This window comes from Tachypleus tridentatus, chromosome 13, assembly GCF_004210375.1.
Source record: "Tachypleus tridentatus isolate NWPU-2018 chromosome 13, ASM421037v1, whole genome shotgun sequence".
In the NCBI taxonomy this organism is placed as follows: Eukaryota; Metazoa; Arthropoda; class Merostomata; order Xiphosura; family Limulidae; genus Tachypleus; species Tachypleus tridentatus.
This window is the reverse complement of record NC_134837.1, coordinates 24,769,920-24,898,245: the sequence shown is the minus strand read 5'-3', so window position 1 is coordinate 24,898,245 and position 128,326 is coordinate 24,769,920. Positions and strand designations below refer to the sequence as shown.

At 34.2% G+C, this 128,326-nt stretch overlaps 1 protein-coding gene across 1 annotated transcript; it reads left to right on the top strand.

The window, feature by feature from the left end:
* Positions 1-6,770: 6,770 nt before the first annotated feature.
* On the top strand, positions 6,771-85,708 carry Ssl1 (general transcription factor IIH subunit 2 Ssl1). The gene is made up of 14 exons (XM_076475329.1): positions 6,771-6,922; positions 9,194-9,305; positions 15,447-15,533; positions 26,459-26,564; positions 29,696-29,801; positions 35,246-35,336; positions 37,429-37,516; positions 40,441-40,517; positions 56,825-56,855; positions 61,185-61,236; positions 66,996-67,102; positions 81,638-81,746; positions 82,187-82,226; positions 85,529-85,708. Exons 1-14 carry the CDS (start codon positions 6,864-6,866, stop codon positions 85,646-85,648), a joined length of 1,185 nt encoding a protein of 394 aa, XP_076331444.1. The 5' UTR covers positions 6,771-6,863; the 3' UTR covers positions 85,649-85,708.
* Positions 85,709-128,326: the final 42,618 nt, after the last annotated feature.

Here is a 128,326-nt window from a genome sequence, read left to right as displayed (position 1 = left end):
ATCATCTTCCTCCTGGTCAGTAGTTAAACATTATGACGAGCGACAGATAGTTTGTTTGCTTAGAATTAACCACAAAGCTACACAATTGGCTATCTGTGCTCTGTCCACCACGGGTATCGAAACCCGGTTTCTAGTAGTTTGAGTCCGCAGACATACCGCTGTGTCACTCGGGGGCGACAAGTGATCTTAGTAGCTTTGCAATAAGCAAAACATATTATAAAGTTATCTAAAAGCATACAGTTATTTTTGCTGCTATTTTATATAGCGATCCAAACTATTTTGTAATGCATAATTGGTACCACTTAACCAAAACGGCCCGGCATGGCCAAGCGTGTTAAGGCGTTGGACTCGTAATCCGAGGGTCACGGGTTCGAATCACGGTCGCACCAAAGATGCTCGCCCTCTCAGCCGTGGGGGCGTTATAATGTGACGGTCAATCCCACTATAAGTTGGTAAAAGAGTAGCCCAAGAGTTAGCGGTAGGTGGTGATGACTAGCTGCCTTCCCTCTAGTCTTACAATGCTAAATTAGGGTCGGTTAGCGCAGATAGCTCTCGTGTAGCTTTGCGCAAAATTCAAAAACAAAACAAACTTAACCAAAATATTACTATATATTTACTTATGATAATTAACATAAATTTAAGAAAATATCGAAGAGTTTTTAGTATTTCACTGGTAAGTTTATATCTTTTACCGACCTGCGTAAAACATATTAAACAAAAAGACAGTATGAGATCATGATCTTTCGTTAACTAACAGGGGGAACCACAGTTAAAGTGTAAACATAGATTATAGTTTAGTTAGATTGGATCTGTTGCATGCATGAGGAGCATTTTCAGATAAATCTACATATTTCCTAAAAGTTATAATTTAGGACAGCAGAAAAACAAAAGATTCGTAAAGATATTCATTATAAAACAATTCTATATTATTCGACTGACTGAACTCGCATCAAATAAAGAAAGACTGGAAGCAAGTGTACAATAATAATTATCAATCTTTACTACCTTCACAAACACAAATACTTGCAACAATGGTTTTTTTTTTTTTTTTTACAGGAGATCTAGATTTAAAGCAATTTACATGTAAGATCAGTACAGGATTGAATAAGCCTCACCTGAATGACACTATGTCAATCTTTCCCTGAGCGCCATGAGTTAATCACGTGGCTAATCAATCCCTGTAGGATATTCAAGACTATTTAGTCTAGGTAATGTTAATTAATTTATCTTGTACATTAATATCTAATGATTCTTTAGTTTGTATGACAAAAAAGCTAGCAGTTTATTATTTTAAAAACGACAGTTACGAGAAGATTGGTTACCTAAATAGTGAGAGTCGTACATTGTTGTGTAGAGTATTGTTGACGTCACATCACACGAATTTTCATTACTTTGTTGAGGCCTCAGTGAATAAAGTATTTATTTATAAAGTGGCGCGCGAATTCAATTTAATATGAAAAAGAAGTCAAGTGACAATTTTGTTTGATTTTTAATTAACTTTATATTACATCATCTATTTTTAATAATGTTTTTTTTAATTTTCTTTGTATGTTTTAAGTAATTATCTTTAACTAATTTTTTCACTCTCCAGATAAGTTGTTATCAAAATGACTGTACTTATTATTGCTTTTTGCACTCTCGTTCATTAACCAATCACAGACTATGACGTAATGGAGTTTTCAAAAAGGCCGCTTAAACGGGAACAATGTTAACAACACAGTAGATGTGAGTTTCGAAGGGGGTGAGATTTTTCCTGAGAAAACTATATAATTGACTAAACATGTCTACGATTATAGAAATTATGAAGCAAATTGCATGCATGAAGTAAACTTGCGCAGTTAATTGCTGACCTTATTGTTGAATAACGCCCGGCGGGCATCATAACGTACCTGATTCCGCAGAAATTTGGTCTCCATATTGACGTATGAATACAAGCCATACTGCTTAAATGTAAACAAATAAATTTCCCCTACTTTTGTGACTGAAAAGCATTGTAAGCAGTGTGGTGTATAAAAATTTTCAAATTTCACATTGAAAGCTCCCATCTGCAGACTTTTATAAGTCCAGTGGCGAACTTAGGCCCTATGGCCCGTAAGCTTCAAAATATGCCACTGGCCGCTACTTCCGTTCATTGCGCGTTAATTCCATTTCATCTTGTAGAAGCCGATACTAAATGGACATGAAAATAAAAAATGACAAAAAAACTAATATGCTGTTTCGGACCTTGCTGTTATGAACCGTAAATCCTTTTTGGAAATCTTGCCCGGACTGGAAACCTGCCACGTCTGGTATATCGTAAAACGATGCAAGGGGTAATTTTGACTTGGGGTCAGTCGGGATTTTCAGCATATCATAGTTCTAACTTTTTAAACCGTCAATCACTATTTTGAGTTATACATTGCTGGCCAAAATCTTAAGGCCAATGAACATAAAGAAAAAATATGCATTTTGCGTTGTTAGACACAATTTGAGTAGATCTTCGAAAGAGGAAAATAAGAAAAGGGAAAATAAAAATAAAAATTTCTTTAGCATTTAATAGGAAAAATGTGAACACTATAAAATCAGCCTAAACACTAGCTGGTCAAAAGTTTAAGACCATACCAAAACGAAGTCCTAAACATGGGACGTAGAAAAGTGGAAGAAGGTTTTGTGCTCTAATGAGAAAAAAATTTAACCCGGATAGTCCAGATGGTTTCCAACGTTAGTGGCACGATAAGGATATCCCACCGTAGACATTTTCTACACGATACAGTGAAGGAAGTTCCATCATGATCTAGGGCGCTTTCTCTTTCCGTGGAACAATGGAGCTACAGGTTATACAGGGGCGTCAAACAGCAGCTGGCTACATTGGTATGTTTGAGAGAGCATCCTTATTGACTGAAGGCCCTCGCTTGTGTGGAAATGACTGGATCTTTCAGCAGGACAACGCTGCAGTTCACAATGCACGCAGGACAAAGGACTTTTTCATGGCAAATAACGTGATTCTTTTGGACCATCCAGCGTGTTCGCCTGAATTGTACCCCATTGAAAATGTTTGGGGGTGGATAGCAAGGGAAGTCTATAGAAATGGACGTCAATTCCAAACAATGCATGATCTTCGTGAAACCATCCTCACTACTTGGAATAACATTCCATCCAGTCTTATGCAAACGCTTATATCGACCATGCCAAAGCAAATGTTTGAAGTTATTCACAATAACAGCCGTACAACTCACAACTGAGACCTCTTGTTGAGCATTTCCTACCCTGTTTAGGACTTTTTTTTTTTGTATGGTCTTAAACTTTTGACCAGCTAGTATTTAGGCTTATTTCATAGTGTTTACATTTTTCCTATTAAATGCTAAAAAGGTTTTTATTTTTATTTTCCCTTTTCTTATTTTCATCTTTCAAAGCTCTACCCAAGTAAGTGGTTGAGTCTAACAACGCAAGATACATATTTTTTCTTTATGTTCATTGGCCTTAAGATTTTGACCAGCCGTGTATATTCATCTTATTACATCTCATACATTTGGCGAGATTACAGTAAATAATACATAATCAGAGCGACATATATATTACTGAAATATAAGTCATAATATGCACTGTTGTTCGGAAGGTATGGCAACTGGCATTAGTTACATCATATGTATACAATGTCAAAGACGTATTTAATTTTGCTAATTTAATTTCAGAATAGGCATATAGGAGGAAATAATTTATATAAATTACAGGTGAATGTATGGACCTTGAAAACAACAGAAACTCCTACGTAACAACACAACTGGGCCTGGCATGGCCGAGCGTGTAAGGCGTGCGACTCCTAATCCGAGGGTCGCGGGTTCGCGCCCGCGTCGCGCTAAACACGCTCGCCCTCCCAGCCGTGGGGGTGTATAATGTGACAGTCAATCCCACTATTCGTTGGTAAAAGAGTAGCCCACGAGTTGGCGGTGGGTGGTGATGACTAGCTGCCTTCCCTCTATTCTTACACTGCTAAATTAGGGACGGCTAGCACAGATAGCCCTCGAGTAGCTTTGTGCGAAATTCCAAAACAAACAAACAACACAACTAAGTTAATAAAATATATACATTATAATTATATATAGCGCATGAATATATAATTATATATTATTGACAAATTATTTTTGTAATTTTGAATGTTAATAAGGTAATATCATATCTAATTAAGCATGCATTTTGTTTCAAATATTACTACTACATTGTACATCCTATATGTGTGAATGTTGTATATGTTGAATAGAAAATCATTTTTACAGTGTCACATTGTTGTGCAGCATTAGATATATAACAACATTAAAGAGGCATACATGGTTTAGCAATTTTTACATAAATTGATAGAATGTGCCTCATACGTAAAAGGAATACTTTTTATGTAACCTTTTCAACAGTTTTAACTGATTAGCAAATATTTCGTTACAGTAATTATTCTGATACACACTCACAACGTGTTCATATTTGCTCTTGTTGGTGTTCTTTGAATTATAACATTTTACAATCAGTGAAAAAAAAATTGCAACATCCACAGTTTTGATTTCAACAACTATATAACAAATGAACTGTAGAAAATTGTTAATCATTATTCTGTCGAAAATGTAGATTCAATTTATTCTGAATAAGATTCAGAGTTTTATCACTGAAGTTTAGTGACACCAAATCAACTTGCACTTTGGTGAGAAGATCCTTTTCTTTTAGGATTTGTAACAGTTTTGCGATAGATTCAATTTTCCTTTTCATTTATTGCTTGCATACTCTCAAAGCATTTTGTACTTTTTTTAGCTTGAAGTTTGTTCTTCAAGCTGATCTTCCACTGGAGCAGTTGAACAATATGAATGGTCGATAACTGATGTATTTTTCTTCTTAGCAGGTACTAGGCATGTTTCCTTGATTTCAGGAGCTCGTTTTCTTGGGGGTGGTCAACTTTGTGATTGTACAACTTGCTAATGTCGAGGATAACCTGGAAAGATGGTAGGCACTGCCAGAGGTTTCACTTCATACTTCAAGATGTCTTTTTCTTTTATGTTTCTTGGATGCATTCCTGGAAATAAATGAAAACTATTTTTTTAAGTTTTGTGATTGCAGCAGGTTTTCACAAAAAAGGCCACTGGTAGATTGTTGTTATTTCATTTTTAAAACAGACCCGATATTAAAGATACGTGTCCTATAAACAGTAACAAATATAGGCAGTCATTATTGTGTATTTTACATATGTTATAAAAGTCATTGATTGTATTTTTCAAAGTGAAAATATAAGTTTTCTTTTCGAAATTATTAATAAGTATTGACAGTATTGTCCAAGTGGTTTTTATATCTCTCATATAATCTTTTACCAGAAAGTGTTCACTGCACATCCTGTGATGCCTGGATAGCTGAAATCCTTCACGGCTTACATTTTTAACCATTGTTGACGAACTGCTTTAACAGAATAGAACCTAAAAATGAAATTGTACTGTAACTGATTTTGAGGATATACTTTCCGACATCTCTCCACTACATCTGTCTAAAATCTTCTTTACCAATTTTGAAATCGAGCAAGAAAAAAACAGCACTGGGACCAAAAATATGTTTCGTCTGTGCTCTAATTTTCACCAGCAGCCATTGCCATTTATGATTTAGGTACTTGATCGCTTATTCATACCGACATATTGGTGTATTTAATACCTCAGTCTAAATCAGTACCATATCAATCTCAATTCTGAAGTCCAATATCTTAATTAGGCCTTGTAGAAACTGGTAGATTACAATACAGTTTGGGCCTTGAGAGACGACAGTTTGCAACTGCTCGAGCTTCAAAGCCTACATTTTGAAAGAAAAGTTCATAAATGTGAATACATACCTATGGAAGGAGATTTCTGAGACCTTTTAACGCTTATTTATGCAATTAAAACAAACACAGCTCTTGGGAATTGTTTGAGAAGTTGGCAGTTATCCGTCAGTGATATTCGGACATCTATTCCCATGTTGACAATGCCGGCGACTTCCTCAGGTTGTCACGCGGTCATGTGACCAGCGCTCTCTCTCTATGATGTTTTGGTTATACCCATTCTCTGAAGGTAGATTAATAAAGGAAAAGAAAATTGAAGTAGAAATATAAAAAAGTTATAAAACGTTAAGTTAGCTGATGTGTGAGTGATTAACTTTAACGATTGATATTTTAAAGTGAATTTAACAGAGATAAGAAGAATAATTTGTTTTCTCAAAGAGTGTTATAAAGTAATTAAATCCGTCTATGTGGACTGTGAAGAAAGAAGATAATTATTTAAGATTTGAGAAACAAAGCCCGGCAGGGTCAGGTAGTTAAGGCACTCGACTCGTAATCCGAGAGTTGCGGGTTCAAATCCCCGTCGCACCAAACATGCTCGCCCTTTCAGCCGGGGCATTATAATGTGACGCTCAATCCCACTATAAGTTGGTAAAAGAGTAATCCAAGAGTTAGTGGTGAGTGGTGATGACTGGCTGCCTTCTCTCTAGTCTTACACTGATAAATTAGGGACGGTTAGCGCAGATAGCTCTCGTGTAGCTTTGTGCGAAATTAAAAACAAACAAAAAACACAAACGAAACGTTTGAAAAATAGCTCGATTGACTACTATTCTTGTAAGGTATGTATGATATAAGTTGCATAACGTGTTTAACGGCGCGAACGTTTGACCTAAAGTTTGACATGCACTATTTATATTTATTCTGTAATAGTTAAGAAGTGTGAAAAAAGTAAAACAACAATTCATTTTTTATATAAAATAACAAAGAAAGTTTGATAATAATTATTTAATATAATAGAGGGCTCTGTTTGATGTTTTTCTGTTTCAATGATTATTTACAGAGGTAACTGTTTCAGACCGATGTAAGCTTCATATACAAATCACGAAGGATGGCAGATGATGATGATCCTAGCAGTTATAGATGGGAAACAGAGTATGAAAAAACTTGGTAAGTACTGGTATAATGTTATGAAATATCCCGTAAGTGCTGAAGTATTATTCCTAGTCGTACATTGTAAATGCTATATTATTCAGTTTTTGTGTTCGTTTGTTTATAATTAAGCACAGAGCAACATGTTGGGCTATCTTTGCTTTTCTATATCCTTCATGCAGTGTGTTTTGAAGAAGTTGAGGGTAATTTGCCATATAGAGGCTTTGCTTGGTACTGGGGTATGGGTTCATACTGTGATTTTGTTTGAAACTGCTCTGAATTCTTAGTTTCTTAAAAAATCAGGATAGAAAACAATGATCAATATTATATTGAAACACTGAAAATTCCTGTACCTCTGAGTCCAAACCCTGAATCCTTTAGGTACTTAACGATACACCTCTGACATGCCTTGTTAAAAACATTAGTACAAATGGCCTATTTAATATAATTTTTAAAATTTGGTTATGTTCTTCGTTGCACTTGTTACATATTTCACAATAGCTGTTAAAAATAGAATATGATGTGTAGCATGTAGTATTGTGTGAATTACCCTTGTCTGATATTATCAGAGAGGACAAGACAACTCTTCTACAAATTTAGGGACATTGTTGGAAACTTCAGTAGTGATAGTAAACAAAGTACTTCTGGATCAAACAGAAATGAGGCATTATCAAAAGGACTTAGTGAATAAAGTAAATTCTCCTTCTTTATACAAGTTTCTCATTCATTCATGACGGAAGAGTTGTTCAATAATTTTGATACCAGTTGTGAAGAGTGATAGTGAAGATTTAGATTAGTGAAAGGAAGGACTAGAAAGTTAGTTTGAAATATGCAGAAAGAGAAGCTATTAAAAATACTCCTGATCTACAGCATTTTAGGGGGAAGTACTGGACTTGACTGAAACTACATAGATATTAATCACATGGTGGTATGTAAAGCAGATATAGATCAAAAATAAATTAAAGACCAGAACTAGGTGAAAGTTTTAAATGAATTCAAAGAGAAGAGTTTCTCTAAAACATGAAAGTCACAGACCAATTAGCTTTACCTCTTTAATCCAGTGCTTTCCCCAAATACAAATGAAACTTTTAGATTATTGATTCTCAGTTAACTTTAGAAGAAATTCCCCCAAAATTATTCATTCATTTATTTAAAATTATCAGAAAAATACATATTTGGGGTTTTAGGAACAAGAATTTTCTTAGTTGATATGCCCCCAGTGGCACAGTGATATGACTGTGGACTCCACTACTTAAAACTGGGTTTTGACACCCATGATAGGCAGAGCACAGATATCCCATTGTGTTTAATACTAAACAAAAAGTTGATATGTGCTCATTACTGTTAATATGATCCCCATAATTTTAATAAGCTCATTGCTAACACTAATTCATGTTTTGTAACTTCAATGGTGAAATGAAAAATAAAAAATAAATGGGTTGCTTGTCAGAATGAATAATTGTTTTCTTTGCTGTACTAGATGACAATGTTATAAGAGAAAGAAAACTTCTTGTGACATGATATTAAAATGCCTCTTTAAAGTTAAATACAACTTCAGAGATTACCCTAGTAAGACTACAGTAACTACCATGACCATAAATTTGAAGAGACAAGACTATATTTATACTCAGTTATAGTTAATATTTCACCACTCTTAAGTTATGCCAGAGGTTCCTTAATTATATTTTATATCGTATTCAGTAGAACTAGTTACATTACAATATGCTCTGTAAACAGACTTGCTTACTCTTTATTCATGATTTATACAATTTACTTGGCTCATTATTGTCTTTTAACAATATTTCAAGTTATTGGAAAATGACAGAGCTCTTTGGAAAATTCTGCATGTGTCAAAACATTTTTGACATTTACAATTTGATGTCAAGTGCACCATTGAAATGGTTCTGTTCACATGCTGAAACTGGCAATACAGAAATTGCATATTATGGAAATATAAAGCTGTTTGAAAATCTTTGTTATGAAATTTTGCAAACAGATTACAAACACTTTTGCATTCAGTGTGTGAGTTTATAAAAGTCAGTTGATGTGTTTTATAGCCCATGCTTGAAAACTTCAATAAATGCTAAAATATTGTCAGTTAACAAGAAATTTAATTCTAGAGGAAATAAAAAACAAGAATTGTCACATGTTGCAAAGTATGTAAAAAAAGGTTGTATCTTATGTTAAAAAAGTAAAAGTGAAAATTGAAACAAAATGATCTGATATGCATGATAATTTTAAATAGCTGAATATAAATCTTTACTTTTATTTTTTGTCCCTTCATTAAAGGGAAAGTATTCAAGAAGATGAACAAGGACTTCTTCAAGGTAGTGTTGAAGAGATTCTTCATCGCAGCAAGAGACTTCGACTACAGAAAAAGAAAAATGTTCGCCTTGGGATGGTAACTTAGTTTACTTTTTAACTAATTTACTTAAAATTAAAAGAAAAATGTTTCAATTGTTTAGTTGCATTATTTTAAATGAAGTCTGTAGTATTGTTCATTATTTATAAGCAAATTTTAAACTTTTGTTTGATTCATAATTGTTAATAGTTATTCCTTGTTTGTTTTGCTGAAAAATTTGAAGTTCTAATGACTGCACAAAAAAGGAATCAAATAAAGGTCAATTAAAGAAATGAATCAGAACTTCTCTATGCATGAAGAATGCTTGAATATTTTATTTCTTCAACTGTAGCCTTATGAAACATTTTTGTGTTCTGATTTCTAAATTTTTCTTTATGGTTTGCCCCTTGGTGTGGATTCCTGTATGTGGTGAGGGACCTCCCAGGGAAGGTTCTGTTCTTTCAGTTTACCTCCTCTGGGATCTAAACATCCACCCACATGTTTGCTGTGCATGGTGACCCATGAAGGGGAAGGAAGGATCCTGGTGGTTGAGGGGTCCAACCCTAGCACATCACTTTGGTCTTGAATTCCTGGAGATGGATTTCCTTGAGATGGCCCCCCTTGGGTCAGTTGGCTGGCCCACTTGGGCTAGGGTCAACCAAGTACCAGTGTTGGATGTTCTCAACAGGTGTTGTGGACATTGTATTTGATGCTGATGTTTGGGTATAGTGTTCATGAAACCCTGGCATTGCTGCAGTGTCCATGTTTGGCAATATAGTGCATACCCTTGTAGGGCTCCATGGTGGGTGGGGTCAGTGGGCACTGAAATATTATTTTTTTTATTATGGATCCTCCAAATAAAAACTTAAATAAAATAGTGAAAAAATAGTCCATAGGTAAACGACCATGTCTTGAACACTCTGAGCAGCAATGTTCAACATCTGTAACATCTGTACTTCTTTTTCTTATACTACATTCTCTTTCAGACAAACCTTTAGGGCAGATGTCTCCCTTTTTCATTCAGAAGGGACTAGAGTCAGTAAAGAAGCTTCACTCTGGTGACATATTGGTGGAAACATCCACATTTCAACACAGTGAACTCCTCTTGCATTCAAAGGTACTTGGGGATATACCTCTTGAGGTTACACATCATGCTACTTTGAATTCATCATGAGGAGTTATTGTTGAGAGGGATATGAAGAACATCCCTGAGTTGGAGATTCTTGCTGGTTTTTCACCCAAGGAGTTTCTGCAGTGAGGGGTATCTCCACTTGCAAAGATGGAATTATGATGCTGACCATTGTTCTTATTCTAACATTTACATAACCACGTCCACCTGCCACTATCAAGGCAGGATATAGCTATACATTCCAAACCCTCTTAGATGTTTCCAGTGTCAGCGGTTCATAACCATATGGGTTTCCTTGGATTGTACCATCATTGTTTGTTCTCTCTACCTGTCACCTGGAGAGACCTGTGATCAATCAGACCTTGATGCTCTCATCGTACAGTTGCTGTCTCCCTTTTTAATTATGGGGGACTTTAATGGTCATCATTCCCTCTGGGGAGGTGCTGATATTGATGTGAGGGTTGCTCCATAGAGTTATGCTCTCTGATCACAACCATTCTCTTTCCAGTAGTGGTTCTTATGCTTATTTTCATGCACCTAGTCTGCCCTTTACTGCTATTGATCTCTCAATTTGCTCCTCTTCACTATTCTTTCACATTTCATGGAGGGTTGACAATAATTCACACTCTCGCACCATATTGCTTTCCAGCAGGCCCATACACATGCTCAGTGGGTAAGACGTCAAAGCCAGGACTCTTGGATTAAGTTCACAACCAGCATATCTTCTACCACCAATTTCAGTCATATGGGACAAGATTTGAAAGGTCAATGGGCAATATAATTCTGTCCCCCTCTCAATCTTACTTTCTGATGGTCAGGAAGTAGCTGAAACCTGGAGCATTGCCAGGACTCTTGGATTAAGTTCACAACCAGCATATCTTCTACCACCAATTTCAGTCATATGGGACAAGATTTGAAAGGTCAATGGGCAATATAATTCTGTCCCCCTCTCAATCTTACTTTCTGATGGTCAGGAAGTAGCTGAAACCTGGAGCATTGCTGATACTCTAGGTGAAAGCTTTTGCCAGGTATCTAACACTTCTGCTCTTCCTCCACCTTCTTAGCCATCAAGATTCGGGCAGAGCAATCACCTCTTTCCTTTTAAGATGATTGTCTCTATGATTATAATCGTCCTTTACACTGATGGAACTCAAACTGGTCCTTTATTGGTCTGGTCATCTAATTAGTGACGCGCATGAATGGATTAACGAGATTCCCACTGTCCATATCTACTATCTACCAAAACCACAGCCAAGGGAACGGGCTTGGAGAAATCAGCTGAAATCTCTGGCTATTCTTCTGTTTGTTTTTAACCAGATCTCACAGGAGAATGTTTTCCTGATGCCTAGCACCAGGCTATTGTCCTACCTTTCTCTAAGCTTAGGAAAGATCCCAAAATTTCTTTGAACTGCTATCCAATTCCTTTGATGAGCTGTTTTTGTAAGATATTTTAGAGAGGATGGTTAATGCTCGTGTTGTTTAGTTTGTTGAATAAAACAACCTCCTCTCGCCCACTCAGTATGGGTTCTGATGACAGGGCTACACCATGAAACACCTGATTTGACTTGAAACATCAATCAGAGAACCTTTCTCAAACGACATCTTATATCAATATTGTTTGACATTGTAAAGGCTTATGACACAACATGAAGGTATGGCATTTTGCAAGACCCCCATATGTATGGGTTACGTGGCCATTTGCCAATTTTTATTAATTTTAAAATGGACAGGACATTCCAAGTTCATGTGGGTTCGACACTTTCCTGTTCTTTTCTGCAGGAACTTGGAGTTCCTCAGAGCTATGTTCTGAGTGTCACACTTTTCAGTATAAAGATCAATGCTATCATTGAACAACTCCCTCATACTGTTGCAAATTGGCTCTATATTGATGACTTTCACATCTCATGTTAGTCGTCGAACATGAGGTATATTGAGCTGCAGCTACAACCTGCCCTCAGTCGTTTACTGAAATGGACTACAGCAAACTGCTTTAAATTTTCTCTCTCTAAAACCATTTTCATGCACTTTTGCTGCAAAGGGGGTATTCACCCTGATCCTGAACTCTGTATAGGTGAAATTGTGCTGTCTGTGGTTCCTGAGACAAAGTTCTTGGGGCTTATCTTTGACCGTAAGCTGACCTTTATACCACAAATCAAGCAGCTACAGGTCAAAGAACAAGAACACTGAACATCCTCCATGTCCTCTCTTCCACCACTTGGGGAGTGAATAGATGTTTTGTGCTAAAGATATATCTTGCTCTTATTTGATCGAAACTTGGTTATGGATCACTGGTCTGTGACTCTGCCAGAACCTTGGCTGGACCCAATTTATCATTAAGGATTTTGGCTTTGCACCGGGCCTTTTTGCACTTCCCTAGTTCAGAGTTTATACACAGAGTCTCATGAACCTTTGCACCTCCACCATTTACAACTGTCTTTACTGTTTGCTTCAAAACTTCATTCTTACCAAAGCATCCCACCTGGGGTTGTGTGTTTCTTCCTCAGTGGGCCATACTTTTTCAGAACAGATGATTTGCCATTGCTCCTTTAGGCCTTTGTATGCAGGCACAGTTGGATGAATTGGGTCTGTCTTTGGATAACATTGCTGTATCCACTGGTCAGCCCATCCAACCATGGCTTATTACAGTCACAAAATGTGACCTATCTTTAAGTCATCTGAGAAAAGCAGATGCTTCTGATTAGAAATACTGTCTGTTATTTGCTGAACATCTTTCAAACCATCCTTCCATTCTTATTATACAGAGGGTTTGAAATCAGGTGACTGTGTGGGCTCTGCCATGGTTTGTTGTGGTTTGGTGGTTGTGCGCAGAATCTTCTCTAAAGCTTTTGTGTTCACTGCTGAACTGTATGCCATTTCTCTTGCCCTGGATTACATAGAAGCTAAGCAGTATTCAAACTGTACTATTTATACTTATTCACTTAGTTCACTATTGGTCCTGGAATTGCTTCACATTAGTTCACACCCTGTTCTTGCTGATATTCAAAACCGACTGGCCCATTTCTCTTTAACATCTACTTCTATCCAGTTTTTCTGGATACTGGGCTATGTTGGTATTCATGGGAACAAGCCTTTTGATACTGCAGCTAAATCTATCTGCTCTGGCACTATCACTGCTGTGCCTGTTAGCAGTCGACTTGGAGTGAGCAACTTGAAAACAAGCTTTTCCAAATAAAACCCTCTATTGGACTTTGGCAGTCTTGCTTCCATAAGGATTGGAAAGAAAAAGTTGTTCTAACTTGAATTTGCATTGGGCAGTTTTTTAACTCATTGTTTTCTTTTATCTAGGACTGATGCACCAGTGTGTTGTCTGTGTAACACTCAGGTCACAATAAGCCACATTTTACTGTCATGCCATCATTATGACTCTCAACAATGATACTATTTTAAACATGTTCTGTCCCTAGGTTTATCCATAACATTAGACATTGTTATTAGTGATGGTGACACTGTCCACATTAGAAATGTTTTTAGTTTTTTAAAGGCCATTAATTTTTTTAGTACTATTTAAGTTTTTTAATTCATACATTAGACCTTTTTAATGTGATTCCCTTTTAAGAATCAAAGTACATTTAGTTCGATTTAAAATTATAAAATGGCTGTAACATCAAATAACTCAAAACCAGAACTGGAAAGGCCAATTTCAGGTGACTAACACTGATGTTTGAACTACCTGTTAGTCATTCTGGCAAGTCATAATTAAAATTTTGCTACAAGTCTTTTAAAACTTTTATTACTTTACTTTCTGAAAATGGCCATAATGTCAAACTCTAAACCAGGACTGGAAAGACCAACTTCAGGTGACTAACAGTGGTTTTTGAACTTACCTGTTAGTCTTCCTGGCAAGTTATGATAATTACTATTATGCTACAGAAAGTCCTTTACAACTTGTATTACCGTTGTGTTTCTCTTACCACTGTAGACTAGATGTAAAAATTGGATTTTATGCTATTTATGTTTTTTTAATTCAAAAATTAAACTTTGTTTTGTTTTATCTCAATATCCTTTTATGAATTTTACTAATTTTACTTTAATTTTAACTTTTTACTGGACGTTTGCAAAAATAGCTTAGTTGCTTTACACCATAAAACACCAAAACAACCATCCAACTAATTTTATGGTTTGTTTTTTTTTAAATTGACATTAGATTTTGGAAGGGTGTCAGAAACTAAGTTTTATGTCATTGTGGCATTTTTTGGTTCTTCATTTTGCCATTAGTTCTTATGCTGACAATTAGAATGAAAGCATGTATTTCATTGTATTGCTTTGCAAAGGTTTTCAAGCTTCAATTCATGCACTTTGATGTTTTTTTGCTGTAGCATAACAGTTTGCTTTATTTTGTTTCAGAACACTTACAAATATAAGTGTCTTTTATAGAGAAAAATGCAAATAGATGTATTATAACTATTATTCTGGATGAACAGATAAATATGCATTATAAATCCTTGTAATGTCATGAACAAAGTGAAAATTTTATGTTAATTAATTTAATGAGTTATTGTTCTTATTCTGAGAAGGTTCTGAAATTTGATTTGTTTGAATATGGTTGAAACATTACATTGAAAAATGCAGGCTTTGCTTTCTGTATATCCTTTTAGATATTTGTATTAATATTTAATATATACATGTATTAGAGAAAACATAATAATACAGGTGATTGTGTTGTACAACCTGATGTTGTAGACAAATTAGCTAAACTGTAATTAAAAGTTAAATGGTTATTACCAATTGTTTCACAAAAAAATAATTTAAATTATTATTAAACCAATTTATCTTATTATTTTTAATTATTCCAATTGTCTATGTCTCATGTGAAAATAATTAATTAGTTGAGTGTAATTGATTAATAAACCTGATGATTAATTACCAAATTCCAGTAATTGTCCATCTCTAATGACTACAGTACCAGATATAATAATATGGACTAAGTAATAACATTTTATTCTATATAATGCAGTTATGGGAGATTGTGTTAGAAGAATGTGATATTAATCAGGTTAGTGACCAGGTTTTTATAATAGGATGTTCCAATTAGTTGTATTTTCTCTTTCTAGATGAGACACTTGTTTGTTATAGTTGATCTTTCTGAAGCAATGTCTGTACAAGACTTGAAGCCAACAAGACATCTTTGCACAGTTAAGGTAGCTTTATCTGTTATGTGTATTTTTAACATAATTACACTTTCTAATTTAGAGTTGATACACTATGTTGTATGCCTATATATTAAAATAAATTTAGAAGATATGCTGGATTTTATAAAACAAAAAATTGAGAAAGGTTATTTCTTACATACACTAAATTTATATTCTTTAATGGCAAGTTCAGATCAGCTGGGGATTGTATTTTGGTTTTCTGACAGCTAGACTAAGTTTGTATAGCCTATTTAAAATCAGTATATAAATGAAATAGTAAACAATATGTGATAAACAGTTTGTATAAATTGTTAAGAAATACTTTCAGTTAAATTGATATAAACTCTAACATAACCAGTGAACAAACATAATTGATAAGTGTTAAAGTAGAATTATAATTATTGTTTGTTGTGTGGATAAAAACACAATTTTCAATTTTGCACCACTGGTAATTTTTCGAATTATTTTAGCTAGCTGATGTATGCCAAATTTTTCTTGAGATTAGTCAAAAGCTATAAGTATTAAGATAAACACACACACACACAAATGTATTTGTCTTTAATCTGTATCATATTGTATTACAATTTATAGTTGTTTATATCATTATTCAATAAACTATCACCACTTGTAATGTGATATGTATCTTTATATATTGTTCTGAAGTAGGAGTTTGTGCTTTCCCTTTATTGATCAAGTTTGTGTCTTTGAATGTACACCTTTTGTAAACATATAGCCAACAACCTTTTTAGTTCTGAACTCTTCTTCACATAGAAATTATTAAAACAATTTCAGGTCTGGATGATGCTGGTTTTATTTCTGGTTATAGATGGCAGCACTGAAAGAGGTAACACAGATGCCTATCATTAATTACATATTTAGCTTCCACTTAATAATTTCAAGCCAATTATTCATGGTGTTTGTCACAGCTCTTGTATTATATTGACACGCTCATGTACAGATAACTTGGTTCACATGTATTAAAAAAAACATTATAAAAATTGTTATTACATCTCAAAAAACTTTGAATTAAAAGTAAATCTAACTTCTATTTCTAGTTCTAACTTTAAGTGTAAGTCTAACATAAAGAGTACTTATAATTTATACTAAACCTAAGAGAGAAGAACTTAAAAGTTTGTCTTTACTTTTAATACTTTTAGAGTTGTTCTGAGTCAACTAATTGGTATAACTTACCATGTAATGGCATAACTTTCTTTTATAAATTTTAATACTTTAATGAGCTACATATAATTGGTTAGACATACATAGACAGTGCACTTATGTTTCAACTTACCATGCAGAGTTATTAAATAACTGTAAATGAAAGATTATAGCTAGCAGTCTGAAATGTCAAAAGAACACAAATACCACATACTTATGTTCAAGCAATATGGTAGACTAACATGCCAAATAAATAGTTGGAATAAGTGTATGTTGTACTGCTTTGAAAGTTTTCTATTGTTATTAATCTTAACAAAATTGATGAGCCTTTATTAACCTAAAAACAAATACTTACAATAGATGAAAAATAAATATAAATCAACATATGATAATTTCAATAGGTAAATAATATTTCAATAATTTTAAATAGCTGGTTCTTATATATCTTCATTTATCATCTGATGTAAGCCAAATTAAAACATTCACAAAACATTTTCATGGTGACTGAACAAAGAATGCCTCATGCAAGTATAAATGACAATGTAATTGTCCAAATTGAAATGCTGAATAAGCATTTGTACTCTCACCATAAAGTTTACACAGTAGTCCTAACCAAATGACATTTGGTTGAATAAATGTTTGCATGTTATCATGTAGTTTCTGACATAGTATATCATCTATGCATACATAATACCTATATTTTTTGCATATCTCTCTATGAGATCTTAATGCCACCAGTCTTGAACTAATTTCCACCTAAAATTATCATGTTTAACATGAACTGTACACTGTGCTTGGTGACAGCATCAAGCAACAAATACCTTACACCAGTAGGAGGGCAACACAACCTCAATGCACAGTAACTCTCCTTAAGCACTTGTACTCAAAATAACTTCATTCTTTTCCTCATGACTGATTTGTAGAAACATTTGGTTGTTCAGTCTACATTCAATTTACTGAAATTTACATTCTTACAAAGGAACTTATATTTTATTCCATCTTACCTTCTGTTTCAGAAGCATTGAACCATTACAATGAATTCCCAAATAATGGTGACTTTGTCCTGTGAATGGACAATTTTACAAACACAGGACCTGTTTCTGCTATATTTTCTGATGGCTTATTGGCTATTGGGGACATTACAACTGTCATGTAGCTTTCTGTGAGTTTCTTCATGTGTATTTGCCTTTTTCCTCTCAACCCTCCAGCTAGTGCCTCTTCACTTCCATTTGAGAATGAGTGTTTCTCCCACCTGCTTTTGCTTTAGGTGCTGCTTTACCAGTCGAGGAAAATTCTCATCCTTTCATTCTCTTCCTGGATATGGTTTTTCCTTTTCTTCTCTTTCATCTCTGTCTTTTGATTCTTCCAGTTCTTTACTCTGTGAAACCAGTTCATGGGATTTCTTTGTTTTTCTTCCATTAACTTGTATTAAGATTTATTCTGGTTCTTTCCTTTAACAATTCTGTACTTATAACCACATGTTTCATCCTCTTTACCTTCTTGGCTTATTGTTGTTAATCTTTTCCTTTTCTAAATTTCCAGGTTTTGGAAAAATATCTTTTTTTTTCCTACCTGGGTAATGTACCTTTTGTTTTCTATTTTGCTTTCTAGTGTTAAGCTTTTATTTCTTTGTTTTTTACTTGCCACCAATATGATTTATATCTTTTTCCCTTCATTTAATGTCTGAGACACTTTATTATGTCCTAGAGGAGTTTTACAGAAAGCTTCATTCCCTTCTCTTTAATGTGTTGGCTAGTACCACTTCTTCTGCTATCTTTTTCCTCACTTGTTTCTTCTGATTTTGGGTCTTGTTGAGTTGGGATACTCTCCTCACTCTTGCCCATTTCATTTCTTATCTATGTAATCTTTGTCAGGCTCCATCTCTTAACCTGGAGTTTTTCAGTGATTCACACATTTTAATGGATAGCTGGGCTGAGACAGCCCAACATTAGTCCCTGATATTTTCCATAATTTCTAACTCCATGATTCTTCATTTTCAACAGGATCAGGTGATACCTACACTTCCCATTCCAGCTTCTTGGCCTTCCTCTTGGTCTAGTCTTCCCATTACTGTTGTAAGATTTGTCACTCATCTCACCAATGACTATCCTGTCAGGTATGTCCCAGTGGATGTCTTTCTGTTGTTCTGATGTCTATGCTCTTGTTGCTTCTCCTACTGTATTCCATTACACTTATTTACTTCTCTACCTTGACTGGTTCTTTCTTCCTAATACTTCAGCCATTTGACAGGAGGATTGTTCTTTCTCTCCTATCTCTCTTCATTCTGTCTGTCATGCTCATTCAGGCCTGGATTGGCTCTTATGTTAAGTTCAGGCTGTTTTTTGCTACTTGGCACAGACTTCTCCATTTTATGGTCCCTGACACTATCTGTTTCTTTTCTGGCACACTTCTCACCTTATACCTTTATCAGCAGAGTTCTTTAACTCTTCCAGTTGGTGTATTTTTCTGTGGATTCTTGTAGGATATTTCATATTTCATTGCATCAGATTATTCACTTTTCTCACCTTTGCTGGCCCTTAGACAAATTTGTTTGGGTGGTCATGTTGACAACTCCACACATGTTCATTGCTCATTATTTTCATCATCTGTCTGTGTTGTCTTCTGCAGGAATTTTGACTCTTTCAAATTACCATTCTTTAGTTGACCTACTTTCTTTGAAATGGTATATTTTCTTTTTCTCTTACCTTCTGTGTATCAGGATCCCATCAGGTAGCTGGTATTGCTACTCCCCTGGCTTATTTCCCAAAATCTTCATTGGTTCAGGGATAACATAAAGCACTTTGACTGTTCCCCTGGCTTTGCCAGTGCCCATTATTGAAACTGAATGTTCCACAGAACCACTAGAGGTATTCATAGTATACAATTTTACTCACTTGTTCAATGACTGTCATGTAAGAAGCCTGCACTGGAGGAGTAATTGCCAACTTCTTTGACTTGACCTTGCTGGATTTTAAAAATATGGTTTTGCAGTCACCCATTGCATTATTTCCAGCAGGTGTGATGATGTTATGGCATTTCTCCAAATCTCCTCACTTCAAATTCTCTCTCTCCACATCTGAAAGTGGAGTAAAGGAGGAAACCCTTACCACTTCCCAGTTTCATGGTGCTGGTGTGAAGGACTATGGAGAGTTCCTCACTGACTGAGTGAGGTGTGATGATGTTATGGCATTTCTCCAAATCTCCTCACTTCAAATTCTCTCTCTCCGCATCTGAAAGTGGAGTAAAGGAGGAAACCCTTACCACTTCCCAGTTTCATGGTGCTGGTGTGAAGGACTATGGAGAGTTCCTCACTGACTGAGTTTAGCACAGTATGGTAGGGTGTTGTGCCATAATACATAACTAATGTGCTGGATTTTCTTCAGTAGAATCAAGGTGAGCACACAGTTTACAAACACATATTGCATGACTAAAGTATCCTTCTCCTGCAGTCTTACTGTGTTGAGTCATGTGATGACACCTTGTATAGTCTGATTACTCCCTCATCTCACAACATTTATTAGTTTACTGAAAGTTTCTGTGCAAATACTTGGATGGTTATATTCTTATTCTGTCTATCCTTCTAATACTTGGGTCTTGTTTGCTTCTCCTTCCTCTCCATTCAGAGAGTGTGTCTCAATGGAGTTCTAGTCATCAGGTGTCACATTCTATGGGCTCTTCCTTTGGAAGAGAACTCATCTAGTTTTAAGTTTGCAGCATTTCTTCTACCAGTTAACCATGGAATATTTCCTACTTTGTGTTTATTAGTGAGGTATATTCTCAGAAGTTAACATTTTCCAAACTTGAAAATGTATTTCCTTATAGATACCCACTTCCACATGTATTCCAAACTGACTTGCCTATTTCTGTGTACCTTTTTTCTTGCTTTGCTAAGAATTAAGTTATTTTCTGTGTAATTATTTAAGGAAAGTTATTGTATAAAGAGGTTGCATCACCCTGCTATTATGGAGGGCTTTTGTCACACGATGATGCCATTATACACTGTTGCAGTTCACATTAAATGTGAATTTTAGGTGTGAGTTAGCTCAAGTCTAGTAGCATGGAAATCTTATAGCTTTTGTGTGTGAGGGGTGAATATTTATATTGGAAATATATTTTCAAGTTACAGAAGTATTAAATTTCTTGGTTTTTATTTATTATTGTAACAGTAACTAGAACATATAAATTAGGAACTTAACTATTTAGGAAATAATACATAAATTTAAGAAAATAATGAGAAAATGCTTGTGAGAAGCTTGTATATTATATAATTCAGTATTGTGACTTAAACTACTTGTTTCTTATGTGACTTACATTCTATATTTTAGGTTTAGTTGTTAAATGGGATTCAAAGAGCAACGAAAGAACAAAATTAAATACAAACAGTTGTAAACTGTTATGAGTCTAAGTTTGTTTAGGATAAATAATTGTGATTTTCTTTTACAATTTGCTGTCATTCTAGAAAGAAAATAAGGTAATCTAAATTTATTTCATTTGTGTGGTGGTTACAAGGTTGGTCAAATGGACTGAATCTGTATAGTGCTAGGATATAGAAAATAATAGATAAAATAAAAAGTTTCATGAAAAATACTTAATATTCACTTATGAGCCTCTAGATGTTATGCAAATAAAACCTGAAAGCATTTGAAAATTGGAAAACAAGCATGTTTGTTTTAAAGAGATGAAAATTGATGATTTTTGCCAGTTTCAGAATGACTGTTTATCAGAATAGATCACAATGCTACAGACAACACTTTCTTTATTTTTCAGCCCAGTATAAAGTAAAAAATATCAACAAAAATATACATACTCATTGAACAGATTAAAAACTAGAAGGGTATTACTATGATGTTAAGATGAAAGGGTATAATTTTTATGAGGGTGTCATTGTTCTCATTGATTTTGTTACTACTTATTTAACTGTTTAACCTCAAATTTCAAAGCTAGCCTTCAGAATTTGACTTCCAAAGATATTTCACCTCCAGTTCTAAAATTATGTAAGGGATCATGAATGACATTTGTTTCAACATTTTCTTTTCTTTAAAATATGGCAAGGTATTTAACCTTTCAGAGGCTTATGCTATATTTAATTTAACTACTGAACTGTTTATATCTTTATGCTTGTAAAAAGTGTTGTAAATCTACCAATAGCACTACATTTCTTGATCTTCTAATCTCCAATATGAAAAAAAAAAAAAGTCTACATCAACCACATAAAGGTGTATATCTACCAACCATGACTGTTTTCTAAGTCACAGTTTTGGGGAATGTATAGCAAATATCACATGTAGAAAAACTGTGGTTTTGAAGTCTCAATTCCATCTGAATGAGTCAAATTCTGTAGTGAGACATTCATTGAGTTCTATTTTATTTGAAATATAGGATTTCAAAGTAAGAAACAAAATAATTAAAGCAAGTTATGACATTTTAAATTGGAAGGATCGTGAAAAAAATACAAGAAATCTTGTATGTCTCTGTAAATTGTGAATGTTACAGTCATTAATCATAAGCTATATTTGTTACAGCAAATTTGACTCCTAATTTTTAAATAATTGTATGCTGTATTCAACATTCAAGAAGTTTATCTTTCTATCCATCCATTTGTACATATACATAATATAAGTACATGTAGTCTAAATTTCAAGTAGAATATCCTAATAGTACATGTTTTTCATACTTTTAAAAGTATGTTTAATACAGTTAATGTGCTTAAAAATTACTGGATGAAAACAGGTCCTGTTAAAACAGTTTATTACACATAAGTATATTTTGTTTGTCAGATAATGAAATACAGTTTAGTCAATTTTCGACTGCTGAAAAACAAAGTTGATTCACAAATAAACTAGTAATCAATCTCGTTTACTTTAAAGGGAAATAAAAAGGATCATATTGATATGATAAATGCAGTATTAATAAATAGTTACCCTGGAAGTTGTCTTCACAAAGCATTTGATATTATTCTAAGGTTTCACACACACACACTTAAATTTTAGATTTTTCTTGAAAATGCTTGAAATTTTGGGAACAAAATTGTATTGCTTATAAAGTGATGAAAATTTTGTTAACACAACTTTTTGTCTCCATTAGGCATGTGTGTGTGAGATTTGTATCACCTAACATTTGAAACTGAGGGACAACAAGTTTTACTACCATATTTTGTTTGTTAGACAGGTAGATCAATTTCATTTTTCTGTTTCAGAACAGTTGTCTTATTGCTGGAAAAATGTACAAATTTCTAAGAGAGCAAGACAAGTTATATCAAATATACACCTGTCACGTCAATCCACAAACTCTAAACTACAATAAATATGCTTAGTAAAAGTGGGCAGCCAGCGATAGGAGGAATATAATAATAATTACAAAAACATTTAGTGTTAAACATAAATGTATATGTATTTTAAAATAATTTGCCAGTTTAGTTTGTGGCAGGATTAATGTGAAGCATAATTACTTTTTTGTACATAATTAATAATGCTTGCATATGGCTGGTGTATCAATTTTGACACCTGTAAACATCAAACAATTGGCTACATACAGAGAATATAAGAGGAATTGATATTACTAGCAGCTTTATATAATATCAATAGACCATGATACAATGTATTATGAATTTTATTTCTGCATTATATATTTTGTGTTGTAGAAAAATTTGAACATAAAGCTAATATTATGACCACAATACTGAGATGAAATTTATTTTAATACATCAATCAGATTTTCATACGAATACTTATAAGAAGCATTGTTTTAAGTGGCTTTGCAAACCTTTTTACTGTGATATATAAAGTACATAGATAAATCATTGCAGTATGCAGCTTAAATGCAGTGGTTTTTGAGTGGTCTTTTCAGTGTTACTTATTCAGTGTGTATTTATAATGTAGAGGTGTTTTAAGTGACCATTTTATTGTGGCATATACAATGTCTAGTTGTAATGTTGCAGTGTAGTTGTAATGGAGAGGTATCATGAGTAACTTTACTGTGATTTATACATTGTGTAACTGTGATGCTGTAGTGTATTTATAATTTGGAGATGTTGAACGTTTTTTTTCACTGTGACAAATGCAGTATTTAGTGGGAAAATGTTACTGTGCACAGTTATAATATAGAGAGATTGTGAGTGACATTTGCTTTTACTGTGATTCAAGTGATATGTTAATAAAACATCAAGTAATCAGACAATATATTTTGTTCTTTAATCTTTTATTTAAATTTTATTTTCTCTGCTCTCATTTTATTATCATTAAATATTGGTTGTTCTAGATGTGTGTCTTGGTAAATATCAGCATATATGAAAAATTGTAATTCACCACTTCTCAGTATATTGTGCCACCCACAGAATTTACCAGAAGTAATCCATATTTGTGTGTTTTGCATCTTGTGTATTATACAATTTTTCAAGACGTATTTATGCATCGTAATTTTCATAATTTTTAAGAAACTTAAGAACAAGCCCTTTTGCGAGATTTCATGGTATATAAAATTGGGCCTGAATTTGAAGAGTACATAACCATCATTTATTGAATATTGGCTTGGTTCTAGTGGTACCAAACATCTAAGAGGAATGTCTTTTATGTCCTCTGAACAGGTGTACTAGATCTCATATAACTTGAATGTTTTTATTAACATTATTTTTTGATTTGCCATGCACACAAATTAGAAAAAATTTTGCCACATATCAAGTGCTTTTACTTTTTTTTATCTTTGATTTCATGATATAAAGTGATTATTAATCACTGATTGTATACATTTTTAAATAAAAGCAAAATATTTAACGGTTTGTTCTACTTATATGTGTGTGTGTGTGTGGTGGGTCACAAGTAGATTTTTCTAGAATTTTGTCTCTCGTGACAAGTTTTTTTTTTTTACAAAACTTTGCACCTCTACCTTATAGATCTTGATTGAAATATTGGAAACAATAATATCTTCTTGGGACCTGTACAAGTGTTTTTCAGTAAGGGACTGGAAAAAATGCAGTAACATGTAGAATTATTAATATCTTGTACTTTATGTTCATTGCTACATAAACTTGTCTGTGTTCTTTTAGTTGATACTATTTAACTACCAGTTTTAACCAGTTTGAATGGATTGTACAACTTCAAAAAATAGTTTGGTGGCTGAAGAAAAGTAAAGGAGAAGGCTTGATGCTTGAACTTCATTAAAATAAACTGATGAATATAACTCAAATTCTTTGGTCAGGCATTCTGTTAGAGCTCTGATTTCCACAATTTTATTTCATGCAGTAAAGTATTTAATCCTATGTAATACACACTGTTTTCTAATTATAATTAATCTTTGCTGAAATTTATTGTACGTAGATCTTGATGTTTTAGGAATGCATCATAAATTTCTAAAGATCTGATCTTGTCAAATTTATTAATTAAAATAGTCTATGATACCATAAAAACTACTATAATACCTTCATGATAAAATAATACCTTTTGTTGAATATCTCTTTAAACTTATAGTTTAAGGGAAGTTTGTCTATAAAACTGTGTGTCTGTGTTAAAGTTTACCTTGGTAGAAACAACTCCAAAGTGCTTTGGGATGAGCTGTTTGTGGGGTTGGATTGCAGAGTAAGCTGTGTTTTAAGTCATATTTTCTTCCTGTCTATGGCATGATGCTATCCAAATAACAAGCAAGTACTAAGTTGTTTTGAAAAATACCTTTTCAGCTCTTATGACTAAGAATATTCCTGCACAGTTTTTTCTGTATCATTTAGGAACCTCTGTGTCCATGAATGACTTATAAGTGGTGCTAACAATATTATTAGTAGGTGACATTGAACTAGAAATACATGTTTAGGTATAATTTGGAATTGTAGGGATCTGTACTCTGCAGCTCTTGATTCCTATTGTATATCACTAGACAACTCTTAACACTGTGGTAGAAGATTTCTTTCACCTTGTGTCTTTTGGTGGAGTTCCTAATTTTCTGTTATATGATATCATTATTTTATCCAAATTGCAATATTATAGAAGCTAAAGAATGTTTTATGAGCTTTGAGTACCTTAACTGTTGTTGGAAGGTTATGCCATTTGTTTTTGTTATTTTTTTGCTTTATAAAGTCAAATTATATTTTAGGATGTGGTGGTTTTTCTATAACTTTTAAAACAATCATTTTCCAGTGTTAAATGTATACATTTAAATATACATTAAATATTATACATGTATTCTTCTAACAATATTTTAAATTATGTAGTTTATTCATTTTTGGATATTTAGTTAATTTTCTTGTGTATTTCTATATCACACTTGGTGTTTTTGTTCTATACTTGTTGTCAGAGAAATACTTTTATCCAGACACATTTTAACAGACCAAGACTTTCTTTTGTTGAACGTGTACTACGTTTGATTTGTGGTTCTCATATGGAACATTTCTAGAGGCTGGATTTATTTAATTATATCTTCCGTTTTCTGTAATTTGCATTATGATAAATATTACCTTTTTTTCTTAAATTTTAATATGTATTACATTAGTTTCTCATAAGTTGCATTTCAAATTTAGTATCAACTTTTTGCTTTATGTATTGAACATTAACTTGTGTGCTAACTGAAAGAAAAAAAAAATTAACATTTTTGTTGACTGGAACATATTTCAACTGTTTTGGGGAATACAACAATTGTTTTTCTTTAGTCAAAATGTTTTGTACAAAAATATATTTCAATTTTCAAGAAGTATATATCTAGCAAGTCTTAAATATTATGACAGAGCTACTGCATGGAAATGTAAGTCTTCAGATAGTACATTTGGATTACAATAAATTATTTTTATTATACAGATTCTTGAAGATTTTATAGAAGAGTTTTTTGACCAGAATCCAATTAGTCAACTTGGAATCATTATCACTAGAAGTAAACGTGCTGAAATCTTGATGGAGCTAAGTGGTATATTTTATTTGTTGGTATTCACTGTGTTGGAAAATGTTAAAGTAATTTTTATATAATTCTGACTGAATAGTAAACAGTTATTCAGACTACTGATTCCATTACTCTCTTATGCTTTATTTTTTGTTACATTTGTCTGTTGTAATAAAACCTGCTTCTATTGTAGTGTCATTACCATGGTTATATATGCCAGCTTACATCTTCATTAAATGCACAAGTCATTGGGGCCTTTGTGAGGGGTGACTTGGGGGCTAGATCTCAGTGCTGATCCTCCTGTGCCACTCCTTGGTTGGCTGTCAGTTCATAACAAATATGAAATGATTATAAATTACACTTTTCTTTTAAGAAGGGCTGCAGCTTGTAACATAAACTATAATTGTGTATTCTAAATAGTTTAAAACTCGTAACAGTGTCCATCTGTTATAATTAATTTTATTGTTTTATTGCCCTTTGGACAATGTCTAAATAATAATCTGGCCATAGAAGTTATAAATTGTTCATCACATGTGCAGCTTGTATTACCATATTGAATTACATGAAGTATGAGTGTGTTTTTTCTTATAGCAAAGTCACATTGAGCTATCTGCTGAGCCCACCAGGGGGAATCAATCCCCTGATTATGGCGTTGTAAATACGTAGACTTACTGCTGTACTGGTGGGGGGCCAGAATGTATGAACTGCCCTCAAACATACCACATGAATAATTTTTTTATTTTTATTATTTATAATAAAAGTAAAATGTTTGTTTGTTTTTCTGTGAATTACTCCAATCTTAACCAAACTTGGTAGGATGATACATTAGACTAAAGGATGTGTCATAGGGCAGTTTTAACTTGCCCAAAAAATCTGGGCCATGCTTACAGGAAAATTATGTTTGTTTAGTTTAGAACTCCAAAATCTTGGACCAGCTTTTATTCAGTTATTATGAAATAATTGAATAACTGAATATTTGAATTATGTCTTTATAAAGGTCAAACATTCTCATTTTTGCTTGGAAAAATTGCAACCAAAACACATGGTCAGACCCTTAAACCAGCAAGGCTACACTTGAAAACTTGTTCTGCCTCCCCTTGTAGCACCTTCTTTCTGGGCAAAGAGTGTATCCTTATGGGTGAAGTACAGTCTTTCACAAATGTGCTCCTGTATTATTTCAAGATACAGTGTCCCACACTATGGGTTCTTTTTAACTGCTTGCTGAAGGGGGCTCATCTAGATAATATCTTGCACTGATCCCTCAATTGATTCAGCATGGGATTCTAACTAGATATGAGAAGAGGTTGTGTGTTTTATTGGAAAGTATCATTTTCCAGCATTAAAAATGTGTTTCCAGTAGATACTCACCTCTCTCACATTTCACTCTTCCTCCTTACTTTTGATGTACCTTAGTTTCTTGCCTAATCTTAAAATGATGACTGAATAGTCAGTGAAGAAGAAGTTATCTGTGCTAGGTGCAATATCACATGAGATTACATGGAAGATTCTAGGCAAGTGGTGAGCAAAACATTTGCATATAAAGGACAGCACTGAATCAGAAGAGCTGCTTGTTAAGAGATGTATCTATCAGAAATTCATTGTTGGTGTTGGAAAATGTTTACATCCAGAAAGTGATCAGTTTTAGATGGAATTCACATAACCTAAAAAGTGCCAAAATAGTGTCAAACTTTATCTGATACATAACATTTCACTGCAATTCTATGTTTTTGTTGTTGTCACGTAACTGCTTATTTGGATATTCAAAACTGTTTTAATATAATATAACCCACCCTCCGTATATTGTCTGTTGAGGCAGATTCACACGTGGAATTTGTACTACTTCCTTCTTATAAAACCTGATAATGTAAAAAACAAAACCAAAAATCAACAACACCTTTGAGTTTGAAAAGGAATTTTGTTTATAATCCTACTCTCAGTTTTTTGCAACGTACGGGCATATAACATGTAACAAATTAAAAAAAAAGTTTAAGTGAAGATTATCTGACAGCCATTTAAGGTTTGGAAGCACTGTAGGCCTAATTAGCTGCATATAGACAAAAGTACCATATTTCCTGGTGTCAAAGATGCACTCTCATTTTGATTAGCTAAATTTTGAAAAAAAGATAAACATAAGAATGAGGTTGCAGCACTTCCACCATTCTGGCCAAGATGTTTCGTGGATTGTTTAGTGCTTACAATATATAAATCCTCTTGCCAATTTCACATTTTTTGAGAGTTATATGCTTATCATATCTACCTTTTGAAAGTGTATATCTTATATTACCACTAAATATCTGTATTAGTACAAGTAATAACATTATTCTAAGCCTACTCTAGGAGTGCATGTTTTTGTGTAGAAGCCATAATGTGGGATGTTAAAAAGATTTGACTCATCTGAACTGTTACAGAGAACAGATCTGTGTTTGAAATCATTGCATAACAACTTAACAGAATAGTTTTAATGGAACTAAAACAAACTTGCAATATTTTACAAATGACTGCCATTACTGGGTAGTGTTTTTGCAATTTTACTTTTCATATATTCTTATAATGTTGCCTTAGTATCAAGATCATTTAGAAGTGAGTAAAAATGTCATTATTTGATGGAAAACAGGGAAATTAGACCATTGACTGGTTTATCTTAGCCTACTGCAGAAGTGCCAATGAATTTTGTGGTCATACATGGTTATTTTATTTATTTAATACTAAGTAACTTGTACATTTCATTTTTCGTCATATAGGTCTTGAAGCTTGAATTACTGTCTAGTATCGAAATGCTTCCTCTAGGCTTAGGTCAAGGCCTAGGAGCAATGTAATCTTTAGCCTGGAAAATGCAGGGTAAATTTTTGAGACTTATTTTGGGGAAAAAATAGCATCTTTGACACTGGGAAATACAGTATGTTTTTGTTTGTTTATAAATAGTACTTTATTTTTAGTCAAAAGTTATGTATAAGAATAAATTTAAAGCTGATGAGCAAAAACTTTACATTTATACTGAGTTTTATTTCTAGGTAATGCACACACATAATTTCAGTGTTTATTTAATATATTGAAAAAGAAATGCATATTTATTTACTTCTTTCTGTCTATGGAGATATTTGGCTCAACCTTTTATCTTTTTGAATGTGACAGTTGTATAAGAAATATCTTTTCTACAGGAAATGCTAAGCAATGTGTGGCAGGCCTAAAGGATATAGCTGATGCTGTCTGTGTAGGGGAACCCTCATTACAAAATTCCTTAGAATTGGCTGCTCAAACCTTAAAGTAAGACATTCGTATAAAATCTTAAATTTTGTAATTATGTAGTGATTTTATAAAACAATTTTAGTATAAAAATAAAGAAGATTTTATGGAAAAAATAAATCTGTAGTAGTAGTACATGTATTCGATTTGATTCTAATTATATTTGATTCAAATTTTGTGAATTTTGTGATAAATCTTCTACCTCTGTCTACTAAAGATAATGTTACCCTAGAATAGATCTGCGAGATATTTGTGATAAAATTAGTATCTTTATTGCAACAGTACTTCTTTAAATATAGGATTTCTAAAATAATACAAAAGAATTCTAATCACAGACACTGAATTATGTAAATTCACTTGTATTAGGCCTAACGTTAGTTAAGTCTTTTAAGTATAGCTTATACTTTGTAATGAGATAAAATTATGCTTTATGTTTTTTCCCGTAATTTAGTTAGGGCTAAACTTTATTGTATGTAATACTGTCAATAAATCAACTTATCATATTATATTTTATAAAGTTAGACCTTCTTTAAAGTCTTTATAAGCTTTTGATATGTTGTTGTACAAAATGTTTTCTGAAATATATTTCCATCCACCTTTTGTTTACATTTGTTGAATGCAATATGGTGCACTTAAGCTTTCAGGACATACAACAACTGCGTGTTATTATAATGGATGCCAGAGAGTTGAGCAATAAACAAATGTAGTTTTATTGTAATAAAACCAGTGCAAAATAAACAACATTGTCACTGCAAAGGTTTGATTGTAGTTTCTTACAAACTTATTTTAAGCTTAATTATTATTTCACTTTCCAAAGTTTTATCTATTTATTTTACATTTTCATTTCTCTGAAGTTCATAAAAACATTTGAGACTTTTTTTTTATTTGGATGTATTGTGCATGTTTCACAACTGTTAATATTTTTTATTGTAATCTTTATAGGGTTAACATGTTTTTTTTCAAGAAGTCCTTGAAATATTCAAACTAACTTTTTATTTCATATTTTGTCATCTAATATCCAGTTACAACACTTGTTTCTATAAATTTAATATTTAAAGTGTAAAATATCATTGTTTTTGCTCTTTTTGTCAATTATTGTCAAAGTTATATGCCCTAGTAATCAAACAAACTATTAAAATTGTAAACATAGTTGAAAATTTTAATTACACCAAAGTAAAATTCTGCTCTTCATTAAGTATTTTTATCTTTCTATTATTTTGTAGCAGTTTCTCTTAAATGTCTAACAAATATTGGACTATACTTTAGGTATGCTCCTATATTTTATGAATATTATTCAATAATAGAGAGTTACATTTTACTATTTAGTTAAGTGTTTTGAGTTAAACTCTATTACCATATTTTAAAAGATATTTTTATTGTAACTTGAGGTATCTGTTGTTTATGTTATATTTTATATATTTTTATGTTGTTTAGCTTTAGTAATAACTTTTTAAGAAGTAGCTCTTAATCTACTACCTTTCATATAAAGATTAAGATTATAACTGTTTTAGGTGAAGATGAAAATATTAATTACAGACACACTGAATGATAAAGTGAGTTAACCGTAAAAGTATTTCGGAGAATCCATATGAATGCTATCTGATTTATAAACACAACTTTCTAAACTATCTAAGCAACAAATTTCTTGGGACTCAAGATTACATATAAGTCACATATCGTGAAATGTAAACTTTCAATAATGCAGTTAATTCTGCTAATTGCTTTTGATGTCTTCTGTGAATTATATAGATAGAAAATGAGTGTTTGCACTCAGTTTATAGTAGTCCGTTCTTTACAATGCATTTTGCAACAGCACACAATATGAAATTACTCAACATGATGCAATATGTGAATCATCACTGGTATTGAATTATATATAAACAAGATGATAATACAGGATTGGATTAAAAAATGTAAGATAAGTATTGAAAGTTAATTTGTGACTTTGTGAGTGACATGTTAATTAACAGATGCGTAATTTGACTCATAGCTTTTGGGATGCTACATACCTTTTCACACACAAAGCTATCTTCACTGAGCATCTGCCATAGACATTTGTATTCCACTAACCTTCAGGCAATTCCCATATAAACTAATGATATTTCTAATGAATTGATGTTATTAGTAGTAAAATCTTTCACCTATAGGAGAGTGATACAACCTCTCTTACATACTAATTTCCTTTGCACTTATGCACTCGTGGTCTTTATTCTTTTTCCTCAGCGCAGAATGTATCAGACATATTTTGTTTTTTACAAGTTACCAAGATTTATAGTAGATTAAGATAACGTTTCCTTTACTTTGTTCAAAATATGAACTCCAAGGTTCATGTAAATTCTCCAACTTCTTGTGTGTGAGGAATTTCTTCATAAAAGTCAAGTTTCAAACATTGCTACTCGAGGCACATTGAATGATGATAATATGATGACAATTATGCATAAGTTAGTGGGTTCTATTGTTCATCAAGGAGTTTCAGCACTTGTCCATTCCTCTGGGATTCTTTCCCCTCATTCTGAAGGGGAGAATGAAGAGGAAGATGAGGTTGACCATTTGTTTCCTCCTCCAGGTTATGTCTTAGGAACCTCTCATTCTATTGAGGAGAATATTCTGACTTTCCTACATTATCTGGATCTTATAGCTAGCTCAGGTATATTGCTGTTCTGTTTCTTGCCCATGTGTCATGTGACTCTCACTCTTCCATTCTTTACCGTCCTAATCCTGAAATATTTTGTATTTGCTCCTTTTTCCTGATGTTAGTGTTCATGCTGTTTCTTTTTTAGCTCAATTTTGATCCTGCAACAATATGCCTCGTTCTCCTTGCCTTTCTCATTCTTTTATTCTGACTTTCAGTTATTCAAACTTCCCATTTTTAAGATCACAGACTTCAAAATGTCTCTTACCCATATATTGGGTGACAGACCCTTTGTGGTCAGTTTTGCTTTCCAGTGCCCAGTCCTCCTTTCTGTGCTTCATTACCCTTTTTCTCTACATCTCAAGGCAAAGACACTTCACTGGGACTTGGATGACTTTGTAGTGATTCTCATTTCCTTCTCTTTTCTGCTATGGCCTATTTTAGTGATTGTGCTCTTTTTCTGCTCATTTTTGGTAGGAATAACCTCCTTTCCCTTGTTCAACTGCCTTCTTTTTTACAAGATCTTTTCCTTGCCCTATTTCTTGGGAGACTACCAAGTAGATTCAGTTTTTTGGGGGGGACATCTGTTGCAGTTTGCACACCTCTAGAGACATCTCTCTTCAGACAGATGAGTTACTTTTATCCTCACTAATGACCAACTCTAACTCTTCAAATCTCCTCTCCTTTTCACCCCTCCTTCAGTTCACTTTCCTCCTCCTTCAGATCTCATTTATCTTCAAAACTGAAAGATGTGTCAGATCTGTTACAAACAGTTCATAGAGAGGGGTATTTTTGGTTTTACTCTTTATCTTTTCATGTTCTCCAAAAGACTGGAGACCAGTTATCAACTCTTCTTCCTCAGTCATTTTATAGTCATTCATCATTTTCTGATGAGAAATTTATTTTCCTCCTGTTGAGCTTTTTCTCATGAACTATGAATGACCAAGAGTCATCTCAGATGCATTTCAATCCCACCTGCATCTTTTGTCCAGTCAGGGCTCTTTAGCAATGTGTAACATGTTGTATTGCTCCATTCCTTCTTAAGTTCATTTGTTTCTTCTGTAAAATTATCTCTCCTGTGACTTTTCTCTTTCCCTTCCATATTGAACTTGTCAGTTTATGCATCTGGCATTTTTTCCCCTTTCTTCTGATGATTGTTGCCTTACCTTAACCCTGGCTGCTTATTTCCAACTATCTTGGGGGACATCATCATTGTTGAAACTGTTTATTTGTGAGTGGGAAGTACACCATTAATTTTCTTTTTTTTGTGTTTGTATCTTGTTCTGTGTAAAGTGTTGCTTGATAGGTGTATTAAGCCTTAAATTCACATTGTACAACCTGCAATCATATGCCATGCTAGTTGAATCATGTTGAGTCTCTTCTTACTACAGGCCTGATGTGCAATTCCAGACACCACCACCAGGTGTTGGTTGATTGATTTTGTTGACGTAATAGCTATGTTTTTCAAAATAAGTATTGTGGTTACCCTTTGCACTGTCTCAGATTCTATGGTCCTCTAGACACTCCAATGCATTTTTCCCTCCTTCTTGTGAAGTATGGGAGTCCTTATCACTTAATAATTCCTAGCCACTCCAGAGGTGGAACATGGAGGCCTGTCCTCCTGAGTGTGCACAATATCACTCAGTTGTAAGTATGGTGGTGGAATTTTACTGGTGTAGATGGTACAACACCCTATCTATCGCAGACCTGATGTATAATTATAGATGCTCTCAGGTGTTGGATAGAACTCTACTGTATATTGCAGTTTGTATGTCTAACTGAAGTGTGTTACCCTCCTCCTACCATGGATAGGATGCTAAATTCCCAAGTCTGCCAGGTTTTGGACTGGAGATGCAACTACGAATAGTGGCCTCTCTTCCTACTGTTTGCTGGATGTCAGTTTCCATTAGATCTGATGCTGGTTGTAGCTGAAAAAGATGCATGAATTCCTGCATGTGTAAGACTGGGTATTTTCCTCCTACTGTAGACTGGATGAAACATTTTGAATGCTGCCAGGCTTTAGACTGGAATGAAACACCCAACTGGGCTCTCCGTCTTCCCATTACTTACAGGATGTTAATTCCTGGTGTATCTGGTGTTGATTTTTGGGGGGGGTTTATGTATGCAGAGGAGAGCTCTAGGTACTGATTTTTGAGATGAAATATAGAGGACCAAGATTAGAAAGGGTGCTAGTTACATCAGGGTTGTGTCACACTCCTGTTGGGTAAGAGTTGCTACATAATTATTTGTATGCTAGTGTCCAGAAATAAGTGGGAGTATTAAGGTTAGTGTTGAGAGAAAATGTGTGCCAACAGAGGGTAGCATAAGTTAAGAAAGCCTTTTTTTGTTAGCATAGTTATGTATCTATTTGAAATACACTTTCAATTTTGGAAAATTTTAACTTTCCAAAATTGCATGCTCATATGTATATATTTATCTGTAAATAATTTTGGCATAAGCGTGCCAACTGGTTAGGATAATCAACTTGCAAACTGAGGGTTTTGGGTTTGAATTCCCGTCTCACCAAACATGCTTGCCTTTTCAGCTATGGAAGCATTATAATGTGATGGTCAATTGCAGTATTTGTTGGTAAAAGAGTAAACCAAGAGTTGGCAGTGGGTGGTGAGAACTAGCTGCCTTCCCTCTAGTCTTTCAATGCTAAAAGGGATGGCTTTCACGGATAGCTTTCGAGTAGCTTTGAGCAAAATTTAAAACAAAACAAACAAAAAAACTTAGTTTTTAACTGTTCAAAATAATTTAAGGAAAAGTTTAAGATCAAGTAATATTTTAAAACTACTTTGTTATAATATTAATTATTTTTCAATTTTTCTAGGCACATGCCAGGACATACAAGTCGAGAAATAGTAATTATTTTAGGAAGTTTGACCACATGTGATCCAAGTGATATCTGCACAACAATTGAGGTGACTTCTTGTTGTGTGACTTGTTGTATTGTCAAATCATACTTTTTTATTTTTTGATAAAACTTTTTTAGTAAGATTTGAAAGTGTAAGACATAAATCTTGAGAAAAATGATTAAATTTAAAATAATAATTTATTACTTGACATTTCAACTTTTTTTTCCAAATATGTCATTAATATATTTTTATTTTGGAATTTAATTCATTTTTTGCTTTATTATGGCTTTTATCTTTCAGTTTTTACTCTGTCATATACAACATAATACTAGGAAAGCTTTACATTTTTTATGGATATATTAATTAATTAATGTTTTCCATTACAAGTTTTTTCAATATGCATAAAATTATTTAATGCAAGTGAACAATTTTGCAATAACAAATTAATATTTATTTATTTCATTTAACTGTGTACAGTATATTTTTGGAAGTTTTTGTATCAACTTGATTTATTTAGAGCATTAAAAGCAAACAGGAAATGTTTAGCAAAAATGATCATAAACATACTGACATGAATCAAAATTAGCATAAATTTAGGTAATACACTATAAAATCTTTTTCGCTGACAGTTTGCTCACTGACACAGAAAGAGACATGAGCGTTAGGATAATTTCTAACTATAACATAATTTAAAATGTGTTTTCTTCAATTCTTTTAGAAACTTAAAAGATCAACATCTCTGCTCAAGTAACATAAACACAAATGTCCTTTCAATTGTTTTGTTAGTGTAATTAATATCCTCTTTTGATTCTGTTAAGTTTTTTTTTCTCAATATTATCTGCTTCTTTAAGGAAAGTTATCTTTTGTAGAAATGGGACTGATTTGAGGAAAAAGCCCTCATGGCATTCAGATAGTTTCACTCTCGCTTCTCAGTTTTCCTTAAGCATGAAACATTATGAATATGGAGCTAAGGAAGGATCAGATATCAAGAAAAACTAGTATCCCTTCCCTTGTTTTTTGAATGAGATCTGCAACAAGGGTGTTTGTTTTTATTCTCTCTTCCACAGATTTGCTTCCAATGTCTTTGTTATGGTGAAGCTACTAGGTTATCTGCAACTGTCAGTAATTCAGACCTGCTGACTAGAGAGAAGGTAATTAGCTAGTAGCATGAAGTTCCAACCACCTTTGCTTGTATGTATCATGGTTTTGAGGAACACTGTGCTAATCAATTAATTGAAGCCATTGATTAATCAATAATCTGATACACTAGTTGCTTGGAATTATGTATTGTGTTGATTTTTGTAGGACTTGTCTTCTGGATCAGAGGAAGCATTTTTTTTTCCATATTTGTGGTTTGGCTATGTAGTTTTTTTTTCCTTTGAGGCTTTTTTCTTTCACTGGAAGCAGCAGTGTATCTATATCAGTAGTTTTGCTCTGATGGTTGTTTATCCTATGTGGTTTGTCATTTTAGCCAGGAGAAGTTGTGGATATTGCTTATTGTTTTGGCTATGCTGTTCTGACTCTTCTTATATCTGCCATTTTGGTATCTTTGATTTGGCCGAGTTGTGTCCCTTTGCCACCTTATTTCATGTAGTGGACTGGAAAAAATGACTGTTGTTTCCCAATATGAGTGACCCTCCTTTAGTTTTGTTCCAAATTCTGGTTTTTTGACTAGAAGGTATACCAAGAGGCTTCCTATTCTACCATGGCATTGTCTTCACCATTTGGAACCAAACCAAAGCACCTGTACAAGAAGACACTAATAATTATAACCTCTTATATAGTAGATATGTCTAGTTAGTCCATATATCTTTTTCAAATACTTAGAAATTTTCAAGGCACCAGTAGCTGTAGCACCTGTCTTGGTAGGTGTGAGATTTAAGATTTCAAGACTTCAATTGGGGAAAAAAAAGGAAAATATATGTTTAAATTGGGAGTGTTGTTTAAAAATATTTTAGGTTATGTCATTTTTTCCTGTGTTTGATTATAACAATATGAAAATGCTTGGTTATTAGTCAACATTTGATAATAAAGTTGTCTGCAAATATTCATGTCAATAGTGGTGGAATATAGTTACTGTAGTATAATATTGAACATCACATTTGAAACTTTTAATGAAATAATTCGTTTTGATACAGTAGTTTTTTTTTTAAACTAGATTTTGAAATCCCAAAAAATACGATGCTCTGTAATTGGTTTGGCAGCAGAATTGAGAATATGCAAGACACTGGTACAAACCACAGAAGGTAAGTTTCAAAATTTCAAATAATAATTTAGGATTTATTAATACTTCACCTTACTACCTCTGAATAAGTATGTAGAGGTAACAGAATTATTATGTAGATAATTTCTGTGGTTCAACTTTCAGTTGACTTATAATGACTCTATCCATATGAACTTGAAAGTAGCATATGTAATTTTACCTCTTCTCAATATACTGCTTGATATATGCATAAATTTGTTACTTTGAATATTTTTATATTTGCTGTGTTTTGCATATGCATTCCTATGAGAGCTTTTAGTGTTATATGCGAGTGTCTATTGTCTCGTGTGTAATTTAGAAATTCATATTTTGTTGGACATCAGCAGTACTACTTAAAGTGAGTGTTATGTTCTGTTGTGGAGTCTCAATTGTGGTTTAATTTCTCTTCTAAAAATGTCTACCTCACCTCACACATATTATGTTTGGGAAAGAGTATTTGCATTTTTATCATTTACTGAGTTACCACGAGTGAATAACCATAAAAGTCAAGAAACAGGAAAGGATTATGCACTTGTTTTATATCCACTTTAAGACAAACAGAAAAATAAGGAAAGTGGTAAATCTACATTCTATAACTTCTGTGTTGTTTGCCTGCCATATGTTGAAAACAGAACATGAGTGTTAGTATAGTGTTTAGTAGGTAAACATAAAAAGCATTAGTTTCAAATATATATCTTGTGTAACTTCAGTACATGACTTGGTAAAAATTCTAACTTGAATATTAAATTGGCTGCCATCTGTTAAACGTGGAACATTGGTGTCAGTATAGAGGACAATCATTAAAAGTAAGTTTTATATATATATATGCACCTGTCTTATGTAATTTCAGTAGAACTTGGCAAAAATTCCAATTTGAATTTTCATTTAACCAGTAGGTTTGGGCCTGTAAGTAATGTTAGTGTAATCTTTTTAATATCAAGAATTTTACTTAGCAGAAAAAATGATTCAAATATTTAAATCTTCTGGCTTAGAATTGATGTGGCTTATATGAATCAAATGACATACATGGAGTTGTGGCAAGAAAAAACAAAACAGTTAATTATGAGGGGTCACAAAAAACTATCATTGGTTATGAATTGAATGTTTATAAAATTCACCTTTTTATTCAAGGTTACCTGTTAACAGTTATAGATGAATCTGTTGCTGTATGGTGATCATATAATACTTTGAATTTCCTACTAGAAATGTGAGATAAGCATATGAGATCAGATTGCAGATGAAGGTCAAAGATGTTTATTCTTATCCAGCATAGTTTATATTGCTATTCAAAACATCAGTAATATTTGCAGCTGAAAATTGTTTAATTTTTATGAGAAAACATTTATAATGGCAACAAACTGTTCTGTTGGTTTCAATTTAGAGACAATGAAATTTGTTGACGCTGATGATGATTCTTGCTCCGAATTGGAGTAATCTGACTGATTTTGAGCATGATATAACTGAAACAAGTACATGCATAAAGGATTAAACAAATACAAATAACTGAACTACAGCAAAAGAAAAAATTCAGCTATTTAGAATTCGAAGTCTTACTCAAAATTTTGACCAATTTCTTGTTTTTTTACAATCAAGCGTTGTTAAATTTCATATAATAGCTTTTTCTGAAACTTGGTTTGTTGAGGATGGATTTGTTTCCTTTTCGATTCCAGGTTACTCCTTTTATTCTTCATCTTCTGGTCTAAATAAGGCTAGTGGGTGGCAGTTTTGTTAAATTTGAGATACTGACTATGATAAAAGAAGTACAGTACATTAAGTCTGATGCTTTAATTTTATTTTGTATGATTCAAAATAAGAAATTTAATCTCTTTGTTGTTTATCGATCTCCTAGATTGCCTGTATTGAAATTTATTGATGAGCTTTCATTAGAATTGAATTTATACAAATATGATATTAATATACTTGTTGGTGATTTTAATATAGATGTTTTGGCATTTGATGATGTTTGTTATAAGAATATATATTTTAAGTTTTTGTCTGAGAACAATCTTCGTATTATTATTTCTTCTCCTACACGGATAACCAATGTTACTAATTCTTGTATTGATCATTTTTTAATTAGTGGAAATACTGTTAAAATTGTTATTCTTATATTGTTGAGAGTTTTTGACCGATCATTTTCCAATTGTTTTATGTATAGACATTTTATCGGATCTAGAACATGTCTCAAATGTTCAAAAGATTAAGTTTAATGATTTGAGTTCTTGTTTGAATTTTTCAGATTGGTCTTGTGTTATGAATTGTTCTGATGTTAATGTTGCTTATGATAATTTTGCTGAAGTGTTAACTGATTGTATTCAAAGTTGTACTACTACTGTTTCTGTGTCACGAAAGTTTAGAAAAATTAAGCCATGGATTACCAGTGAATTGGTTTTGTTAATGATTAAAAGAGATAAGTTAAAAAGAAAGTACATCAATTTCCTGATGATATTTATCTAAAGATTAGATTTAAGTGTTTAAGGAATTATGTTGTTAGTTTGACCCGTAAGACTAAATGGACTTATTATCATAACCTGCTTAAGTTAAATTTGCTATGCTAAGTTGAACAGTGCAGATTAATCAATCTACAAATGCTTTTAATTACTTTAATTAACTTGGATATTTAAACATATAAAATATTTCATGTTTCATTCTCAACATTTAACAAAGTAATTTGAATAATGAGCATTGTTAATTGAAAATGTAACACTAGGTGGTTCTAAAAAATGTATTATCTTATAACAACTGAAACAATTATCTAATGATGGAGTTTCTGTTACTTCCATAAAATGTATGAACTTTGTGAAAGTGAATTGCATATTATAGTGTTATTGTTCTCTGCTTCTCATGTCTGACAAAGTTTATATCACAATTTCTGTTGATATATCTGTGGTTAAGAATAAACGTTTTTCATTTGTCTCTTTCTTGTAGGTACATATCACATAATCCTCGATGAGCATCATTATAAAGAAGTTTTATACACTCATATAAGTCCACCACCTGCTTCTGTAAGTATAAAGTATAAGAAATATATTAGATTAGTCATATTTAGGTATTTTGGTAAGTTTATAGGTACAGGTACTGAGGACAGAGTTACAGTTCTCTAGAAACAGTTATCATTGATTCAATATTTTTTATTGATATTATTTTGGGGGGTGTTTTAATAAAAGATAAAATAGCTATCACCTTTCAAAATAAGGTCTCAGCTATCAATGTATGTGTCTTTGTGCAATGCTGTAACTAGCAATTTCCACATATTTTACCTGATAGAACATATATTCCTGCTTATGTATCACTAGGTTTTTCAACATGAGTAACAATACTTAGTTTCCCTAGTGTTTTAGTATACTTTCATTGCTTTATATTTTATTCACTTGTAGGGTTGGTATAATATTAAAAAACTGATGAAATATGTGCACAGTCGTGGAATTTTTCTCTCATTTCTTGTATTGTGTTTAATAAACCAAATACACAGGACTTTTTATAAAGGCAAATAAATGTGTGAAAGATAAATAAACCTGAAACAAAGATACTTGCTGGTCTCTTCTTTACACGAGTAATACAAAGATGTTTCTCAAACAAAGGCATAGTGTTGGTTTAAACAAATTTAAAATAAAAAACACACACATAACTTTCTTTTCCAAAACATACTTGCTTTCTCTCCCACTGATAGTTATTATTTGATAACCAAGATTTCTTCCTTTGCCCTTTTAAGCATTGGTCTGATTTTTTCTCACTTTTTTCAGTCTTTTATACTCCTGTAAATTGCCTTTGGCAGAATTTGTCTTGTGATCCTATGTCATTGTGCCCTCTATCCTGGTACTTTGTGTAAGTACCTCATTCTGCCACTTCTGTAAAATTCTTGGGGTTTGGAAGAAAAGAATGTAGAGAGGGTAGTTTGATATCTTCATGTGTTTCAAGCTTTTTTCCCTTAAGAAAGTTCTGCAAACTTCAGAATAGATGATAATCAGATAGGGCAAAGTCTAGAGAATAAGGAGGATGTGGAAGTTTTTCCCAGTCTAGCTCTTCAATCTTTGCAGATGTGATCTTTGCTGTATGTGGTCATGCATTATCCTGGTGTAACACCTTTACGATTGATCAGAGCAGGCCTTTTTTTCTTCAGTTCAACATTCAAACACTTTAGCTATTGACAATAGAAGTCTGATGTAATCATTACACTGAGTGACAGCAACTCAAAGTGGATCACATCTGCAATATCCCACCAAACACTTATCAAGACTTTCTTAGGATGGAGGTCAATTTTGGGCTGTGCTTTAGCCAGCTTACCTGCACTGAGCCATCATCTACAGTGTTTAACATTTTTATAAGATATCTATTTTTCATCTCCAGCTACTAACCTGTCCAAATGAGGTGAGTTACTTTAATGAGAGTACAGAGAAGTGCAAATGTTCACTCATGCTCTAAGGTTGTCTTCTGTCAAATCATGGGGGACTCATTTTTCAAGTTTTGACACCTTTTTGAGATGTTGCAGATGACGATGAACTGTTGAATGGGTTGAATTAAGCTTCTGTGCTAGTTCGTCAACTGTTATAGCACAATCTTCATTGAGTGCAGCCAGCAGTAAATCATTATTAAACTCAACAAGACTACATGAATGTGGCACATCACTAGAGCTATGGTCTCCTGATCTGAATTTCTGAAACCATGTTTGACATTTTCTTTCATTGAGAGACTCTACATCATAAACACCTTGAATGTTTCCTGTAGTTTCTACTGAACTATTGCCTATTTTAAACTTGTAAAGCATCATATGCCTAATGTGCTCCTCAGACACATCCATCTTCATGAGGGTTTATTTGAATTAATGATCTGAAAAAGTAGAGTTGGGTTAGTTTCTTTTATTTGTCTGAACATTTTTATATATGTCATACTACATATTTTAGTCATTAAAGCCTTCTACAAATACAGAAATGATGATGCACTTTCTGTATTAAATTTTTGGACATTACTTATGGGATGACCTGATAGTTAATAATAATGGAACACACATTATTGATTAAATAACATTAAAAGCGTTTGAAATCCTTTCTCTTTTTCTGAACTTAAATAATGACCTAATACATTGTTGTTATCAAATGAAAGTCGATGGCTCAATCACTTTTTTGTGTAACACATACATAAGTTTAGAGATATGGAGGGACATGAGCAATAGTATGAAACATGTCTTGCAAGTTGCATGGAACTTGCCATAGAGTAGTTTTAATCACAAGCTAATATAGGCTATGCAAATATTTGGAATATGCTGAAAACAAAATGATCAGTATCTGTCAGTGAATATACTTGTATTTTAGGTTAGGTTTTCACAAAGCATCATTCAAAATCCTCTACAAATAGTGTGTTCAAAACTTCTGATGGTGCACATTTTTCCCAGCCATGTATCAGGCAGGCCATAGTCAGTGGCCTAGGCCTGAGACTATGTTTAATCTAGCCTAAAACTATGATGCATCAAATATCTCATCATTTTACAGATTTGCTTTTGTGGCTTTGTTAATGAGCAGATCATCAAAAATGACATATATTTTATTTCTTTTGGGTTAAAGGTAGTGTGCTATACCTAAATTTTTCCAAGTAATAAGTATTTGTCCAAACTTGATGTGTATTGAGAACAATGTTTTATTGCTGATAAAGTGGTAAACTTTACTCTCTTCTTAGCCCCCAGCTGGTATAGCGGTAAGTCTATGGATTTACAATGCTAAAATCAGGGGTTTGATTCCTCTCAGTGGGCTCAGCAGATAGCCTTGTGTGACTTTGCTATAAGAAAAACACACACTCTTCTCATCGTGTTTAAGTGATTTTACTTGTATGCAAGTAAACTTTTGTGTCCGTAAGTTATCAGTTGTGTGACTCTAGATTGCAGAAGTATGAATAATACAAACTTCAACCTTAGGGGCAAGGCAGCCAAAGTTGTAGGGGGCAATGGCCCTCATGACTTTGAATGGTGCATGTTTTTCTAGGACACCATGGCCATTAAGGAAAGCATAAAAACAGTGGCTATCATGACTATTGTGCATTTTCAGCTCTGTTGTAGTATTAACTTGATTATGAGTTTATTTTTTTGATTCCAGTTATGTTAATTATTATTTTCTTTGCAGCAGAGTTTTTTTCTCAAATTTAGATTTTACATATAGACTTAGTAACATAGTTTATTTTGTGGATATCACAACCCTAGATATCAGCTTCAAAATAATTAATAGTTCATAGGTATTTTTTGTTAAAAAATGAATAACTTCACAAACATAAGAAAAATTGATAACAAATCATGAGTGTAGTACAGCTGACTCTAAAATGAGAAAAGGACAAGGGAAACAGCACATATGAAGTTTGTTTGTATATGTAAAATAAAAACTAGGAATTGGTTGAAAGGAAAGAAGTAAAAATTTTGTAATTTTAGACATTAAAATTGTGTGATTAGTAATTTGAGAGTTTGATTTGTTTTGTATATCTTATAGCTAGTGGTTTTATAGAATGAAAGTGAATTGATTTTAAAATATTGGTTGTTATAAATATGAGGTAATAATAATTTTCAGATATTGTGCTAACAAGAAAGTGATCAGAGTCTCAGATTGTATCGTGCAGTCAAAAGAATTTTGGAAAAACCATGAAACCACAGTGACTTTTGTCTTTTCACCATTTGGAACTACTCAAGACATGTCTTGCAGTAGTTTTCATCAATAATCAACAGAGGAAAATACATAAAAGAAATTTTTTTAAACTTGAAAGTTTTGATATAGAAAACTTTTATATCACAAACTAACAGTTTATCAAAGGAATACTATTTTGATGATAGTCTGTCTTAATTTAAGAAATTACAGTACTAATTTATGTAATACTGATCATTGTATGGTAAGATTACTTGTTTTTGTCCATCTGAACACTGATTTTTTATACCCCACTTGAATACCTTAGGCAGAATCTAACTGTCAACATTATTCACCAATATCAGTTTGCCCTCTATCTGGGTACTATATATATATAAGAACCTCATTTAGATAATGTAATCACTTTTTTTTGACAAAGTTTTTGGCAAGAGTTTCTATTCAGGAGTATTGTGATTATTAAAACTTAGAGTTTTGAATTTAGACATAGTTTGCATTTATACAGTTATATTTTCATTTCTATGTATATTCATTAATTGCTTAAAATATTTTTTTTCTTGCCAGGCATGAATACCCGATTTGACGTTTCCATTGTGGAGACTAACAATCTCCAGACTGTTATCTGGTGTTTGTCAGTAACCAGGGAAAACTTTCCATGAGATAAAGACACATATGTGCAGATGGGGGGTGTCTTTCCTGTGGGACTCTGAGGTAGCTTTCTCAAATGACCTAGGACCAGCTGGGGAGAATTTAGACTCGTTTTTTTTTTTCAGTTACTTCCTTTACTATATTGGCCTTGAAAGTGGACAATTTTCATCAGCCACCCACAGCTCCTTTTCTTCTGTTGGTTAATTGGGTTTGTTAGGTTTGGGGGTTTTCCCTAGTTCCTTCCTTCTTGGTGGAAAGAATGGCAAGTGACAACTTAGTTCTTCCTCCTTCCTCTGATATTTCTATTCATGCTGGGAGATTTTCAGCTCAGTTATGAGATGCAACAGCTATGCCTTGCCTCCTGTATTTATCTGAATAGCATGCCTTGGTTTATCACCACTAAGAAGTGGTATGTTTAGATTCCCAATGACTGGACCTCCTTTTGGACATATGGGATTCTAATTTGTAACCTGTGATCATTTTAAACAGATCACAATCTTCTAGGATTTGTCTTACTCTCACAACTGTTTTAAGGTATTTATCTTTGATCAGAAGCATATAAATGTTTCTCACAGCAACTTGAGGAAGAGTTTAGTCTTTTGCTGACTTCCACCTTGGTCGGATACTCGTCTTTAGTTCTTTCCTTGGTTTCCTGACTTGTTTGTTGTTTGGATTTATTAGGTAGAAATATATTATTGGAAGGTGTTTGTTTACCACTTTTTGACCTGAAGGACTTATGGGTGGCTCCTTTTCTCTCTTTATTGTTGTTTGCTGAACTTCTGGAGATGTTGGAATCATGGATTGATGCTGTCCATTTACATTCCTCGTTATTGTAGTTGGTTTCATTCCTTTCTTTAAATTTCTGCTGCTATTTTAGGACTATTATCCTTTTGTTTTTCAGTCCATCAATCTGTTGATTCCCACAGTGGAGTCCATCCTTATCTTTGAGGATCTTCTTCTAGGACAGATCGACTACAACAACATTGGTTACTATCTTCTGTGTTTTTGTGGAGACACAGTTACATTATTTATTGAGCATACGTAGTTTTTCACTATAAATTAATGGTTACTCTGTGTTCTGACTTCAGGGTTAGTCATTCAATTTCTTTTGCCTCCTCCAGTTAGACATAGGGTGCTGATGCAAGACCGAAAAGTAGAGCCCTGAACTGTAGTACCTAACCCTTGTGCACAAATCATACAAATCTACAGAATGATTGTGCTATGTGCATCAGTAACATCAAACTTGGTAATCCATAGCCCTGATGCAAAGTGTCATCATAGGTTGAGTAAAGTTTCTATTGTAAAACAAGGAGGATCCAAAATTTGACTGAGCCAAGAAAGATCAATGATTGGATGACAATCTCCTGTCTTCTTTAGAGCTGTTTGAGTTTTTTCTCATCACCTGAATTCCTTGGGTCTGTGCACACATTATTATATGAATGACTAGTTTCTTCTGGTACCACCTCATAAGTTGGCAGAGCAACACACCCAGATTCTCTTTTCAGAAGCCATGAAGGTGGGATTTCTTATCAGAATGGACAAAATCTGTTTTATCACCAACTCAGAACATTACTTATGTGGGTGCTGTTTTTTTTTTTAGCATGTATTTGCTTTGGGCTTAGCTGACTCCCATCAGGCTTCCAGCTATGGAAAGAGCAATGGACTTTTTCTTATGTTTTCTCCTCCTGCTGCAGAGTTGTTTTCATCTCAGATATCTCATTCTTGGGTTTTGACAGCAGGTGCATTCAGTTAGGACTGGACAGGTTTACATCTGTATGCTTTTTCTTCATTTCCTCTATTGCTCACAGTTCTGACTATGGTTTGTTCCCCTACCTGTTGGGTTCTCTTGGTAGTACCATGTTGCCCAGTTCAATTGTGGTTTGCTATTCTTTGATATCTGCAGGGATGCCCATCTTTACCACTTGCTTTTTGGCCATCTCTGTTGTGACAACTTTGATCCTACATTCCACACACAAATATTCAAAAGTTCAAGCATGAAGTTTGAACTGTTACCATTTCTCAATAAAAATAACATACTTATTTTCCATGGTGTATAAACAATAAATTAAACCCTTTTCATCTAAAGTATCTTCCATATTTTGTTTTTTGACTTGGATTTTTAATAAGATATTGTTTTGTCTACTATAACCTTATATAAGGTATCCTTATCAACTACTTTTTTGATATTTCAAATATCAAACTGTTTTGTCTACTATATCCTTATATAAGGTACCTTATGAACCACGTTTCTGATATTTCAAATATCAAATTGTTTTGTCTACTATAGCATTATATAAGGTGTCCTTATCAACTATGTTTTGATATTTTAAATATAGCGAGGTTTTTGACTCCCCAGTAATATCTGGTATACGAACATCTTTTTGCATTATTTGGCCCATATGACTTTTTCAGTTGCCTAATTGAGATTTTAAAGCTGTTTTACATGCTTTCTGTTTTTTATGTCACCTTTCATGTAAATATATATATATATTGTTGTCATTTGAACGATTGTTGGTTCAAGTTGTTTGCAATACATATACAAAGGACTCTTTATCATCCCACCTTTGTCCTGCTTAATCCAGATAGGTCTTTTCTTCCAAAGACTCTGATAGCCAGAGAGGGGGATAATCCTTCTTACCAGCTATTTATCACCTTTATGGCCATTCATATCCTGATTGTTTCTTATGTCCTGTCAAAGCCCTCAGGTGTTATGTGGCTTGTACTGACTCATTTAGGGGTACTAGGAATAAATTGTTTATTCATTGGGATCCTTTGATTTTTCATGGTTTATCTCCCATTACCTTAACAAGGTGGTTCTGTAAATTGATTCACATTGCATAAACTAGATTATCTTTATGGGAGAGAAACATGCTGCAAATCATGTTTCACCAGATTTGTCATATTTCTGTGTCATTAGCTATATGGTTGAATTGCATTGTGTAAGCTGGTAGGTGGACTTCTTATGTTTTCCTCTCATTACTTGCATGATCTAACAGTTTCTTTTTCTGAAGGTTTTTGACTATTTCCTGTAGCTATTTTGACCACATCTATTGGAATTTAACAAGGAGTGAGTAACGTTCTCCATCATATGATCTCTTTTATTTCCAGGGTACGTTTACTTTCCATGGAATTCCACTCTATGGCAAGTGTTGTCCAGGCAGGTATGTTTTATAATTTTAATTCTGTATTAATAACCATTGTTACTATAATCACTACAGGATGCAACAGACTCTGTGGAAATGGGGTGTTCTTTAAGACCATCTAGCTGCTTACCAGATGGTATTTTCATACATTCTTGGACTGCTTCTTGTGGATGATCATGAGTGAAGCTTAAGGAAATTCTGCACAATACTGCCAATTATCAGATTGAATAAACTGGGATAGATTTTCTTTGAAAAATTTAGGGAACTTGATTCCCCTATTGCACTGTTTTCAGATCACTGGACACAGGAGTACCTGATGCATATATTACCCCACAGATTCTACTATTGGAGCTGGGGAGTCATTACCACCTCAATTTTTCAGTCACTGGGGTGGTAGACAGAGGCTTTTTTTCCAGAGTGTCAGTGTTTTCTTCCACTCTTGAACAGGAAAGTTGGGGACCCTTCCTCCTTGGTCCCTGGACGATTTTCTCTTATGTCAGTAGTAATGGCACCAGCCTCTGTGGGAGCCTACTCATAGTACTGGTTCACATTTAACACTATGCTACTTGATTGGGGTGTGCATAGCCTTTCTTTTTGATCAATGCCAGTTTAGTATATATTATCATGTAATGTGGTCCTCTGTCTTCTCATAATTCTAAAAACAAAGTGTATTCATCCTAGGTCTTTGGTTGAGTACAGTGTTTTATGTCTTCTCCATAATTTTGGGGCAGGTGAAATGCTCTTTTGATCATTCAGTTTGAGAGTGAAAATTAATGCTCATAATTTCAGACTGGAGGAGTTCTGCTTCTTTGGAGTCCTATCATTATGATTTTGGGGTGTTTCCTTTTGGACTTCTTCAGATGAAGGTAAAAGTTTGTCCATATCGATGTTGTTTACTTTCTTGTCATGACTTTAATAGTTTGTAATACATTTTTCTGTGGCTATAGATTGGGATCCAATCAAAATATATATCTATATATATATATATATAGATATAACCTTGAATCTCCAGTTGCGCTAGCCACCATTGTGGGATATAGAGACCAAGATCCCTTAATTCCAACCTTGACTGTGTGGTTGGGGCTGGTCTATAATGAAGATTACTCAGGTTTCCTTCCATCCTTAGCACAAGTACTACTTTCCATACCTGTTCTGGACGTAGTGCAGTTCCCCACTCTTATCTTGGTAAACCTTGTTCTATGCAAATGCTTTGTGTATAGATGATGCTTGCATTGGCTCCTCTACCTTCTCATTGTTGGATTCTAGCTATAGTTTCAGCATATCTTAAACTGAAAATGTATTTCCAGTAATACTTATTTCACCTGAAATTTTCTCATTGTCTATCACCAGTAAGAACTAGTGTCAGTTTCAAGAAAGTGATCATATTATCTGATTGAGGTGCTTATATACAACACCTATTTTGAGGACGTATTGACAATTGTGGAGAATTTTGTAAATTAGATTTTGCTTATCGCATTCAAATGGGCCCTCCACTAGTACAGCAGCATGTCTCCAGATTTACAACGCTAAAATTAGGGGTTTAATTCCCCTCGGTGGGCTCAGCAGATAGCCTGATGTGGCTTTGCTCTAAGCAAACACACACGCATTCAAATGGACTATAAAAAAGCTGGAGCAAGCATAATAAATGCTTACTTGGGCAGAGAAATAGAAATCCTGTAGATTGAGAAATAGCAAAAGTGTCAATGGAAGTAAGTATTATTGGAAATACATATTTAGTTTAGGAAAATGTTAACTTCTATTGCAGTAGTTCCATAGGGAATACCAGTGATTTGATTTATATAAAAATTAACAGTCATTCCTTTTTACTCCCCTCAGGGGATCTCTCAGAGTAGGTTCTGTTCTTTCAGTTTACCTCCTCTGGGATCTATACATTCACCCACATATTTGCTGTATGTGATGACCTGTGAAGGGGAGGAGAGGATCCTGGTGGTTGAGGGGTCCAACCATAACACACTACTTTGGCTTTGAATTCCTGTAGATGGGAAGCTTTGGGGTGGCCCCCTAAGGGTCAGTCAGCTGGTCCACTTGGGTTAGGGCCAACCAAATACCAGTGTTGGATGTTCTCAACAGGTGTTGTGGACAATATTTGATACTGGTGTTTGGGTATAGTGTTCACGAAACCCTAGCGTTGCTGCAGTGTCCTTGTTTTGCATTGTAGTGTGTATCCTCATAGGATTCCATGGTGGGTGGGTTCAGTGAGCACCAAAATATTCCTTTTCTTATTATGGATCCTCCAAATAAAATAGTGAAAAACAGTCCATAGGTAAATGACCATGTCTTGAAGGTTCTGAGCAATAATGTTCAACATCTGTAACATCTGTACTTCTTTTCTCATACTACATTCTCTTTCAGACAAATCTTTAAGGCAGATGTCTACTAGAGGACTTGCTAGCTCCATTCATCTTTGTAACAGACAAACCTTTAGGGAAGATGTCTCCCTTTTTCATTCAGAAGGGACTAGAGTCAGTAAAGAAGCTTTGCTCTGGTGACATAATGATAGAAACATCCACATCTTAACACAGTGAACTCCTATTGCTTTCAAGGGTGATTGGGGATATACCTATTGAGGTTACACTTCTTGCTGCTTTGAATTCATCACAAGGAGTTATTGTTGAAAGGGATTTGAAGAATGTCCCAGAGCCAGAGATTCTCGCTGGTTTCTCCATCCAAGGAGTTTCTACAGTGAGGTGTATCTTCTCTTGCAAAGATGGAATTACGATGCCAAACAATGTCCTCATTCTGACATTTACATCACCACATCCACCTGCCACCTGCCAAGGCAGATTATCTTATTTGCAGGTTACAGCCATACATTCAAAATACTCTTAAATGTTTCCAGTTTCAGTGGTTTGGTCACTCAAAGACATCATTTCGTGGTTATTTGACATGTGCTTGTTGAGGTGGCAAGGACCACGATGTCTATGAGTGTGAAACGGACCCTCACTGCAATGGCTCTTACCCATCCTACTTTCATTCTTGCCCTAACTGGTTGGAAGAAAAAGAGGTGCAGCATGTGAAAATGATTTAAAACATTACTTATCCTGAGGCTCAAAAATTGCTGGCCATCACTTCATCTTGGACATATGCTGCTGTACTTTGTTCCACTACTACAGTAGGAATGCAGATGTATCTCTCTGTGCCTCCAAAAGAATCATTCTCAAAACAAATGAAAATTCTTTTTCTTCCATGGTTAAAAACGTTGATGAATCAACTTCAACACCCATTTCTGTCCATCACATACATTCCAGCAAATTCTAAGATCCACTTCCTTTGGTTCCGGGTTCTGGCATTTCCTCGGGTACATCTTCTTCTCCCACTCTATGATGCAAAATGATCATTCATTCATGTTCTCAGTGGTTGGAATCCTCTTTCAACAGCAAAGGCCTGCCCAACTGACCCAGGGAAGGATCTGTGGAGGTTGATAGACCTCCCTCAAATAAAGACAGTAAAAAAAAAAGACATGGTCGTAAACAGAAGGGCTCTCCACCCAATTTGCCTACTCATAAATAAAAGTGACCACCTTGGTACAATGGAACTGTTGAGGTTTACATTCTGATCTGAATTACACCAAAATACCAATTGCTTCCTACTAACCTGTATGTCTTTCCTTACAGGAAACATTTCTGATACAGTCACCTTTCTGTGGTTTTCTTTGTACAGAAATAACAGGCTGTGTGAAGGACAAGTGCATATAGGGGTGGCACTGTTGGTTGATCAGCATATGCCCACCCTGTCTTTGCCACTCAACACAACATTGGAGGCTATAGTCATCTGTGTTTCCTTGTGTCATACCATCACTGTTTTTTCTCTCTACCTGTTGCCTGTAGAGACCTGTGATTAATCAGACCTTGATGCTCTCATTGAACAGTTGCCATCCCCCTTTTTAATTCTGGGGGAGTTTAATGGGCAGGGGAAGTGTTGAGAGTGATGGGAGGGGTGTATGCTCTCTGATCACAACCTTTCTCTTTTTAACAACAGTTCTTATACTTATTTCTATGCACCTAGTTTGTCCTCTGCTGCTATTGATCTCTCAATTTGCTCCCCTTCATTATTTTCCTACTTTTCATGGAGAGTTGACAGTAATCCATGAGGCAGTGATCATTTTCCTATAATTTTGAGAGAGACTGGCCATAGTCAATGCCACCCAACTTGTGTGCCCTAATGGAAGCTGGATCAAGCAAACTGGCCCTCTTTCACTGCTCTCACAGAACTTGATCCTGTCGTTGTCTGTAAGCCATCAGTAGATGACTGTAGTAACAGAGTGTATTATACAGGTAGCTGCTCAATGTATTCTTAAAACCTCGACATGTTTTCCATAATATCCTCATCCATGATGGAATCTTGCCTGCCACATGGCACAAAAGGCTCAAAAATGAGCCTGGGATACTTTTCATAGGTATCCTACACTCTCACACCACATCGCTTTTCAGCAGGCCAATGCACATGCTTGGTGGGTAAGACATCAAAGCCAGAATGAATCTTAGATTAAGTTCACAACCAGCATATTTTTTACCACCAGTTCCAAAGTCATATGGGACAAGATCTTGCTTTCTGACATCCAGGAAGTAGCTGATACCTGGAGCATTGCCGATACTATAGGTGAAAGTGTTTGTCAGGTATCTAGCACTTCTGCTTCTTCCTCCACCTTCTTAGCCATCAAGACTCATGCAGAGCGATCACCTCTTTCCTTTCAAGCTGATTGTCTCTATGACTATAATCGTCCCTTTACACTGGTGGAACTCAAACTGGCCCTTCATCGGTCTGGCAGTACATTGGTCAGACCTGATGATGTATACTATGAAATGCTGTGCCATTTATCTCCTGCTTCTCTTGCTATTCTTCTGATTATTTGTAACTGAATCTGCCAGGAGAATGTTTTTCCTAATGCCTGGAAACAGGCTATTCTCCTATCTTTCTCTAAGCCTGGGAAGGATTCCAAGATTCCTTCAAACTACCATCCAGTTGCTTTGATGAGCTGTCTCTGTAAGACCTCAGAGAGGAAGGTTATTGCTTGTCTTGTTTGGTTCCTCGAATCAAACAGCCTCCTCTTGCCCACCGAGTGTGGGTTCCAATGACAGTGCTCCACCATGGACTACCTGATTCGACATGAAATGTCATTTAGAGAAGCCTTTCTCAAATGACAACATCTTGTATCAATATTCTATGACATTGAGATGGCTTATGACACAACATGAAGGTATGGCATTTTGCGAGATCTCCATATATATGTGGTGATTTACCTATTTTTATTTAAAAATTTTTAATGGACAGGCAATTCCAAGTTCATGTGGGTACAACACTTTCCTGTTCTTTTCTACAGGAACTTGGAGTCCCTCAGGGCTGTGTTTTGAGTGTCAAACTTTTCAGTATAAAGATTAATGCCATCACTGAACAACTTCCTCTTACTGTTGCAAATGGCCTCTATTTAACAACTTTCACATGTCATTTCAGTCGTCGGACATGAGGTATATTGAAAGGCAGTTACAGACTGCCCTCAATCGTTTACTGAAGTGGACCACAGCAAACGGCTTTAAGGTGCTAAACCTCATTCATCATCAAGGACTTTGACTTTGCACTGGAGATTTCTGCACTTCCCCAGTTCAGAGCTTATACATAGAGGCTCATGAACCTTCTTTGCACCTCTGCTGTTTGCAACTGTCTTTACTATATGCTTCGAAACTTTGTTCCTTACTAAAGCATCCCACCTGGGATTGTGTTTTCCTTTTTTGGTGGACCATACTTTTTCAGAGCAGATGATCTGCCATTGATCCTTTTGGCCTCTGTATCCAGGTGCAGTTGGATGAATTGGGTCTGTCCTTGAATAACATTGCTGTATCCACTGGTTAGACCATCCCACCATGGCTTTTTACAGTTCCCAAATGTGACCTTTCTTTAAGTCATCCGAAAAAAGCAGACACTTCTCATTGGAAATACTGTCTGTTATTTGCTGAACTTCAGGTGACTGTGTGGATTCTGCTATGGTTTGTTGGGGTTTGGTGGCCATGCGTAGAATCCCCTCCACAGCTTCTATGTTCACTGATGATCTGTACACCATTTCTCTTGCTTCATGTTAATTCACACCCTGTTCTTGCCGATATTCAAAATCGACTGACCTATTTCTCTTTAACATCTATCCAGGTTTTCTGAATACTGGGCCATGTTGGTATTTGCAGGTATGAGCTCGCCGACACTGCAGCTAAATCTATCTGTTCTGGCACTATCACTGCTGTGCCTGTTCCATACATGGATTATGGCTCTGTATTCATGGCTTGGTTCCATACCAGTTGGCATTTGACCTGAAATGAGCAACATGAAAACAAGCTTTTCCAAATGAAATCCTCTCTTGGACTTTGGCCGTCTAGCTTCCATAGGGATTGTAAAGAGGAAGTTCTGACTAGACTGCGTATTGGTCACAGTTTTGTAACTCATCGTGTTCTTTCACCTGGGACTGATGCACTAATATGTTGTCTGTGTAACACTCAGGTCACAATAAGCCACATTTTACTATCTTGCCATCATTATGACTCTCAGCAACGGCACCATTTTAAACGTGCTGTCCAAGGCTTACGTGTAACGTTAGACAGTGTTATTGGTAATAGTGACACTGTTCAACTGGGAAATGTTTATAGTTTTTTAAAGGCCATTAATCTTTTTACTGCTATTTAAATTTTTTAATTTATACATTATACCTTTTTAATATGATTTCCTCTTAAGAATCAAAGTCCATCTAGTTCAATTTGAAATTAGAAAATAGCTGTGATGTCAAATAACTTGAAACCAGGAGTGAAAAGGCCAACTTCAGGTGACTAGCGCTGCTGTTTGAACTACCTGTTAGTCAACCTGGCAAGTGATAACTAAAATTTTTCTATGTGTCTTTTAGAACTTTTATTACTTTACTTTCTGAAAATGACCATAACGTCAAATAACTTGAAACCAGGACTGGAAGGGCCAACTTCAGGTGACTAACGGTGGTTTTTAAACTTACTTGTTTGTCTTTCTGGCAAGTTATGATAATTACAATTATGCTACAGAAAACACCAAACCAACCAATTAACCAACCATTTTGTACTTTTGAATTTCCTTGTATAAGAATATAGCTTGAACTGTCTGAGTGTTTCAAACTGCTGAAAGTATAGGCCCCACTTATTAAGATTGTTTAATAAAGTTTCAGAAATACTTTTTATTCAGGGCTTTAAAACAAGGAATTTTTACTTCTTGTCTCAGTATGTACAAGATATTTATATTTTGTATTAAAACTGGTATTAAAAAAATTGGTATTAAATAGAAATTTATAAACAATCCTCTAAAAATTCAATTATTTCTGTTTTATGTTTTGATGTAAAGTTCTGCATCACAAGTTGATTCGCTTGTTCTTCCCTAAAGCACTGCTGTGCAGTACAAGTTTGTCCATCTGTTAAAAGGCTTTGTGTAGCATATATAAGAGTTAGGAACAACTATGGTTCATTTTATTAAATAAACTTAATGTTGTTTTCCTGTATGTAGAAGGAAGGTTGAACATTTATAATCATGTTATATTTCTGTTTTACATGTAGTTTGATTTGATTATTTCAGACCTCTCTTTAGTTAGGCTGAATCCACCCAAGAATGGAAAAAATTGTAATGTTGGATTAAATTCCTGATCTACATGCAGTCTATAAAATTGTGACTTAAATGCAAAAGTGTCATTTTGCAAATGATTGGAGGGGAGGGGGGAACAAAGAAGACTGCTTTTGGCTGGCCCCCTCAAGTCAGCTGGAAGGCTTCTATTATGGAATAAGTTGTGTATATGTGTGTGTTAATCTAACCTGACTAGAAATGTCACAGAATAACTGCTGTTTGTTTCCTCCTAATCTGAATGATTCCCCTGCTTGTATAAGGCTTTAGCCAAAAGTGATTGGTAGTTGATGAACATTTTAAGTGGATATTGATTAATGCTAATTTAGGGGTATGTGATTTTATCATTATTGTTAGTCTTAAAATTCCAATTGAGGACTTGCAGGAATTACACAATTAGTAATCTAAAGCTGGCCTTAAATTATTACAAGTTCACATACACTTTGCTCAAGTTGTGAACCATTGTTTTTCTTCTGTATAATGCACTGGACTTATTTTTAAGTTCTCTCATTCTTAGCTAGGTAGCCTGTTAAAAATTCCAACTTAATATTTAAATCGTGGAATAACAATCAATGAATTTGAATTTTCCAGCTAAATCCACTGTTTGACCAGAAGTTGTGGAAGTGACTCACAGTGATGTCTACAACTTAACTGTAGTTAGTATTTGGATTTAAGCTGTAATCTGCACTGTAAGAGCATACAGGATTTTGTTTTTAATAATGTAACATTCAAATTATAATTATGCAGTTTAGCTAATTGTCTTAAAGGTATTGGGTATGTTTTTTTCAGAGAGAGAAAATTGCAGTGCTATAAACTGAAAAAAGTTATGATAGCATACAGTTATTAACTTCTTAGAACTTGAGTGGAATGATGACAGTTATTTTTGCTTTAAAAGGAATAAATAGTTAAATAACCTGATTCATAATGGGTTTCAGTGTGAAATTATGTCTCTTCAACATTTAACTGATATTTTTTGGTTTTGTTTCAAAAGTGTTTCTTTACTGGGAAACATGAAAATTACTTTAATCAACATTTGGAATTCTGGACCTGGCTCATGTTTTTAATACAGTCAGTAATGTATCAAGAGTTATAAATATTTGTCTCAGTGTGTATGTAGAGTGCCTGTAACACATCAGAAATCAGTTTGTTTGTAAATTGTAACTAACTTTAATGTGTGAATTTTATTGTTGCATGTTTATTCTTAAAGTGAAATAGTGTAATTAATTAGTATGTATCAGTGTTTAACTTGTTTCTTTTTGTGATTAATTATAGGGTATTACTGAGTCTTCACTTGTGAGGATGGGTGAGTTATATTTCCACCTTACTACATAACATTTACAATAAATTCATTTATGTTTTCCCTTTATCTGTATTTTGTGTTCTTTGTAAAATAATCATGATAATGGAAATTATAAGTTTGTCTTTGAGAAAATTATATATGTAAAAACGGCTGGTATGGATAGAGAAAGCACTATGTAGAGGAGCGAACAACATTTTGACCTTTTTCAGTCACCGTCAGGTTCACAAAGAAAGAAAGAGGTAGCTGACTGATAGGTGACCACGTGTTTGAAGGTGGTTGTGTAATTGAGTGTAGGAATGTAGAGGGCGTGCTTAGATGTAGGATATATTTATTAATATAGGTATAAAGGTATTCCTTTGTATTAGTTTATTTTAGGCTTGAGTTGTTGTATAAGTAAGGCTTCTTTAATTTTGCATTTATTTATGTTTGTTTATTTGGTATTTATTTGGGTGTTTTCTATGGTTATGTTGTGTTTATTTGATTTGCAGTGTTGGAAAACGTGTGAAGGTGACTTTTGTGTTCTTTGAATTTGGTTTCCATTTTTCTACTTGTTTCTCCAATATAGAAGTCCTGGCAGATATAACATTGTATTTTACAAATAATGTTTGTGTTGTGTTTGTCAGTGTAGTTTTTACATACCTGGCATCACCAACAAAATAACCATTTGGTTAAAAGAAGTAAGAAAATATGACATTCCAGTCAATACCAAATTTATTCCAAAACCAGGCACAAAACTAAGGTCTATACTATGTAAAAATGTACACATTTGCACACATTAAGTATTTGCACTATAACTTTTGATACAAGATCTGTATTTTCACAAAATTTAGTAGACTTTTAAGTAAAGATTACAAATATTTTGTACACAAAAAAAATCAGAATCTTTAATGAAATAATTTTACTAAAGATTTGTTTGTGAAGGTATTGAGTCTTTTTCATTATGATTCTGAGTTCAAAGTTATTTCATGTTAATACTAAAAAATATATTCATTGCCCAAAAAATCTCAAATATTATTTGCATAATCTCTAAAACCTCCAAAATACATTTCAAATGTTTGTTTTCAGTAAGACTTTATATTTTATGGTATTTTCTATACTCAAAATATATGGATCTGTCACTTGTCCAACCTTGTAACCGTTATAAAAAAAATTAGGAAATATGTATAAACTGTTTTATTCATGCTGTAAGGACTACATATTATAACACGAAAATACAAATGTTTAGCCTGAGTAGCTTAAGCCTCATAACACTATATATTTATTACACTATGTAACAAATTTTGTTCCTGGATAGTATGTGCTATTTTTTAATTACTTATGCTGTAAAGTACAGAAAATTATAAAAGGTTCTTGAAAATTCTTGTAAGTTTGAGAAAAATTTCTATCAGCTACTCAGCACTGAATCTACCTGGAATGTTCCTGAATATGGGTAAATTTGAAAATTTCATTACCCAGGTCACAAAAGCAAAGTTTGAAGAGAAAAATAGGTCTTTTCCATTTACTTTAGGCATAAACAGTAGGGAAATAACATTTGCTGCCCAGGAATAAGAAAAAGTAAAACTTTTATTACATAATGTTATATTTTATTATATTGACCTTCCAGTCGTGCCTAGCTAACATTACATAATTTGCATTGACGCAGTCCACTCATTCTCATGTTGTGTATCCAGTAATATAAAACTTACCTTTAGTCTTCCTTGTGTTAGATGTGTTTTAGTGTACTAGTATTTTGTAATGTACAGTCACATTTCAGTTATTATACATTTATATATGTGTACAGATTATTACTATTTGGAAATAAGTTATTAAACTTATTTTTCTTAAAATATAAAATAATATATACATCAAGAAGTGAAGCAAACAATTATCACTTCTTGATATGACCTTTGAACCTGGTTGCTGCTTGACCTAGATTCTTAAGCTTTTCAAAATTTCACACATGGAGAATGTCAAACAAAATTATTTTTTAGGTTTTACATGTACACTTGAATAACCAAAAAAATTATAAATAACCACTGATGCCATAAAATTTCACTATAATTTATTAAGCTTAGTAACTAACATGTATTTAGATTTTAAAAAATATGAAACTTTGAGCACACTAAAAACACAACCTACCTTCTAGAAATCTTGGTTCAAAAGAACGTAGGAGCCTTTTTACAGATTAAAATGACTGAGAAAATCACTAAGGGACGTTCTAAGCTGTTGATTGGTTATTTGCGTGTCATACATTGAAGTAAATGCATATAAGGTGAAGAGGTGAACTGGGCTATTATGTTTGATTCAATACATAAGCCATATCTCAGCAAAACAAAAGGATACAAGGTTCTTATTTTATATTCCAGCTTGATAATATTAGTAACTTGAGTTCCTACTTTTTACAAGACTAAATACTTAGTATTTTGACATCAGAGACATCTTTTAAACAGTGCTATGTTCAACATACCCACATGACTTATTAAAATCTATATTTAAGTGGGTTCTCTTAATGTTTAACTTTTAAATCAAGAAATTAAGTTATATATAATATTAAAGTTTGTATTATAATCCATGATTTGAATCCATAATTACTGATATAAATTCACAAAATAGTAGATCAAAAATTTTGAATGCAACTCAACAAACACAATGACATGACCTTTAACCTGTAGCCTGTTGTGAAAGGGTTAATATTGTTGTGTATAGTAGATAATTGGGCTTTATCTATATACTCAATATGGTATTATTTGTACATAATTGTAATAGTGCTGTTTTTTGTATGTGCATGTAACTGTTTTGCAAAATGTTGATGGATCTTTACCAGAATGGATATTGAGGCTTATTAAGTTCATGTGGGACAATTTTCAGTTTTGTGTTTTGCCTTTTTTACCACTACTTCACTGCTTCTAGATGGATCTTCATCAAATTGGGTATGAAGGTTCATTGGGTCAATGGGGAGATACAAATTGTCAGTATTGCATTTTGCAGTTTTTTGGTGTTTTTGCATTTTCTAATCATTACCTTGCCTCCTGTGGATGGATCTTCACTAAATTTGGTATAGAGGTTCATTGGGTCCATAGGGGGAGATGCATACAATTTTTAATTTTGTATTTTATGTTTTGCAGTTTTTATGGTCATTTTTGTGTTTTTACCTTTACTTTGCTTCCTGTTGATGGATCTTTACTAAATTTCAAATGAAGGTGTGTTTAGTTCATGCAGAGATACATCCAAACTGATGGTTTCATATTTTGTGTTTTGCAGTTTTATGGGCATTTTTAAATATTAGGAAAGTAACTTTTCTTGTCCTAAGATAACTTTTCATTAATAATGAATTTTTACATAACTTCTGTTCGAGGGATGGGTACTCCAGCTAGTTATTCAATACTTTAATCCAATTTTTTCTAATTAACTTCATCATTTAATCACAAAGCATGAAACTATGTTAAACAAGGGCAGCTGTACAAACCTAGTGAGGTTTTGAAAAGTTACATAAAAAATTGTAAGAAACTCATTTGCAAATAAACTTAAAAACTCTTTTCCCATTTATTCAGTCTCTTCTGAACATTTTTAATTAGTGTTTTATGAAATTCATATTAATTTGTAATAAATTTTTCTTGTAAGTCAGAATTGTTAGGATGAAAATATCATAGAGGAAAACTATTTGGTGTAACAATAAGACAACAATATATATAATGTACAGTATTATATTTGTGGGTATGATTTGGAAATTGTGTTGCATTATGCTTTCCTCTAAGAAAGAAAGACCATTCTGTTGCATGACAAATTTCATCTGTAGCCATTAAATGAAAATGTTTCCTTTACATATTGGAAATAACTAAGGAATGTGCAGTTTTAATTTTGAGTAAACTCCTATAGCTGTTGATTGAAAAGTTGTGGATTATTTTTGTATTACTGACTTTAGAACTGTACTGTTTATTAATGTTTTCAAGACCTACAAAATGAAAATAGGATTGAATCATTCAAAACTGTATACATAATTTTGGAAACTCTGAGTTATTTAGTTTTTGTTATATGACAAAGAAGTGTATTTTAAAACTGTTAATAAATTATATATCTAGACCAGTGAAAGTGAAAATTAAAGTGCTTTTTTGTCATAGAATATTGTGTCTGTTTTTGATAAGACAGCTTTTGATTTTACAAGTTCCTAAAAGCTAGAAACAGGAAAATTTTTGATGTTGTTTTTTAAATGAATAAAAAATTTGCATGCTTGTTTATTGCTGAAGAAAGACTTTACCATGCTAAACATTTATTTTTCAAGTATCATATGTTAGATTACTTCATACAAGTTACAACATGTGTTCTTGTACTGTTTTCTTTTCTTCTACAATTAAGGTTTTCCTCCGCATGTTAGTGATGCAGAAAGCAAGTCATCATTGTGTAATTGGTAAGTTGTTTTTAAGTTTGAAGAAAACTAGTGTTGTTGCTAATAATTGTTTTAAAGTATTATAGGGGGAATTAATTTGGTTTCAGCAGTAGTTATCTGTTCTACATGTTTATGCTTTGATGTTTTTTATACAATTATTTATTAAGGGACTGTTGTTTATTTTTCATATCTGTGATATCAAGAGAACCAAGGATTAATATAGGTTTTAACATAGATTGTTTATCAGTTGTATTATGAGAAACATTTCAGTAAGAGACTCCACAAAATTAAATCCTGTTTCTCAGGCAAAGAGAAGAAACACAAGATATGACCAGCTTTTTTTTATTATTAATATCTTCAAAGATTAATTTATGGACATATAAAAATTTAAACCAGCTTTATTATATTTTCATTTCATGTTCATTTTTTCTGATGTTGCTTTTTAAGCAATCTTTCCTCTCTTTTATGTGAGACTTTTCATAAGCTGTCAACACACCTTGCATAAATATCTTACTTTTGTTTTTGTTTTTTGTTTGCCTTTGTGAAAAATAAAACAACAGTGGTGCTCTTAGGAAAGTATTTCAATTGGTTTGTTATAACATATCTATTAGAAAATCTCATGGAAAACTACTTAATATACTGTTTACTAAGGGTTTCACCAAATATTGTGTAATACAAACAGGGAACATGAATCAGCATTTAGAGGCATTCAGAAAGCATTCCAACCAAATTGGAGATCTAAAAGCCAATGAGAATTTTTACAGCAATAATGAGTTTATAAGTACATAATACAAAATATAAGCAAAAAATAGTTTGACCAGACTGATTCACCTGGACACACAAGAGGGAATCCTCAGTAGCCATGGCACTTAATATTTTTTCAGCAGAATTAGTGTAAATTAGTCTATGGAACCTTTTTGTCTTTTTATTAGTTATACTTTTGTGCACCAGTACTCATCATAATCTCTGCTATACTACTGTCAAATTGAATTGAAATTTTTTTAGGCGAGATTAAAGTAAATAAATCTCAGAGACCTTGGATATGGTCAATTTGATCAGTTGAAAGGGGGTTTGACCTCCTAAGTCCAAAACTGTAAATAGATTTCAAATTGATCAAGGGATGATAGAATTATGAGCTAAAAGTTTGTACTTTAAAATTCAAGAGCCATTCTGTGAGCTCCTATACTGCAGCTAAAGAAATCTACCTGTAACTATCTTTAATACTCTATCTAAATGTGGCTGAGAGCCAGTCATTTAATATATATGCTCATTAGGGTCCATATTAAGAATACACTTTCTGTATTGAAAGGGTGTCACTAAAACTTGTTGATTTCTTCCTTCTCACAGTACAAATACTTAATAAAATTGCATGAAACTTAGAAAAAGTTACTAATAGTGCTTATTTCAGGCTTTATAAAATTTGTTTAAGTTGCTGTTGTTATTCTATCATTTTTACGTCATGAAATTTACAAAAGTTTGTTGTGAGATATTTTTGGAAAAAAAACTTGAAATACTTCCTTTCAACTTGGAATTTCAAATTTCTTTCATATTGATCAGAAATCTCCACTGATTAATTTTTTTTATTAACACATATCTTTTGATTGGTTATTTTGGTGATATCAGTAGTTACAACTTTGTTGTAAATCATGAAAAATTACCATTTAAACTGACAAACATTTATTGATGACCTAGCTTCTGACCTTTCAAATCGGCATCAGGCTAGGCTAGATAACATTATTTTTGATCAAGGTCAATTTATGTTTACTAAATATAGTTTTGTTTTTAGTAAATAATAATTTATGGTAAATTTTACAATAAAATTAAAAAGTTAGAACTTATTTCATTGGAACACTTTGTCTTCATCTACCAAGCTCATTAAACATAACTAAGTTTACCTGATGTCATAGAAGAACATTTTTGTAGCTTTGACATAAATATAACTTAACATTTAAACATTTTCAAGAAAGAAAGTAATATTTAAAGAAACTATAAACAGATACATAGATCTGTGGTTTGTTCCTAAGTCAACTGAACTTTCTGTTAGATTCTGTTGGTTTTGTTACTTTTCCACAAAACCGTAAATTACTTCTGGTAGCATGTATATACCCTACATAAACAGGCTCTCTCAGAGTTTCAGAGCAGTCCTTGCTGCTTCTATATTTTGAGACCCCTGGCTATAATAAAAAATAAAAAATGATGAGACATGGAAACAAAATAAGATAATCATTAGCCCAAAAGAAAATTTAGACACGTTTTGAACATTTAATTTAAAAATAAAGTGCAGCTATAAGCTGAATGTCTGTCACATTTTGATCTGATTAGGAGGCACATAAAAACAAGTTGCAAAACTTAACAAATTTGAAAAAATAAACAATAAAAACAATAATAATTGGCCATATACATGAATGTAAGTAGTTAATAATTTACTATATCCAGTGGTCTTTAAGCTTTAACTGTACAATATGAAATGGTGAACTTATTTAATTGTTGTTCAGATTATTTGATGTAAGATCATACAAGGGTGGGAACGAGAGGTGTACTGATAAAATTAGTGCAAGAGAAGGTGGACTTGAGAAACAAGGTAGGAATAATTATATACAAGGGTTGGAATGAGAGCTGTACTGATAAAATTAGTGCAAGAGAGGGTGGACTTGAGAAACAAGGTAGGAATAATTATATACAAGGGTTGGAATGAGAGCTGTTCTGATAAAATTAGTGAAAGAGAAGGTGGACTTGAGAAACAAGGTAGGAATAATTATATACAAGGGTTGGAATGAGAGCTTTACTGATAAAATTAGTGAAAGAGAAGGTGGACTTGAGAAACAAGGTAGGAATAATTATATACAAGGGTTGGAATGAGAGCTTTACTGATAAAATTAGTGAAAGAGAAGGTGGACTTGAGAAACAAGGTAGGAATAATTATATACAAGGGTGGGAATGAGAGCTGTACTGATAAAATTAGTGAAAGAGAAGGTGGACTTGAGAAACAAGGTAGGAATAATTATATACAAGGGTGGGAACAAGATCTGTACTGATAAAATTAGTGAAAGAGAAGGTGGACTTGAGAAACAAGGTAGGAATAATTATATACAAGGGTGGGAACGAGATCTGTACTGATAAAATTAGTGAAAGAGAAGGTGGACTTGAGAAACAAGGTAGGAATAATTATATACAAGGGTTGGAATGAGAGCTTTACTGATAAAATTAGTGAAAGAGAAGGTGGACTTGAGAAACAAGGTAGGAATAATTATATACAAGGGTGGGAACGAGATCTGTACTGATAAAATTAGTGAAAGAGAAGGTGGACTTGAGAAACAAGGTAGGAATAATTATATACAAGGGTGGGAACGAGATCTGTACTGATAAAATTAGTGAAAGAGAAGGTGGACTTCAGAAACAAGGTAGGAATAATTATATACAAGGGTGGGAACGAGATCTGTACTGATAAAATTAGTGAAAGAGAAGGTGGACTTCAGAAACAATGTAGGAATAATTATATTATCAAGGGATGATAGCTTGTTGGTAGATGTAAACTTGTATTTTGGAATGGACAAAAAATTTATTTTTTAACTGACAAGTAGATCGTTTGCAGATGAAACTGCTCAGAGCTGTACACAAACCTAAATTTAAACACTTTGTGCATTTTTTTTACACTAAATAATAGAATATCAATTCTAAGATATTTTAGGTTGAAATTGTTGAAATAGATTTGGAATTATTATGTTACTTGAATTTTGAAATACTGATATACAGATGTTTAATCAACACCTGAAAGGTGCTCACCAGTCATAATTATCTTAACTCTTTTATCAAATAGCTAATTATGAATTTTATTAACTAAGATTGTTGAAGTGTATTTGATATTTTTAAAGTAATTTTTAATTACTTTTAAACTTTTTTTTTACCGATTTCTTGTCTTAGTTATTTGCTTTCATTTTCAACTTTGTATAGGTAACTTCATGGGTTATATATACTTGTTTCAATGCCAGTGTCTCACATGAAAATATATGCATTATGTCTAGGAATTCAATACTTCAAGCAAAATGTAAATATTACCATCTTAGAGGTCTTTTATCTCATTTATATAAACCATTCACAAAAATATCACAAAAAAGATTGTAAAGTATTTTAGGTGAACACCATCTAAAAGAAGAATCAGGCTTTAGGAAAAATTTCTCAACAACAGCTCATTTACATGCAATTAGCCAAACGAAAGTACAATCAAATGAACACAACTTACTTTTATATGTGGGATTTATATTTTATGAAAAAGCATTTGACTGTACAGAACACAGTGTAATATTAAATACTTTTGTTACAATAGGTGTTAGTCTAATATACATTGTAATAGTGAGAGATATGTACAGACACAACAGTAAAAAATACATCTTGATAAAAAGGTATCACCAGTGATAAAGATATAGAGAGGGGGGGAACAGGGTGATCCATTATCTTTGAAATTGTTTATAGAAATTTAGCAAGAAGTATTCAGACAAACTGAGCTAGTGAACAGAGGTATAAACACAGATAAGATATTAACAGATATAAGATGATGTAGCTGTCTTTACAAATTCAATAAAAAAAGATTGAAGTCCTATTAAACAGTTTGAAAGCCAGTAGGAAAAAAACAGGATTCAAATACATAAGAAAAACCAAATATGTGACCACCTATCATGACATAGATACCATTAAAATTGAGAATGAAGAAATGTAGAAAGCATCAGAGTACAACTATTTAGGACAAACCCTCAAAATGGAAATCACAACAGTAGAAGAAATTTTGGTTAGAATAAAAGTAACAAGGTGATGTTTTGATATTATTTTGAAGGAAACAATCATGAATCAATGTATATATACTACCAACCTTAACATATGGTGACCATATGTGGGCACTAATTAAATGGATAAGGAAAAACATAGAAACAACAAAAAGCTATGGAAAGAAATATACTTCATATAACACTACAAGACAGATGGAGAAATGACAGAATATAAAAAGCAACAAATATAATAGATGCAGTAAGCTTTATTCTGAGAATTGAATGGAAATGGGCTGGCCATATAGCAAAATATTTTGATTTTGGGTGGGCCTTAAGAACAATGGAATAGCAACCTGGGAGAGGCAAAAGAGAAGATGAAGGGATGATATAGTGGTAGAAGCAGGAATAAAATGGACACTTTATGTTAAGAATAGGAAATACTGGACTTGTCTGATGGAGAGCTCCATCTGATAATGGATGAATGCAGCTTATGTAGATGGATAGAACTTGTATCAGCTGGGTATGGTTTATGATGATTGCATTTACAAATTATTTACTAGATACAAACAGCTTTTTAACTTTACCCATTAAAAAATGAACTCAGAAACGTGCTTATAAACCTGAGTATAAAAAAAACTGAAATTTTGTCTGCTGCATATGAATTCTATTGAGGATTCAATTGTCTCTCACAGTAATAAGAAAGAAAATGAAACTGAAAGGTGCCATTTAAAATTATTAGATATAACACTCTGAGATACACATCAATGTAAATAATGGAAAAACTTTTTTTCAAGAAAATGGTGAATCCTGTGGAACCTTTATACCCAATTATCTAATATGAAAAGTTTATCCAGTGGTTTTTGTAGATAGTATTTTATTTCTGTCAGCATAATTCGTAGGTGCAGCAGTTTGCTTACAAACTTTTTACTTTCATTTTTATTGTATTTTGTGTAGGGTTTTGCTGAATAAAAACTTATGATACAACTTGAATTTTAATTCTTTTTATTACTAAATCTAAAGCCACCTAGACAGTAAAGTTCCAGGAGAAAAGTTTGGAATTGGAGGATATTTCTGTCCACAGTGTCACAGCAAGTATTGTGAGCTACCAGTAGAGTGTAAGGCCTGTGGTAAGTTTCTATTTTTGTTGTTTAGTAGTAATAGCTAATACTGTAATTATTTTATGTTGTTTTCCGAAACCAGCACAGCTGGAATTGACAGCAATCCAGTTGATACCTTAGGCAAATAACTAATTATTCATAAGTTAATAGAACAACAGAAATGTCTTAAATATTTCCATGGTATGAACATAATTTTGTACTTTGGTTGTTTCCAGACACTCTGACAATGTGTTTAAGACTGTAGAGATTTGTTTTTATCAAAGTTAGTATTGTTGAAGACACCTGCAGCTCTTATTAGATAATTTGCTGCAGTATGGATATTTGTTCTTCAAAAATTAGATTTATCCTGAGAAATATCTTTTCATATTATTGATAATTTAAAAAATTGGAAATACAAATTTTCAAAGTGGGCATTCTTTTTGAATGAATGATACAAAGTTTCTAAATATGATTATAAATAATTACTCAAAAATAGCTGTAAAGGAAGTTTAGGTATGATTTCATGGAACAAGAATTAGACTAATACCTAATAGCAGAGTAAATATAAAGGTTTAAGAGTTTCTGTTGTATGACTTCTGTAACTATTCCTTTCCTTTTCATGAATTATAAATTTATTTGTATGTTAAATTATATTCATTTTAAGGCTATATACATTTTTTGCTGTGAGATGTCATATAACTGTCTAAGCTTAGACAGATTAGAGAATGGTTGAATGGGTAGCAAAGAAAACTTTATTACACATTTAACACAGATGTACAATAATTGGGAAGGTTTTATCTCTTGTTGACGAGAAACCCACTTGAAGTAAAAATGTATCTAAGAACAGCTGGTATGGGTATTAACACTTTTACTAATAAAGCAGAGAACAACGTTTTGACCTTCCTAGGTCATTTTCAGGTTAACAAAAAAGAATGTTTTATCATTATTGGGTGCAGATACTTTTACCTAGGCACATAAATGTCAGAGATCTGCAAAACATATGAGATGAAATTATTATCTTTATTGCAACAGTACTTCTTTAGCTTAAGGATTTGCAGAATAATATAAAATATTTTTAATTCCAGACCTCGAAATCTGTAAGTCTGCTTGTCACAGGCCTAACATTAGTTAAGCCTTTATGAATTACAGACTATATTTGATAAAGGGTTAAGTTAATGTTGTAAGTTGTGAATGTTTTTTTGCTTTAGTTTAGATAGGGCTAAACTTTACCATACTTAACACTATTAATAACTAAACGTAGAGTTATTCTATGGCTTAATGTTTAAGCTTATGCCTAGTTTGTTAATTCTCTTTAGATCTTAATACTCAGTTTATTTGAGCTCCCACTCATTGTAGTGTTCTACTTATCTGATAAACCTATCTATCATTGTGCACCTATTGTTAGGAAGGTGGTAATCACCTGTTAAATTATTATTTGTGTTTATTCTGTAGATGCCATTGACTTTGAAATTTGATTCTTCGCAATCTGGCTAAAGAAATCTTTTTCACTTGCAACCAACTGAAATAATATCAAACTGTCATCCTAGTTGGTTTATATTTGTAAGGAGGTACTTCCTCATTCACATTTGAATTAATCTCCAAGGATAACTTGGTATGTACTGTCCTCAACCAAGCTATTGAGAAGATGAATACTTTAATCATGTTGATAACCTCTTTCTTGCTCTTTTCCTATAGTTCATGGAATAACTTACTCTCTAAATGTAAAAACACTTCACTTCTTTGGGATGTCTGTAACACATTTGACAAGCTTTAACCATACCCATAGGAATGCTGCTCTATAATATTGTCTAGAGTCCACAGTGAAGTAAATGTACAGTTAACCCATATGTATAGTTTAACCATACCCATAGGAATGCTGCACTATAATATTGTCTAGAGTCCACAGTCAAGTAAATGTATAGATGCTGTTATTCATGGTACAATACCACTGCACTAGTGTGTGCAATACCATTCTACTATCCCTAAGTTAATGATTCTAAATTCCATGCTTCCTGAAACGTTGTTTACTTGGGCGACCTCTGTTTTAAATATCTAACAGCATTCATAAATCTATTTTTAATTTATATTTATATTTACTAATAGATGTCAGGTTTACCTCATCTGCACTACTTTTTTCAGAAACAAAGGCAAGATTTACTAAAAAGCAAAATATGTTTAAACTTTTTTAGAACTTTTGCTGTCAATGCCTTGAGGCCTTTGTGTGATTGATCTATAGCCATTTGGTATAATTTTTATTATTCAGCAAAACAAAAGAATTGAGGAAATTCTGACTTTATGTAAATTAGATATTGTTCTTTATGATTCACTTCAAGACCAAGTAGCTAATGTTTAGTACTTAATATGGTTGTCCCTATTTTTGAACAACTTGCATTTAATAAGCTTAAACAAATCTTTGCCACAACACAGAAATATCTCTTCTTTTATTCCTAATTAAACATGTTATGGTGAGGGTACAGTTGGAAAGATCGTACTTTGGTTTAGCAAGTTGAAACTTAGTATTATTAGTTCCACATGCTACTATTATTACTTTTTTCTGTTTGGTATACCTTGTTTTTATTATTAGTTCATATATTCAGAAATCACTTATGTTTATTAGGTTTAAGTGCTAGCTCCACACATAGAAAAATGTTATGTTTAATAAGTTGAGACATTGAGTGAAGATCTTATTATTTTTTTGCATAGACTCAAATTTAATACCACCTTACATTCAGTTTTTGTTATATGTTTAAACTTGTCTTCTCCATAATAAATGTGTTCTTATTTGTGTTACAATATCTTTCATCTTCTCACAAAATAGCTTTTCTCAGTTAGTACTGAACTCTGTCAGTGCATGCTTTCCACCTCTTGCTTCTCCATGTCCACATGCAAATTACTATGCAGCAGCTCTTCACCAATAGGAGTTTGACAAAAACTCTGTTGTAAAAAGTGCCCCCTTCATATTTACACTTGTTAATCACTTTTTCCTTGGCAGTGATGCTTGTTTTTGCTCATGAATTCATCAACATTTTACTTTATATTGCAGATTTAGTTTTTCTTCAATGTTTCTTTACTTTTTTGCATTTTTGAATTGTGAAATGTTGCTTTTTCTAACTTTTTTTTTGTTTGTTTCAAGTTTGGAATTGTCACTATGCATTCATAGTGGAATTGTCACAGCTGTTACTACTGCTGTGGGTTTCCTGACTAGTACTACCATGTTGATTACTTAATTATTGGTTGAGAACATATCAGCAACAATTTTATGAGAAATGTCTGCGTTCATGCAACCTATACCATCATGCAAGGAATATCCTGTCCTGCTGCTCCTGAGGTATCTGACAGAGAGAACAACAATTTAAAAATCTCTTCACCTTTCCCTTGATTATGCTTCTCAGTCATGAGTGATATTGGAGGATTTACCCAGACCTCTTTCACTCTTTCTTTGTGGAATTAATTAATCAGGTTTGTGCTGTCTTATCCTTATCATCTGTTTCCTATGATTTTCAACCTGCTCTCCTTGGTGAAGAATATTTAGTGTTCCCTCCCTCACTTGATGTTGGAATTTATGCCCAGCATTTTGGGCATTAGCTTTGGTCACATTTAGTATGGCTGGTCTGTCTGAATATTATACTGATGCATTTCATTTATCTTCCTCATCTTACCTTGATTTCCAACATTTGGAATATCTCATTATACTGTGGGGTTTGAAACCTAATGCATTGATGAATTTCTGACAAATTCATTTTCCCTTATCAGACTGATGTAGTCCACAATGGTACATGCGTTATCGAAAAGGTGCTTGCTGGCTCAGGGAATTCAGTTATCCCCCCCCCAGTGTTCAACCCATTGTCGGTCCCAGCTTTTGTTCATTCAGTTGTAATCTAGTTGTTACTCAACGGTGAGGATTACAGCAACAGTGATTTGACCCAGAGTTGAAGCCAGGATTTTCCATTTTCAACATATGTGGTCTGGCCCTTCACTTCTATTGCTCTCCTCCACTATCTCCTCATCCTGTTGCTCCTTCACCACCAAGGGATCCTGTTTCTTGCCAGCATCTATAGGAGAAAGTTTGGAACATACTTTATAAAGAAACCATTGAACTTGAGGAACCCTTTCAGCAGGTGTTTTACTCCCATCTGTTAATCATATCCAAAAAGACATGAGATTCGTAACCAATTACAAAACAGTTTCTTGGTTGTACCTAAATTCATGATGGAATCTTAATTAACCCTTCAGTGAATTTTCACTCTAGGTTGTGGATGACAAAAGTTAACATGTTGGATGACTCTTTACACATTCCCATCTCCCAGTCATCCTAGTATTTCCTGCAATTTGGTTATAAAGGGCATGTTCATCACTTTTGGGCTTTACCATCTGACTTGACTTTGGCTCCTTGTGCCTTTTGCTGAGCATTTAGGTCATTTGCTCAACTGTTTTATGCCAGAGGCTTACATTTTTGCCCTTACATGGATAACTGGCTACTTTTAGCTTTCTCTTAGGTTGTATCTGCTGTTCATACTTATTTTATTCTTTAAGAGGCTGTTGGAATGCATTGGCTCATCAAGTCGGGGAAGTCATTTCTTACACCTGTTTGATATATGATTTATCTCAATGTGTTTTTCAATTCCCTTATCACTTAGGCCTAGCCTTCTCTTTGTTTGCAAGATGTGGAACATTAAGTTTACAGAATATTGGTTACTCTCATTCCTACTGCAGAAGAGATGTGAGCTTTTCTAAATGCTCTCATTCCTCTTGTTTGCACCCATGTGTATCACCTTCAGTGGGTGTTACTTAACCAGTGAAGCCTTGTTTGGGATTCTGTAGATGCTCTAGTTACCCTGACTATCCAACTACTGGCAAACTGTACTTGGTGGTTGGATTGGATCAATACTACCACATGAGTTTCTTTCACTTTCTCAACAAGATTGTCATCTTTTTTACAGATGCCCCCTCGGTGTGGATTCCTGTACATGGTGAGGGGTCCTCCCAGGGACGGTTCTGTTCTGTCTGGTTACCTTCTCTGGGATCTGCCACATGTTTGCCATGCATGGCAATCTGTGAAGGGGAGGAGAGGAACCTGGTGGTTGAGGGGTCCAACCCTAACACACCACTTTGGCCTCGAATTCCTGTAGACGGGCAGCCTTTGGGTGGCCCCCCTTGGGTCAATCGGCTGGTCCACTTGGACTAGAGTCAACCAAGTACCAGTGTTGGAAGTTCTCAACGGGTGTTGTGGACATTGTGCCTGATGATGGTGTTTGGGTATAGTGCTCATGAAACCCTGGCATTGCTGCATTGTTCTTGCATGACATTGTAGTGCGTCCCTTTGTAGGGCTCCATGGTGGGTGGGGTCAGTGGGTACCAAAATTTTTCTTTTTTCCTATGGATCCTCCTTCAAAAAATTTAAATAAAATAGTGAAAAAACAGTCAATAGGTAAGCAACCACGTCTTGAAGACTGAGCAGCAATCTTCAACATCTGTAACACACATACCTTGTTTTCTTATATTACATTCTCTTTCAGAAAAACCTTTAGGGCAATTGTCCTCCTTTTTTATTCAGAAGGGACGAGAGGGTCTTGCTGGCTCTCCAAAGTCAGTAATGAAGCTTCAATCTGGAGACATATTAGTTGAAACATCCACAACCCACCACAGTGAACTCCTCTTGAATTCAAAGGCAATTGGGGATATACCTATTGAGGTTACCCCTCATGCTACCTTGAATTCATTACGAGGAGTTATTGTTGAGAGGGATTTGAAGAACATCCCTGAGATTAGAGATTCTCGCTGGTTTCTTCACTCAAGGAGTTTCTGCAGTGAGATGCATCTCCACTTGCAAAGATGGAGTTACACTGCCAACAAATACCCTCGTTTTGACATTTACATCATCACGTGCACCTGCCACCATCAAGGCAGGATATGGCTACACATTCCAAACCCTCTCCGATGTTTCCAGTGTCAGAGGTTCGGCCACCCAAAGACATCATGTCGTGTTTCCTTTACATGTGCTCGTTGTGGTGGCAAGGACCATGATGCCTATGAATGTGACATGGACCCACATTGCATCAACTGCAATGGTTCTCACCCTTCCTACTTTCGTTCTTGCTCAAAATGGTTGGAGGACAAAGAGGTGCAGCGTTTGAAAATGATTCATAATAATAGTTATCTTGAGGCTCGGAAATTGCTGCCCGCTACTCCATCTTGGACATATGCTGCTGCACTTCATTCCATAACTACAGTGAGAGTGCAGACAGATCTCTCTGTGCCTCCAAGAGAATCGTTTTCAAAACAAATGAAAAGCCTTTTGACCTCCATGGTTAAAAAGGTTGATGTATCGACTTCCACACCCATCTCTGTTCCTCCCAAACATTCCAACAAACCTCAAGATCCACGCCCTTCAGTTTCAAATGCAGGCATTTCTTCTGATACATCTTTTTCTCCCACCCCAAGAGGCAAAACAATCATTCGTTCGCGTCCTCATTCACTGGAATCCCCTTCCAATAACAAAGACCTGCCCAATCGACCCAGGGCAGGATCCATGGAGGTTGATAGACCTCCTCCGACTAAGGACAGTAAGGAAAAAAGACGTGGTCGTAAACAGAAGGTTTCTCCAGCCACTTTGCCTACCCATCATTAAAAATGGTCACCTTGATACAATGGAACTGTCGAAGTTTACGTTCTAATCTGGCTGATATCAAAACACTGATTGCTTCCTACCATTCTGTATGTCTTTCCTTACAAGAGACATTTCTAAATCCTGCTGATACAGTCACCATTCTGCAGTTTTCTCTGTACAGAAATGATAGGCTGTGTGATGGACGAGTACATGGAGGGGTGGCACTATTGGTTGATCAGCATGTGCCCACCCTGTCTTTGTCACTCAACACACCCTTGGAGGTCGTAGCCATCCGTGTTTCCTTGGTTCATACCATCACTGTTTGTTCTCTCCACCTGTACCCTGGAGAAACATATGATCAATCAGGCTTTGATGGTCTCGTTGAACAGTTGCCATCTCGTTTTCTACTCCTAGGAGATTTTAATGGACATCATCCCTTCTGGGGAAGTGCTGTTATTGATGGGAGGGGTCGCTCTGTAGAGCGTATGCTCTCTGATCACAATCTTTCTCTTTTCCATACTGGTTCTTCCACTTATTTTCATGCACCTAGTCAGTCTTTTACCGCTATTGATCTCTCAGTTTGCTTCCCTTCATTATTCTCCCATTTTTCACTAGGCAATGATCATTTTCCAATACTTTTGAGAGAGACTGGCTGTGGTCGATGCCACCCTACCCGCGTGCCCTGGTGGAAGCTGGATCAGAAAGGCTGGTCCACTTTCACTGCTCTTGCAGAACTTGATCCTGCCATCGTGAATCAACCATTAATAGACGACTCTGTGGCAGCAGTAACTGGCTGTATTATACAAGCAGCTGCTCAGTGTATTCCTGAAACCTCAACACGTTTTCCATGATATCCTCATCCGTGGTGGAATCCTGCTTGCCATTTAGCATGGAAGGCTCCAAAACGTGCCTAGGATACGTTTCGTAGATATCCCACACATTTTTGAACTGTATCACTTTCCAATGGGCTCGTGCACATGCTAGGTGGGTAAGATGTCAAAGCCAGAAGGAATCTTGGATTAAGTTCACAACTAGGATATCTTCTACCACTAGTTCCAAGGTCATATGATACAGGATTCAAAAGGTTAGTGGGCACTACAATTCTGTCCCCCTCTCGATCTTACTCTGATGGTCAGGAGGTGGCTAATGTCCGGAGCATTGCTGATACTCTAGGTGAAAGCTTTTGCCAGGTATCTAGCACTTCTGCTTGTTCCTCCACCTTCTTGGCCATCAAGACTCGGGCAGAGCATTTACCTCTTTCCTTTCGAACTGACTGTCTCTTTGACTGTAATTGTCCCTTTACACTGGTGGAACTGAAAATGGCCCTTCATCTGTCTGGCAGTACATCTGTTGGACATGCTGCACCATCTATCTCCTGCTTCTCTTGATGTCCTTCTAATTGTCTTTAACCGGATCTGGTAGGAGAATGTTTTTCCTGATGCCTGGTGCCAGGCTATTATTTTACTTTTCTCTAAGCCAGGGAAAGATCCCAAGGTTCCTTCAAACTACTGTCCAATTGCTTTGACGAGCTGTCTCTGTAAGACCTTAGAAAGGATGGTTAATGCTCGTCTTGTTTGGTTCCTTGAATCAAACAACCTTCTCTCGCCCACCCAGTGTGGGTTCCGACGACAGCACTCCACTACAGACCACCTAATTTGACTTGAAACATTAATCAGAGAAGCCTTTCTCAAACGCCAACATCTTGTATCAGTATTCTTTGACATTGAGAAGGCTTATGACACAACATGGAGGTATGGCGTTTTGCGAGACCTCCACATGTATGGGTTACGTGGCCATTTACCCATGTTTATTGAAAAATATTTAATGGACAGGAGATTCCAAGTTCCTGTGGGTTCGACACTTTCCGTACTTTTGTACAGGAACTTGGAGTCCCTCAGGGCTGTGTTTTGAGTGTCACACTTTTCAGTATAAAGATAAATGCTATCACTGAACAACTCCCTCTCACTATTGCGAATGAGCTGTATGTCGACGACTTTCACATCTCATGTCAGTCATTGAACATGAGATATATTGAGCGGCAACTACAAACTGCCCTCAATCGTGTACTGAAGTGGACTATGGCAAACGACTTTAAATTCTCTCTCTCTAAAATCGTTAGCATGCACTTTTGCCGCCAACGGGGTGTTCACCCTGATCCTGAACTTCATATCAGTGATGTTTTGCTGCCAGTGGTTCCTGAGACCAAGTTCTTGGGCTTATCTTTGACCATAAGTGGATCTTTATACCACACTTAAAGCAGCTAAGAGTCAAATGCACAAGAGCACTGAACATCTTCTGTGTCCTCTCTACTACCCTTTGGGGAGCAGATCAATGTTCTATGTTAAAGGTATATCGTGCTCTTATTCGATCAAAACTCGACTATGGATCAGTGGTCTATGGCTCTGCCAGACCCTTGGCCTTAAAGTTGCTGGACCCCATTCATCACCAAGGACTTTGACTCTGCACTGGGGCTTTCCAGTTGGACAGTGTTATTGGTGATGGTGACACTGTCCACCTTGATAAAGTTTTTAATTTTTTAATGGCCATTAATCTTTTTAATCTCATTTAAGTGTTTGATATTTATTCATTACACCTTTTTAATTGTGGTTCCCTTTTCACAGTTTCATTCTCTCTAGTTCAATTTGATATTGAAAAATGGCCAGAACATTAAATAACTCGACACCAGGACTGGAAAGACCAACATCAGGTGACTAATGCTGCTGTTTTAACTATCCGTTTGAACTACCCATTAGTCGTCCTGGCAAGTTGTTATTCCAATTTTGCTGCATGTCTTTTAAACTTTTATTACTTTACCCTTTGGTACTGGCCATAATGACACATAACCCGGAACCAGGACTGGAAAGACCAACTTCAGGTGACTGACGGTGGTTCTAGTACGTCTGTTAGTCTTCCTGGCGTGTTATGATCAATACCATTCTGCTAAAGAAGTTCTTTACAACTTTCTAGATTGGATGTCAACATCGGTTTTATGCAATTTTCTTTTTTTTATTTGCTGTTTTGTTTTTACCTTTATTTACTTTTACAAATTTTACTACATTTACTTTACTTTTACCTTTTTACTGGACATGTGGCTACTCATTATTATGATTTTGCTGTATGTCTTTTAAAACTTTTATTATTTTACATTTTGATAATGGCTGCTATGACACATAACCCGGAACCAGGACTGGAAAGACCAACTTCAGGTGACTGACGGTGGTTCTTGAACTTACCAGTTAGTCTTCCTGGTGGGTTATGATCATTACCATTTTTCTAGAGTAAGTACTTTACAACTTCTCTTACTCTGCTTTCTCTCTTACATTGTAAACTAGGTGTCAACATTGGTTTTATGCTTTTTTTGTTTTTCAATGATGTTTTGTTTTACCTTCATTTCCTTTTCTGTATTTTACTACATTTAATTTATTTTTACCTTTTTACCAGATGTTTGGTGCAGATAGCCTAGCTGCTTTGTGCCATAAAACACTAAATCAATCAATTAATTTACAGATGCTTTTCTTTTGAGTTGTGGTGCATATTTCATAGTTCAAGAGGTTTCAGGTCATTGCACACTGGCTGAATTGTCTCTATGTATTAATATCTTGGAGTTGCTGATGGTTCATTTTGTTTATCATTTCTTGTTGGATTTTTGGGTGCACTCAGTGATGGTTCGTTCTGACCAGTGATGGTAGTGTCTTATATCAACAGGCAAGGATGTACTTGGTTATGAGCTCTTTGTTTCAGAATGTTGAATCTCCTCCACTGGGCCTACAGTTATCACATCAGAATGTTAGCATGCCATTTTACAGACCTCATGAACTTGGTCACAGGCCAATTACCTTGGCCCAACAAGATACTTCCAACAAAGTGGTCACTAGGTTTGCAGGTTTTTTGTGAGTTGTGTGCTCATTAAAGTTTTCTAGAGGTGGGTACTTTTGTTGCACAACTTCTTCATTTTTTATCTCCCATTCCTCATCCTTTGGAAAAAGCTGTAGATGCTCTCAATTAAAAATAGAAGGGATATTGTCTTATGCATATCCTCCTATTCATCTTATTTCCAGGATTCTTCATTGATTCAAACTACTCTGTGCTGTGTACTCCTAGCAACTCTGTTTTGGCCTGTTTAGATGTGGTTTATACTTCTGCACAGGCTTTCAGTGTCACCTCACCTTCCTTTGCCATTGTCTCCTGTTCTTCTTTGTCAAATTCAGTTGGACAAGTGTCATCTGTCCATTTCCACCCTTAGGTTTCACATATGGCTTTTATCTTGTACCTCCCCAGACAATCTGGATTTTCAGGCACATTGCTTCATTGATTGCCCGTCCTGTAGGACCCTCCTCCATGGCAGTTTATCAGAACAAATGGCATACTTTCCACTGCTGGTCACTCTGCCTGGGACATTGTCCTTTACAATGTTCCTTATCACTTGACCCTATGATATGGAATTGTCTTTTTTTTCAATTGCCAGCATTGGACAGTATTGTCATGTATTTTCAAATTTACAAAGTTTAACTGTCTTCTTATCTCCCATGTTGTTTTTTGTTATTTTATTTTCCTTTTTCCTTGCCCTGGAATCTCATTGTTCTTTACTATCTCACTCATCCTCCATTCAAATCTTTGTTTATCTTCATGTTTCTTGTATCATCTTTCTTTAAAACCTCTATTGCTCATGTTATTGGTTTGGCTTGTGACTAGCAGAGGTCTGAGATCTCTGCAATTGATTTTCACAGTGTGCTGATCCATGGTTCCTATGTTTTCATCTTCTCTGGCTGTTTATTTTTATCCAAGGCTTCTGCTGTAAGTGAGGGTAATTTCACTTGTGACCCCTCCCAAAATATCCTCCATTTCCAATGTTGATGACTTTTCTGATCTTGACCACCTCCCATGTCTTTTCTGGACCCTCTGATGGTATCTTCCTTCCAGAATTCAAATAACTGTTTGTTTATTTTGTGGAATCCTTCTTTGTCTCAGGACCTCTCTCCCTTATGAGTTGAATTTATCAGTTATTTAGGCTAGTGTATTCTTCCCTTTTGTCTGAGGAATGTTGCCTTTTTTGGTATTTACTCATCAAATCCATCACCTCACCATGTTTCTGACTTCTGATTTCCCTCTTTCTTTGGAGATCGTCATTGGAGCTGTTATGTGGACTACACTTCATACCTTTGTTTCTCATTATTTACATCATTTGGCTGTTTCTTGATCAGTATTTGTTTTTTTACCTCCAGGCACCATCTTACACACCATGGTGTTTTTATTACTGGTATGGACTGTGTGTTTCTTATTTTTTTATTTACAAGGACATTTCTTCTATTGTATTTTAGATCTCACTCTGTAGTGAGGGGTCTATGATCAAGTTTTTTTTTAATCTGTACTTTTCATCTTGTGACCATGTTTAATGTCCATTATATTGTTGCTTTTCCTACTCTAAACCTCATATACAATTTTAAGTGCTGTTTGGTTTTAGTTGATCAACTTTGTTGACTTGATAGCTGTGCTTTTCAAAATAGGTTATTTCAGTCACTCCTTGCACAGTTTCTGGTGATATGATCTTCCAGATTTCTAATGCATTTTCCCTCCTTTCTTTTAGAGGAGTGTGGGTGTTCTTGCCACTAGGATGGTGGACTGCAGAAGCTTGTTCTCCAGAGTGATGCATCATACCTCTCCATTGAGTGTAAGACATTGGTATTCTGTGGATGTTGATGGTGTATAGCACTTTCTACTGCAGACCTGATGTATAATTCCAGATGCTGCCAGGTTTTGGTTGTAGCACTATGCCATGTTTATACATGTATGTGTGTGTGTGTAATATGGCAGATTGCTTCTTCTAGCTGTGGCATTATTCCTTCCAACCATCCTTTGAATATACATTCTTGATAGGTATGGTGTTGGCTAGAGGTCATCCAGTTATGATTAGAACCGTGTGTCGATAGTATGATGCCCTTCCAACTGTGGACTTATGTAATTTCCAAATACCTCCATATTTTGGTTGAACCACTTAGTGACCTTGAGATGTTCCTCCTATCTACCTATCCTCCTTCAGATGCAATTCTGCAGGGTCAGGTGTTGGTTGGAGGTGGTTCAGATAAGTAAGTCTTTACATGTATTGTGGCTGGTATTTTTCCTCCTACCATGGAATGGATGAGAATTTCCAAATACTATCAGGTTTTGGACTGGAGATGCACCCAAGATTTGTAATGTATCTTCCAAGTGTCTTTTGGATGTTGAATTCTAGTGGATATGATGTTGGTTATTGCTAGATATAGCACATGTATTCCCACTTGTGAACACTTGAGTACTCTCCTCCTATCATAAACTAGAAGAAATATGCCAGGCTTGTGACCATAGATGTCATCCCACCTTCCTATAACCTGCTGCATATCAGTTTATGGTGGATCAGATGTTGGTTGGGTTTGGAAATGCATGCAAATTGAGATGGATTTTGATACAGAAGCTCTTCTTCCTTACTTATTTCCATTTTGAGGTAAAGAGGTTGGTGATCCTATGCCTACCACAGAACTGGCATTCAATCACAGATGTATCCAGGCATTGGATAAGGTAGAACTACCATTACAGTCTGTCATGCCCTAATCACTCAACACTTAGGGGCCCCATGAATAGTTAATACATATTATGGCATTCCTTCATGTTTTTTTTTTTCCTGTTATGCTTGCACCACAGACATAAAAGTGCAAAAAGTATACCTGGATCAGAGGTGCAGTATTTTTTATTTTTGGTTCCACATCTTGTGGTCTCATTTTTGGGCACTTCCTAAAGAAGGATCATTTTTTTACAGGTCCTCCACTTGTTCAATGTGGAATTCTAGCTTCTTCTTTTTTTTTTGAGCAGAAGTAAGATATCATATTGGAGTCACTCAGTTGGACAATATTGAAATCAGGGGTTTGATTACCCTTGTTGGACACAGCAGATAGCCCAGTTTGGCTTTAAAACACACAATGACATTGGAAATTAACATATTCCTAAACTGAGTATTTATTTCTAATATATAATTATCTCTCTCTCTTACATTTCTCACCCAGTTCCCAACTGCTGGTGGTATGTTGTGTGTAGGTCCTATGAACAATCTTGAAGTGATTAATGAGTGGAAATGTGGAGAGGGCACTGCTTATGATAGAGGTTGTCTCACACTTCTATTGGTAGAGAGCTGCTGCATAATCATATACATTTGAATATGCAGAAGCAAGAGGTGGAAGGTTAAAGGCTAGCATTGAAAATTTGTGCCAGTAAGGGGCATTAATAATTGAGAAAAGCTATTTTGTGAAAGGATGTAAGTATCTATGAAATATACATTTTTAATTTTAGAAAATATTGACTTTTAAATTATATATCCAGACTCAGAATGAGCTCACATTTATCAAGATTCTAGTCCCATTTAATAGGTTTAAAATTTCATGTTAAATTTTCATTTGACAAAATCTCATTTATATTTAATTTGTTTAGTTTTGATATATTTTGATAAAATTTGTGAATTATCCTTTGTTGATTAATTTAAAGTGTGTTGCTCCATGTTTAGCAATACCAAACTTCTGTTCAATAGATTTAAATTTTTCATTTTCTGTGTACTTTACCAACTTTACTTTTATGTACCAAACTTAAATATTATCTTTGTATAAAAGTTAATATCATTCTATTGCTTAATAGATTTTATTTTTGTGTTAGCCCTCACTTACCATTTAGCAGTATTTTACTTAAAGGGTTTAGCTTTTGTATTGGTTCTACATTTGGCAAGATCTTAGTTTGCTTAAATAGGTTTAAACGTTTCAGAAGTTCTAACTGCTGTTTGATATATTTAATTTTTGTGTATGACTTACAGTTTGTTAAATCTCCATCTTATTAAGTATGCTAGAATTTTATGTTTTCCATGTGCTGTAGTAGATCGCAAAACTGTTTTTAGTTTAAAGTATTTGATTTCTTTATTACTCAATCTTACTTCTGTTTAATAGGTTTAAACTTAGTTTCGGCACCACATTTAGCAAGATCTTATCATCATTTATTCCCACTGGAAGATTTTAAAGAAGTGAATGTAAGCAATCTTACTGATTCTGACTTGAGGTAAGCAGGTGTAATATATGTATCAGTGAAAGGTGTTTGAAATATTTAATTACATTTAACCATTTCCCATGTTTAATGTATTGTTTCATATCTTCAGAATTTGGTCAGATGTTCTATGATTATAATTAACCCAAAATCCTTTTAAAGTTTAACTATGTTACTCGGTAGTCATTCTGTGTTTTCTGTATTTTCCTAAATCATGTAAATTACCAGTTTCTGACATATACACTAGATCTAGTAGTTGAAAGACTGAGCTACTTTTCATTATCTTTAATCCAGTAAAATAAAAATGATAATAAATTGTTTTACATAAATAAGTTGGATGAAATCTATGACAAAAGGTTAGCTTGTGATTTAATCTAAGGATAGAACGATAGAATTGTTTTAAATATTTACTATTTGACCAACAGTACTTGTTTGTTTGTTTTTTCCTACCATAGGTATTGTTATGGATGTCAAGCTTTGTTTACAGAACAAACAGTAAGTATATTTTTTTACATAAGTTTGATTAAAGTGAGGATACCTGTTTTGTCACTTCAGAACTGTTTACTCATTTTTGAGTATTTTTGATTCCTTAAGTTTTACAATATTATGCTATTGTATTTTTAGTCTTTATATTAAGTTAACTTCAAAATATAATATACTTTGGCATAAGTTATTGTAACCTTTATTTTTCTATTTTTAAACCTTTCCAAGCTGGATTAACACCAAGGCATCATGTCTGAATTCTTAAAAAAAGAAATAAATAAACAGTGTTATATTGAATATTTTGAAAATATATTGTGACATTAACCTAAAAACAATACAAAGATTAATCCAATCAGACATTTTTGTCAAAATTAACACTAACTTCTTCAGTTATTAGCGTGTTTTTGTACATAAGAATAATTGATAAAAAACAGTTTAATTGTTGCCAATGTCCATTATTTTCTGTTTTTCTTCATTAACCTTAAAAATATTAATTTTTTGAAATAATTATTTATTGAGGAATATTCCAGTGTTACTTGCATGCTTCAAAATACAACAGCAGAATACATCTAATAAAGGTAAAATATTTTGAGAGCAGATCATTTGCAGTTTTTAGGAAATACAATTAAGTTTGATGTATATCTAATACTAGAAAGTGTTTTACCCACAACAGTAATGCCCTGTATATTTCTTTGCTGTAAATCATGAGATAAGGTTTCTTTGGAAAATTGTCTCATATTTTCTTGTGAAGTTTTTCCCAAGCTGGCAAATGTTTTATTATAATTTTTCAGCTTTTGTTAGCTTCATCTTGTTTATTATCTTGTTCCAATACAAGTTAGTATGTCCAGTTTTATCACTGTAGCTCTTCAAGATTGGAGGATTCTCTTTACTAGCCACAGCTTTTACTTTGATGATGTGGACATTGATATCTGTTAGCATGGGATATAGCTTTGTAGCTTATAGTTGTCATAAGTCTTTTGTTGTTTGAGATTCTCCACTTTCTAGGAGAAAGTTGAATACTCTTTTCTTCAGAATGTCACGTTCCTTGGCTGTTTGTCATTCAATAATATTTTTATAAAAATGTTTATCTTCAGAAAGGATATTCAGACTCCCTCCAGCCACCTATTAAGTTTTTGAGCCATTTTACAAACTGAATTAGTGTAGCTTGCTTTTATATGTAAAATAGATGTTTTCTATTATGTGATTCTAATTCTAGTATTATTTATACACAAATAATGAGATTGTTACTAAGTTACATACATTTTGATAACATCTAAATGATAATCTGAAGAAACCTGATTGAATGTTTCACTTAAGTGCAGATGTATTTGTTATACAGCTAGAAAAAATTGGAAAACATATGAAATAACCTATGCAATTGAATACAGATCACTATTCTGATGTAAAACACACATTTTGATATTAGTCTCTGCTTTCAAATGAATTGAGGGATTTCAAAAAAATCTTTTTGGATCCAAAAATATGAGCCATATAATGACTTTTGGTTTGGTTTGTTTTGAATTTCATGCAAAGCTACATGAGGGCTATCTGCACTAGTCATCACTAATTTAGCATTGTAAAACTAGAGGTAATGCAGCTAGTTATCACCACTCACTGCCAATTCTTGGGCTACTCTTTTACCAATGAATAGTGGGATTGACCATCACATTATAATGCCCCCACAGCTGAAAGAGCAAGCATATTTGGTGTGATGAGGATTCGAAATCGCTATCCTCAGATTGTGAGTCAAGAGCCTTTATCACCTGGCCATGCTGGGCTGCCATGTGATGATAAAGACACAGTGATAAATTTTTAATTGTCATGAACACAACAAACACTATTTCTTCACCATAGGACAATTTCATCAGGCCAGAAATAGTCAAATTCACATCTAAGGAACATTTCAACAAATGTTCATGTCTTTGAACATTATATTATTATGAAATAAGTATTTAATGTTTTAACATCTGTTTAAATTACCAACATACCAACCTCATTTTGCATAGTAATATCACTTCCCTCTGTTAAGTCATAATGCACATAGTTTGATTTAAGTGCATAATTCAACACAATGAAAGAAAAATCAGAGACATTAATGACATGAGAAAAACACGTAGGTACAAGAAATCTTGGTACAAAACGACGAAAACTATAACCTGAGCACTTTCAAAAGGTGGACTTTTTTTTCTTCAAGGGCAAAAGGGACAATTATACAACAACTGAAAAATTAAGAAACAAAAGCTGAGAGATGAAGTATCTGTTAGATTTTATTTTCTGTAGTTTGTGAAATGCTTGCTTTTTAGATAAGCCAATCTAAACATAAGCAATAAAAAAAATTACTCAAAGTTGGTTCATTGAATTGTTCTTATTAGGAGCAAACAATTGATCATGCTTATAGTAATGAACATCGAACTAAAAACATTCAAGAGTGCTTTAGTCAGTCAGTAATACTTTGTTTTTCTATTATTTTTTAGTCAGAATGTAAACTACCACTAATATTTTAGAGTTGTGCTATTTTAGAGTTAGATTTTAGCCACTCAGTAATATCAAGCAATTATTCTATTTTGTAGTCAGAATTTAGCCAGTCAATAATACTTTGCAGTTATTTTATAATTTAGTTGGATTGATTATTTTAGGTGACTATCCATTACCACAATGGATATTACAGATAAGAGTAATTGAATGTGTTAGGTAATTTCAAAGTAGTTGTTACTTTTTATGAAGATCAATGGGTTTTACTATGATCAGTTGATTTATAGGTAATAGTTCAACATCACATAATTTGTTCTCTGTAGTGATGTTTTCACCTATTTTTATGTTTAAATCTGAGAAGTTGATATAAAAGAAATTAAATTACATGACAGAAATAATTAAGGAGCAGTTGAAAGTTTGTTTAAATTACTTTCTGAAAGGCATTTGTATGTAATATTAATTATTTGAAAAGAAAATGGTAAGAGTCTGCATTCTTTTATAAGATTAAAATGGTTTATTCAAAAATTATTTATAAAACTTGAAATAAATTAACTAAAATATAGTGTAACTCTATGCCTAACCTGATAACAATTACCTAGACTACTTATTGTTTTTTAAATACAAAATTTCTTTAAATGTTTTTCATTTTGAATTTCAAAATAAAGATGACACAAGTTATTACCCAAGAGGCCTTTAATTCATTTCAAGGATTCAGCAGTTAGAGCTGAATGATGAGAGACCAAAGCTAGTGAGGAACACCACTTATATGTTTATTATAAGAATTTCCATGTTTAGTTACTTTCTATAGAAGTTTGACAATGTGTTATATATTTGTCCCACAGGTTTACAGATGCACCCAGTGCCAACAGCTGTTTTGTCTAGAATGTGATCTCTTCATTCATGACACACTCCATACCTGTCCAGGCTGCTCCAGTTCTAGAAACTTCACTATGGGTATCTGAATTTTTTGTTACAGTTTTGTTTTGGTATGTCCATAAATAAAATTATATTTTAAATTTTTATCCCTGTCATGATGTATACATCAAAAGCAGTTGCAGCTGGTAATGTTTTAAAGACAATGTTTACATGTATACTTTATGACATATCATTGATGAGATTATCTCACACACACACACGCACGTACACACGAAATTTTCTTTAATTAAATATAAGCATAAATTTTAAGTAACAAATGTTGTGGTTTCACATGGGTTATGTATAAGTTTTTAAATAATAATTTCTTAACACTGCTGAATGCTTCTTGTAGTGTAGTTCTGGGAAGTTTTGAATATAATAGGAATCTGTATAGTGTGATTTATTTTGACAATATCTGCTGAGGCCTTCTCTTCAGGTCAAAGTGTCTGAGGTGGGTGATTTTCATAAGTCGTTTTGATCAGGGTCCTTACAGAGAACTGTGTTCTATTAGATATTTTTAATGATTGTGTAGCATGGGCCTAGAAGGAAACTATGTTTGACTGTTTCTTGTTGGTTATGTGGCGTGGTCGTGGTTAGGGGATTTTGTGGTAATTTTATTTAGTATAGCCTTTCATTTTACTGATTTCCACATCTTTGTATGTAATGTGGTTGGTATTTGGGTTTGGATATGAATTGCATTTATTTGTGTTTTATTTATCTAGGTATTTTATGTATAACTCTGTCTAAGACATGCACATTACTTCATTGTGTAATATATCCAGTTTGACAGACATATTCTGCTGCAGTTGGCTTATCTTCATGTCAAAGTTTCAGTGTCTCCATGATCCTTCAATCCAGTAATTCTTTCTGTTTCTTCAGTATAAGATGTTTCACAAACATAGGGTGTTATATATATCATTCATGTCTAATTTAGAGTTTCTGACTGTGTGGGTCTTGTTTCAAAGAAAACTTGAATGTTGAATTTAAGGCATAAATGCCTGATTTTTATAGCTTAGTTTTAAGATATATTGTAAAATGATAATTAACAGTCATAGCTATGGAACTCTGTAAGTAGCTATTATATATTAAATGTTATTACTCATTTGAAAGCTTTTGTTTGTTTTCCATTAACAATCTCTGCAGACTTCCTTTGCTCTGTTTTATTTTCTGTTATTAGCTCTTGTCTTACTACAAGTGAATAATTAAACTGGAAGTTTAGTTATCTATTTTCTTTAACTCACTGCAGTGAGGTTGTGATCTTGTTTATTAGCTAGTAAATCCAGGAAGGGATATAATATGATAGTTTCTGTTGAACAGTAAACTGGATATTGTGTTCTTGGCACTGAGGTGCTCTGTGATTTCTGCTGTGATGTCATGTTCACGAGGCTAAGCAGTAAATCTATTATCCATGTACCTCTTCCATAAAGAAGATATTAAATTAGCTGTTGTCAGGGCTGTTCATTCTAAATGTTTCATGAAGATATTCTGTAGGATTGGTTAAAATGGGGATTTGAGTCATAACCAACATTCATGTTCAAAGAATTTGTCTTGAAGCAGAAAGTAGGTGGATTGTCACATAGGGGTAGTAAAAAAAACACTAGGTCAAATAAACACAAAAAATAATTTGGAAATAATTCTAGAAAAATGGTATACATTTTGCCTGATTTATACAGTTAAGGTTAATTTTTCTTACTGTAATACAGTATAACTTTTCTGGAGCATTTATGTATATCAATCAGACTATCATGAGCAAATGACAGTACAGCATTCTGTTGCCTTGTGCAGAGGGTCACAAGTATTTTTAGGGAGTTTCTCTGGTAAAAGTAGACCAGCATTTACCATAAAACATAACCAAAGTGCTCAGAAAGTAAGGATCTCAGAGTTCTATCAGCATCTTCGTTTGTCAAAATACCCTGATCATTATAAACCCTCAGTTGCCTTAGATATTTATTTGACAAACTCAGCAGTTCTAGCAGTGTATCTAGGCAAATTTCATTCTGTCTGCTCCATAAAAGTCCTGTTACAACTGACTGGATAAATGGAGTAATTTCTAAAAGAAACAGTTGACCAACATCTGAATACCAACTACTGTCCAATATCTCAGAAAGGAGTGCTGCAGTACCTTTCAGTTGTAGATTTCTAAACCAAACAATTGTTATAACTTAAATAATCAGCTGTTTATTATAAGATGCATCCTATCATGGAACTTCACTTGATAGCTCAGAAACCAAGGAACAACACTTCTTTTTTTCTATTGATTTTTCAACCATGTTATCATCTTAGTTGTTAATCAAGCACCTAATTTCAACCATAGTGATTAGGAGATTGCCATTCTGGTCAACCATTGGATCAGATTGACTACTCCTTCACTGACATTTCTTCATTTTACTCTCAAGAACAGTCAATCATGTACAGCCAGTGTCTTCTTTTTGATCAACAGAGTCAATTTTCTTATCCAGATTTGACTTCAATGGGGTATGCAGCTTTCAAGGAGTTCATCAGTAATGTACAGTTTTAGTTGATAAATGTGTTGAACAAGTGTATGTGCTCTCTGTTTTTCATTTTAACTTGAGTTTCAGCCATAACTAAGTTGTTTTCATATCACAACTACATCCAGTCATCAGGGTTTCCATTGAAATATGGAGCTGTTATAGAAGTTTTTAATGTACATCTACCATTTGTTATTGCAAAAGGTCTGTGTGCATTGACCATTGCAGAATATAGTGATTCTACATATTTTTGTGGATATTGTAGTGTTTTGAAGGACTTACATCAGATTGACTTGGAACTGTATTTCATATTCAAACATAAGGAGATTTGGAGAATAACTTGTTGGATGTTGTTCAGTCACACACTATGCCACATTATATATATATTAATTGCTCATCTCAATCAATTTGGCCATGTTAATAAACTTGGTAAGTATATGCTTGACAGTCTGTAACACCTTGAGGCTAAATTATCAGACTGAGGAATATATGGTGAAATGTGCATTTTTACCATACAAAAATTTGGCACAACTCTGTAAATGAGTTGCTATTAAAAGTTATCTCCTTGATCTATGGATGTATTCAGGTAATACAAAGTGTGAAATCCATTGTTCAGCCAACATATTTGCAGTGGACTGTGCTAGTGTGTCTACCTGTGGTTGAGCTTCAGCCTACTGGATGAAGGAATAAATTATGACAGTTCTGGGCAGAAGACCAACTATCTCTATGGCAATTATCTTGCAAAAGGTACCTACAATTCTATTGGAGTTTTTCATGATGTAGTTGACCCTCACCTAGGGTACCACTATGGGTACAATATTTACATTATTTCTCCATTTTTTAGCATGATTGTAACTCTTGCAGTATTGCCATTCAATGTGCAAACATACCTTTTGGTTTTTAATTTCATTAGTCATTTTATTGTATCAGCAGTAATGTTTTCCAAATACTACAACTGAAAGAAATTCTTTCTTTGTCATATGGTACTGGTTCTCAGAAACACTTGGTATGTGACTCACATATGCAGTCATGTATTCCATTTGATCCTTTACTTTCAATAAACTGATGTTCATACCATTATCATTAGTGTCTGTATCCAGATTGATTGGACAATTTTGATAAAGGTGAGCCAAAACTGGTTCTTCAACCAAGATGTGATTCAAGAAGTTGAATTAGGTTTTAGATTTCTGTGTCTGTACAAAGTACAAATCACCTTTGTTGAAGTAGACAGTGGTGCATTTATCTTTTAGAAATTGGCCACAAAGTTTTTATGGTACAACCTAAATCCTAGAAAGGTACAAATAGCCTTGTATTTATGTGGTTGAGTGAACTGTGCTTCATTGTGCATAAATTCCCACTTACTTGGTTTTAGTTTCAAACCTCTGCCCTTGATGCATTGGATAACTTTCCTAAGATTTTCGTCCATGGATCATCATTAACAAAAGATAAGTATGTTGTTTGTATAGATTAGATATTTCTTCCATTGTATTCTTCCCAAGGCCTAGCATGGCATGGTGATTAGGATGCTTGACTCACAATCTGCAGGTTATTGGTTTGAATCCCTGTCACTGAACATAACACTTTTTTCAGCTTTAAGTGTGTTATAATGTGATGGTCAGTTGCACTATTTGTTGGTAAAACAGTAACCTAAGTTCTTGACTAGTTGCCTTCTCTAATTTATCACTCCTCAAATTAAAAGTAGCTAGTGCAGCTTTGTATGAAGTTCAAAATAAATCAGTTTTCTCAATGCAAATGTTTTCAGTTGCTCAAAAGTTGGGGGTGGGGCCATTGAACAGACCAACTGGCATGACTTAGAATTAAAAAAATATTTTTCAACTGCTAGAAACAGTCTAAGTACTGCTTTTGTTGTCCAGTTTTATGTACAGATATTCAGAGGTCCACTCAGAACTGTGATATGGCTTCCTTCTTTTTGGCATTCCTGACTGAAGATAATCATGTACTCTTTAAAGGTTGTATTAGTCCATCCTTTAACAACTACCTGATTTCATTGTTGGCTATATTATTGGTATTTCAATAATAATAATAAATGGATGTTTTTTTTAATAATGTGCTCCACTTTGTATCTTTACATGATGTGATAATTTTCCAATCCAATTGGTCATCTAGTCCACTGAACAAATCAGCAAAACATGTTCAAAAATTTTCTGAGATTATATTTTGCATGTTTATTTGAGTGTTTGCACAATTCTAAACTAGAAACTTCAGATCCATGAAAGTTGCACGTCATTTTTGGATGCAATACAATGGGTTCAGCTCTAGTTAGTAAGCTAGTTTGTGTCACTACTGTCTCTGTTATATCAAAGTATTTATAGACCAGTACTTGTACAACATAGTGTATCCTGCTCTCCAGACAAAAACTGTTTTATATGATGCCCATTCTGATACCACACCAGTTGTCAGTAATGCATGAGACTGTGTCTTCAGTACACCATTTGCCAGTTAATGAGGAATAATTACATCCTTTTCAAATATACACATGCTCAGTCCACTGTTTTCAGGCCCAACCTGGTTAGCACAATATTTCCATTGCAGAACTACAGTTCATCTGTTGCACATGTGAAACTGGCTGAGAGTTTCCATGACAGGCTATGTTCACAGGGATATTAATTAGAAGTAAGAATGTACATAAAATATTCAGAAAGTTGTTATAAAATGGTTGATAACATAGTAATTTCTAATTGCTTTCTTCTCCCTAATAGCAGGATTCTTTTTGTCTGACATTAACTTTTAAAAAGAATTAGTAGTTCAATCTATTTCATCTGTAATTTTGTAGGGTGCTTCTTACAGACTTGGACATCATTAATGGCATCGTTACATCCACCAGCTACAGAATAGTTCACCGTGATATATTTATCAACATAGAATAAGGCTCAAGCAGTCCAAAACTTAAAACTCAAACAAAGTATAGGACTATAAGTTGATAAACATTGAAAATCAAATATGAATTAGTTAAATTAAAATTAATGTAATTGATAGTCAAATTCTGGAATAGAAGTATCACACTACCTTTAAACTCAAAATATAAATAATTATACATTGAATAAACAAATGTATTGGGTTAGGTACAAAGCATTTTTGACATTTATTAAGCAAAATAATAATACTGAAAATTGAGTTGCAAGCAAAGAAAAAAAATACTGAAACATCAATATGGGTCAAACAAAAATACAACAATCTTCATTTAGAGGAAGTACAAACAATACACTGATCCTGAATAATACAAATTCTAGTTTCTTAGTGAATTTATTGAAATAGTGAGAGATGGGCCACAGAACATTTAATGTCTCTTGGACTATTCCAGTTTAAATTCCCAAGTATGAGCTCAAGAAATGACAAAGTAAAACTCGAAGAAATATAAAATTCCATTTCTCCTCAGCAACCTAAAAGAAGGGACTATGTTTCTTATAGTAAAGGACTTTATATTATAGGTTTGATATTTTCAGTTTTTATTTTACTTACCAAAAGAATGGACTATGTTTCTTATAGTAAAGGACTTTATATTATAGGTTTGATATTTTCAGTTTCTTATTTTACTTACCAAAAGAAGGGACTATGTTTCTTATAGTAAAGGACTTTATATTATAGGTTTGATATTTTCAGTTTCTTATTTTACTTACCAAAAGAAGGGACTATGTTTCTTATAGTAAAGGACTTTATATTATAGGTTTGATATTTTCAGTTTCTTATTTTACTTACCAAAAGAAGGGACTATGTTTCTTATAGTAAAGGACTTTATATTATAGGTTTGGTATTTTCAGTTTCTTATTTTACTTACCAAAAGAAGGGACTATGTTTCTTATAGTAAAGGACTTTATATTATAGGTTTGATATTTTCAGTTTCTTATTTTACTTTCCAAGGTAACTGAAGAAGGATGGATTTCCCTGGAACTGGTATAACTCTGTGATAAATTGAATGATAAATTGAGCTCCATATTAATATTTGGCATCTTAAACAGGCTATCTTTTATATAATATAGAAGAATAAATAAGTAGGAACAGTTCTATGCATTCTTCAGATCTGATACAAATATAAGCTCACTGTGGTGATTAAAATGCAACTAAAGAGACCATACATATGACTGGTTATAGTTCAAGGAACAAGTTAATGAGTGGCTTTGGATCATGGCTTTTTGTAACAAAAAAAGTAATATGAAAGTACCAAGTTAATCTGGAATCTGAGAGGAACAAATAAACAAAATAGGAACTCTCTGGAATATTGTTTGTTTATTTTCCTGACTCAGTATATATTTGCACTTCATAATAATAGTGCTATACTCTACCAAGAGTTTTTCCAAGAGACCTGAACACATTCTTTCACAACTACATTTCTTGGAGGAGGTTGAATAATGTGTGACTACATTTCACTATAATCTGCTTCTATGTGCTTACGGTAAGGTTTTGATGATCAGATCTCAGTCGTTTTGATCGGCTGCAAAGTACATTTGTTTTCAATATTAATTAGTAATCAGTTTGTAACTGATATGCTTTTCGTGCAAATTTAAAAACAAAATAACGTCACATGTTGCACAAATAAGTGTGTAATCAAATTATATTAGCACAGAGAAAACATTTTTAGCTGTACATTTTTGAAATATTTTAATTTTGCAATCACAAGTATAGGAAGACATTAGGATCACAATATTTCCTTTTGTTTTGAAACAAGTTGGTAATTGTTAATTTACTTAAATTAACAAAATCTACAACTATTTCAGTAATCCATAACTGAAATTATTTCTTCTGTTATTAATTAAAACACTGGATAAACGATTTTCTCACATGGTGTAATCTGTACAAAAATTTTCATCTACTCTAAGAAGAAATCTGTTACAAATGAATATTGTAGTTTAACAATAGACTGAACATGTACAGATCACGATAATATTTCAACTTGTTTGGTATTTTCAAAGAAATTGATTTCCTTTCAAGTATTAGATAGACCAGATCCCAAATTACAGCAGATTTATATCAGTAAATAGGGAGGGTAGACTATGTTTAATAAAATGGCTGAGTTTTAAGTTGTGTGAGAAATGAATTTTTTGTTTTTTTTTAATTTCGCGAAAAGCTACACGAAGCCTATCTACGTTAGCTGTCCCTAATTAAGCAGTGTCAGACTAGAGGAAGGCAGCTAGTCATCACTACCCAGCACCAACTCCTGTGCTACTCTTTTACTAACGAACAGTGGGATTGACCGTCACATTATAACGCTCCCACGGCTGAAAGGGCATGTTTGTGCAAGGGGGATTCGAACCCGCGACCCTCAGGTTACGAGTCGAACGTCTTAACCCACCTTGACCATGAGAAATAAAAGGAATAAACATATTTGATGGACAATAAAAACAGTTTTTATATATGCATATGTTGTATATATAGCCAAAAAAACTAAAACAACAAAACTTAGTAATGGACGATTACTTCTATCGGTTACTAACTTGACTCATCAGCTTTCTGCCCTACGATACAAATCCTGCCAAATGAAAACCGTCTAGAACTGAAAGAGGTAATAAGATGAACAGGTATGTTTGGTTTCTTTGTCCAGTCAACTGCATGACGTTTGTTATTTCACAGCATTGGACAGTTGTCATCATTAAGAAGAAAATTAAAGATTAAAGTTTTTACACTACTACTATTTTTGTTCAGATTCTACGTTATTATAATATCCTCTCAAGCAGAAAACAACTTGTTCATTAAAGAGTAGGGCCTGGCATGGCCAAGCGTGTTAAGGCATTCGACTCGTAATCCGAGGGTCGCGGGTTTGAATCCCAGTCGCACCAAACATGCTCGACCTTTCAGTCGTGGGGGCGTTATAATGTGACGGTCAATCCCACTATTCGGTTGTAAAAGAGTAGCCCAAGAGTTGGCGGCGGGTGGTGATGACTAGCTGTCTTCCCTCTAGTCTTACACTGCTAAATTAGGAACGGCTAGCGCGGATAGTCCTCGAGAAGCTTTGCGCAAAATTCAAAACAAACAAACAAACAAACTAAAGAGTACGACAACCTTCTGGATTATGTTCTAATCCTAGAACTACATCGAAACTAAATAAATGAGAAATGTCCAAAAATCTATCTAAATGAAGTATGTAGGAAAGATATGTTTGTAAATCGCACTTGTTTTATGTGACAAATCAACAATATTTTGCAAAGGGTAAGAATAAATCTGAGGGCTTATAATTCTAATAACTGAATTTTGGTATTCGCGATGGACACACATATACAAAAGCCATTTAAGTAGGTGTACGCTTGACAGTAAACAGGTTTAATATTAACCTCTAATTACAATCAATTTCCTGTGAGCCAGCAAGCCTAACTTACTTAGTGTCATTAAATATAGATATGAAGCAACATTTGTTATTCGGTTCACCATTTGTCACTGTGCCGTAATGACTTCAGGGACTTCGACCTCTTAACAAGGACAAATGAAAGAGTAAAATTAGGCTTCGTATAATGGTGGAGTGTGTATTATGTATAGCGATTTGGTTAGTATTGTACTAACCACATCGTAACTATACTTGTTTGAAGAGTATGTACCATTTATACTACTAACGGCATTTTCTGAATTATTCAGTAGACAAGCTGTTTGAATTATTGAAAATAATTACGAAGTTCTATCTATAATTCAGTTCATCGTCTGTTGGTTTCAATAATTTCACCTCTCACCACCAACCCTGGAAAAGATCAAATCTAAAGAGCAATACTAGGCTTCAGGTTGTTTATTTTTCGAATTTTGAGCAAAGCTACACAAGGGCTATTTGCGCTAACCGTCCATAATTTAGCAATGCAAGACTAGAGGGAAGGCAGCTAGTTATCACCACCCACCGCCAACTCTTGGGCTACTCTTTTACCAACGAATAGTAGAATTGATCATCATGTTATAATGCCCCCACGGCTGAAAGAGCAAGCATGTTTGGTGTGACTGTATTCGAGCCCACGACCTGCGAATTATGGGTTGAGTTCATGTGTGTCCAAGTGTGTTAAGGCGTTCGACTCGTAATCTGAGGGTCGCGGGTTCGAATCCCAGTCGCACCAAGCATGCTCGCCCTTTCAGCCGTGGGGGCGTTATAATGTTCGGTCAATCCCACTATTCGTTGGTAAAAGAGTAGCCCAAGAGTTGGCGGTAGGTGGTGTTGACCAGCTGCCTTCCCTCTAGTTTTACACTGCAAAATTAGGGACGACTAACTCAGATAGTCCTCGTGTAGCTTTGCGCGAAATTCAAACGAAACGAAAACATTTTGATCAAGGAAACAATCTGTACAATTTCTTACCATCAAAGACATCTTTATAAACATAGGAAATAAAACATAAAATTATTAACCATCCTATAGATAGTTACAAAATGAACTCTATTATGTTAACTGTTAGATATACTTATTTATTGGCTGAATCTTCTTTATTGCGTATATAACATTTCGATATCTGTGGAGTAACATTTTTCATCGACAAATTATATTACTAGGTGGTATAAAACTGGATGAGACTGTCCCGAACTCTGTCTTTCTGTCACTTTTTTTTTAAACTGATTTTCTAATCATCTTGATCTGGAATTCATTGCACCGAATAAATAGACCACAAATTCAAAACGATTTATTGAAAAGCTCTGAATATTAACCTCAGCGTGTACTTTAGTTGATCTAAAAAGTAAACTACCAAATAAAAACAGATCTGTAATAATAAAAATGAGTAACAGCTGAGCTTAACAAATTACTCAACATTAAGAAGTTCTAATTAAGCAAGTGAGTGATAACAATCTTTTTGAGATTTTCTCCAGTAATCGAAGAAGGAAAACAAGTAATTAAGAAACTCTGGCGTAATAGAAATAAAGAAAACAAATAAAAAACTGTATCTTAGATATGGTAAACCAGTTAGCATGAATAAAAATGTACAATTAAGAAAATTTGGCCTCTGTCTTTGAATAATTTCAACTGACCAGGTTTGAAAAAATGTCTATGAACTTGATACTGTTGTTAACAACACCAATGTTACCGAATCAGTACTTAAATCCATATTAGAAGACGTATAACATAACTACGTCCACTATAACTCGGCAGTTAGCTATTTTTCTTTGGAATGGCATTCAGTAGAAAGTTTGTGTGTAACACTTCACTTGAATTTCTTAAATGTGCAACGTTTAAACGCTGTAGTGAATTTAAGGTTATGGGTGTTTTTGATGAATTTCAAATGCGAACTAAAATATCTAATGTTACATGGAAGGTTGCATACAGCAATCAACTCGACTATTGTTAGGAAACGGATGGATCAGAAAAACAGATTAAATCTATCTCTCACGTGATTATGCAGTCGAACTAGTTTTAAATTGATAGAAGGAACAAACCCCGTTCGTGTGACGTCCGAGATTTTCTAACAAAAATTAAATATTTTTTCAGTGTATGTACTTTTAAGCTTGCTTATTCAATTTTGGAACTAAGCAAATTTATTATAAAGATCTTTAGTGTTGACGACATTCTTATAATAACCCTTACGTACATTTTCAACATAATGGAACTCGTTTTATACCTAGCATTAGGTTTTATTCTACTAGAATGTTTTAATATATTACTATTATTTTTAATTACAATTTAACAGCAGCTGTTAGTTACTGTAACACTGTACGTTTAAAGTTTTTTTGAGAAAGGATTTTATTTCCAACCAAAACAAAAACAAGCGTTGACCAAATTTATTCATTTCATTTTTTATCTGGAACTTAAGTAACCGCACCAACAAGAAAAAAAAAAAAAAAGACAACTAGCGCCACTACGTGGGTAAGAGTGACTTAATTATAACAACATTTATTAAGTTAATAATGTTTTATTAATTTGCTGAATTTTGCACAAGGCTTCTAGAAGGCTTTCTCTAGTAGCCGTCCCTATTTTTGGATTGATTGATTGATTTAGTGTTTTATGGCACAAAGCAGCGAGGCTATCTGCGCCAGACATTCGGTAAAAATGTAAAAAATAATAAATAAAAATAAATAAATAAATGTAGTAATAGACATAAATGGAACTGAAGGTAAAACAAAAAAAAAGTATAAAACCAATGTTGACACCTAGTCTACAATGTTAAGATAAAAGGTAGAGTATAAGAAGTTGTAAGGTATTTACTCTAGCAAAAAGGTAATGATCATAACCCGCCAGGAACACTAACAGGTAAGTTCAAGAACCACCGTCAATCACCTGAAGTTGGCCTTTCCAGTCCTGGTTCTGGGTTATGTGTCATAGCAGCTATTATCAAAATGTAAAAGAAAGTAAAAGTTTTAAAAGACACTCCGCAAAATCGTAATAATGAGTAGCCAAATGTCCAGTAAAAGGATAAAGTCAAGTAAATGGAGTAAAATTTGTAGAAGTAATTGAAGATAAAAGCAAAACGGCAATTAAGACAGAAAATGGCGTAAAAACCAATGTTGACATCCAGTCAACAAAGTTGTAAAGAACTACCTGTAGCAGAATGGTAATGATCGTAACCCGCCAGGAAGACTAACAGGTAAGTATAAAAACCACCGTCAGTCACCTGAAGTTGGTCTTTCCAGTCCTGGTTCCGGGTTATGAGTCAATATGGCCAGTACTAAAAAGTTAATTAGTAAAAGTGTGAAATGATATGCAGTAAAAGTATAATAACAACTCGCCAGGATGACTAACGAGTAGTTCAAACGGATAGTTCAAACAGGAGCGTTAGTCACCTGAAGTTGGCCTTTCCAGTCCTGGTGTCGAGTTATTTAATGTTCTGGCCATTGTTCAATGTCAAATTGAATGACAGAGATTAAAACTGTAAAAGGAACCACAATTAAAAAGGTGTAATGAATAAACATGCAACACTTAAATGAGATTAAAAAGGTTAATGGCCATTAAAAAATTAAAAACATTATCAAGGTGGACAGAGTCACCATCACCAATAACTCTGTCCAATGTTACAGATTGACCCTGGGAAAAAATATGTTTAAAATATTGCCGTCGTTGAGAATTGTAACGATGGCAAGAAAGTAAAACGTGGCTGATAGTGATTTGAGTGTTACACAAATTACACATTGGTGCATCAGTTCCAGATAAAAGAAAATGATGAGTTAAAAACTGTGACCAATGCGTAGCCTAGTGAGAACAACTTCCTCCTTCCGAACTTTACGGAAGCTAGATGGCCAAAGTCCAATTTTGGGTTTGATTTGAAAAGTTTGTTGTCACGTTGCTCACTCCAAGTGGACTGCCAGCTGGAACGGAGCCGACCCTTGAAGATAACACCATAGTCCATGTACGGAATAGGCATAGAGTGATGGTGCTGAAGCAGACATATTTAGCTGCCATGTCTGCAAGCTCGTTCCCGTGAATACCAACATGGCCTGGTATCCAGAAAACTGGATTGAAGTAGCTGCTAATGAGAAACGGGCCAGTCGGTTACGAATATCAGCGAGAATAGGATGTGAGCTAACGTGTAGCGATTCCAAGGCAAGTATAGAACTAAGCGAATCAGTATAAATAGTGCAGTTGGAGTACTGCTCAGCTGCAATATGATCCAGGGCAAGAGATATGGCATACAGTTCAGCAGTGAACACAGAAGCTGTAGAAGGGATTCTGCGTGCAACTACTGACCCATAGCAAACCATAGCAGAGCCCACTGAATTACCTGATTTGGAACCATCTGTATAAATAGGAACTGAATGATTGTTTGAAAGATATTCATTTGAATAAAAGACGGTACTTCCAATCTGGAGTATCTGCCTTTTTTAGGTGACTGAAAGAAAGGTCACATTTGGGGGCTGTAATAAGCCATGGTGGGATGGGCCGACCTGTGGAACATGCAATGTTATCCAAGGACAGACCCAATTCATCCAATTGCTTCCGGATGCGAAGGCCAAACGGAGCAATGACAGATCGTCTGTTCTGAAAAAGTACTGCCCACCGAGGAAGGAAAACACATTTCCAGGTGGGATGCTTTGGTAAGGAATGAAGTTTCGAAGTATATTGTAAAGATAGTTGCAAACGGCGAAGGTGTAGAGAAGGTTCATGAGATTCAATGTATATACTTTGAACTGGAGAGGTACGGAAAGCCCCAGTGCAGAGACGAAGTCCTTGGTGATGAACGGGGTCCAGCATCTTTAAGGCCGAGGGTCTGGCAGAGCCATAGACCATTGATCCATAATCGAGTTTCGATCTAATTTTTGGAATGATAGAACAGAGAAGAGTAAGTTAGTCAACACTAACCACCTAACTCTTTTACAACGAATGGCGGAATTGGTCGTCACATTAACATTCCCCCCAGGGCTGAAGGAGTAAGCACATCCATTGATGGATTTCGATCTGACGACCCATCGATTGCTCTGACTACCTAGCCTAGCATGGTCAGGTGGTTAAGGAACTTGAGTCGTAATCTGAGGGTCGCGGGTTCGAACCCCGTAACACCAAACATGCTCGCCCTTTCAGTTGTGGGGGCGTTATAATATTACGCTCAATCCCACTATTTATTGGTAAAAGAGTAGCCCAAGAGTTGGCGGTGGGTGGTGATGACTAGTTCCCTTCCCTCTAGCTGCTAAATTAGGGACAGATGGCGCAGATAGCCCTCGTGTAGCTTTGCGCGAAATTCAAAACCAAACTTGTGACTACCAGACTATAGCAGACTCCATAAAGTGACTCAATGGATGTATATGTATGTTAAATGCATTTTTTCAACTAAATTTAAGCTTCGCTTTTACGTTTGAACATACCACATTTTTTACGTATTTGTGTTAAGAGAAATTAATGTTTTTCCATTTTTAGCTATGATAGTACACAATCAATGCACCATACTTAATTAAAATATACCACCACACCTCCTCCAAATGTTTTCACTGAAAGGTTTTGCTGGTTTTGCGAAAGCACGATTTTCTGAAATCGTTACTGCAATTATAACGAAATATTTACCAACTGCCTGTTTTCAGGCATTGTTCCTGAGAAACACACTGCGCCATAGATGTATGAATTATATGCTGTTTTTCTTATTCGCTGATATGCTAACCTGAAGACAAATTAAATAATATTGTTTTATTTTATTACTCATTCTAGTATTTGTTTACCTGCATATTAATATCTGGTATAATAAATTCCAACTTGTTCACACACACAGAGTATATAAATGTATGCAACTCCGTGACAAGAGTATACTTGATTATTGAAGATAGAAGCTACTAACTGGTAAATGTCTTTTAAAATAAGATGAAACTAGATTTTTCCAAGTACTGGGACTGTGTTTATATTATTACAAGCAAAAATATCTATCCATAATAACGGAAAAAGTTAATCTATCAGTTTAAATTATTTCATAGACTTTAAAAAATTTAATTGTGTTGCACTCATGGTTTCACTCAGAGCCAAAGCTATAAGCTACTTATATTACCCACTGTGAAAAGTAATTGTTGAACGTTTCATTCATGCTAAGAACTGCTCATCTATAGCATACAGTAAGTCCACATTTTTATTATTTAAGTTACGTCACAGTTTGATAGTGCATTTAATTCTTGGCATTTTAGTGTAAAATACCCTACTTGTAAAATAAAATATGAAATCAACATTATTATTGTGTGTTTCCTGTCATTTCAAAATTGGATATAAGACTAAAGGGAAGGCAACTAGTCATCATTACCCACCACCAACACATTGTAACGCTCACACGGCTGAAAGATTTGAACCCGCGACCCTCAGATTACGAGTCGAACGCCTTAACCCACCTGGCTATGCCAGGCCGTTAAAAGAGAATGCTGAGCTTTGTTTGTGTGCGCTCGGACAGACGCCATAGTTCGCAATATAAAGTATCAGTGCAAAACCTCGTTCAGAAAACTGTTTGCTTTTGAATTTCACACAAAGCTCCTCGAGAGCTATCTGTGCTAGCCGTCCCTAATTTAGCAGTAAAAGACTAGAGGGAAGGCAGCTAGTCATCACCACCCACCGCCAACTCTTGGGCTTCTCTTTTACCAACGAATAGTGGGATTGACTGTCACATTATATTGCCCCACGGCTGAAAGGGCGAGCATGTTTGGTGCGACGGGGTTTCGAACCCGCGACCCTCAGATTACGAGTCGAACGCCTTGACCCACATGGTCATGCCGGGCCGTCAGAAAACTGACCCATTACTTATTACACAACGTTTAAGCCTATTTAAGAGTGTGACACTGCTTTAAGTATTTTTCGTATAGTTGTGTGATCAATGATTTAAATATAGGGATATTAATTATTTTCACATATCGTATTGTTCTCACCAAAAATTTTGATTTTGGCAACGTGAGTCTAAATATATTTCTACGTACAAAACATAGTTTGTTGTAAGATATTTTTTATATGAAAAGTGAAGCCAACAGCAAAGTATATAAATCTGAAGTCAAATGTGAATGCAAAAGTCAAGAGAAATGATCAGTTAAACAAATACAAATAAACAGAATGTTGCGAGAGAGAAATGAAAACGAACGTGGAATGTTTTCCCTGTTTAGTACTTAGTATTAATATGATATTTATCACGATGGTTGTGAACGAATTGTGAACAAAGAAGTTAACTTATTTGTACTAGAAAATAATTTTTCAACAGTGTAAGATACTATAAAATAACTACTTATATGTATATATATATATAAACTGCTCAAAAATTCAAGGAACAAGTACGTTTTCTTATATAATTTATCTCAGTGTTCCAAATGTGATAATATTTTTATTTTTTTAGGTAATTTGCCTCATTTCGGTTCCATCTGTATCCATTTTTTAATGTGTGATGAACAGTAAAACATGGATAAATAAAATTTTTAAAAATGACCAATATCACCAAAACTGATATCCCATATGAAACAGTACTTTAAACAGTTTGCATGCGTTTATTCGAGAAATGTTTGAAACATTCAGTATCTAGTGTGACCTCCACGGGATGTGACACACTTCGAGTCAGTCTGTCGATGTTATCTTTGGGTATGGCAGCCCACTCGTATACCAGGGCTTGTCGGAGTTCCTGTACACTCTGAGCAGGGTGCTGGCGTTCACTAACACGTCTCAACAACAACTCCCAATAATGTTCAATCGGATTTAAATCTGGAGATCTGACGGGCCACTCAAAAGTCTCCATTCCTTCCTCGTCAAGGAAGTCCATATACAGTCTGGCGACGTGGGCTCGCGCGTTAACCTGCATGAAAATGAACCCATCGTCTATAGCACCGGCAAAAACACCTCACAATGGGTTTCATAATTTCGTCTCTATATCGTCGTGCGTTCAAAGCACCCTTGTCGAGTATGAGTAAGTCCGTGCGGCCACCCAAGCATGTGCCTGCCCAGACCATTACAGAACCTCCTCCATAAGCGTCGACTTACACAATGTTACAGGTAGAAAATTGATCTACTCGACGCCTCCATACACTCACATACTTCACGAGACACAGTGAACCTGCTCTCATCTGTTCACAGCACGGTGGCCCATTGACGAAGTTCCCAGTCCAGGTGCTGATGAGCAAACTACAATCTGGCTGCACGGATACAGGCTGTCAGAATAACGCCTACTGCAGACCGTCTGGCTAAGGCGTCCTTCTTCGTGCAGACGATTGCGAACTGTTTGGGTCGACACACGGGTTCCAGTGGCATGTTGAAGGTCATTTCGCAGTGACCGAGTCGTAGCTAACCTGTTCCGCGGAGCGGTAGTCACGATGTATCGGTCCTCTTTCGCTGTTGTGCAGCGATAACGGCCTTGACCTGGTCTTCTGTCATAAAAGTTCGTCTCCTGGTAGGTCTGGTCATCCTCCTGCATCTGGACCGCCCTGGCCACCGCGTTCTCTGTCAGATGGCGCCTGACTGCTTGGGTACACAAAACGAGCCGCAAAAGATCGTTGTTGGTGTCTGTTTCGAGAATTAATGAGGAGAGCATAGTTTCACTTAACAATCTTATATAGGGTACCTTGACTTGTATTCTCCTTGAGTGAGGTGAGTTTCGTTTGAGTTGCTTCAAACTTCACTCGCAAGTTTAAAACATACAATTGTAGACGAACGGATATGTTTTCATAAATTTAGTTATGACAAACATATAATGAAATATGTACTTGTTCCTTTAATTTTTTTGAACAGTATATATATGATATTATGTTTATACAATGTGCTCTCCATTATTTCTGGCCAGGTGGTTAAGGCACCTGACTCGTAATCCGAGGGTCGTGGGTTCGAATCCCCGTCACACCAAACATGCTCGCTCTTTCAGCCGTGGGGCGTTAATAATGTCACGATCAATCCCACTATTTGTTGATAAAAGAGTAGTCCAAGAGTTGGCGATGGACGGTAATGACTAACTGCCTTCCCTTTAGTTTTACATTGCTAAATTAGTGACGGCTAGCGCAGATAACCCTCGTGTAGCTTTACGCGAAATTCAAACCAATCCATTATTTTCAACGTCGTATTAAGCCTGTATCTAAATAAAGCCACTGCAAAAAATAATCTGTTCTTTACAGAGTTCACTGATTCTCATTAGCATCCCGCATAATGAAACACATCTTATTCAAACCACCATTATTTTATTGTTGTAAGAGATAAATAAAAACGTAACGATAGTTCATGAGAAAATTATTTTGAATATTCGGTTTGTATATATGTATTCAACGCTATTACTATCATGTTTAAACTAAGATTTTCAATGTGTCTCTTTTGCAACTTTATTCCCCTAGGAACTAGTTTGTACAATACAATACTTTTAAATATAGGGTTCTCTTGGTAGTCCCTTTGCACATAATCATTTTTAGTGAGACAAAGAATCATATTTTTGACTATGTATTTTTTATACAGTAAAAAAGAAACTTTAGCGCCGTATACCTTATGTATTCTAAGCTAACAAGTTCTGATCTTTTAAATTTGTCATTCACATGTGAACATTAAGTTTCAATTTTTCAGCTTAAATATATAAATACAAACTTTAAAGTTTTATCCATTTTTACATGCTTTGAGTGGATATAATTTATGATTTTGTAAAATTTTTATTTTTTAAGACATATTATGGCCTTAACATTCATGTTGTTAACTTTATTCATAATTAGGTGGCCAGGTGGTTAAGGCGTTCGATTCATAATCCCAAGGTCGCGGGTTCGAATTCCCGTTACACCAAACACGCTCGCCCTTTCAGCCGTGAGGGCGTTATTAAGTGAAGGTCAATCCTACTATTTCTTGGTAAAAGAGTAGCCCAAAAGTTGGCGGTGGGTGGTGATGACTAGCTGCCTTCCCTCTAATCTTGTACTGCTAAATTAAGGACGGCTAGCGCAGATAGCCCTCGAGTAGCTTTTCGCGAAATTCAGAAACAAACAAAGAAACATAAGTAGGTGTTCTGTAGTCCATCTTGACATGATTAAAAATATCACTTTAGTGTGCCTTAACTATTCTACACCCTTGTTTAGGACACCCTTGTTAAGTATCTTAACATGCGGCAGTTGAGTGGTTGGAACACTAGATAGAGTTTTTCTGCTGCTAGAAGCCACAAGAAGTTGGTCTTTGTGGAGGTATTCAATGCTGCTTAGTAGTGAAAATCATTAGTTTTGATGTCATTTTGCTTGGCATCTTCTCGTTCATTATTGCCAATTTAATACATTCTTCAGTTGTACACACATGACTTTTGGTATGATGTCATAAAAAAGTTACGTTGGAAAATATCAACAAATGTGGTTAAACACCGAGTTTAACGTCTGATGAGGTCACTATTGTTACATAACTTTTTCTTTGTAAAAGATGTTAAATGTATGATAATGGAGGTATGATTAGGTATACTTCTTTTCTTAAATCTCCTCAGCACCTGTAAACTGTTAAAATTAGTTTATAAAGAAGTAATCACCTTTCTTGTTTTCCATTTTCATTGATGGACCATTATTTCACAGAAGGATTGTTTGTTTGTTTTTGACTTTCGCGCAAAGCTACACGAGGGTCATCTGCGCTAGCCACCCCTAATTTAGCAGTGTAAAACTAGAAGGAAGGCAGTCATTATCCTTCACCGCCAGCTCTTGGGCTACTCTTTTACTAACGAATAATGAGATTGAACGTCACATTATAACGCCCCCACGGCTTAAAGGGCGATCATGTTTGGCGTGACGGGAATTCGAACTTGCGATCCTCCGATTACGAGTCGAGTACCTTAACCACCTGGTCATACCGGACTTCACAGAAGGAACTAGGTTAAAGTGGCCAGTACTTCACATAAACTCATGTCCCTTTCCTTGTTTAGCTGGAATAAAAAAAACACCACTTTCATGGAAAATATGAAAATTTCTGATGTCTGTAACTAAAATATGTTCAGTTACTTTAGAAAACATCTTCCATAAGTTTTACCTGGTGATCCAACAGACAACTATACTTCTAAATACCTCTGTTGCAAATTTAAAAATATTTTAACTACAACAAAGTAACATCATACTTTGATTATTTTAAATTTCAATGTAGCCTTAATGTACGTGTGGGTGCTTTTCTTATAGCAAAGCCACATCGGGCTATCTGCTGAGTCCACCGAGAGAGAGCATCAATGTATCTCGTATCCGTATATACATATATGTATATATATGTTCAAATGAAACCTTTACACAATATACATTAATAAGATATTCTATGATATCCATAAAACCAGGAAATTTTTCAATTCTTCAAACAGTAGTACCAAATCAAAAGTATATAATAACACTACAATCTTTTTAATTGTGAATGGCTGGTCTTAGCATAGTGAACAGAATGAGTAGACTGTGAATCCAAGAATATATTGCTTGTGTACTTTAGCACAAAAACACACTTTAGTGGCATCTGTGCACTGTAAGAGGTGAATTCCCGTTATTGTTGCAATTTTTCGTGTCCCAATAAAACTTAAATCGTATGCACAAAGTCGTAATTTTAAGAATTTTTGTATTATGAAAATAAAACATATTTTTGCTCGAAAATGATAAAAGAAAAAAATTAGATATTTTGTAAATCATATTCTTATGTAGTTTCAAGTTTGAAAACTAAGCTATTTCAAGAAAAGTTGAGATTAATAAAACATCGACATCATAACAAGACTCAACCTAGATTTTGGGAACTTGAAACAAAAATGATGAAAACCTTGTCGTAACTGATATGGTCTGTGTTTTTGAAAATATTGTTTTCGTGGTGGACAATTATTATCTAAATCTATTTCTTTCATAAACACAATTCAAAATCAACTTAGTTATTATATTAAGAATCATTTATGATAAATAATTTTAGAGATATTCTGTAAGTGAAGAAGTGGATTACTCCATAAGTTAAAGATAAGTTTAAGGATTTACAGTGGTAACACCCTAAGTTTAATATCCCATAGTGGATAGAGCAAAAACGATATGCAATGAAAGAAAGCGAAAGAAGTTATAATATTAATTTACAATTAATTAATGATGCCACCGATACCATTTTTTATTCACTAAGCTTGACATTAAATGTCATGATCTATGGAAAAAGAAGTTTTCTCCAAAAGAAACCAACATATTATTTGTATATAGTTTGTTTGTTTGTTTTGAATTTCACTCGTAGCTACTGGAGGGCTATCTGTGCTAGCCGTCCCTGACTTAGTAGTGTAAGACTAGAGGGAAGGCAGCTAGTCATCACGACCCACCGCCAACTCTTGGGCTAATCTTTTACCAATGAATAGTGGAATTGACCGTCTCGTTATAATGTCCCCACGGCTGAAAAGGCGAGCGTGTTTGGTGCGACGAGGATAAAAACCCGCAACCCTCAGATTACGACTCGCAAGCTTTGACCACCTGGCCATGCCAGGCCTGCTTGTATATAGATTCAATTTTTCAATTAGGCGTCATAATTGCAGAGAAGCTTTTCAATATTAAGTTGTAATCTAAAATTTTCGAACACACACACACACACATATATATATATGTATATAATCTACATAAAGCTATTTCAAGTTACCACTGGAATATTTGTAAAAAAATACAACAAAAACCATTAAATATGTTTTAATTAATTATACAAATGAACTGTAGAATTAATAAAACACAATTTACTGAAACTTGAATTGTAAAAGCTTTTTGTATTTGAGAAATTAAACTGTTATGGAATTGATAGTAAAACCCTAAAATTGGCAATACCTCTCAATAGAAAATAATATTTATGGATGTCGAAAGTTACATGTATGTATGGTTTCACAAGAAATCATACCTGATCTCTTTTATTTGTTTTATTTATATATAAATATGTTTTTATTTGCTTAATGTACGTAAATTTTCAACTGTGTGGATACATTCCGATGACAGTATAATTATATTTACTTCCTCGAATGCGAAAAAATTTAAATTACACGTAAAGACGAGGTAAACTGTGTTATATAATGGTTTCTTATATGTATTAACTTTAAGCATTGAAAAGATAAATATTTGTTTATTTTAACCAAGATAAAACTAATAATAAAGATTTATGAACTTTAAATAAATTATTGTTTGTTTGTAATTAAGCGCAAAGCTGCACAATGGAATATCTGTGGCATGTGTATCACATCACAGGTATAGAAACTCAATTTATAGCGTTACAAGTTCATAGACTTATCACTGTATCGCAAATTTTAACCCACAAAACAAATTATATAAAGTATTTAGAAGTTTTTGTTGATCAGAGTTTAACGTTGACTGTCACTACAAGTATGTTAAAAAATAAACATCTGAGTGTTTTTTATGATGTGCGGGAATGTGAAACACTGAAGATATTGAAATGTTTATATTATCGTGTCATATGTTCTACACCATAAACAGTGTATTGCGGTTAAATTCCCCAAAATAATTTTGAAAACACAACAAAGTAGATGTCAATATTTTTACTTGTTCAAGTTACGATCATGAGAATTGTGAAAATGTGGTGTTTTCATTCACGTCTCTAAATTAAATACTATTTTTCTTCTTTCTTAATATTCATTATTTGACAATTTGTTTCATCATTGACCCGAGTTTTATTTCTGTCTTGTTTTAAATGTCGTCGCATCCACAAAAGTGAAATCGGACAATAGTTTTTCTCCATGTTTATTTACGACAAACATAGGGAGAAGAAATTGGTTGAATACCGGCTCTAGTATGATAGATGCACTTATGTGTCGTTTTAGCCTGCTCAACTTAAACCTAAGTTGTATCACTAGCTTACTGTGAATTCAATAAAAAATATAAAGATTGCCTGAACATTCATAGCACTCTTTTCTGCTCAGATGATGCTCAAATATTGGTATGGTTTATCTAGTACACACTATTTTATACCCTATATCGTCTGATGGCACCAGAAGTGGACTGCTTTACTAGTGGGAGTATCTCTTATCGCACTAATGAGTGCTTATTATGGAAATATTAAAACTTGATTTGTTTTAAAGTGAACTAGACCAACCCATTACAAAAACAGACATCAAGGTTGGGTCATATTTCAAAAATTCCTTTAATTTAGCCTGAAAAGAAACTGTGAATAAAGATCTTGACAATTTTATTGATTATAATGTATTAATAATGAGCAGAATGGATTATTGTGAATATTATATTTTCTACAGGGTAGCCCGTAAGTCCCTACCCATCCATATATCTTATATATCCAGTGTATCTGTGTGCTGTCCCTCATTCTCGCTGCACCATGTTCTGTGAGACATTCTTCAAGTGTAAATGGGCTTACATCGGCCATATGTCTCTGGAAAAAAAGAAACAAATTTATAATACATGCGTAATTGAATATAACATAATAAAATATGTATGGGTAGGGACTTACGGATCACCCTGTAGTATAAGCCAATGAAATGCCTACAATAAGGCCAACCTTAAGCTGGTTGTGAGTTTAGATTACTCTCATTATATTTAGTGAGAGAACCATGTAGTTATTCACAGATATTAGGATACAGGCTGCTTTATAAGACAAAGCCAAGTACTAAATTAGTCAGCAAGTATATCGAGAAAGAGTGGCTTGGTTTTTTTCAAATTGTGAAGCATCCTACGTGTAGGTGAATTCTAGCTTATATTTAAAGACTCGATTTTGTTTATTTGACTTTAGGGCTTTGCGCATAGGTACTTGGGGACTATCTGCATAAGCCGCTCCTAGTTTAGAAGTGATAGACTGCAACGAAGGCAATTAATTACCATCACCCGCCGCAAATTCTTGGGCTATTCATTTACTAACGACAGGGGAGATTGGTAGTTACATTATAACGTTCCCACGGCTGAAAATACAAGTTTGTTCCGTGACAGGATTAGGACTCACGACCTAGTGGGTCAATAGTACAGATTTATAAGCTAAAATCCGGGTTTCGAATCCACGAGTTGCATGGAGTACAAACAGCCTATTTTGGAGCTTCGCGCTAAAAATAACCCAAGAACATCAGCTCTTATTTTATCTAATAGTTGAATATGACTATCTCTTCTAACACGACCGTAGTACAAAATATAAAGGGTAATGTTGTAGAAACAAGACATTTTATAACTCCTTTTTATATTTATGTATGGACACAGTTGACTAAGTCTGTTATATTAAAACGATTTTAAACATGCAATTCAGCAAGTCACATGGCAGTCATAGTTAATATGAAGTCACGATGGAACGGAAGGTATCAGAACCACAGTTTGACATCGTCTATTGTTCTTCAAGTTGTGTAATGTCACTAAAAATTGATCGTACTTGGGAAGGGTGTATAACAACTACTTCTGTTTGATCGGATTGTTGAAACGGGCGATAGAAACCGTTGTCTTCGTACAGAAATGTAGGAAGTAGTGAACACTTTTGACATAGCATCCTTTTAACGGAGACTTTTTGCAATGGAACTACATTTAAACTACATTTAAACCAATACACACAAATCCAACAGAGACACACGAGACGCAACTGAACAAATTACTAATAAAAATTAAAAAAGCCAACACAGTTTCACAAACACTTTATTCCTACCTACGTAAAACCGACTCACGCACACCATAAATATATGGCATCCCCAAACCTCATAAACCAGATTGTCCATTACGACCAATAATGTCCACATATGAATCGTTTAATTACAATCTTGGTAAATACATAGCATGAGCATTCTCTAAATATGTAACATCAGCCAGCTCATTCATCAAAGACTCTTTTAATTTCAAGTCTAATCTAAATCAGCTTAATCATAAAGCCTTAATGGCCAGTTTCGATGTTATATTCCTCTTTACAGAAGTTCCAACCACTGAAGCCTGCAAGATAGCCTTAGAACTCTCCGAGACCCTAACCCAACTATAGACATTCCCAGCAACCAATTAGCAACCCTCATAGAATTCGCCACGATAAAGACAAACTTTATGTTCAACAACCACAACTATATACAAACAAATGGCCTAACCATGGGCAACCCAGTATCACCAGTTTTAGCCAATATTTTTATGACACAAGTTGAAACACAAGCAATTAACACAGCATTACATCCACCACTATACTGGTACAGATATGTAGATGACACGGTTGCGGGATTCAAATCTACAGAACACATACTTAATTTTTTCAATCACATTAGTTCTATACATCCCAACATTAACTTCACATGTGAACAGGAAGAAAGCAATCAAATATCATTTCTTAACCTCAAAATTACAAGAACCGATACACAATTTCAAACAGAAATCCACCGAAAAATCACCCATACTGGACTATACATTCCTTGGGACTCAGCACATGAAACAAAACAAAAAACTCAACATACTAAGAAACCAAATAAACACAGCCATAAAACTATGCTCACCAGATAAAATTAACGATGAATTAGACAAAATAAAACAATACTTCATCAACATCAATAAGTTTCCTCCACAAACCGTAGAAAACATTATACGCACACAACTAGACAGAAAGCAAAATCAACCAACTAAAGTAAATACAGCTCACGAATCAAAAAACCACGAAACCATATACTGCTGTATACCATATATTCCTGACATCAGCAAACAAATAACCAACATTTGGCAAAAATTAGTAACAAAATATGACATTCCAGTTAATACCAAATTTATTCAAAAATCAGGCACAAAACTGAGGTCTATACTATGTAAAAACTACATTGACAAACACCACACCAACATTAATTATAAAATACAATGTGATAACTGCCACGACTTCTATATTGTAGAAACAAGTAGAAAAATGGAAACCAGATTCAAAGAACATAAAAAGTCACCTTCACACGTTTTCGAACACTGCAAGTCAAATAAACACAACATAACCATAGAAAACACTCAAATGCTAAATAAAGAATCAAACGTAAACAAACGCAAAATTAAAGAAGTCTTACTTATACAACAACTTAAACCCAAAATAAACCAATATAAAGGAACTTCTTTATACCTATATTAATATTATAATAAATAATAAAAAATAAAATTATATATTCAAACATCTAAGCACTCTCTCTACATTCCGACACTCAGTTACACAACCCCTTTCAAACGTGGTCAGCTTCCGGTCAGTTACCTCTTTCTTTGTGAACCTGACGATGACCAAAGAAGGTCGAAACGTTGTTCGCTCTTCTATGTAAAATATTTTCTCAACCCAAACGAGCCGTTTTGCATATATATTGCAGAGCTGTTGTCAAGCTGCACGACCGTCAGTTAGAGCATAACTAGACGTGGCAACATGAATTGTAACGATATGGTGAGGCACCAAAATCATTTTAGTTACGTACTAAATCCCTGTGTTAGAAAAAAAAGGCATGAAACTTCTGAACTGCTATTCCAGTTCTGTTATACAAGGTAAACTTACTTACAAGTACTGAAAATCCTTGTTTTTCTTGCTTGTTGTTTTATAATAAGATACAAGTATCATTTGATAAAAAGAACCTAACTGAATCTAAATTACGTCAAATTAAATCAATAGTAACGACTGGCCTGTCCAAAATGCTTATAGAAGATTTTCGACCATTGTTTGAAGACATAATAGGACAAAAGAAAGATATAAAAGAAAAATCAGTCTCTGGGTTTCTACAAAAATATCCAAATATATTTCAGTGCATTTTAAATGCTACGAACTATTATCATGAATTATGACATTGTCAAAGGAAAGCCAATTAAACAACTTTCAACACACGGATTTAAGACTTTTCATAACGCCATTAGAAATATGTGCGGAACCACCCAACCATCTTGCAGTGTTTCACGAATTATTTTCCGGAAACAAGAGAGGCTCTGTAATACGAAATAGACTTAAGATGTCACCTGAATTAAAATAAATGTATTTTTAGATCACATGATAGGGCAATATCATGTTAAAACTGACCCTTAAAATCCAACTCAAAAAACGCTAGTTGTTCCTTACTCTTTATAAGGATCCCAGGGCTTGTTACTTTTGGATTTACATTCAGGCCTGGCATGGCCAACCGCGTAAGGCGTGCGACTCGTAATCCGAGGGTCGTGGCGTCGCGCTAAACATGCTCGCCCTCCCAGCCGTGGGGGCGTTATAATGTGACGGTCAATCCCACTATTCGTTGGTAAAAGAGTAGCCCAAGAGTTGGCGGTGGGTGGTGATGACTAGCTGCCTTCCCTCTAGTCTTACACTACTAAATTAGGGACGGCTAGCACAGATAGCCCTCGAGTTACTTTGTGCGAAATTACAAAACAAACAAACAAACGATTTACATTCAGAAACAGGAAAGGAATATATAAAAAAGGTTCACGAGGCTTGACTCCACTGAATAACAGAAAATCACTTTTCAAGACCGAGAGAAGGTCTTAATGAAGGTTATAGTCTCGCCTAATCTAAACGAAAACACTCAATTTATGGTGAATTGCAAATAGATTTAATATGTAACAGCACTTGGTAAGAAAGTAAGTTGTAACTGTTTGCTATATCTGGCTTCATGTCAGAAATCCGATGTAATTACTGTGTATTGGAAATTTTAAATTAACTTACCATTTGGACAGAGAGATGTATCTTTATCGTTACAAGATTTCATACACTAGTTGCAGCAGATGGAGCATTCAGTATGAAAGTCTGGTATACTCTTGTTAAACACTACTGTACAGAATCTGAACTATGGAGATTTTTGTCAGTTTGACAGAGGGATATAGTGATGAGTGGAGTAATCACATTCAGATTGTTCGTCCAGATTAATGATGGTGGACAAGAAGATGAATTACTAGTGAATACAGTACGGAGTCTTTCATCGTAAAGAACAGAGACATATATAACAGTGAGTGCATTGACTGTGAAATACCACCAAGAGAAAGCGAATGTTAGAAATAAATCTGTGGGGAAAATAAACCGTTTTAACGTTTTTACAATCTTTTCTTGTGTATTAGTTCGCTCATAATTTGCACAGGTGCATGCCCACGAAATATCAATGCAGCTGTGCAGTATTATAGAATGTAACCACAAACTTGAATTAAAGCTGGTAATACATATGTGCATGATTAAGAAAACAATTACATATTAACGTGATTGTTGTCAAATATCGTGTTGTTAAAACAGCTGAATATAATTTTCTATTTACTTAAATCTAGATATGTAGTCCAGCCAGTAAGAAAAAATAAACAAATACAGGTAATTGTATGAAAATTCTACTAAGTAGTTTGGAGAAAGGTAGAATAACGTGGTTTATCATAGTGGAAAACGTAAATACAAGAGGGACATGTGAGATTACACCCCTTAGGTATAGCACTTTGGGGTGGTAGGAAACAAACTGTATGCAAGAGTAGTGACAAACAACAGTGAACTTAAAAATGAAAACAGACATTGAAGCGGGAACAAAATTATTAATAAAATGGTGAGAAACAAATGGAAAGTGAAAACCAACTTTCTTTAGAAGCTACGAAAAGCTTTGTGTACAAAATAATGGACAAAATCAGTGTAAAAATGAAATGCAGTGACTGAACCTATTGGCAGAAGACAGGAGGGGAAAATTAAACCAGTTTTGGTCGGCTTTAAAAATGAAAATAAAGTGTTGGAATAATAGCATGTTTGGGTTCTGGCCAAGAGCATGAAAAAAATGAGAGTTTAAAAAATAAATGCAGTAATTTCAGCAAATGATGCGTGGATTTTGCTTCAGTTGTTGACCGCAAGTAAACTTGAAAATAAGAATCAGAGGTTCAGCGTCCTACAACCATGGCATATACCCTTCTAGTTTACTTTTATTGAAACGGCACTGCACAAAGATGGTGGAATTTAATTAGAATTCTTTGAACCAGTAGTTTTACAAAGAATGTATTATATTAAACCATATATTTTTGGAGTGAATAACAAATAGTTTTGCTCCTTTCTCACTAACATCAACGCTAGGAAAGATTCGGTTAATTTATGTTAAATGATGGTTCTGTTGAAGCTACATTTGTGTATCTATTACAAAAGGTTCTTTTCTTAATATCGTATTTACTAAAATGGAAGTTTATATCCTACAGATTTTAATATTATTAACACTATACCTGCTCTCCTATAACTCATCGGTAAGTTTAAGAGACTGTATCCTCAACATTTGAGTTTCGACATGTATGGTTAACAGAGTGTAAATATCCCGTCGTGCAGATTGTGTTAACAATAAGCAAACATACAAAATAAACCATACTGGTACTCTTAATAAAGCACTAGCATTTTATAATAATATTTAACATTGGTAATCCAAATATTGGATTGTGTTACAAACATGTTTACAGTCGTTAATGAATTAATGTGCAAATTATTAAACCTATTAGATATTGCCAAATCTATATGATCGGTGATACTGATTTGAAACGATATGTGTGTTAGTAAGAGATTTTTTTTGTTGTTAAAAACGCGCTGTTTATCTTTTCGACCAGTTCAACAAAAAGAACCTTCTAAAATACAATTGTCCCACAGTTATTTATTTCGCTTTTGGTTTTGCCTTACGTTTTGCCAAACTGGTGTTACGATTTTGGATTTTCCAGTAGGTCCATATAAAACTATAAAACTCGTAGGTTTTAAAATAAATTCCGTTGCCCCCTAAAAGTACCTCGCTAGTACAGATGTAAGTCTACAGATTTACAACGTTAAAATCAGGGGTTCAATTCTCCTCGGTGGACTCAGCAGATTGCCTGATGTGGCTTTGCTATAAGGAAAACATTCACACACCCTAAAAATATTATATTAGTTTATTGAATACCTCCAAGTGGTACATCTGCAAACCAGATACTGTGTTTGGATATCCATGGTGAGCGGAACACGGATATCCCTTTGTGTAGGTTTGAGCTTAGCTTCAAACAAAGTCTGTTGAAATAAAGTGCTTGTTTTTTGTGTTAAGTCCAAGTATAGCGTTTTTTATTTGTCTTCTTTAAAATGAGATTTTGGTAATTTTGAACTCGCTAAAACAGAATGATTTTGTTTTAATTATCCTTTTTGTATTGAATTATAAACAAAATGGAGCTGTAGGTACAAAAGTGCCTTTCACTTCCTATGCTTATATGTTACCCAGCACAAGCAAACTGATTATGTTTCGAACAACGAAAAAAACCCAAAAAAACAGCTGTGTCAAACCTTCTATTTAAATGATAAGGACTAATATATATATGTGTGTGTGTGTGTGTGGGTGGGTGGGTGTGTGCTCCATAACTCTCTTTACGTTAACATTAGAACCAGTTAATCTGGTATTGTGTTCCTTCGAATTCATCGCATTGGTTCCAATTTTAAGATTAACAATGATTCAAGTATCATTAATTAAATTTAAGATTTAGAATTTCTTGATAAATATTGTCAAGCTAATTTTGTTTGTTATTCCCCTTATTATGTTCTACTCTTAAGTCTGTGTTTTATTTGAAAGAGATGACTCTGATTAGCCACCTACTAATAAAGTTTTCCCATAAGTTTGGTAAAAAGCAACCAGTGTGCCGGACCTGGCATGACCAGTTAGTTAGGGCACTCGACACGCGATCCGAAGGTTGCGAGTTCGAATCCCTGTCACACCAAATATACTCGCCCTTTCAGCCGTGGGAGCGTTATAATGTGATCGTCAATCCCACTATTCATTGGTAAAAGAGTATCCCAACAGTTGGCGGTGAGCGGTGATGACAAGCTGCCTTCCTTCTAGTCTTACACTGCTAAATTAGGACGGCTAGCGCAGATAACCCTCGTGTAGCTTTGCGCGAAATAAAAAAAAACTTGTTTAAATTTTTTTTCACTTAATCGCAAAATGTTTGAAGTATTTCCTTGATGTTGTTTACTTAGTTGATGGTATCAAAATGAAATGAGTGATAACCAAAGTGAAAAAAAAGTTCTTTCGCTCCAGAATGGAGGCCCGGCATGGCCTGGTGGTAAGGACGCTCGACTCGTAATCCGAGGATAGCGGGTTCTAATCTTTCTCACAACAAACATGTTCGCTCCTTTTAGGGCGTTATAATGATACGGTCAATCCCGCTATTTGTTGGTAAAAGAGTAGCCCGAGAGTTGGTAGTGGGTGGTGATGACTAGTTGCCTTTCCTTTAGTATTACACTGCCAAGTTAGGGACGGCTAGCGCAGATAGCCCCCGTGTAGCTTTGCGCGAATATTCAAAACAAACAAATATTCCAAATTATGAAATTGAGGATATAGCAAGCTCATGCTGTAAAATCTGCACTATCTTCTGATAGACCACTGTTTAACATGTGCTTTTTTATATTTTAAACCCTCTTTAAATAAGTGCAACAATTTTATTTTTCCTTAATATCCAGTCTGCGAATCAAGGAGACCAAATCTGAGGGTTTGGATGGGCTACAGACGCGTTTTCAGTATTGTAGTTAAAACTAAAAAAGAAAAAAGAAAAATTACGGTAAAGGGCTTAGTCGTTAAACCTCAAAAACTACACTTTATTATCAAAAGAAATCGTTTCTTACTTGTGTTAGGTCAGGAAACGTTGTGTTTGGGGGAAGGTGATTGGACTGGTTACCTCTTTACAAAACAATAACAATTCTCTTTGTTTGGCTTATCATGATTGGTGAAGTTAAAATAATTTATGAATATTAGATCATAATTGGTCTAAAACAGAGCTAAAAACCATTGATTGGTTTATATTCTCTGTGCATATAATGCTGTCCTTTTGATATTCCCACTTATGCTTCCAGTACTAGAACTACTATTGTCGTACTATTATACTTTGCTATAACTACTGTTTCTATTACCACTTCTGTTCTGTTCTTCACACTTCAGACTAAGACTTTCAATGGCTTTATAGAGCTAAATGACAATACATTGTGTTGCGCACACGCGCAGCCACTACTGTGTTTTGTGTGGGAATTTCGATTGTAGTATATATGTTTCACTACTTTATAGCCTCGAAACAGGTGTGCATTCTGCCACGCTGGAGTTCAAATCTCTAAAAAACAGTGCAGCAGAAAATAAAAAAAAGCTTTGTTTTAGACCCATTTTCCCAAACATGTCTCCTTGATCGTAGACTAGGCACTAAACGGCCTGGTATGGCCTAGTAATTAAGTCCCTTTACTCATAAAGTTAAAATAATTAAATAATTAAATAATTAAAATAATAAAGTAAAAGATCGAAACCTGTTCTTAAACATGCTCACCCTTTCAATCATGGGGGTGTTATAGAGTTTTGGTCAGTTCCATGATTTGTTGGTAAAACGTTGCCCAAGAGTTGTTGTTAACTAGCAGCCTGCCTTCTAGACTACCACTTCAAAACTTAGAATGGATAGCGCAGATAGCCCTCGAATAGATAAGTACAAAAATCTAAACAAACAAAAAATTTTCTTTAAATCAAACATTCATTTGATTTATTTGAAACAAGTAAGAGTAGGTTTTTCAAATAATCTTTTCATATTTGTTAAACTCAATAAAAATATCAGCTTAGCTGTAATTAATACAGTGAAATATATATGCAATATTTAATATTAAGTATAAAAATGGAAATCCCAACTGTTAGAATTTTAAATTATACATAATCTCTATTGCCGAAATAACTTTCAGTATGCTTATTCTCTTTAATTAATTAAATTGTTTACTGGATTAGGGTGAGACACGTCAAAACCTAACATCGCAGATATCAAAGTTAATTAAATTGCTTACTGGATTAAGGTGAGACACGTCAAAACCTAACATCGCAGGTATCAAAGTTCATTAAACTGTTTACCTGATTAGGGTGAGACACGTCAAAACCTAACATCGTAGGTATCAAAGCTAATTAAATTGTTTACCTGATTAGGGTGAGACAGGTCAAAACCTAACATCGCAGGTATCAAAGTTAATTAAATTGTTTACCTGATTAGGATGAGACACGTCTAAACCTAACATCGCAGGTATCAAAGTTAATTAAATTGTTTACCTGATTAGGGTGAGACAGGTCAAAACCTAACATCGCAGGTATCAAAGTTAATTAAATTGTTTACCTGATTAGGATGAGACACGTCTAAACCTAACATCGCAGGTATCAAAGTTAATTAAATTGTTTACCTGATTAGGGTGAGACAGGTCAAAACCTAACATCGCAGGTATCAAAGTTAATTAAATTGTTTAGTGGATTAGAATGAGACACGTCAAAACCTAACATCGCAGGTATCAAAGTTAATTAAATTGTTTACTGGATTAGGATGAGACACGTCAAAACCTAACATCGCAGGTATCAAAGTTAATTAAATTGTTTACTGGATTAGGGTTAGACACGTCAAAACCTAACATCGCAGATATCAAAGTTAATTAAATTGTTTACTGGATTAGGGTTAGACACGTCAAAACCTAACATCGCAGATATCAAAGTTGCAGTGAGGTTCAATGAAGCATATTGTGCTCATTCTTTTAGATTCTTAATTGTAATGTATATGATGTACATTTATTACATCAGTTGAAAATATTTATATTTATAACTAAGTATACTTGTCATCATACGTTAAATTAGGCCTTTAATATTTTTAACAATACATTTTTAATCTAATCCCTTGAGGACTTGGGAGTGGCAGTTGTTTATCTTGGGGTATATACGGCCATACGGGAATTTTTCATTTGGACAGAATTAGAAGCAGCAAATATAATGATCTTGGCGATATTTATTTTAGAGTAGTAAAAGTTAGCAGTTTCCTGGTGATAGTCACTGCATCAGATACTTGTTTCATAAACATTAACTTTCTTGCTCATAACCTCATTTGGACAAAAATTGTACATCTTCTGAGACTATAATTAGGGAGTTTGTAGAATTAGAACAGTGTATAATAATAACAATATCTGTCTTATCCATTGCTACCGACACGTTTCGATCAACTCAGAGCTATTCATATGATTCAAAAGAAACACATAATATAATTACTGCACATGTTATGAACATGCATACTATATATATTAAAAAACAACAGACGTCTTTTCGTAATAAAAAATATAACTTGTTGACTGAATAACTAGAACAGTTTACAAAAGGCATTAAATTTTTAAAACATAGTTCAAATTAGCATAATCTAACATTAATATTATATTACTTGTAGAATTAAATTAACATTGTTTTTTTGTAGTTAAGCACAAAGCAACACAATGGGCTATCTGCTCTTTGCCCATCACAGGTATAGAAACTGGGATTATAGCATTGTAAGTCCTCAGACCTTCCGCTGTGCTACTGCAGGGCAAAATTACGTTAACATTTGATACAAAAAAATATTTAGGAAAATATTTTTCCACCTTTAGAAATAAATGTAATCCATTTTACCTTCTGTAACTTATATTAATGAAAAGACTAAATCGACTAAAATATATTTTTATATAATTTTGAATATACAAAAAAATTACTTATTTAACTTTAACAACGATAGAAACCTACAAAAAGTTACATTGATTGTTGTTAGTGACTCTTAGATGTTGCTGATTTTTTTTTTCAAACAAGTTATGAAATTACAACAAACAAGTACTTGTGAGTCACTATATTGATAATTAATATTCGGTGTAAGTACTGGAGGTTAACTCAGTAGTTTATATATATATATATAAATATATACATACACTAGTCACAATACATACACTAGCCACGATACATACACTAGCCACAATACATACACTAACCGCAATACATACACTAACCGCAATACATACACTAGCCACAATACATACACTAACCACAATACATACACTAGTCACAATACATACACTAACCGCAATACATACACTAACCACAATACATACACTAACCGCAATACATACACTAGTCACAATACATACAATAGCCACAATACATACACTAACCGCAATACATACACTAACCACAATACATACACTAGCCACAATACATACACTAGCCACAATACATACACTAGCCACAATACATACACTAACCACAATACATACGCAAACCACAATAGTCACAATACATACACTAGCCACAATACATACACTAGCCACAATACATACACTAGCCACAATACATACACTAACCACAATACATACACTAGCCACAATACATACACTAACCACAATACACACACTAGTCACAATACATACACTAGTCACAATACATACACTAGTCACAATACATACACTAACTACAATACATACACAAACCACAATACATACGCGGTAGTTTTCATGTTATTTGTTTAAATTTTCCTTATTTCATCATTTTCACGTATATCATTTAAGGTATTATCTGTTCGATCAAGAAATCATGATATAAATCATGATATATTAGAAACATTACACGATCAGCAAACAAGGTCACGCACACATAACTTTGTTTAATAAAATTACAGTAAAACAATGGTATTTATAATGGTGTACAGAGTATGAAACAATTACGAATATTCAGTTTATGACATGGTTTTACGAGTTGAAAGAAAAACTCATGTAAACGAAGAATAAAATAAATACTAAAAAAAAAACATGTCGCTAAAAAGTTTTATAAAACGAAACGAAGATAAATCATAGCAAAGTAAAGTAAATATAAATTTGTTACAAGGACATACTTAGCTGGATGTGTAGAAACGTCTCGATACGTGCTCACAAAGTGATAAGTATGTAGTTTTGAACAAACTGTACATGTGTGTATTTTAGGCCTAAATAAGTCTTGAAAGCCCATAGAAATTGTATTTAGTGTAATGTTAATTTTCTAGGAAATCATATGTGGGTTAAATGTTGTTTTTGTGAAATACTTTGTAAATAAAGAGTTGAAATCGAAGCCACTTGTGACGTGATGACAACGACAATGTGTCATTGTGTAGTGTACTCGTTACATTAAAAAACAACAATAATTAACTAAGCTAATAACAGCTAAGGTGATTCTGAATAGAAGAGGCAATAATACAATTCAGACTCCTTGGACAAAGATCTTTCTCATGATATCAGATTTGTAGCACTTGATCGATAAATACGCGAGAAAAAATCCAGACAAGCAAACGCAAACATATAATTTATATTCATATCTAGTTTTTCTAGGTGGATAAATAATGTGTAGATAACTGTCGAAAACTGTATAGGCATATATAGGTGTGCTTAATCATGTGCTTATTAGTTTAGAAAGAAATACAAGTGACCATTTCAGTACCTCATTACAAGCGTTTCTTAGGCGAAACACGTGATAGGTGTCAGGTATCTTTCGCTTTTGGCAAATGCTACAGAATACACTGACCAATTAACTATTCACCTACTTCATTGAACTGTGACCTCTGACTTTATTTAATCAGGGAAGAGGCGGCAATATTTCTACATCGGCGTGTTTAATGGATGAACTTGTCCAACTCGGGTTGCAAAGAATCATATAAAACCTATGCTATCTGTGTGTTATCTTTTTTATCGTAGCTTTCTAAAAGCAAGATCTACGTATTTGGGCCAATATGTATATATATATATATATCTGTACAGTATTTTGTGTATAGAAATGAGTGATTTTTACTTTTTTGTTTAATTTCAGTCGAACGCAACATATAAGTAATAAAATTATGTGAATAAAAAATCGATAAGAGTTCATTCTGGTTTTAATGTCCCAGTTTAGTCAATCATTAAGAGTAACGAAGAAGAATACCAGAAAAATAATCACAATAAGCCTTTTATTTACTTAATTATCTAGCTAAGTGTGCCCATTCGCATTGAAAGTACTATTAAAATAGTGTTTTAGTTAGCAGTAGTGATATATATGTGAATGTTAGGCCTACCTTGCTGTTTAAACTTTGATTGTTTTTGAATTTCGAGCAAAGCTACATGAGGGCTATCTGCGCTAGCCGTCCTTAATTTAACAGTGTAAGACTAGAAGGAAGGCAGGAAGTCATCACCCCCTACCGCCAACTCTTGGGCTACTCTTTTACCAACGAATAGTGGGATTGACCGTCACATTATAACGCTCCCACGGCTGATACGGCGAGCATGTTTAGTGAGACGGGGATTCAAATCCGCGACCTTCAGATTGTGAGTCGAACGCCTTAACCCACTTGGCCATGCCGGGCCTAACTTTGATAGTACAAGCGATATTATTAATTTTCATTTACATTTCTGTATCACTCTGCATAAGGTATACCTGAAAGGTAAACTGATGTAAGTATCTATAGTAATGAAATATTCAACACTTCTCACTCCCGGGTGATGGTTTTGACAACTTTATCTAACTTTGGTGGTGGTGGCGTTGTGTTTAATTATTCTACTTAGAAATGTGGATGCACAAACTTAACTTCCCTTGATCCTGTTAAGGGGTCACTGTAACTGGTTTAACTGTTATGTTTATTTGTCTGTATATTTTAAATAGTTTGAAATTAGTATGTATTTGTTCCTTGGACTGTTCTTTCGGACAAAGACCTTTGTAAGGATTTGTGATATTTTTAAGTCTCAAGTGAGTTTGAAGCAAAATCGAAAATAAACAAACAAAACAAAAATCCGTGGTCTGTTTTTTGTTGTCTTTGTTGTTCACCAGGGTTCAAGTTCCTGAAATGATGATACAGCGTCATTAGAGTTGAATGAAAGTGTATTAAGTTTGTTTTTGTGATCTTCCTAAGATCAGATTAGACTGTTATGTGTTGTTTTCTAAAAGGAGTTACCAGTGACTATTTCTACAATTTTGTCATATGAGTGTGTCATACGATGAAATATCCAAAAAGGATCAGTTTATTCTTTAAGTATTGGACCCAACGTATTTGAGGGAAGGTCCCAGTGGCTCTTAATAATATTCTAAATACCAGTAGCTATTGATAAGTGTGTTTTTGATAATATATTAAGTACTATTTGTTATTAGGTAATTGTGTTCTCAGTCATGTAATAAATACCAGTGGTTATCAGGTAATCGTGTTCTTAATAATATTCTAAATACCAGTAACTATTAACTCTCAATGAGCTACTAAACTCAGAAGTTATCCAGTAGTGTGGCTTTAATAATCTACTAAACACCAGTGCTTGTCAATTAATGTGTTTTTAATAACTAACTAAACATCACAGGTCATAAAGCAGCGCGTTTTTAATTATCATTACTCAACATTAATATTCAGCAATTTTACTTTAAAAAAAGAATTTGAAATTTTTAAAACAAAACAAAAGAAGTTAGAATTAGGGTACTGTTTCTTGCCTTAGGGTATTCTAGTTGCGCCGATATAAAATAAAATACAAAAAAACAACAACAAGGTTGTCTGCTAAGATTGCACACAACACCTGTTTTTCCTGCCCTGAGTTAACGTAATTATTTGGCGACTTTTCTTTCTTTTCCCCTTGTACTGTCTAGTGAAAGAACCAACCAGACTACAAAAAAACTAGTATTTGGCAGACGTGTCGACATTCAGCAAGGGAACGTGTCACGTGGTAATGGGCTTTTCTTTTTTTCCTTCAAGAGTGCTTTAAGAAAATTTAGAGGCCTAATATTTTCCCACAGCTGCCAGAAAGGAAGAAATAAAGAATGAAAGAAACATATTCGTTCATCACATTTTTTTTTGTAATTTCTCTTCTGCGAATTACAAGTGCACTTACGAATCACTAAAACTTTATTTGTGAGGTAGACATAAAATAGTATTTTTTTCATTTTTTATTAGATTTACTATATTCGTACAAGTTCTTTTAAAAAATAAAGGACAAAGAAGAAAAGTTTCTTAGAAATAGACCGTCTCCCACCCACTCACCTTACAAGACAAAAATTCAGTTTTCTATACCCGTGGGGGTCACAAGATAAATTTATCCATTGCATAGCTTTGCACTTAACAACAAAACAAACATCGTAGGAACGTAACCTTCCAATAAAATGAAAAAGTAATTTGTATGTGATAAACAAAAATTTTGTTCATCTTGTTGTAGTTAATTTATGTGTTGTTTTACTTTTTATTGAAGTGGAAAAATTGGTTGAACTGTGAAATAAAACATAATTCTCCCGAAACCAAAATCAAAGTTAAGGATGCATTTAAGGACCAAGCGTTGAATCTGTTTGCTCTTTCAGCCGTGAGGACTTTATAATGTGATTGTTAATTACATTGTTTCTTGGTAAATAGCAGTCCTAATGAGTGTTGCTGAACTGTAGTTTAAAGTTAGAAATAGCGGAAGAAAACTTTGCCACGAAAGCAAAGCAAACGACATTTGACAACTTTTTTCTACAATTTATTATGTATTTTAGTCTTCACCCTCTATTGTTCAGAAATTGGAGGTCTGTAAGGGTCGTAAGTGCTTTATAAGAGTGAAAGTCAAGTCTCCTTATTCGGTCAGAGGGACTAGTCAACAACTGGTGGTGTGCACTGTTGATTTACTGTGTTCTCTCTGGTCATCACTTTCAATCTAAGGACGATGGTGCACAAATAACCCTTGTGTAGCTCAGTATGTTCTATGACCGTTATTGTGCACAGATTTCATAAAATAAGTAAGAACTTCAACGTTTTCAAAATGCAAAATAATTTATTTATAAAGTTGAAAGCAAAATATACAATTAAAACTCTACATGGTTTAGTCGAGAAAAAATTCCACCATCTTGAAGCAACCAGAAAAAGCACGGGGAATTTAATTTTTACACAAGCAATGTACGTGAATGATTTGCATTTGTCCAGTGCTTTCCATAGAATAGATCTCTATTCAAAATCATTTTAAAAATAACAACTTTTGAGATTTTCTTATGTTGAGTTATTTTTTTAGTTTTACTTCTTTAAGTATATGAACCTTAGTCCCGTTCAATTTTGCCCTCAGCAGCACAGAGATGTGTCTTGGTGTCACACCAGAATTGGAAACCATGTTTCGATACCCGTGTTGAGCAGAACACAAATAGGTCTGTGCTTAATTCTAGTCAATCAACTATTCAATGTTACGTGAAGAGTTTGTTGCACGAATAGTTGGATTGACCGTCACATTATAACGCCCCCACAGTGAAAGGGCGAGCATGTTTGGTGCGATGGAGATTCGAACCCACGACCCTCAGATTATGAGTCGAACGTTTTAACCCACCTGGCAATTTCGGGCCTCTATACTTCAAGTTTTCAATGTCTGTTCGATATAATTCAAGCCATAGCTGGAAGAGGTTTCATATATTTCAGATTTATCCTTTAATATCATTAATGTTATCCATTAGTTTTAACTGACGAATAAAGCCTAATACACAAGTAATATTTGTCATGAACACTTAATTTATTTTTAGTGATAATTATGGAGCATATGGCAAACATTTTTTCTCTTTACTAACCTGACTTATTTTCTGTAGTTTGGTATATTCTGAAATTTGTAATTTATTACAGCGTTTGTTTTTATGTAAATTCAATCTATAACATACGTTTCTTAAAATACATACGTTGCTATCTAAAGATGTTAAAAATCAGTTCAAACAAAATATCTGCTTTAAATAATGAGACCTTAACGGCCCTACGAACAAACGATGATAAAAAAAAAGACATTTTATGTGACAATGGATGACTCGATTTTGCGTGTGGCGACAAGTCAACTGAGAACGGCTTTCTGTATACTGAAATAGAGAGAAAATTATTCTCTCTTATCATAAAAAAAAAGTTCAAAATATCCATACAATTTTTTTGTTGGTCCCGAGAAAAAAAGAGGATCAGATCACCGTTGAACAGGCTTTGTGCCAAATGTTAGGATTGAAACTACATATAGCTGTATTCCTGCTAATTTCTTGGCATTATTAAGAAGAGACGGAAAATGGGAATGAATTGGTAAATAATATTAATAATAGGATTAAAAGAGTATCCAAACATGGACGAAAAATATCCAGATCTAAAGTATAGCCATTTGGCTTTTAACGAAGGATGATATAAAACTCAAGCCAAGTTTCACCTATATTGACTGATAAGAAATGAGCCAAAACCAAATCGCTCATTAAAAGACGGAACTCTATCTCTACAGCTTGGAATCGCAGACACTTCAACGAATTTTACAGAATGTGGAATTTGAAATCTGGTTTGAAGACAATACTTCCATTCTCTTTGAACACTGCGAAACATATTTATATCATCGTCAATCGTTCGACACTTGTCGTAATTCGTTATTTCAGGTGTTTCGTGCCCCTGTTTTTCTCTTTGTACACACGCATCTTGAGCAATCCCCAGAAAAAGAAATTCATAGAAGTCAATTCCAGAGATCTTGAGGCCCATTTCTGAGGACAACGTCTACCAATCCAATGTCCTGAGAAGGTTTCATTCAACCAAGCTTGGATTCCTTTGCGTATTTTAGCAAGGTGCTATCCTGCAAGAAGTATTCACACAGATTATTGTCTCAGCTTTCCAGCAGTGGTATCACCTGTTCCTGAAACATGTGCATGTATTATGGATCATTGACTGTTTTATCAAAACGAAAAAGGTCCAATCTACATGAATCTCATAATCCACATAAAACCATAACTTTGGAAACCTCTTATTATTTTACTTCAGTAAATTAATGAGAGGTGTCTGATTGCCACTAGCACATATTCCGTTTGTTGACTTCTCCAATGACTGAAAGTTTGCTCCGTCACTGAAAATAACAGTATGGGGAAAGAAAGTGTTATTTGTTTCGCATTGCATAATGAACCATTTACATACCTGAATTGATTCGATGGTCTGGATAATTCTTATTAAGTTTGTGCAAAAGTTGCATTTTGTATGAGTGCCACTTCGCCATAACCAAGATATCGTGAATCATTGAATTTGCCAAACTTCCAAATTTCATCGATGTCCTACAGAGAGAGTCCGAAGGCTAACATGCATCTTGACCAAAATAGCGATTGCATCTCCTCACTTACGGGTGGTCTACCAGGGTGTTTGCTGCTATCCACACTAACAGTTTCTTTAAAATTAGTTAAAAACTTCCCAATAGCACTTTTAGTGATGGTTTTCTCTCACTCTGCATGGAATTTGACAACAACTTTCCGCTGGGACCAAATTTCTTTGCGACACAGCAGAATTAACGCTATCTTTTATAGCATTACAACTAGTCACGTATCTGAAATTAAACAAAGCTGTAAAACACGTATGGTTCCAAACGTTTTAGACACCCTGTATTATGCTTTTATATTCGACGCAGAACATAGGATTCACCACTGCCTTCCATCTTTGACATTTTTTTCCTACAGAATTTGCTTACTCTGTGTCGTTCTGATGGCTGTCACTCTGTTTCTATTGCACGTTATCATATAGTAGATGGTATACATTGCCACCATTTGCCATGGACACTTGAGTCGGATGCATGTTCTGTTATGCTGTTCGGATTTTCTCTCCATGCATGTTCTATATATACATATCTACCTTCTTTCCTTAGCTTCCCGTACTATTGGTTTCTGTTTCTTTCTTCTCCAAAGTTTTTTGTTTGTGGCTCTCTTTTTGATCATTTGGTATTGGGGACGTATGTAAAACAGATACAATGAGGTGCAGTTACAGAAGGCAAAGTAGACAGTGCTTACATTGCATAATTGTCAAATAAAAATAGAAAATCGTATGTGTTTATATATATATAACTTGTTATAAACAAAAATAAGCCCAAACAAAAATTAAAAAACGCTACACTGATCGAAAGAATACCCAGATATAGGTTGTACTTACATTCAATGTCCAACGAACATAACAGCTAAATTTATAGTCTGTACCCTAGGAATCCTTTCGATTAGTGCAGCGTTTTTTATTTTCGTTTTTGTCTATAACAAATTATCATTAAACAGAGGTTTGGATTTGCTGTTTTCCTTTTGATTTTGTTTGACTGTTCAGTATCAATATTATACATGTATATACATTTGGTATTATTTTGATTTAGAGTTCTGCGGTTCGTGAAGAAAAAAAACATCCTTAAACTTTTTGTTCTGTTTGTGGCAAAAAACAATAGTGATTGCTACTTCATGCAGTTTAACCAATGTAATGTATTTCCAATAATTTGGCTTAAGAGTAATGCTGCACAGCTGTTCATGAAAGTGTGCAGTTCAGAGGAAGGTTTTGATAAGTTTCCAAGTTTTGGTGCTTTCTAGTAAA

What these genes read in the sequence shown, in the direction of transcription:
- Ssl1 (XM_076475329.1), top strand. Translation starts at nt 6,864, where the DNA reads ATGGCAGATGATGATGATCCTAGCAGTTATAGATGGGAAACAGAGTAT. An exon ending in AATCTTGATGGAGCTAAGTG is followed by an intron (nt 26,565 to 29,695) that starts GTATATTTTATT and finishes TCTTTTCTACAG; the next exon opens with GAAATGCTAAGCAATGTGTG. An exon ending in TTGGCTGCTCAAACCTTAAA is followed by an intron (nt 29,802 to 35,245) that starts GTAAGACATTCG and finishes CAATTTTTCTAG; the next exon opens with GCACATGCCAGGACATACAA.